This window comes from Pyrus communis, chromosome 10, assembly GCF_963583255.1.
Source record: "Pyrus communis chromosome 10, drPyrComm1.1, whole genome shotgun sequence".
In the NCBI taxonomy this organism is placed as follows: domain Eukaryota; kingdom Viridiplantae; phylum Streptophyta; class Magnoliopsida; order Rosales; family Rosaceae; genus Pyrus; species Pyrus communis.
Genome location: NC_084812.1, coordinates 25,487,433 through 25,612,536, shown reverse-complemented (window position 1 = coordinate 25,612,536; position 125,104 = coordinate 25,487,433). Strand labels below are relative to the sequence as shown.

The following is a 125,104-nucleotide window of genomic DNA, read 5'->3' as shown; positions in this document are numbered from 1 at the left end:
TTGTAAGGTCAGAGGATCAACTTATAGATGTTCTTACTAAGGATGTGTCTAGTAGAGTTTGTCATAGCTCACTCAACAAAGTTGGCATTGGTGATATCTATGCGCCGACTTGAGGATGAGTGTTAATGTGAGCCTTGCTCGGCTTAGATTACTTTTTACCCCCTATAATTAGGTTTCCTGTAATTAGTTGCTTAGCTTGTGTAACACATCTTATAACTCTTCCTCCTTTGGAGAAGAGTAAAGTATTTAGTTTTTCCACACATTTGAGCAGCCCTAGTGTAAAAGTAAGGATGTTAATGTTAATTCCTTAGGGCTAAACAAGATTAAATCATGACCATAGGTCTTCATCAATGGTCAATGTTAGAAGATTAGGTAAATTTAAACATGATACAATGGCAAGCTAGATCTCACCCAAGTTTTCTACAAAGGATGGAGACATATCAACAAGCAAGGTAAACTAGTATAGATACTCTAAATTTAAATTCTTTTTTTTTTTTTTTTTTTTTTTTTTTTTTTGCCAATAATCTTCTATTTTGTTTACAAGTGCATTTTTGCTCACCTCCCATTAGTTACCGTTAGATTAGTTCAGTTTATTTGATCTAAGACACGAATCTCAAAATTTAAATTAATCTAACCGGAATTAATAAGGGGTGATTATCACACAACTTAATGTTAAATTAATATATTATTATTATGATACAGTAAGTTGTTGCCATGCTGGGAATAGTCTGAGACTCTGAGTGGTAATATATGATTAAGAAGTCTGCGCAATGCCAACGTTGGTAGCTGTCATGTTGTACGTATTCCTCTTCCTTCCTTTCCCCTTTTGACATTTTTTTTAAGGTGTGGTGCCATTCACACAAATTATTTATTTTTTCCACATTTTTTATTTTGGACCGTCAGATCGAATGAGTTAGAGAGGATTAAAGGTAGAAATTAACAAAATGGGTGTGGAAGATAGAAATTTTGATTGCAGTTGTTTGGTAGTGTTGGCACTTATGGTATATGAATATTCTAAACAACATATTTATGCGTTTTGAGCAATCCTCTCTATCCCAGAATTTTCATTGCAGGCATAAAGACTTTGTGTCTCAACCCATGTTCTCACTTAGTATTTGCTGGATCGACTGCTGGATATGCATTACGTTGGGACATCAGGTATGAAATATGACTTCAAATGCTATTTTAAGAATTTTAATTTGCCTGGTTAAACTAATAAGTACTTTATCTTGATGAAAGTCTATGCTGTATCCGTTTCCATGTTGCACTTCATTACAATTTCGAATACAAGGTTTACATTACTTAACCTTTGTGTCCTTGTTTGGTCTGTCTTCACCGTTTTATTTTACTGTTTTGACAGTGACAGATGACGTAATAGAGTTGTATGTTAATTGACCCTGTTCTTCTGTTATATTGTATGATTCAGGACAATGAGATGTTTATGGGAGACACGAGTGAGTCCAAATAGGGTATACTCATGTGGTGGACTAGACGGTGTGCTGCGTTTTCTGAACCAGAACACAGGTGATGTAATTTGAAGATGAGTCTTGGATGGATATTTATCATCAAGTCCTCGAAACACGACTGGGACTATCCAAAGAATGAGAGGAACAAGGCTTTCGGAAGATACCCCAATTGAGAGCACTCTTTAGTACCAGACAACCTGCCATTACGTGTTTGACTGTTCGGATGAGGAAGGTTATCACCGCGCACTACGGTAAGTACATCAGAATCTGGGGTAAGTATATCAGAATCTGGAAATTCGACTAAGACCGACCACCCTTTTGTTTTTTGTTAGGATATGTATGATATTCATGCTAATGTACATGTACAGACTACAGAGTTTATTTTATTGTTCTTGTACTATAAACTAAAACAAATTCTTGATCATGAAATGCAAACTTGTTTTCCATCTAGTCCTCGAGAAAAACAGGTCGAGTCTACCGATGTTTCCAAAACTGAACCGATTGACAAGAAACGATCGAAACTGGAAATTGCAGATGATGATGTATTGAAAATGAATGTCGGATTGAAGAATTTTATCTTGGAGAGTCGGTATTCATGTTTCTATTGTTTAAGTATTTCGCCATCCCTATTGATCTTGTGGACCACTGTGAATTCCACCAGAACCTTGCCCAATTTCTCACAAATAATCATCTTTTCCTCTTCGCGCATTTCATCGAATTTTCAGCTCAAAACAGTCACATGCCGGTTACAACATTACTTGTCATGAAACAGTTTTAATGAAAAGTTAGATCAATAACGAGGAAAATAAAATTCAAATGTAAAACTAGTAGTGTAGTACAAGATCAGGTTAAATATCGACGAATACTTTTTTTTGGTTTTTTATTTTTTTGAAAAGTAAAAGGCTTTAAGTTCATGTTAAAAATTAAAAATAAAAAAAAAAAAAAAAAAAAGAAGTTAGGCAAATCAACTTTTAAATGGATTAATGTTTGAACTTCTTTTTTAATGATTATCAAAGACTTTAAGCCCAGGTTTAAAGAAAAAGAGGTAATTGTAGATTTTCCCCTCAAACTTATAAGGTGCTGTCAATTTTTCCCTTAAACTTTAATTTTAACCAATTACTCACTTAAACTATTACTAGCCTCTTGCCACACGCATACGCGTGTGGCAATTGACCTTTTTATATTAGGTTATGTCTTTTAATTTTTTTTTAAATAACTATTTTATATTTTTATTAAAAAATTATTCATAAAAAAAAATGAAGCAAAACCATGAAACCGCCCACTAACATGGGAGTTTTTTTTTTAATTAAAGTTTTAAATTTAAAATTCATTCAAAATTAAAATGTGGTGAATTACTTTAAATTCTTATGGTTCAATTGTAATTTTAAGAATTCTTAAAGGACAATTTTTGGTATTTTGAATGTTTCACCTTTTAATCCTTCTCACTTTATATATATAGATGTTTGAACTTCTTTTTTAATGATTATCAAAGACTTTAAGCCCAGGTTTAAAGAAAAAGAGGTAATTGTAGATTTTCCCCTCAAACTTATAAGGTGCTGTCAATTTTTCCCTTAAACTTTAATTTTAACCAATTACTCACTTAAACTATTACTAGCCTCTTGCCACACGCATACGCGTGTGGCAATTGACCTTTTTATATTAGGTTATGTCTTTTAATTTTTTTTTAAATAACTATTTTATATTTTTATTAAAAAATTATTCATAAAAAAAAATGAAGCAAAACCATGAAACCGCCCACTAACATGGGAGTTTTTTTTTTAATTAAAGTTTTAAATTTAAAATTCATTCAAAATTAAAATGTGGTGAATTACTTTAAATTCTTATGGTTCAATTGTAATTTTAAGAATTCTTAAAGGACAATTTTTGGTATTTTGAATGTTTCACCTTTTAATCCTTCTCACTTTATATATATAGATGTTTGAACTTCTTTTTTAATGATTATCAAAGACTTTAAGCCCAGGTTTAAAGAAAAAGAGGTAATTGTAGATTTTCCCCTCAAACTTATAAGGTGCTGTCAATTTTTCCCTTAAACTTTAATTTTAACCAATTACTCACTTAAACTATTACTAGCCTCTTGCCACACGCATACGCGTGTGGCAATTGACCTTTTTATATTAGGTTATGTCTTTTAATTTTTTTTTAAATAACTATTTTATATTTTTATTAAAAAATTATTCATAAAAAAAAATGAAGCAAAACCATGAAACCGCCCACTAACATGGGAGTTTTTTTTTTAATTAAAGTTTTAAATTTAAAATTCATTCAAAATTAAAATGTGGTGAATTACTTTAAATTCTTATGGTTCAATTGTAATTTTAAGAATTCTTAAAGGACAATTTTTGGTATTTTGAATGTTTCACCTTTTAATCCTTCTCACTTTATATATATAGATAATTGGCCGAAATCCCCTATACTGTTAGATTTTCTAATTTTCCGTCAAATATTCCTTCAATATCTGTCAACGCTAGAAAATTCTACGGGCATAAAAGTAATTTGGCCACTCACAAAAGCCAAACTGACTGAGAGAGAGCATCAGGGTCAATGATTTGGCAAAAGAGGTGTAACTGTTGAACGCAAAGTTTCTAGAAAAGGGCATTGGGCACGATCTTCTAGTCCTTCTCGAACCTCTACAAGAAGTCGATGGGGGAGGTGGAAGCTAGAAGGCGACAACGTACACCAAGTGACCATGGAATTGGAATTAGGGTCGCACCAAAGTGACGTGACGTAGCTGGCGGTGGGACGAGGGGGTTTCCAGAGTTTTGGAGGGATGAGGGTGTGAAGGCGTTAATGGTGAAAGAGGTCATGGGGGGGGGGGGGGGGGGGGGGGGAGTGGAAGTGGCGTTGGGTTTGAGGGATGCGGGAGTTTGTGGGAAATGGGGAAAGAGGTGGGTAAAAGTGGAAATTGATAAGTGTTGGTGGGGTGGTTGCAGAGAAAATAAGCATGGGGTGGTGAGCAGGTTGGGATTTGGGTGTTAATTGGTGGAAGTAGATTTTTGGAGGTGGTTTTGGGAGAGAGGTTGAGGTCTAGAGACATGGGGTGGAAAGAATTGGAAATGGGATTTAACTGTCAAATTCGGTGGGGAATTTTGTAGGAGTGGCATTTCTTATTGTTTTGTGTGTAATCTGTTGTGAACTTTGGAGAGAGAAGCATCGAAAATGAAAAGGGCTCGTAAGATATTTGGAGGAGGAGGAGGAGGAAGAGGTTGTGGTGAGTTGAGTTGAGCGAGTCAATCTGCCTATAAAAATACGTTTTTGTTTAGGATGGACAAAATATCAGATGAAAAATTAGGAAATCTAACCGCATGGGGGAATTTGGCTAATTATAAGAATTCAGGGGGGTAATCGGCTAAAATTAAAGTTCAAAAGAAAAATTGGCAATGCTTTACAAGTTCAGGGGAAAATCGACAAATAAGCCTAAAGAAAAATGTTAGGCAAACAAACTTTTTAGATCGATTGATGTAACGCGCAACGGCTTTCGTGCGAGTTCTTAATCCGTTGCTTTGTTGCTTTCGAGTTTGAATTTCTTTGTTAATGATTTATCAGTGACTACATCATGTGGTTTATTGAAGATGGTTTAAAAATTTGGTCTCTCGCATCACCCATGTTTAAATTCATCAAACCCATGACTCAGCCCACCTCTGCCACCGTTGTCGTCATTACTACCAAACACAAATTTGTAGCATTTTTTTTTAACATTTTAGATATTGGTACCAGACGGATTTTCTATGTTATCATTCTGAAAAATCATTACCGGATTAAACTACCAGATGCATTTTTAAATCATAAATGTGAATATCGTTTTATCTTGTTCAGTTTTACAAAATAGTTGTTTTAAAAGAAATTTTGTAATACGTTACTGGAATCCTCCATAATTTTAATTTCACTTCAACTTATATTTGTTTGAAAAGTGTAGACTTAAGCCCATATAAGCCCATGACTCGGCCGAAACCCAATCCCATGGAAAATTCCAGAACACCCCCACATTGCTTTTGACCTCAAACACTCTCTGTTTCTCTTCCTCCCCAAAACCAAATTCCTACCCCAAAACCCTAACCCTCGAAACTCCAGAAGCTCCAAACATGGTGTGCATACGCAAGGCCACCATCGACGACCTCCTGGCGATGCAAGCCTGCAACCTCTTCTGCCTCCCTGAGAACTACCAGATGAAGTACTACCTCTACCACATCCTCTCATGGCCGCAGCTTCTATACGTCGCCGAAGACTACAACGGCCGCATCGTCGGCTACGTCCTCGCCAAGATGGAGGAGGAGAGCAACGAGTGCCACGGCCACATCACCTCCCTCGCCGTCCTCCGCACCCACCGCAAACTCGGCCTCGCCACCAAGCTCATGAGCGCCGCCCAGAACGCCATGGAACAGGTGTTCGCGGCGGAGTACGTGTCGCTTCACGTGAGGAAGAGCAATCGGGCGGCGTTCAATTTGTACACGGGGACTTTGGGGTATAAGATTCATGATGTGGAGGCGAAGTACTATGCCGATGGGGAAGATGCGTATGATATGAGGAAGGAGCTCAAGGGGAAGAAGGTGCATGGACATAGTCATGGGCATGGACATGGGCATGGTCATGGGCATGGGCACGGGCATGGGCATCACCACCATCATCACCATCATGAAGGTGGGTGTTGCTCAGGGGAGGCAGCGAAACCAGAAAAGGCGGAGGCGAAGAAGGTCGATAGAGGGAATGCTAAGGCGGAGGCCAAAGCGGTATGAGAGTGAGAGAGGTAAATTGGGTTATTTGGGGACAGTGTATTTTCGGTTGTTTTACTTTATCTATGGTTTTGATGCTTAGTTTTTGTACTTGCAATTTGACAAATGCATTTGAGGATTCGGAACTTTCGTAGTTTTTGTTATAAGTTGTTGATGTTTAATACTTACTCTGAATTGAGTGATTTATGTTGTGATTTCATGTTTATTTTCTGTTCGTAGTGTCTACCGTTTGGCAATTTTGTTTATGTCACTCAATTTATTTTTGAGTCGTATACAAATAGTTTTTCTTGTAATTTGATGGAGTGCTGAATCACAATAGCATTTCTCATAAGTCGCAAGTTAACAAACCACATTCCCATAGTCCCACACTGCACTAAACCCGCATCTCACCCTTTAGCCTAGCCCACATCTCGCCCTTTAGCCTAGCCCTTAAGGTGGAACAGGTGCTATTGTGCCCGAAGTGACTTTGGCACTGGATTACGAACTACTCTTTTCTGTAGTTTGCATATGTACATATATCCATACATACATACATACATACATATATATATATATATATATATATATGTATTATGTTCTTGAGAGAAACACATCCGTGCCATACAAGGTACGAGTTTTAATATTGAAAATGATAAACAGTAGTATTTGAAGTGTGAGATTGTGTCTGAAGTTAAATTGTTTGATGATTAGCTATCCTTCTTTGCCTGCCTTTTCAGAAAGGGAGAGGAATGGAATTTTTTTCTATTTTGGGCATTTGTTCTTTAAACATGAGTTGCTGTTGAGCAATGTTTTAAATCAGAGCTTAGTCTTTACGTTAAGTAGTTAATCACCAAAGTAATCTGCCCTGATGGTGGATTTCTTTCCGCACCGTGAGGTGTCGATTGACTAAACTGCTCCAGTAAAGTTTAGCATAAAGAAATGGCCACATATAGAATAATAGCGTTGACGGAAAATCACTAAAGCAAGTAAGCTTGTATTCATGCACAGAACAAAGCTCTGATATGTAATGCAGCAGGCAAAGATTTCGAATAGAAAATAGGATCTTTTTCAACTGACATTCTGAAATGAGCACCCACGCAATAAGAAGTTCCTACTAAAAATTTTTACACCAGTTAGGGCTCCGTTCAAGTTTTTGTGGCCGTGCTAAAATATCTAGTTTGTTTCTGGAAAGAGGGAACAGTGCAGAAAACATGTGTTGTAGTGTGAAAAGTCAGCCTTGGCACCGATGTAAGTTGAGGTTAACTTCTCTTGGCTGTTAATTTTGGATGTAATGATATAGCTAATGTACTTCCTTCATGTAGGACTATTGGTTTCTTTCTTTCTGTCTACCTTTTTCTTTTGTTATTAAACTACCGTCAGGAAGTAAACGTTGTGAGAGGACATAACTCTCGCCCTATGAGAAAAATACAAGAAGCGACCCCCTACTGGCTGGCCCCTGCCTTTGGTTGAGGGGACGGTGGCAACCCACCCTTATTCTCTACCCTCTCTCGTCTTGTCGCCCACTCACTTCTCTTTCTCTCCCCCTCTTAGGTGGTTGTTTTGCTTTTAGGCTCTTAGCTTTGTCTCAGATCTCCCATGTGCTCGGGTCCTCTCCTTTCTCCCTCACTCCAACATCCATCAATGGCTGCAGCTACTGATCATAAACACGAGTTGTCACATATATGTCGGGAGGTATGTAGAGTTTTGGCTTAGGTGCTCGCACTACCTCCTTGTCTATGTCAGTTCTGTCGATAGTTGGCTGCTTGTTTCCCATTGCTTTTCTCTGATTTGTTGGGTAATCTCTCAGGTTTGATTTCGGATTTGATAAGTGTGAAGTGGGTCGACCTGGAATGGTTTCTTCGGAGGATATTTTTGCAATTTCAGGCCTTTGGTTTGGTTGATTTCGGGCTTTTAGTTGGTGAGAACGCTCATTACCTCCTCATAGGAAGAGTGAAGTATTCAGTTCCCAACATGTTTTAGCGTAGTATATTTTGATTCGAAGCTAGCTATATTTTGATTATATTTGTATGTAAACTTTTCATCTTCCAGTCACAAATCTTGAAGATCTAACAGTGGGATCTAACAGTGGGAACTCAAATTTGTTTGAATTTTTGGTTGAAATGTGTGTAGGTATTGGAAGTAGAAGTTTAAAATAAAATATATATGTATATAGTTTTGGTTCGAACCTTAAACCGGCATAAATCGAACGAAATTTGCGTAAACTGAACCGTACAGATTTATTAATAAATTTAAGTGGAATCATATTAAACTTAACTGTTGATATTTTCTAGTTCCTATTCAAGGGCGGAACTGGGCTGAATTGGACCGTGCCCCACCCCTACTTATTGAGGACTAGTGGAGTTTGTCATAGCTTACTCAACAAAGTTGGGCATTGATGATATTTATGCACTGGACTTGAGGATGAGTGTTATCATTAAATTATTTTAGTTTAATTGATTCAAGACACGAATTTCAAAATTTAAACTAGGGTGTTTAGAGGACTAAGCAAAACTTTCTGTTTTTGAAGTACATCCGCACGAATGAGGATCCTCACGCGGACCTGATTAAAACTGACCGTATGATATACAATTAACGGATGTGATTGGAAGATTTCTAGGATTGTCACGTCGGATCCTCTCTCCATCTGTACATACCAATGCCACATTAATATTAAATTTAATATAGTTATTATTGTTGGCAGGGAATAGTCTGAGTGCTAATTAATATATGATTAAGAAGTGCGCATTATGCCAACGTTGGTAGCTGTCATATTCTTCAACCGGACAATTTTTTTTAAAGATAATGTTAGAAAGATTAAATTTTATAAATCAAATGACGTGGGTGTTGATAATTAGATTATTACTTAAGTGTTGATTAACATGTTTATTTTCTATTAATAACACGTCATTTAGTTTACAAATTTAGTTTAAAATTTTAGTATCGCTAGCATTACTCTTTTTTAGGCCTCAAGTCGAGGCAATGGAATTAGGATGCAGATCTAAACAAACAAGAAGAATGCTAGCAAGACCTGCTCATTTACGTAGCAAAAAGCAAAATACTTTCATGAAGGAAGGATATGGATAATTTTGAAATAGGTGGGTGAGTGTGATCACTACATTTTATGGTATAAATCCTTCTAATAGTATAATGTCACACGTGTTATATATTAAGTTTTTTTTTATTCCTAATCAAACCTTTTACTTTTAAGGAAAACTAAAGAAAAGTCCAAAAAAATTTCATTTTTAATGAAAAACATTTTTTAAAGGTACAATGAATCGTACTAGAAAAATGTATAAATGTGGTTTTTCGTTAAAAATGAACAATACCCTTACTTTTATGATTGAAATAAAAATATAAAGAGCAAAGGTTAGATGGATGGCACCTACCCTTACCCTACCCTACAAGCAAACTAAGGAGGAATTGTCATGGAATATCATCTCTTATTCTTATCATCTACTTCTTGTCTTACTAGACTATGGAACAATATGAGCAAATTTTTGACGATGTTTCAGTTTATGTCAAGTTTTATGTTAGCGTAATGACGTGGCACATGATTTAGCGCATTTTATGCCTTGGCGTTGGATCGAAGAGGCAAAGGGGAGTGTGTGTTGGTTTGGGGTGGGTGGGTGTGGGTTGTGGATCGAAGTTGGGTCAAGGGGGGGCCGAAGTCATTCGAATGGGAGAGGCGGCGAAGGAGACGAAGGTTGGGGGCTGATTTCATAATCCATGTGGCACCATATTAACAAAGATGTATGGAAGATAAAAATAGATGTGTGAATATTGAATAGCACTATCCAATTCAATCATGGTTTTGGTGCTCTCCCTTGAGTGCTTGCCACCATAACAAGGCAATAGTGAGTGTTTTAATTGGTTCTTTCTCAAAAAAGTAAAGTTTCCTCTGATGAAAGCACAAGTGAGAAACAAAGGGAAGGAAACTATCATGATTTTTTTTTTTATAAGATCCAATCATTTGATGTTTGCTCTCTTTTTGGTTAAAGCCACATGTTTACGCATACTTCAATCACTTGTTTTCGTTTGTTTGAAATCGAAACACAATGGAGAGAAGATTCTCAGCCGATGCTTAACCAACCATACATTTCAAAAGTAATCAAAGGTATAACTTCTTCAAAAATATTATCAAACTTAATACAAAAATGACCATACTTTCTTAAATTTGCAAAACCGTTTGTTGGACAGAGGGTGATTTACTAATTGTTTAATAAACAAGGGCTACTTCTTTGGGTAGTTCATCGTCTTGATTCTCGTGTGAGAGAGATTCTTCTTTAGGTATTATAACATTTAATATACCAAATCGTATTTTCATCATATTAAAAAATTTCCTCTCATGCAGGCATGGAAAAGGAATAAGAAATTGATAAAAAATACTATAGGATCAAAAAGTTGGATAAATTTTTGAAGAAAACCCTAAAGAGGATTTCTTTAAGAAGGTACCGACGTACCGTTCACACATCTCGATCTCTTTAAGGATATACCATTCACACCTCTTTTTACTTTCTACAAATTCTGTTCAGTTCTGTCTTTTGATTTTCTTCAATTCATTAAATCTGACAGCGAAAAATTAAAAAATATATAAAAAATAAAAAAAGTGTGAGTAGCACCACCCCTTTATAGGATCCAACCAACCTAGGGCAGTATGTGCATTAGTTTAATAAAGATAAACCCTAACTTTCAGTATTTTTTTTTACCATAGAAGATGAGAAACTCGAAAAGATATCTTCAAAAATTAAGAGATTGCAGAAAATTAAATAATGAATAATTACAGAAAAAATAGTGGTGGGTGAAGCATATTCAGCAACACATGTTATATGCCAAAAGTATATACCATACAAAATGGACAGCACGAAGAGACATTTTTCTTTTAGCCCCTTGTTTAATGGAATCTCAGTAAGTGGGGTCTCCATGTTCCTTCCAACAGTACTTCCAATAATGGTTCAACTCTCTCGTTCAAAATTATCTTCATCGTCACCACCACCACCGCCGTCGCCACCGCCACTATATCACTCTTGTAGCAGTTGCAGGAAATTTGTAACTTGAGCTCATTTGGCCGATTCCTCGAGTCCGAGTTTCCGAGGAGAGTATCCGGAAAATAAATGTATGAGCTAGTTAGATGAAGTGTTCCTCTATTCGTATGTACGGAGGCCTCATTGTTACGTGACAGACCTCGCGTACATGTTTCAAGAGGAAGGTTCTATATAACTCACACGTAAAACTTCATCCGAACTGTATCCGATGCCCTCATAGTGTCGTACCATTGGAGAAATCGGGGCTCTAATTATGTTGGGGGAGTACTATCCTCCACACTTATACGCGAGAGAGTGTATGGTGGCCGGTGCTGCACTCCGACAAGGAGTGAGGAGACTTGAGGAGTTAATGGCAGTGTGACTAACCATGCTTTACCTTGCTGCAAACCGGCGGGGGACTCGAGGTGTGGGAACGGCTGCATCTCGACCGGAATTCATCAAAGCGAGGCGATCCTTGATTGTGTTGTCGAACAATCTGTTGTCTGGATTCTCTGCGTAGCAAACTAAGTAACTACCAACACAAGCATGTGGTAGTGCCATGGCTATCCTCGTCTGAACAAGCATAAAATTAATAGAAATTGGTTAGGTTAATTAGGTATTTGATTAACTAATAAGCAACAAAGATTAAAGAACTAAGAAGTTGATCACATGGTTCATATGCATCAAATGAATAATAGAGTGAAAAGAAACTGGTCAAAAAGGGGCCACCAACCATAAGGTATCCAATGAAGAATGTAAGGAGGGAAATGGTGGCTGTGAAACTTTGGTGCACTCTAGCGGTCCAAGCCGCCACAACTATGACACAGATAGAGCCACTGCAGACACCCGTGAGGAAGCAGATTGAGCTGGTAATGTCGGAATCAACAATTTGTTCCATTTCTTGCTGTTCAAAGAGCTCCCAAGTGTCTTGTGACGCCCTCACGAAGCCCTTCCCATATGCTGCTATCTGTAGCAATTGGTTTAATTAAAATAATTAAGTTTAACTTATAATTTAGTGTTTAAACAGTGACCACGGATGGAGTTCATACACAATTTAGAGACTTGCAATTGAAAATTAGGATTTGGATAGTGACTGCAGCGTAAGTAATTCAAAAATATGGGGAGATCACAAGATATAGTAACTTAATAACCAACTTGAGAAAGATTTCCTAGATAAACCAAAACAATCTTTCAGAAAACTAGATAGCCAATCATGATCTTACTTGACATTCACGAACGACTTCAAATTTATATTTTTCTCATAGCAAGTAGGACATTTTGGAAATAACTCATTTCGAGATGATTTCATCGACACAAGTAGCAGACAAAGTTAGTTTAGCTGTCACCATAATTTGTTATCCGAATTATTCAAACACGATATACAAACAGCAGTAGTCATATTGTGTTATTGAAATATTGATCAGCTGACAAAATTAGTACACTTTGCTGTGCAAAATAATGCTTTTCTTGTTGAGAAAGAAGCTGGAACGAAAGTTATAGTTCTTTGTTCTGTAACTTGTATTTTGTATGATATGCAAATGGAATCACAAAGTCAATAGAAAATGGTTTATAAACGTACCTGTACGAAGGCCCAGCCGTTGCCATAGCGGAAGATGCCCTCCATGACTCTGAGACAGCAATGTGCACAAGAGAACATGAACTCATCTTCTCCCTCGAGTAAATTTAAACCCCGAGCAACAATTCTCAGGGCTTCAATTGCAGGAACAAAGAGAGATCCAAAACAAGCGCTTCCAAGATTTTTACTCAAGGCTCTTTGGAAGCAAAACTGAGTATTAGATTGCATTCCTCTGAGATAATACAGAGAAATTACCCTACTGACGGTTATATTTGCAACATTCCTCATTACTTCAGTTGTCCAAGCTAAGCTCAAGCCCAATAAAATTATGATCAATGGAGGAAAGTAGAAATTCAGGGCTCCAATCACAGCTAGAATCCACAGGGACATCCACAGAAATCCGACCCCAAGCATCCAATAAGTGGGTTGGTTCAAATCGGGGAACTTTGATACTGGTTCGAGTGATTTGATCAATATCTTGCTACAAAATCCGATCCGCTGTGTGATCCAACAAGCATATAAGCCGTTGCCTATTGCAAAGGCAATAAAACAGACTCCAACGCCATTGGTGGGAGGCTTTTGGAAGCAAATTAGCAGAATTCCGGCAGATAGAGACATGAGAAAAGTGGTCCATAGTATGAAATGAACAAAAAACTTCGGCCATAGCCTCACTGCCTTTTGCCATGCAAATGCAAGAGTAATGCTTAAAAAAGATGCAGCTTCGACTTGCGGTAGAAAAAACTTCAACACTCGTTTCTCGGCTCTTTTAACCTTGTTGTCTGATGATTCTATCAGCCCCTGAACTCCCCGGAATACAAGAAAACCGACTAGCCCAAAGGCGGCAACCGTGTGAAAAAGAAACAGGAACAAACATATCTTGTTGGTGTATTTTCTGGAATTCAGTGTATTTTCTTGGATGGATGGCTGACCAAAAAATCGAGGGAAAACCCATCAAAATATCAGATTGCTAATTCAAAAATTCTCCCCAGAAAATCCATGCTCTACCAGATAAATAGCTTGTATCATTTCCTTTCCAAAATGATTAAAGATAAGATATCTAGAGAAAAAAAATTAATATGGTTCAAACTTTCAACAACAAAAATGAGATATCTTTGTTTAATCTTTCTTGAACATCACTTAAAATCTTTTATTTTTGTTTTAATGGGAAAGAAAAAAAAAGAGAAGAAAAAGAAAACTTACTTGTGGGGTTGGTGTAGAACGAGGCTGAGAATGCTGGGGACTGTTAGTGCGAGAGGAGAACTGAGAAGGAGAAGGAGTAGCAGTGGCACCGCCACCACCGCCGCCACCGCCTCTGATATTAGAGATCCGAGACGGCGGCGGCGGCGGAGTTGCAGTTCTGGTTTTGCTATTTATTACAATTCTCAAAGGGTTTGTTGGATTCAGCCTCTGCAGCATTGACACGTGAACATCTCCTTCTCTCTCGTTCTGATTAATATTATTATTTCCATGATTAATATCAATATTTCTCTGAGCTCCCACCGCCTGTTCTTCAAAACCCACCTCCCCTCTCTCAACATCTCTCACCTCCTCCTCCTCCTGCTTCCTCCCAATTTCCTCTCTCTCCTCAAGCTCCTCTCTTTCTCTCGCCTCCACCTGCACGCCATGGCAAAGCTCAGACCTTTTGACATTAATTAAAATGAACAGAGCAAATTAACAGCAAAGAGAAAAATAAAAAATAAGGAATGAGAAATAAGAAAGATGGGTTGTGTTACAGGCTCTGCGGCACCCATGTCGACGGCGGTGACGTGGCGCGGGTGGCAGCAGATGTCGAAGTCCGCCGCGGCGGTGGTAGTGGTGCTGTTGTCGGGAATATATGTTTGGTGTTTTGTTAGGTGTGTTTTGTACGTGTTCGTGTATTTATCTCTCGACAATCCATCTATCTATGTATCCATGGCGGTGCTGGTGGATGCTGATGTTTATCGGCTCCTTCTCTCTCTCTTTCAGCTTTCATTTCACAAACTTAATTACCTCAGAGTTTCTGAGGCGCGTGTGCCAATGACCAATTGGAGAGGAACTTTGTGGTACATGTCAGTTCATCGTGCGTCATGTTCGATAAAATAATTTATTTTGTTTATAGAAGAAAACTTTTTAATGTACCTGAAACATGTTGTAGTAAATAGATTCTTTGGTGAATCGAATTCAAGGCGATACACTACTTATTGAGGTATTTTTAAAGAGAAACTTGAAAAAAAAGCATAGAGTAAAATATATAAATCATGTTTTTATTTATAATACGTGATGTTTTAATTTGTGCTTCGAATTTATTCTATCCTCGTAAATGATTTTAAGAAATGTTTTGCGGATGAGGAATTATTGGACGGATGAGATTAAATAATGGAAATGAGTAACGGTTGCATAAGAAGTTTTGACTTTTGTGTGGGAAAGGAGAGAGAGACGTAAGCAAAAAGGAAACGAAACCCCACCTCATCGTCCTTTTAATGTATACTTTTGTGTGTTTTGTTACACGAAATTCCAAGCCGTGCAAGCAAAGACACGTCGAACTGTTAAATCTGTTGCTACATTTCTGCTACTTTTGAGAATTGTAATGGTTGATTAAATTTAGAGAATTTTAATAAAAAAATTTTGATGTTGTTCTTTTTAACGAAAAATTATATTTTTATACTAAAATGTTATCTTGGTACTATACACTTTACCTTTTATTTTATCTTTATCGTTAAAACTCAAAATTTTCAAATTATCTTTATTATTTTTCCTTTAATTTTAATTCAATTAAGGTAAATTCTTTCAATTAAAAATTCATGATCATTGTTCGTTTAATTTTTCAAATAAAAGTTAAGGGACTATTGTTTCGATGGAGTTCAAGTTTAATGATCATTTCTCTAATTATGTTAAAGTTGAGAGATCATTATTATAATTTTTTTCATTTGAATTTTCGTATCTTACCCTTGATTCAGCCTCATATATGGTACGTTACCTATTTAATTTTCCATATTTGCTCATTGCTACAATTTTCAAACTTCTCACTATTACTACATTTATGTCAGTTTTGAGAAACGTTACGTTATTTGACATCCATAAATTGCTTACGTTTACCAATTGAGATTGGGAACAAACAACAAGAAGCAAACAAAATATATTTAGTCCCCAAATTAAATTATGTCAAGATGATTTTATATGGTAGTTTCAACGTTTAAAAACAAAAGAAACCGAACTATTACTGATGTTAGTAATTCCATATTATTAAGTTATTTTCTTTAGACAACAACTAAGGTTAGTAACGTTTGTGTTTGCTACTCGTGATTGTAATCGATCGACTCACAACGGTTGATTTTGTGTCATGTAATGATGGCTTTTATATATAAAACTGGCATAAAACTGGTTTGAGCTTATATTTTTTTTGAACGCCTGGTTTGAGCTTATATTATTATTTAAAACGTTCACATCCAAAGTAAACATTTTTATTCAAACCTACAAAATCCTTTATTATTTAAAAATAATAAAAGCTATTTATTTTTAGGAAAACTAATAAAAAAACTTGAAAATTTTGAATTTTAACGAAAATAACAAAATAAAAAGTACTAAGATTGATTTTTTAAAATAAAAATATAATTTTTCATTAAAATGAACGGAAAGTATTTAGTTAAAGTTCCTTTTATTTTTTCAGTTAACAGTACTTTATGAACATGTTCAAATCATAATGAGTTATTGCATGCTTGGTTTGACCAGGACGAGAGCTTGACGACTAAAATTTGAGATAGTCAATGTGGAATCCGAGAACTAGTTGGACTGGAAACTCCACGTGGATGTGACAGACCACATGTGGGCACTGTCTACTTCGGCCGTGAAAATGCAAACGTGGTTAATGGTAGTGGGCCTGGGCCATTAGATTGGATGACTCATGTACACCTCAATTTCTCTTATCTGTCTGCGTCACTGTCCTTATGGCTTCAAGGATAGAAAATGACATGGATGACTCAGAGACACCTCATATTTCTCTCATGTATCCTGTTTGGTTTTTATAAAAGAAGTTTTTGTCTAAATCCCCCCTAAACTTGTAATTGACTGCCAATTTACCTCTTCAACTTTCATTTTTATCAATTAATCACCTAAACTTTTGTTTATGGCTAAATTCCCCCTTGCCACTTAAATTTCTCACCTTTTATCCATGATTCATATATAAAAATAGAAATAAATTAATTATAATTAAAAAAAAAAAAAAAAGATAAAGAAACCACATCTTTATCGCATTTTCCCTCTTCTACCCAATTGTAACCTTTCCCACCCACCCCAAACCTCAAACAACCAGTCACCCTCAATCCTAGATGAAATTCATCCCCATGCTCCTTCCCTCAAATTCAGCCCCAGTACCACCCCGCCACAACCCACCCAATCCATAATCTCCAACGACAGGTCCCAGATTTTCGAGTCAAGCCGTGATCTCTCTTCCCCTACTTCGTGTGAACCCATCTTCTTGCAAGCCAGCTACCGCCACACCAATAGCTCATTGTTGCCCTCTCTTTCTCTCTCTCCCTCTCTCTCTGTTAGAACTCAAGCCCTAGAGAAGAGTTCAACCCAAAAGACTAGCCTGATAGGTGGGAGAACTTTAGTATCACTACACAATTGCTTGTGTAGCCGATGTGGGATCGTAACATTGCCCACCCCTTTAGAAGCCGACGCCCATGACAGCTCTTACTCTGATGACTTTCACTCTTAATGGCGGCGCCCTCTAATCGTCCCGTTAAGGTAGCCCTTTCTAGGTCGCCCCCTCTGCAACATTGGTTCATTTGGCTCTGATACCAATGTTAGAACTCAAGCCCAAAGAAAGAGCCCAACCAAAAAACCTAGCTTGATAGGTGGGAGGACCCAGGGACTTAAGTATCACTACACAAATTGCTTGTATAGCTGATGTGGGATCGTAATACTCTTTCCCCCCCCCCTGACAGTTTTCGAAGCCCACCTACAACCTCCGACAAGTCCCAGATGCTGATCCTTTCTTCTTGGTCGAATCCCATATGCCAATTCAAAAAGGAAACTAAAATGTTCCAAATGACGATTTTGACCTCCAAACTAACGGAACCATGGATGAAATGTGTGAGACTTAACGGAATATGGGAATTTGGCCATAAATAAAAGTTTAGGGGGATAATTGACTAAAATTAAAGTTCATGGGGTAAATTGACAGTAGGTTACAAGTTTAGGGGGGATTTCGACAAATAGGCCTTTTTAAAATATTGATAGAATTATTACATAATAACAACAACAAAAATCAAGCTTTATATTGAGCTAAGTAGGGTATGTTGTGTGAATTTAGAATGTCACTCCGCTCAGTTTTGCGCCTTATCTTGCGTTGGCTCCAATTACTTCATATATTTTCTTAAAGTCTCTTTCTAGATCTTCCTCTACTCCTTTTACTCCAAACCTCCATCTCATAGTCACATATTCTAACTGCAGCATATGTAGGTCTTCGGTTCCCATGTCCAAATCACCCTAACCGATTTTCTCTCATCTTAACTTCAATTGCGGGCACTCTTGCTTTACCTTGGATATCCTCGTTCTTGATCCTAACATTTCTCAAGTGCCCGCACATCCGATGAAACATTTTCATCTCCATTACACTCAATTTTTGCACATGTTAATTTTTGACCGGCGAACATTCCGTGCCATAAGGCATTGTTGGTATTATTCCTATTTTGTAAAATTTCCCTTGAGCTTTAGTGGCACAGAAGATCGCACAACATATCTAATGCACTCTTCCACTTTATTCATCCAGTTCGTAAAAAGATATTGAATTTGTTCAAATTTTAGAGAGGAAAAATTCAAACTTAAGCATAGAAAGTGAACTACACTGTTTCACCCAAATTGACTAAACACAGATCTGCAATATTAACTTACAATTATTTAGATCCCATTAGATAACATGTTTCTCTCAAAGCAGTCTACACAAAAGGAAATTTGAAATCGGATAGCATTGTTAATGTTAGCTTCTCAGTTTCGGGTATCAAACGATTCAAACGAGGGATCTTTAACAAGACTAAATTAGATGAAACAGAATAAGCTGTATTAAAATTGATACAAACAAGTAAACAGGTCACGTTCCGAAACTTTAAGACCCAATCAAATGCTACAAACTATATAACGAGGGCACAACATAACACCACAAAATTTGCAACAAGGGTTTGTTTCAAGTGTTTCCAGACAACCTATCACTCTCCGCATCCATAGTTTCACAAGCTTTGGCAATTACTATTGCTTCGCATTATTACCGGAGTCCTGAGGTGTTTTGACTATACTTAACTGGCCACCTTCCTTGTTTGCAGCGGTGGCCGCCTTCACCTCATTGCAGTGGTTTATGAACTTTGTTATCTCCTGCATTCATCAAATAAGAAAGTAACAAGGTAAGAAGCAAGAAGGGATGTAAAGCAACTGGCAACAAGGAAATAGCAGCCGCTATCCATATAATGAAATTACTGAATCACCACCTAATAGAAAGAAATCCGGAGAATAATATAGGTTTCCGAATCCTATAAATCCAAAAACGGATGAATGCTGATGACGAAATCTAGGAGCACATCCAATAAAGTGTTACGATGAAAGAACTACTTAGATTAGTGAAGTTGAATGGATAGTTGTTTACTTCAAAGGTTTATTTTTTGTACTAACAGGGATCTAACAAGGTGACTGGAACTATCAACTTCCCACACTATGACATATACAAATTTTCACAAACCTCATCTCCACGAACCTCAGATGACATATACAATTTTCCGGTACTCGTTAATTATGAGAATAAATGGAAAACAAAAAAAAGGGTAATGCACAAATACTACTCACTTAAGAAACTATGTTACACAATACACATCAAAAGAAACCCCAAAATAGCACCAAGGTTGCTACAGAATATATCGATTAGCTACAGTCAGAATCATTTAAGATTTGCGGGCTGCATCATGAATAAAGACAGTTTATAAACATGTGATGTAGCAAACAGCAGACAATCGTAGTTGAGGAAAACAAAAACACAGACGACCTCTTCCTATTTACTTCACACGTTCGACAAGAAATCCATAGTAGCATTGTAGAATAAAGTTGTGTTTTCAAAGCTATTCCGTACATTGGTGAAACATAAACTTACCCAAAAATAAGAAAGGAAATGAAACAGAGCAAGGAAGGGGGCCAAAGGCCTGTTTGCGATTTCTTCTATAGAAAGAAAGCACTTCTGCTAGAAGTGCTCCCAGAATAAGCATCTGGGAGGTGCTTCTCCATAAAGTGCTTCTATGAACCAGAAGCACTTCAAAGTTCAAATTTTTCTTCCAAACGCAACCAAAAGTGCTTTTGAAGCAAATCCCAAACAAAATCCTATGGAAATATCAGTGCAAGAGGATTTGATTTTTCCTGATATATGAACCGAATGAAAGACACAACCTTCTACCTCAGAGAAAGAATTTCACTTAGCGCAACTCCTCAATCAAATGCCCCAACTGAATACTCTTAATTCAATCAACTTTACTGCATAATTACTACCAAAAAATTCTTTAAAAAATAAAGAACAAATTAATGGAATTCAAATTAATCAAAAACCAATTAAACAGATCATAAAAGCTCGCAATTTACAATTCTGTGAAATTAGCACAGAAATTGACAATTCTGGACTGAAATTAATCATAACCAATCAAATCAAATAATACAAAAGCATGAGAGAGAGAGAGAGAGAGAGAGAGAGGGAAGAAACAAACCCGATCGGAATCCATGTCACCGGTGACCTTCGAAGGCTTAATTACTCGCTTGCCTTTGCGAATTTGAGTCATTTTTCCATGGCGGTTGGGAGGAATCGTCTTCCTCTTCTGCTGCCCTTTGAACAGCTTCCCTTTCTGCGTCATCTCTCTTCCGACTTGTCACTTCTCCGTTCAGCGCTTCAGCCTTTTCTGTTCTTTTCTACCGGGACTAGGGTTTTATTCAGGGTTTTAGGTTTAGGGTAATTCCCTCCGCACCCAATGTTATGCTCAATTAACCCAGCAATCCAAATAAATTATCAAATTCCCAGATATACCCCTGTGATCGAACATCTAAATTACGTTTTGCCATCCTAGTTTAAGCGTTTTTCAATTTTATCCTTTAATTTCGTTTTTTATATAATGAAATGTTGCACAGAGGATGAGAAAATAAATTAGTATAAAAGCATAATACTCGTCATCAACGAGATTCGAGTCTAAGACATTTCACTTATATATGAAGTAAAAGTACAAATTAAATGACAATTTTGTGCTCCTAGTTGGTAGTTATCTAATAGTCCAAGTAAACTTCAAAACCCGTTGCTGGTGTGGAAACTAGACTTGTGGTTAGGGAGAGACTAAAATGTCTTTGTGAATCTTCTCGGCTCTTGGAAGGGATGGATAACCGTGGCTTGCCACTAATTGTCCCTCATTTTTCCCCAAAAAAAAAAAAAAAAAAATCATCCAAGTAAACAATTATTTCTTTAATCTTTGGATTGCAAAAATTTCTTTCCTGAAAAAGAAATGTTACTTGTCATTAATGTACACTTCTTAACTCGTATGTTGAAGATCTTGTATAAGTTCAATTGTCGCAAATAATAAGTTTGATACCAAAAAATTATGCTTAACCTATTGTGCGGTTTACCCAAAACCTTCTTTAGGATAATTCTAATTCATAATTTGACATTTTAGAAAACGAAAGTTGATTCTCAATTGTATGAGTTGAAGAATTGAGTAGGAAGTTACTTTTGTAAAAATCAATATCCTCGTATCTTGATCCTAACTCAATAGTCGGCTCTCCTTCACAACTTGAACTACCTCCAAGAGGTTCCGAGTTAACGATCATCGATACTTTGCTAGCTAGGTTTGTCCCAGCAAATAAAGCATTTGGACTTTTCAATTCAAAGTAACGGGGAATTTTTTATTCTGATGGGAATACGGATGATATATCACGTGTTTTTATAGAAGTGGTGAAAAATTTTATTTTTTAAGTTATTAACTTTTTAACACACGTATCCCACTATTTATTGACACATCATGTACCACCCCATGTAACGATTACACTGAAAAATCTCTCCAAAGTAACCTCGTCACCACCAGTCCATAACCCAGGGGTCTTCTGCAGACTATACACATGTAATTCACTTCCCATGCAGCTTACTCCACGTGTCAATATTGGTTCACAGATTTCTAAATAGAAAACGCTGCTAAACTCTAAACCCTAAACCCTAAACCTCAAACCCCAAACCCCGCTGGCTAAGGCAAAGCAAAGAAAGTAAAATTAAGAGAAACTGTCGATGCAGAGGAAGCTGGAAAAACCCAGCGAGAGAAGGAATGATCAGAAAAGCAAAAGCAACCATGAGGAACAACAGCAACACAGCAAGGAAAAAGATGAGCAGAAGGAAGAAGACGACTCACTTCCCCTAATGGCGTTGAACCACATGTCCAGGCTGTGCAGAAATGTGGAGGAGTCGGTGGATTTCTACACCAAAGTGTCAGGGTTTGTGAAGATTGAGAGGCCGCCAGCTTTTGATTTTGATGGGGCTTGGTTGTTTAATTATGGAGTTGGGATTCACTTGGTGCAGTCTGAGGATGAGGAGAGGCTTCCACATAATCCAGATCACTTGGATCCCATGGACGGTTAATATCTCCTTCCAGGTTCCAAATGAAATTAATTTAAGTCATTCAACTATTGAAAAAAAAAAACTTAGATGAATTTAGTTTTGACTAAGAGTAATGCTATGTAAACTAAATTTGTGAACTAAATGATGTGTCACCAATAATAAATAAGCACGTTAACCAACACTTAATGATCTAATCATCAACTTTCATGTCATTTAGTTTACAAAAATTTAGTTTGTATATTTAGTCTCTTTAACATTATCATTTGACTAATAGTCAATTTAGTCATCTTTGAGATGACGATGGTGACACACCCCGACCGAGATCGGAGCGTGCTGGCCGTCACACGAAGGTGACGTAGCCATGTGCACGTGCGGAAGCTAATAAAACAGTAATAAAAGATACGAATAAATAAAAACTAGCATACAAGGTATTAGAATAAGTGCTAGTAAGTGAGATACAATTTCAGAGCAGGTCTATAGCAGCCCAGCAAAAACGACAACAGTAGTATGCCCGAAAGCGACCCTACAATGTGGAGTGTCTGTCAGAACGCCGGAAAGCTCTCAAGGGAAACCACCGCAACGGCTAAGCAAACTAGAACCTGGAGGGGCGCAAAACAAAAGCGTGAGTGGGCAAAAACAAAGCTCTTTGAAAATCATTTAGCAAAATACATTCTAACCCCTCGCCGTAAAACCTGTATACTTCCCAGAAAATATATATATACGCATAGTACATGTGTTAAGCATGCTCAAATATATGCCATATGCTCGATAATATGCCATGCCGACATCTCATAAAGATATGCAAGTGCTCAGGTATAATCTTATCAACATCGTGTAATCTGGCAGCCGGAGTCACCTAACGTGACCTGTACGGCTGCATATAGAGCTCTAATCTCAATCTCAATATCTGAACCTGACCACGAGTCGGAACCACCTAAAGTGGTCTGTACGACAGGACTGGGTGTAAATAAGTGCTACGATCACGTGAAGCCTGAGCGAATAATCGCGGGTCACCTACAAGTCGGAACCACCTAATGTGGTCTGTACGACAGGCCTGTGCACCTAGCTTGGATCCAAGCTGAGCCTAAGGTGCGAGAGGTGAACATCACGTGAAAGCCTGTGCCCTGCTCAGGGCGGGAACACTAACACCGGGGGTGCAGGTTATGAGCTCTCTAAACATCTCAAACAACTGCTGAAAGTAAATGCGAATACCACTTACCTGGCACTTACCTGTGCGTCCACAGCACCCAATATGCATATATATATGTATGCCACTACTAATGCGTGCAATGATGCATAAACGATAATAATAACATGCATGGCATAAGACAAATAATCCTTTTTAAATCAATTTCTGGGAATATAAATGTATATAGGTATATACGGAAAACAAAAGCCCACTCACTGGTATGTAGAAGGGTCGTAGCCCCCCTGTCTCGCGTGTGCACGCTCGTCCTCGGGGTACGTGTCACCTAAATGCGAAACAACTATAAAAACGTTAATTTTAAAGCACATAACCCGTTTCTCGTAAAAACTTCTCATACATTGCTCAAAATGGACAAAGGAATATACCAACGTGCTCTACACAACCTCAGGATCACAACCATATTTTTAAAATAATTTTTGGACCCCGCACGCGCCCGCACGCGCGGCCACGTGCCAGGCACACTGACGGTGTCAACAGACGCCGTCAGGAATATTCCGTCAAACTGACGGAATATTCCGTTAAAACTAACCGGATCCGTTAACGGCGTTAGGAATATTCCGTCAGAATTGACGGAATATTCCATCGCCTTCTTCATTCGATCGCCGGCGACGTCGCCGGCGCCGGAAACTGGGAAAACCTGCAACTTGGGTTTTCTCGCTCATTTTTCATCCGTTTTTCGTGATTCTTGGACCAAACGAAAGCCCTAGACTAGTAGAACATATCCCAACAAGTTTTAAGGGCTAAAACTAAGAGATTATACCTGTCCAAAAACTCCAAGCTCGGCCAACTTCGAACCAGGCCTTCCCGACGTCCAAATTCGTCCAACGAGCTACTCCAACGCTCCTGGGAACCTCACCAACACAACTACAAGCTTCAAATGTCCAAAAATCAAGTAAATTAATGTTGTATGAACAGTGCTCAAATCGGAAAACCTTGAAACGACGTGAAAGTGGTGGTTTCCCTACCTGAAAACGGTACGTCTGTGTTCCCCTCGACTTCACGATCACAACTGTACGCTTGGTTTCCTCGATCCACTAGGATTTGGTGGGTTTTGTGTGTGTCCGTACGTATGTGTTTGTGATAACGGGAAGGAAGAGAGAGACAGATGAGAGACAGAGACAGAGAAAGGGTAGAGAGAGACAGGGAGTGTGCAGGTGTGTGTGTGTGGCCCTAAGCTTGCCAACACCACACAAAACAACCAAAACAATAATACGAAACAAGTTAGGGGTAAAAGGGTCATTTCATATGCACGTTTCCGATGCTTCCGGGACGGGATGTCACAACCTTCCCACCTTATTAGAATTTCGTCCCGAAATTCAAAACAACCAAGTATAACCCCTAGTGGTCAAAGAACAATCGAGGATACAAATCCCTTATCCGATCTTCTGTCTCCCACGTAGCTTCCTCAACTGAATGGTTCCTCCACAAAACCTTCACTAAATTCACCGTCTTGTTCCTCAGAACCTTCTCTTTCCAATCGATGATCGTCACTGGTTCCTCGTCGTACGTCAAATCCGGATTAATCTCAAGTGGTTGAGGAGGTATCACATGAGATGGATCAGCAACATAGTGTCGGAGCATAGACACGTGAAAAACATTATGCACTCTCGCCAACTCCGGAGGCAACTCCAACCTATAAGCTACCTCACCAACTCGTTCTGTGACCACGTATGGTCCAATGTACCGGGGGCTCAACTTCCCTTTCTTTCCGAACCGCACAACACCTCTCCACGGTGAAAGCTTCAGAAATACCCAATCTCCGACCTCATAAGTTCTGTCCCTAGCATGCCGATCCGCTAGGCTCTTCTGCCTGTCCTGAGCTGCTTTCAGGTTAGACTTGATTACCTGAACATTCCGAGTAGTCTCCTCGACAATCTCCGGACCCACTAAAACTCTTTCTCCAACCTCTGACCAACACAACGGTGTGCGACAAGCTCTGCCATACAAGGCCTCAAATGGCGCCATGCCAATGCTCGAATGAAAACTATTGTTGTAAGCAAATTCCATTAAATCTAACCGCTGGTGCCAAGCGTCACCAAACTGTAACACCGAAGCTCGCAGCATATCCTCCAAAGTCTGAATAGTTCTCTCTGACTGTCCGTCCGTCTGTGGATGATACGCCGTACTGTAAAGTAATCTCGTGCCCAAAGCTTCCTGAAAAGCCACCCAAAACTTCGATGTAAATCGTGGATCACGATCCGAGATAATACTCACAGGGACACCATGATACTTCACAACCTTCGAGATAAACAATTCCGCTAAACGGCTCAAAGAATACTTCTCTCTCACTGGAATAAAATGAGCCGACTTAGTGAGTCGATCAACGATCACCCAAATGCCGTCAAAGCCATTTTGTGTACGCGGCAACTTGTACACAAAATCCATGGTGATATTTTCCCATTTCCACTCTGGAACGGGAAGTGGTTGCAACAACCCAAACGGCTTCTTCCTCTCCGCTTTAACTTGCTGACAAACAGCACACCTGCTCACATACTCGGCTATCTCCCTCTTCATACCCGGCCAATAATAAAACGGTCGAATGGTATGATACATTTTAGTAGCTCCTGGATGCATGGCATAAGCCGAGATATGTGCTTCATCGAGAATTTCCTTCTTCAATTCCCCACTATTAGGCACGAACATTCTACCTTCTAACATCAACATGCCATCTGAATCACGAACTCTGAGGTCTCGCCTCCTTCCTTGCTCTCGAGCCTGGATTAGTTCTTGAGTTTCCTGATCAGCTACCTGAACTTCAAGCACCCGATCAACAAGTATTGGCCTAACTTGAAAATTAGCAAGTAAAGCCACATCTCGGTCTTCTGTTTCTAACCTTACTCCCGTAGCACGCAAGTCCGCCAATAGAGGAATACGACTAGCGTACAACGCATTAATGCGACCCTGAGACTTCCTGCTAAGTGCATCCGCCACTACGTTCGCACGACCCGGATGGTAGTCAATCGTGCAATCGTAATCGCTGAGCAATTCCAACCACCTCCGCTGGCGAAGATTAAGCTCCTTCTGAGTAAAAAGATATTGGAGGCTCTTGTGATCTGTAAAGATCCTACACTTCTCTCCGTAAAGATAGTGTCTCCACAACTTCAACGCAAAGATGATAGCAGCCAACTCCAAATCATGTGTAGGGTAATTCGACTCATGAGGTTTCAACTGCCGCGAGGCATAAGCAATCACCCTACCATGCTGCATCAATACACATCCCATACCATTCAAAGAAGCATCACTGTAAACCTCAAAATCACCACTATCGTCTGGGAGTGCCAAAACAGGTGCATGAGTGAGACAATGCTTCAACTGCTGGAAACTCTGCTCATACCTATCATCCCACTCAAATTTAATATCCTTCCTCGTTAACCTCGTCAACGGCAAGGCAATCACCGAAAAATCCTTAACAAATCTCCGATAGTACCCTGCCAATCCAAGGAAACTTCTCACCTCGGTGACGGTTCGCGGTTGCTCCCAACTTTCTACAGCTGCAACCTTCTGAGGGTCAACCAAAATACCCTGAGCAGAAATGATGTGCCCCAAGAACGCAACTTGATCTAACCAAAATTGGCACTTGCTAAACTTAGCATATAGCTGGTGTTCCCTCAACCTCTTCAACACCAAAGTAAGATGTCGAACATGCTCCGCTTTTGACTTAGAATACACCAGAATATCGTCAATGAAGACAATAACAAATCTATCCAAGTAAGGTTGGAACACCCGGTTCATCAAATCCATAAAGGCGGCTGGTGCATTCGTCAAACCAAATGGCATAACCAGAAACTCGTAATGACCGTAACGAGTTCTGAATGCCGTCTTAGGGACATCATCCCTACTGATCTTCAGCTGATAGTAACCAGACCTCAAGTCTATTTTAGAGAACACACAAGCACCTCTCAGCTGATCGAACAAATCATCGATACGAGGCAATGGATAACGGTTTTTAATCGTCACCCGATTCAGTTGCCTGTAGTCGATGCACAGTCTCAAAGTTCCATCCTTCTTCCTCACAAACAGAACTGGAGCGCCCCAAGGCGAAGTACTAGGCTGAATAAATCCCTTATCCACTAACTCCTGCAGCTGAACTTTCAATTCCCTTAACTCCGCGGGAGCCATACGATAAGGAGTTAGAGAAATAGGATTTGTACCTGGAAGTAACTCAATAGTGAATTCTACGTCTCGATCTGGGGGTAAACCAGGTAAATCCTCTGGAAATACATCAGGGAAGTGTCTGACCAGTCTCACATCCTCCACTCTGCTAGTAACAGCCTCATCTAGCACCACATGAGCCAGATACCCCTGACAACCTTTGGATAACAACTTTTTCGCTCGCAGCGCCGAAATAACACCATGTCTCACCCCACTCTGCTCACCCACGAAAGTAACCACGGGTAGTCCAGATCGGTGAAATGTAACTACTTTCCCGTAACAGTCAATGTTGGCACGATAGAAGTGCAACCAATCCGTGCCCAGAATCACATCAAAGTCCACAATATCTAACGGGATAAGATCGGCTGATAAAACAACACCCTCTACGATTACTGGACACCCTGGGTACACACAATCTACAACACATGTCTCTCCTCTAGGCATAGCGAACTCTAAGTCATACCCTAGAGGTGTGGGGCGAGGTTGCGTCACGTGAGCAAATGTATGAGAAATTACGGAATGCGTAGCTCCACAATCAATTAAGACTCTAGCGAAACAACCAAGAATGTTCAACGTACCCATAATCAAATCCGGGTTGTTCTGAGCGTCCTGCAGAGAAATATTGTGAAGACGCCCCTGTCCCTGCTGACGCCCACCGCGGCCTCTGCTCGCCTGAACGCCGCGTCCCTGAGCACCACGCCCCTGACTGGGCTGACCCGACTGTCTCGAAGACCCTGCACTGCTAGTGGCAATCTCCCCCTGCTGAAACTGTCCTCCCTGATACCACTGAGAACCACCCGCTGGGGCTGGAGGATACGGCATATAGCCGCCTGAATACTGGGGATAGCCACCCTGGGAATAGGGATCCTGAGGGTATTGATACTGCCCCGGAGCATAAGGGACAGCATCACCCTGATAGTGGTAAGCACCACCTCGACTCGTCTGGCCGTAACTACTAGGACCTTGGATCTGCTGAAGTGGTGCAGGTGGTGGCATAAAGGTCTGCTGCGGTTTCTGCTGTTGCTGGCCCTGGGGACAATTCGCCGCTCTATGTCCCACCTGTCCACACGTGAAACAACCACTGCTACCACGTCTACACTCGCTGAAATGCCGGTTGTTACACCTGCGACAAACTGGGGCTCTGCCTCGCCCACCATCGCCCTGCCTCTGGCCTCTAGCACCACCAGAAAATCTACCTCCACGGCCCTGTCCAGTGGCACTGAAGCCACCACTCGAAGAACTCGAGCTAGCTCCACCTCTCTTGAAGTTCTGAGTCTGACGGGGCCCGAGCGATGCCTGACCTTTGCCTTTGTCGTCTTTCTTCGAATTACCGTCTTTCCCTTCATCACTATCGCTCGACATATTCTCAGAGTCTTCGATCCTCAACAATATCTCATAGAAGTCCTGGTAAGTCCCGCTGTGGACAGCAGTCGCCATCGAACGCCATTTCTTCTTAGTACCCTGGCGGAAGAGACGGAGCATCTCCGCCGGATTACCAGCGACATCAGGATGATAACGAGACAAATCCGTAAACTTGCGGTAGTACTCATTCGCTGACATCTTCCGCTGCTTCAGTTCAGTAAACTCCTGTTTCTTTCTATCGATGTACTCAGGGGGAACATACTTCCTTTTGAACAAATCTGTAAAAACATTCCAATCCGTCCTCTGCTCTGGAGTCAACCTACGAAGCGCCTGCTCCCACCAAGCTGCAGACTCAGTATCCAGGAACCATGTGGTCGTCTCGACCCACCTCTCCATAGGGAGATTTCCCTGGTTATGCAATACACGGAAGGTCTTCTCTACGTGTTCTAGCCAGCGCTCTGCATTCTCATGCCCCTCACTGCCCTTAAACTTATCCAACTTCAGATTATACATAGTCTCCAGAGGAGTCCTCTGGGGAGGGCGCATCACTGACTGAAGGGCTGTAGCAAAAGCTTCCCCCAACTGAGTAAGATCGGGGAAACTAGGCTCAGAAGAGCGACGAGGTTCCCGACGAGGCGGCATAGTTCTGACAGAAGACACCAAACCATTAGAATACTCACACAGACACAGGACTGCCAAACCTAGGCTCTGATACCAAACTGACACACCCCGACCGAGATCGGAGCGTGCTGGCCGTCACACGAAGGTGACGTAGCCATGTGCACGTGCGGAAGCTAATAAAACAGTAATAAAAGATACGAATAAATAAAAACTAGCATACAAGGTATTAGAATAAGTGCTAGTAAGTGAGATACAATTTCAGAGCAGGTCTATAGCAGCCCAACAAAAACGACAACAGTAGTATGCCCGAAAGCGACCCTACAATGTGGAGTGTCTGTCAGAACGCCGGAAAGCTCTCAAGGGAAACCACCGCAACGGCTAAGCAAACTAGAACCTGGAGGGGCGCAAAACAAAAGCGTGAGTGGGCAAAAACAAAGCTCTTTGAAAATCATTTAGCAAAAGACATTCTAACCCCTCGCCGTAAAACCTGTATACTTCCCAGAAAATATATATATACGCATAGTACATGTGTTAAGCATGCTCAAATATATGCCATATGCTCGATAATATGTCATGCCGACATCTCATAAAGATATGCAAGTGCTCAGGTATAATCTTATCAACATCGTGTAATCTGGCAGCCGGAGTCACCTAACGTGACCTGTACGGCTGCATATAGAGCTCTAATCTCAATCTCAATATCTGAACCTGACCACGAGTCGGAACCACCTAAAGTGGTCTGTACGACAGGACTGGTGTAAATAAGTGCTACGATCATGTGAAGCCTGGGCGAATAATCGCGGGTCACCTACAAGTCGGAACCACCTAATGTGGTCTGTACGACAGGCCTGTGCACCTAGCTTGGATCCAAGCTGAGCCTAAGGTGCGAGAGGTGAACATCACGTGAAAGCATGTGCCCTGCTCAGGGCGGGAGCACTAACACCGGGGGTGCAGGTTATGAGCTCTCTAAACATCTCAAACAACTGCTGAAAGTAAATGCGAATACCACTTACCTGGCACTTACCTGTGCGTCCACAGCACCCAATATGCATATATATATGTATGCCACTACTAATGCGTGCAATGAAGCATAAACGATAATAATAACATGCATGGCATAAGGCAAATAATCCTTTTTAAATCAATTTCTGGGAATATAAATGTATATAGGTATATACGGAAAACAAAAGCCCACTCACTGGTATGTAGAAGGGTCGTAGCCCCCCTGTCTCGCGTGTGCACGCTCGTCCTCGGGGTACGTGTCACCTAAATGCGAAACAACTATAAAAACGTTAATTTTAAAGCACATAACCCGTTTCTCGTAAAAACTTCTCATACATTGCTCAAAATGGACAAAGGAATATACCAACGTGCTCTACACAACCTCAGAATCACAACCATATTTTTAAAATAATTTTTGGACCCCGCACGCGCCCCCCACGCGCCAGCACAGGCACGGACCCACGCGCCCCCACGCGCGGCCACGTGCCAGGCACACTGACGGTGTCAACAGACGCCGTCAGGAATATTCCGTCAAACTGACGGAATATTCCGTTAAAACTAACCGGATCCGTTAACGGCGTTAGGAATATTCCGTCAGAATTGACGGAATATTCCATCGCCTTCTTCATTCGATCGCCGGCGACGTCGCCGGCGCCGGAAACTGGGAAAACCTGCAACTTGGGTTTTCTCGCTCATTTTTCATCCGTTTTTCGTGATTCTTGGACCAAACGAAAGCCCTAGACTAGTAGAACATATCCCAACAAGTTTTAAGGGCTAAAACTAAGAGATTATACCTGTCCAAAAACTCCAAGCTCGGCCAACTTCGAACCAGGCCTTCCCGACGTCCAAATTCGTCCAACGAGCTACTCCAATGCTCCTGGGAACCTCACCAACACAACTACAAGCTTCAAATGTCCAAAAATCAAGTAAATTAATGTTGTATGAACAGTGCTCAAATCGGAAAACCTTGAAACGACGTGAAAGTGGTGGTTTCCCTACCTGAAAACGGTACGTCTGTGTTCCCCTCGACTTCACGATCACAACTGTACGCTTGGTTTCCTCGATCCACTAGGATTTGGTGGGTTTTGTGTGTGTCCGTACGTATGTGTTTGTGATAACGGGAAGGAAGAGAGAGACAGATGAGAGACAGAGACAGAGAAAGGGTAGAGAGAGACAGGGAGTGTGCAGGTGTGTGTGTGTGGCCCTAAGCTTGCCAACACCACACAAAACAACCAAAACAATAATACGAAACAAGTTAGGGGTAAAAGGGTCATTTCATATGCACGTTTCCGATGCTTCCGGGACGGGATGTCACAGATGGTTAGTAAAAGATGGAACATACTATAAAATACTACTGAACGAGTATAATATGTGAAAAATTATTCGATCATTTTGCTAGAATACTATTTTGAAAAATTCGGCCATGTTATAAATTTTTAAAAATAATTATTTTAAGTATTTATTTATTTCTATTTCTTTAATAATGACGTATAAAAAAAGTCAATTTTGTATGTAGAGAAAATGTTTTTACTACGTCTATTAAACATGAAAAGTGTGTAAGTACGTGTACAATATGTTAGAGTTGTAAAAAAAAAAAATAATAATGAAAAGGGATCCAAAACCTTTCTTTTTTTTTTTTTGCCTAGGGATTCAAAACTTTGAGTTTTAACGGTAATGATAAAATAAAGGGTAAAATAAATAGTACCAAGATTGATTTTTTAGTATAAAAATGTGGTTTTCCGTTAAAGTGAACAATACCGAAAGTTTTCGTTAAAATTTCCTATAAAAATTATACTTTTACGAATTATTAAGAAGTGTACATAAAATAAAACATTTTTAAAAGTACATGCAAATATAATACGCCTACAATACGTGAGTGCGTCATCCACCATTTGCCATACGCGTCCTCGTGGTTTAATGGACTAGCATCTATATATATATATATATATATATATATAACTATTTTGTTTAAGTTTTCTTCGTTAATATATAATGTGATTGATACGATTAGAATTTGTAATTTAGTACACGTAAAGCTTTTAAAAGATGTTAGTTGATAGTCAGACGGTGGGTTGGGGCATAACGCCTAGACGGCTAGGCGAGGCCTAGGCGAGTACTTAGGGGATTTAAGTAAATCGATTATGTTTCGTGTAAATAAATATATGTTTATACTTAATATATATATATATATATATATATATAATAAATCACAAAATAGAATGACAAATATATTATGAAGTATTGGAACATAATGAAAACATTCATTTAAGTATTCACCAAGTCTCTTATAATTTATTAAAAAAATAAAATGCAAAATGAAAGTTATTTATTTTTTGTTTAAATGAGTCGTAACCTAGGCTGGTCTGGATAGGCTAGGCGTATGCCTAGGCGATCTAGACGGGTGCCTTAGCAGGTTTAGGCACCATTTTTTAATTTTGAAACGTCTGAGCATTAATTAGGGCGGTAGCCAACTGCCTAGCGCGTAGGAGGAGATTTTTAGAACAATGAATAGCACGGTTTTTCTACATTTACATAGAGGTCATTCTTGTGGCAACTTTTCTTTACTTTATAAGTACTAAATTACTTGCAGTGTGAAGACATTGAAGCCATAGAGCGGAAGTTGAAGGAGCTTGATATAAAGTACATAAAAAAAGCAGTAGAGGATGATGAAAACGGAACAAAAATCGACCAACTCTTTTTCAACGATCCAGATGGATTCATGGTTGAGATGTGCAACTTTGAGAATCTCAAGCTTGTTCCTGCTGAGAATCTCAAGCTTGTTCCTACAGTTTCCTTGGGCAAAATAAAGATCTCAGTTGACAGGCATACTCCGCCTGTTAAATTAAGGGCATAAACTTTGAAGGATGATATATTATGAGAAATATTTCTTGTCACCAATTTTCATTCATGAGATAGATGCTAAACCTGAACGTGATGATTTCTTCTTATCTTGGAACTAGAGGTGCGACACTGTTATTTGCAATTGCAAAGACACCGTTAAGCAAAATAGTACGTAACTTGTACACGTATACTTTTGTTGACTCTAAAAATTACAAAACCTACGTGGCGCGCAGACCGAGTAACTAATAAGCTAACTACGTTCTTCGGTTGAATGCGGGGTGTGCCAACTCGTCGGCCAAGCTCAGCCAAGGAGTAAAATTTGTTGATGTTGCGTTGAGCGCGCTGCTGACTTTTTTATCTTGCAATTGCGGCCGAGGAAAGAACAAGTCTCGGCCTTTGGATTCTCGAGCCTGAAGACAAGGCTGCTAATTCTGCGAAGTTCACGAATCGTCGGCGCTGATTCGATCACAGTGATTATATTCGTGAATGTATAAGCACGTCGAATCGACACCAGACTATATGGACACGAGTACTCAAAGGTAATGTATGTCTTGATAGTAAATGTAGTTTGGCCATCAAATGCCGAACTCTGAAACTCACTTGTGAGTATCCAATCATAAAATCACTCGGCGTTCAATGTGCCGAATGTCGTAACTCGTAGCACCTTACTTTGCCGAGAAGGCTAATAAGATGACCTTTGCCCATAAGGATCTGGAAACCCTTCTCGACCGAGACTTAGATAGATAACCAGTCAGCCTCAACGCAGTGTTGTTTATCCAAACTGAAGATGCTTATCGGTCGATTGATTTTACAACAACAGTGCTGTTTATCCAAACTGAAGATGTTCGCCGGTTGCCTCCACAGTGCTGTTTATCCAAACTGAAGATGTGTCGGCGGAAAAAGAAAACGAAAAATCTCAAGTTGTTTGAGAGGTTTGCGCAGAGCAATTGTGTATTGAATTTTTTTGTTCCTGAATTGCACCCTCATTTCTCTATTTATAGCAACAAAAACCAATCCTAACCATACTCAAACTAGGACTCCTTATCTGGCCGAGAATCCTTACTGCATCAGGACTTAACCACTTCATTCATCTATTTCGCAATAGGGCCCACCTACTTCCTATTCATCTGGAATATTCTTTTCCAAACAGGGTTTGGCCGGCTTTTAGTTAAGCGGCCCATGAACCGGCTAGTTTGTAGAAATCCTCAAACAGAGCTTCTGGGCCGAGAACAATTCTATACTCGGCCCAACCCAATAATTTTAGGTCCAAACAACTTTATATTTAGGCTTAGTTGCATAAACCCGTCATTTCGTAAGGCAAATTATGCCCCGAAATATCCTCAAACACATCGCAACAACTTCATAATCACCCCAAGATTGCAATGACCATCATCAAAATCTTCCCCAGGATTGTGTTTTTCATCTAGGCAAGAGCTTAACGCTATACCTTCCTCACTCGTACACCAGAACTATAGTCGATAGTGAAACAATAAGTTTGTCGACTGCAACATGCATGCGTCAAATTTCAACTTTAAAGTTAAGAGTAAATTGTAGCAATGATCCCTTAACTTTAACTCAATTGGAGCAATGGTCCCTCAACCAAAAATCCATTACCATTGGTCCCTCAACTCATCAAAACGTGCAGTTACGGTTCCTCAACTAAAAATTCATTACCATTAGTCCCTCAACTTTAATCCAACTGGAGAAATGGTTCCTCAACTTCAACCCAATTCGAGCAATGGTCATTCCAACATAACTCGTTTTGACAAAATTTTGACGAAGTTGACGTAAAGGACCATAGCTACACGTTTTGATGAGTTGAGGGACCCCAATTGTAGTAATGGTCCTTCCAACATAACTCATTTTGACAAAATTTTGACGAAGTTGATGAAAATGACCATAACTACACATTTTTGGATAAGTTGAGGGACCAATGGTAATAAATTTTTAGTTGAGGGACCATTGCTCCAATTTGATTAAAGTTGAAAGACCATTGCTACAATTTACTCTTAAAGTTACTATCTCTTTGTTAAAAACCAAGCCAAACATCATGTGAATAAAAATAAACAAATTTATATACACATCTTTAACATCAACTTAACCATGATGTCGAACAAGACTAACATATACACTACAAGTAAATCGATATGAGAAACACTATTTATAAAAAACGATACAAACTTGAAAGCTTAATGAAATCATAAAATACATATGGAAAATCACACATTTGACATAAAAAAGACATCGATGTAAACTGATTCAAGGACTTAGTCTATGAAAAGCTACAATGAATCCGGATCGAACTTGATGTGAGTGACTCAAACCAAAATGAAAGCTCAAATCCGAGAGGTGTATATGTTGATGAAGGACTGTATTATGACCTCAAACCTTCCACTGTCTGGATGAACGTAAGTAACCTCAAGTTTTCCTTTCCCGCTAAAATATCGTAATTAACTTATTAAATTGCTTACAAATGAGGGCAAGCCTTGACGTATCGGAATTGCTCATTTGTGACTGAAATGTCATAGATTCGAGTCATGGAAACAATCTCTTTAAAGTAATGATAAGATTGCATACAATAGACATTCATTCCCTGATTCTCGCAAACCGATGAGCTTTATTGACTTGGTGTCAAACAAAATTACAAATGACTTGAAATTCTTAAGGTCATTCCCCTCATAGAAAAAGCAAAAATGATTTTGGGCCGGCTATTATTCATATCCCGCAAAAATAAAGGCTCAAAGTTTTGTCCAAACACGCTCTACCTATGCCCACAGGTTGGTTATTATGGAATCCGACTCTCTCGAATCTATCTCATGCTTAAGGGATTCGTTGGAGAATGGCAGTAGGGAGGCCTATCCTACTTTGACGAAAGTCAAACGCTTAGGGGAATCCTTTCAGGATTGTCGTTGGTCTTGGATTCCAAGATCAGCCAATATGGCTGTGAACTTGTTAGCGTCGACAAGATTTTTGGAGATGTGCGATGTCAACCAACATCCATCTTCGTTGGTTCATGTCTTTAACAATGATGGTTTACTTTGTCCACCTTAATTTCGTAATGGTAGTGCAGGGGGCCACGTATTAGCATTAGTTGCAGCGTCTTTCCTCCTTGTACCTCCCTGCACTGCTCGGATTATTTTCTACCTAGTTAGTTGTTTGCCTTGGCGTAGGCTTTTTGTGTTATCTTGACATCTTTACCAATTCCAATTCCCCAGTTTTTTCCAAAAAAAAAAAAAAAAAAAAAAAAAAAAAAAAAAAAAGAAAGAAAGAGAAGCGCTTTCCCTATGGCCCAAAATACCCTCTGGTCCCCAAAAAAATGCAAACCATAGGACAATGCCTAGAATTACACTTGTCATCATCTAACTGGAGGTGCGTCAGTCATTCGTACAAAATTATCGTCTACATCCACGCACTCACCTCAACCTCCCTAAACCAGGCTCTTCCCGCTTGTACACAAACCCCAGCTTTCACCGTACAACCATCAACAGCACAAACACCGAAGGCACACAGTGCAACCGACCGCAGAGAAATAGTAACCCAAACCCGCTAACACACCATCTCGTAACGCCAACGATTGCCATATCAATATCAGAGGGGGAAGAGAGAGAGAGAGAGTGAGGAGGGGAAGAGAGAGAGAGAGGCCTCAACTCAGAAGCCAAAGTGCTTATCTTTCGCCTTCTCGGTATAAAATTTTCACACGCAGAGATCACACTCAAAACCAAACCCTAAAATTCAAAAAATTTACAGACTGGATTTACAAAATCATCCCCAATTCTTCAATTTCCAATAAAATCCACCATTTCTTCTCTCAGATCTGTTGCCTCGTTCGCCTTCAAATCCCCCAATTCTTCCGTTTTGCAATAAAGATTGAGTTGGGGTTCTTGGGTTTCGCTCAATTTTCTAGCCATGGCGTGCGTAAAGGGGGTGAATCGATCAGCCTGCGTGGCGCTGGCTCCGGACGCCCCATACATGGCGGCAGGGACGATGGCCGGAGCAGTGGATCTGTCCTTCAGCTCCTCCGCCAACATTGAGATCTTCAAGCTTGATTTACAGTCAGACGACCGTGATCTCCCGGTAGTGGGCGAGTCGACGAGCTCTGAGAGATTCAACAGGTTGTCATGGGCCAAGCCCACTGGATCGGGGTCGCAAGAATTCGGGCTTGGGCTCATCGCTGGTGGACTTGTTGATGGCACTATTGATATCTGGAACCCACAAACTCTGATCCGGTAATTGGATTTGAATTTGGCATTTGCTTTTGGTTACGATTGGGATTGAATTGAATGGATATGAATTGAGTTTTGCTTGTAAATTTCGGATTTTCTGTGGATTTGGATTGTGGGTTTTCTTTTGGGTGCTGGAACAATGTGGGAAAGTGGAGAAGTTAACAGATTCTGTAGTTTCTTGGTGCTTGACTTTGATCTGAGTGAATGGCCTGTTTGGGGTGACGGGAAATGGGGTGAACGGTACCTGACATTGGTATTTATTGTTCTGTTGTGAGTGATTAGATCTCATTTTAAGCTGTGCTTTTATACCCAGTTCTTATTTTTTTTATTATTTGTCATGGAGATAATGTGAATTGGGATTTTCATGAATTCTATCTATGAAGATGAAAGCTTGGGCGTATTCTCTGGACGTTTTCTGTTCATTATTTATTTTTGTTAGTATTGCGGAACTATTTGCAATAATTTGAACCTCCTGTTAGATTTATTTGGTTTTGATCTTTCCCTTACAAAAATATGCGTGGAAATACATGCCCTCTGGTTTTGTGAAACATTATTTTTGTATTTGAGAAAGCATTTTATGGTATGCTTTGGAAAGGCCTTATTTTTTGTTCTCTCTTATCCTTAGTCCGGAGGCGGGTGTAAGTGCTTCAGTTGGGCATCTCACAAGACATAAAGGCCCTGTAAGTTTTCTTCTTTCAGAATGCTTGTCTTTTTGGCGGTTCTTTCAATGCTTGGACAACTGATCATTACGTAGATTAGTTCTCAAACTCTTAAATTTGAGTCTTGTTATTTTGTTCCAGGTTCGTGGTCTTGAATTTAATGCAATTGCACCCAATTTACTTGCATCTGGGGCTGATGATGGTGAAATTTGCATTTGGGACTTGACCAATCCTGCAGAACCCTCTCACTTCCCACCTCTCAAGGTTTGTGCTAATTAGTTGTCAGTTTATCTGAAATATTGCAAACTCTTTCTCTAGAGTCTGTATTGTATTATTTATCCTCAATTTTTGGTGTAGTTATCTTTTTGGCCACACTAATTTTTAGTTACTCTTCTTGCCTTAGAGCCTTTGATTTGGTTGTCATGCTTCACCTTACAGTCTATGATGAAATGCACATGTAGAGTAGAATAATTAGACATTATTAAAGATGCTTACAATTTTGTTACCAAAAGGTAGCTAAAGTAAACACCACTAGTTTGTACAATTATCATCACAATGAATGAGACGCAAGGTGGATGTACTAAGCAATGTATAATCATAATAAACATAGAGAAGTGGAAAGGATGAAAGGTCCCTTTCTACAAATTATTCTCATAACCTGTAGAGACCTATGTTAATTCTGACCGTATTCCTTATTGTACAAGAGAAAGTCTATAATTAGATCCCTCTAGTCTTTTCTGTCTCCAGCTTTGCATGAAATGATTTTTCTCTCTCGTTTTGTTCTTTATGCAGGGTAGTGGATCTGCTGCCCAGGGTGAGGTGTCATTTTTATCTTGGAATAGCAAGGTCCAACATATATTAGCATCCACTTCATTAAATGGGACAACTGGTGAGAAATATACTATTCTCTTTAGGTACTTGTTGTCTAGTAGTTTTATAACTTTTTTTTAGTGTGAAAATCTAACATTTTGAATTTTTCAGTGATTTGGGACCTGAAAAAGCAAAAGCCAGTAATAAGGTGATTTGATTATTCTCTACTGTGAAGCTGTTGTATTAAAATCTCAATGATTATCTGGATTGGTCATTTCCATTACCTAACTTGACATTGGTTGTCCGGCAGTTTTACAGATTCAGTTAGAAGACGGTGCTCTGTTTTGCAGTGGAATCCTGATATTGCCACTCAGCTAATTGTTTCTTCAGATGAAGATGGTTCACCTTCTCTTAGGGTAATGATACTGCAGTACCATTCTATTTGGTTAGTGGTCAAACGTTTTAACATTTCTGTTCATGCAGCTGTGGGATATGCGTAATATAATGTCACCAGTTAAAGAGTTTGTCGGGCACACAAAAGGTAATAAGACAGAAAAAAATCATCTCTTTCTTGACATACTACCTGTTAATGATTCTTTGGTGCCTTTCTTTTTGGTTGGGAGCAGTTTCTTTCTTTTGGTTTCATAAAGCTATTTTTACTCCAGTGCTAATTTCCATTGTTGTTTAACTAATTACTGGACATAGGAACAGATCAGAGATAGCTGTTTAAATATTCTTCTCTACAGCTTAATATGCTAAGAGATTTTTGTACAGCCCTTCCCGATGTGGTTTGAAAATCAAACTGTATTCAAATATGAACATGATAATGAGTCTTATGAACCTGGAAGGATTTATGAAATTCAGGGAATGGCACATATTATTCATTTAATCAAATCCTCAAACTGCTAGTCTACTTGAGTTGTCTTTTACTATAGTAAACAAGCTAATCCATTTTGGTTATTGTTTGTCACTAATTGTGGAAGTGGGCATGCGAGAAAGCACAAGACTTTCAATGGGTCACCCGGATATCATGCCATTTTATGCGTGATTGTACTTGATTAGTGACTTTTTAAAGATACATCTTTGAAGCTGTGTGAAGTAGTACATAAGTTTCTCCATTATGCTTCTATTTATGCTTTTAGGAATTGTTGTGTCAACCTCATATTCCATGTGGTTGAACTTGCATTCAGTTTGACGAGTTTGTTATTTTTGTAACTCAAAAGTACCGTATTAATGATATTATTTTGATCTGAAGTTCATTGGATATGCTTATGATTATGTTACGTACACATCCTGCCCCAGGTGTAATTGCAATGTCTTGGTGTCCGAATGACAGCTCCTATCTGCTTACATGTGCCAAGGATAATCGAACTATTTGTTGGGACACAGTGTCTGCAGAGGTATGGTCTTTACCCGCTCATCAAGGAGGCCAATATTTTTCATTGTGCACCTTGTCCGCACTTTAATATCTCCTGTACTTTTGGTTTCAGTATCATTGTCTTGACTGTGGGGTTGTTTTTTGTAATATATTGGTTCAGATTGTATGTGAATTGCCGGCAGGCACCAATTGGAATTTTGATGTGCATTGGTATCCAAAAGTACCTGGAGTGATATCGGCATCTTCATTTGATGGAAAAATTGGAATTTACAATATTGAGGTATAGTGAGGTTTTTATTATATTTCTGAATTATTGTACTGCACAAGTATTGAAGAATCATGGGGTGTAAGGAATGTGAAATAGGTTGAAAGAAAACTCTACATATGCTTTGTTGCTTGCTTTTGTTTATTAAAAAAACTTAGTTGTGGTATCTGATATGTAGATGGGTAAAGTAGCAAAATGTTAGGTGATCTGTTAAATTGGCAATGGGCAAACTCCAATTTTTAGTGAATGCTTGTGCTAAAATCCACGATTTATGATTATTATATATACACAACAAATTTTGTTTGATTATTATTACTGCATTATCAAACTGAGGATCACAATTTGTACGAGACACTAGGCGCATGTATACTGTTATGTAATCTGGAATACCTTCCAGCTACTAGACCACTACATTTACTGTTATTTTATAAACTGCACATAAATGGTGTGTGCATCCTTGTGTTTATGTTACTTCATGAACTTATCATGTTTTAAATCTCTTCTATTCTTTTATATTTTTCTCACAGGGTTGCAGCAGATATGGAGTTGGGGAAAGTGATTTTGGTGCAGGTAATGCACAATTAATTAGCCGTTGCATAGTAACATTTTGGGGTTCTATTTAAAAACTGAACTAAAAAAACTATGATCCTTCTTTAAAACACACAAATTTTCAAATACTAGATTTTTTATTAAAAAGGTCGGTTGGTATGGAACTTGAAACCTTTTTTGTAAATCTTTAGTGAAGAAAACTGTTTTAAATCTTAAATATTAAGGAGGTAAAAAACCCAGATCTAACGGCCCAGAAGAGTGAAACTGGCCACAGTTCACAGAAAACGGAAAAGAAGGAATAGAGGAGAGAAGGGGAAAGTGATAAAAATATTACAAAGAACGAAGTGGAACAAGAAAATGGAAAAGCAACTAGAAACTCCTACTGCAGAAGAGTGTGAAACTAGTACTTGTTTGCAGAGCCAATGATAATCAAAGAGCAGAAAGAGATGGAGAAGGGACTGAGAGGAGAAAGGATTCGAGAGGGAGAAAGAGTGGCTAGATTGAAAACTCAGAAACCTAACTTTTTTGAGTTTTAAAAAAGTGGGTTTTTTTTAGTGAGTTTTTAGTTTAGAGTTTTTGAAAATGGGTTGAGCAAACAAGAGTTACGAGCTTGGGACTCAAAAATTGTTTTTGAGTTTAAAAAGTTAGATACCGAACATGCCTAAATATTGCCTTGACAATTTTAGTATTTTCTTTTTGGGTTGCTGAACTCTGTTAACAACAGCACTTCATTGGCTGTTTTTTTTCTCTGTTTCTTTTTGTACATAGATTATCTCTTACAGCATGCAATAAAGTTTGGCTATATGTTTCTTTTGGATTTTAGGTTGGAACGTTTTTAATTTGTACAGAACAGTAGATCTGCTGTGTTCCGAAATTTCATTTGTTATCCTTTCTTTTCAGGACCTCTGAGAGCTCCGAAATGGTATAAGCGCCCAGTTGGGGCATCTTTTGGCTTTGGAGGCAAGATTGTGTCCTTTCAGCACACTTCTGCGGGTTCGGAGGTAGACTTTATTGGCATGCTCCCTGTGTCTTCTGCAATGATGCATTTTAGAGTTCATTTTCCTCCCTTGTGTCCAGGTTTATGTACACAGCTTGGTTACTGAACACAGTTTGGTGAATCGCTCATCGGAATTTGAAGCTGCAATCCAAAATGGGGAAAGGCATTTACTTCGAGCCTTGTGTGAGAAGAAATCACAGGAGTCTGAGTATGCCACTTACCAGAAGAATAACTTTTTATGAGCTCCATGAGAGTTAATATCTCTTGAAAATTAATTCTCGTGTCATGGTTAACATCCTCTTTTGCTTCTGTTTGCATGATTTTTTTCGGCAGATCTGAGGATGACCAGGAAACATGGGGCTTATTAAGGGTATTGTTTGAAGATGATGGGACTGCAAGGACGAAACTGATCACTCATCTTGGTTTCAGTATGCCTGAGGAAACAAAAGAAGATGTTCCAGAGGATCTATCACAAGAAGTCGATGCACTTGGGCTTGAGGATACTATAACTGATAAAGGGGGTCTTGGGAGTGATAAGGAAGCCACCATCTTTCCTTCTGACAACGGAGAAGATTTCTTCAATAATCTTCCTAGTCCTAAAGCTGATACTCCTGTGTCAACCTCTGGTGACAAAATCTCTGTGGGGGATACAATTCCTGTTACGGAACAAACGGAACAAGAGTCTGATGGACTGGAGGAGAGTGCTGACCCATCATTTGATGAATCTGTTCAACATGCTTTAGTTGTAGGAGATTATAAGGGCGCTGTTGCAAAATGCATTTCAGCAAATAAAATGGCTGATGCTTTAGTTATTGCTCATGCTGGTGGTTCTTCATTGTGGGAGAGCACACGGGATCAGTATCTTAAGATGAGCCATTCGCCTTACCTTAAGGTATTTAAAATCTACTTTCTTAAGAGGCTCGGAACACTTCCTATTTCATATTTGATAATATTTGAAACTTCTTGAAAAGATGTGAAAGATTGATTGTACCGTGTCTTAAGTTTTCCCATAATTCAGGCTTAACATGACTACTTCCTACATTCAGATTGTTTCTGCAATGGTGAGCAACAATCTCTTGAGTCTTGTCAACACCAGGCCTCTAAAGTTCTGGAAGGAAACACTTGCTCTTCTGTGTAGTGTAAGTTTCCCAGCTCCTCAAAATGTTAATGCCGTGATGCATTGTGCCATTGTACATTGTAAATGAAGTGTTTTGGTTATTTGGCTCATTACTGTTCCTGACTCACCCTAAACTGCGCTCTTAATAGCTGTATCATAAGAGAATACCATTAACAAGTCAACTTTGAAATTTGTGTATCCACCAATTGATTTATGTTTTTCTATGTTTCTTGAATCAACAGTTTGCCTCCAGAGACGAGTGGACTGTGCTTTGTGATACACTTGCTTCCAAACTTGTGGCAGCTGGTAATACGCTGGCGGCAACTATTTGTTATATATGTGCGGGAAATATTGATAAAACCGTAGAGATTTGGTCAAGAAGTCTGACCACTGAGCATGAGGGGAGATCCTATGTCGACCTCCTCCAGGTAATTTTTCATTTAGACAGTCATGTTCTTCTTGGCCATGAGGTTAAATATGTGTTTTTTTTGGAGAGAGAGAAAGAGGTTAAATATGTTTTGTTATTTGGTTTAGGAATTAATGGAGAAGACAATTGTCCTTGCCTTGGCATCTGGGCAGAAGCGGTTTAGTGCATCTTTGTGCAAACTTGTTGAGAAATACGCCGAAATTTTAGCTAGTCAAGGCCTTTTAACAACAGCAATGGAGTACCTAAAACTCTTGGGTTCTGATGAGTTGTCACCTGAGCTTGTTATCTTAAGAGATCGTATTTCTCTTTCAACCGAACCTGGTATGTGCATCTTAAAAAGTTGCTGAAGTGACGTTTTAATATATGCATTATTGTATGTTGCAGATTGCGATCAATGGCAATTAATCTTATCAAAGTTAATACTGGTAGTCGATATTAATCTTATCAAAGTTAATACTGGTAGTCGATATTTTAATTAGTTCAATATGCAAAAAATACGATGGTTAAAGCTCTTAAAATTTCAAAAGCTTCTTTCTTGTCACCTGCATTACTTATTTCCTCCCCATATTATTTGTTGTGTTATTGCAGTAGAAAAAGTTGCCAAGAATGAAACATTTGGAAACCAACCTGCAGCAAGCGGGCCTGTATATGCGGCTGATCAATCTACTTTTGTGGGGGCCTCTCCTCCATATTATCAGGTGTTCATAAAGTTTTACGTTGCCGTTTTATTTTATTTTTTTGATTTGTCGTGTGTTGCCAAATCTGTTGCCTCAATGTGGATTGACCTTTTATTTTTTCTCTTTAAATGGTTAGGAAACAGTGCCATCACATTTGCAATCAGGTGTTCCTGTAAGTCCTTATGGCGAGAGCTACCAAGAACCTGTGAATCCTTCGTATGGAAGAGGAGGATATGGCCCTCCTGCCCCGTATCAGCCTGCATCCCAACCCCAGATGTTTCTTCCTAACCAACCACCTCAGGTTCCACAGGTAATTTGTTCTTATTTAGGGTCTTTATAAGTGTAATTAATTTGTTTACTTTATGAGTATGCTATAACATAGTTTTACCACGAAAAGTATATTCTTGGAACCAGTGTCCAATTGAAATTGCATTCTTAGAAGTAGAGCCAATGTGTATTCTCGTTTTTTTTTTGTCAAATGATAGATTTGTTAGATTAGATGTTAGATTAGGGAGCCAACGGGGTCCAAACCCACGCCGTGGTGCAAGGGCAACACTCCTCCACCACTGGTAGAGGGCCACTTGCCAATGTGTATTCTTGTTGGTCAAGGGTTATTAGGATTTTCATATTTGGTAAATTGCAGGTGCCACAAAATTATAAAATTGTTCGTTACAGCCTTCAAACATGCACTTGTTATTTTAATGATTATCTGAAATTTAGCTGTTAATCACACTTGGACATGAAATCCTAGTTGTAATTAACTTTTTGTTATTGAGAAGTTACTGGTCACTTCCCACATTTTTCAATGTTCAAGGGTCTGATTCATTGGAATCTTCATGGTGTACCTGTAGGAGACTTTTTCTGCACCTCCCGTTTCCTCTCAGCCTGCAGTAAGGCCTTTCATTCCTTCAACTCCTCCTGTGCTAAAAAATGTGGAGCAATATCAGCAGCCAACATTGGGTTCTCAGCTGTATCCTGTCCGTATATCTTCGTTTGATGTCAAATTAAATATCAGAAATCATGTCCATGACTGTTTTTCTAAGTTTTTTCTTGGTGGTGTTTCAGACTTTCCAACCTATGCAACCGGGGCCTGGTTCAACTGCTCCTCTTCAATCACAAGTCGCTCCAGTTCCTGTAAATAAGCCACATGGTATAGCTCCCTCTGTTCCTCCAAGAGGATTTATGCCAGTTCCTAATCCAGGAGTTGTTCAGGGGCCTCATGCGGGTTCACTGCAGCCACCTAGTCCTACTCACCAATCTCCAGCTCGTACTCCTGTGGCAGTAGCAGCTCCACCACCCACCATACAGACAGTTGATACATCCAGTGTTCCTGGTAATTCAAGAATTCTTTTTATCTTTTAGAAATTTGCTAACTTCTCTCCAGAATTGTCTTGCTCTGTCTGTTTAACTTGTGCAGTTTTAAAAGCAAGCTTTGTGTTGTAATTTTCTCTTGGTTGTAGTTCCCTCAGTTTCAAACTTAGAAACAGAGTAATGCAGCCAAAATTAGAGGGCCATGAAATATATAACATGCAATTAGTGTAATATGCTGGTAGGATTGCAATATTTTGAATTGAAGTATTTGTTAAATAATAAGATGCGGATTCTTTGAGGTATTGAGATCTCGATGACGTGAGAATTTTGGAAAACTGACAAAAAGGACATGAGAATTTTGGAACACCATGATCACTGCAAGCATGAGTGGTTATGGACAAATTGCATTGATATTCATTTGGATGATGAAGACAAGTATTATGGGTGGAGGTAATGACGAGATATATGATAAAAGTACAACTTGGAACAGAAGTATTGTCCAGTTTCAGATTGGTAGAGGAAGAGGATTTGTGCAGTTGACTCCAATTATAGTTGAGAGAACTACAACTATAATTGAGTTCTAATTAGGTTCTGTGTAATAGAGGGTCCAAAATTGAGTTCTAGTTAGGTTCTGTGTTTGTTAGGTATTATATAGTGTAGGCTGTTTCCCTACTTTAAAATTAAAATCGACCTGACCTGAATGGTGGGCTATTTACACTATTTGGGCCGTCCTCTTTTGTGGCGTGCAATTGTTGGCCAAGAGTAGTAGAGGGAATGAAATATTTGTAGAGAGTGCGGTTAGTCGAGTGTTTGTATCGCAGTTAATTTCATGGAATGGCCTAAATCTTGAACTGGGATATGGTCTACGAGACGTTTTGGCATCTAGACTTAGTGTTAATTGTGTGTTAATTGTGTATTTAAACAAGTACAACAGTTAGGAGACTGCTATTTATGTGACAATCTTTGCTTATTTGTGGATAATGTGGTACAGCCCATCAAAAATCGGTAATCGCAACATTAACAAGACTTTTCAATGAGACATCGGAGGCGCTGGGAGGTGCACGTGCAAATCCCGGTAAGAAGCGTGAAATAGAAGACAATTCGAGGAAGATAGGTGCATTGTTTGCCAAACTCAACAGTGGGGACATATCTAGAAACGCTGCTGATAAGCTTGTTCAGCTTTGCCAGGCATTAGATAATGGTGATTTCGGTACTGCCCTGCAAATCCAGGTACGTTTATGGAAACTTTGCTCTTATATTTTACTTTTACACTATAAAGGGTGATTTTTAATAGGGGGCTCTTTCTGTTTCTGCTTGCTATCAGGTGCTTCTTACCACTAGTGAATGGGACGAGTGCAACTTTTGGCTTGCAACTCTCAAGAGGATGATCAAGACAAGGCAAAATGTGAGACTATAACTTATGAACGCTGTGATTACCCAAGTTTCGGATTGTTTGGTTCCTAGAAATCTTTCATGGCCTTATCTGCACGAAGACATGACGGTTTGTTTTCATGCATTCAAAAAGTGCATCTCTAGATTTTGGCCTGGGGATTTGATTAGCTTTGGATTAATTCTACCTTGGAAGGCAATTAGTGGGTTTGAAGTTTGAACGCGGTTAGAAAAGATAGTCGCACATTAAAGGACATCTTGTTGACTGTTTCAGTTTTATTTTTGTAGTGCATAGAAATAGCATTGATTTTTTGTTTTCTTTCGACGTTTTTGCATAAATTCATAGTACATTTACGAAGCTGTTCGAGCTTTTCCTAGTGATGTGGTAACATTTGCCAATGGCATGAAATTGTACCCCCCACACCTTTGTGTTTTTATTATATGAACAGATATTAGAGTGACGACTTCAATTTTGTCGAAACTGATTGGATGTGTATCATTTATATGCTATTTTTTTTCGCAATTTGAGTTTTTTGTATTGGTTTGGGCACACGAATTTGAAGGGGCCTTTGACATTCATGTCAATGGAACCCCATTTGTCTAGGTTTTTTCTTCCATGGTTGTTCTGTGTTTGCCCGAGTCTTGTATGATGCAAATTTGTATGATGGCAGGACCAGATGTGTATTTGGTAGACATTTTTGATACGCTGGATATCCTGTTCATGTCTGATGGCAGGACCAGATGTGGCCGAGTTCAAGCGCCCCAAGAACATAGAACTGTGCACACGCTAGGCCACAAAGATCCAGACCTCTCCAATTTTATAACAAATATTAGCAAGGCTTCCTCAACTTTAAATCAATTGGTGCAATGGTCCCTAAATTCAAAATCCATGACCATTGGTCCCTTTAACGCATCAAATTGTGCAGCTATCATTATCGTCAACTCCGTTAAAGCTTCTGTTAAAATGGCTAAATCAACTTTAACCCAATTGGAGCAATAACTCTTCGAACATAACTAGTTTTTATAGAAGTTTTGACAAAGTTGGCGAAAAAGACCATAGCTGCACGTTTTGAAGAATTAAGGGATCAGATTTTTAGTTGAAAGACCATTGCTCTAATTGAGTTAAATCTGAGAGACCGTGCCACAATTTCCTCATTTTAGAATTTCAAAAAAGTAAGGGCCAAGAAGTGGGAGTAGGTGTAAAGACTTGACAGACGGATACCTAATATACTTGTTTCTGCTTGCTGCCAAACACCTAAAAACAGAGTTCCTCTTCCAGGATACGTTTTGAGTTCGAAACCGTGTTTGGGGAGCTAGCTAGTAGTGCTCCGGAATCTTTTCATCTTTCAAACTTCAGTTTGTCTTGTACTTGACTGTTTTATCCAATCCAAAGGGAAACAAACAGCAGATATAGCAACAGCTACGACATAAAGAATTGTCACCACTAAAGAGAGTGTTCGGCTGCTGCACTTGTCCGGTCCTTTTTCTTGGACCACCACAGCACTGCTGTTCCTGTACCCGGAAAATGCGTCACAAAAAATCTAGGTTCTCCAAGGAAAACGAAGAGTTTCTTTTAACCATTTTCTTCTTTATTATTAGCAATATTTTTACTTTACGTCGGACTGAATGAGGGGAAAGAGGGTGTTCGAACTCAAAATGTAACAAGTGCTTTTCAGTTGTCATGTAATGTAGTCAACTATTGTAATCAAGAGATGTAGTACATCTAGTATTATTCGCAAATCAAACAATTTTATGTATGATTTATTTACATGAGATTTATGGATGAAGAGTCAATGATCATCTGATTTCTTAGCACTTAGGGCGTGTTTAACAAATGAGATTAGAGTGGGAAGAAACAGAATCACACTCGTCTAGACGCATTCGAGCATTTACTAGCATTTAGGGAATCAAAAAATAGTTGGGGATCACCTAGTATCGGTAATCGAATGTCCTAAATCTTTCTAAATTTAGTTACTTAGACGGAGGAATCTAATTGTAATTCCACTCTCATTCCAAACTCATCTTCAATTCAATTCTTCTCAATTCGATTAGGAATTAGTAAATGAGTCATCTGTCTTTATTTTATTCGGAAAGGTCCTTATTTGTTACATATCACCAAATCCATCAATCCGGCTCTTGAAATTTGATTAAACGGCTAAAATTATTATAATTTTTAAAAGGATCCCCTGTTTTTAACCGTTGGATCAAATTTCAAAAGCTCATATTGATAAATTTAATAAAAGAGATCCGAAGAGGATCACAATGGGAAAGAGATTAGGAAATAAAGATACTTTTACAAATTAAATTAACTGACAAGACTAGGACATTTTCATGATGGGTAAGCAAAGCAAACAGTGTGATACTGCATGAGAGTCAAACAAGAATTCAAAGTGACATGATGAAAGTTGAGCCATTCCTTTTTAATATATTTCTTGGTAGAAGATAATTCTTCCTTGTCGACCTAATGTCAAACCCATCTACAATCAACAAGTTATCTATCACGTACAACGTAAGTTCGTCAAAAAGTATGATCAATCTATACTAAAGGATTCTTGCCGGATTTTTTGCGTGAAGATTTCAGGAATTCCGTGATCATGATTGTTTATCGTATATCGTGTGATCAGAAATTATTTTAAATTTTAAATTATAAATTAAATATAAATAGTACCTAACGAAAATTAACCGTATGATGTACAATGAACGATCACGATCATGAGATTATCAGGATCCCCATAAAAAGAATCCTCGCCTAAAAGAGAATGGATGAACTCATCGATCTAACAACTTCCTATGTATTCTTATGCAATTTGAACTTGCATTGTGAAAAAATCTAACTTAAATCGTGATTTCAAATGGGTATTACTTCATGTCAAAGATTAAGAAAATTTGAGAAACTAGGACGAGAAAACATATTAAAAGATAGGAAATTTTTTGAGTAATATTGGACACAAGGGAAATTTTCATTAAAAATAACAATAAAATAAAAACTTGTAGATTGATACCATCCTACAATTTTGCGGGGATTACAAGAGATGAGTTTTCTTTGTGACTTATTCAACTTCAACCTTCAACTTGGACACAAATTTTGCTTCCTCAAAAGTATCCATTGCTTCATTTGACACGCATTGAATCCAGTGAATTATCCAATTCAATCCTTGACACCAATTGAAACCAACAAAAGAAAGCCGCATGCATAGACATCTAGAGCTCACAACTAAACATAGATCTCTTGGGATGCAAACACTTGAATCTTAAACAGATTGCCTCTACTTCTGTTTATTTGAATTTGAATACAAACAAGACAATACAAAACATTGTGCTAAAATCTTATCCTCGTTCCATTTCAAAACACTCGAGATTCGGCAAATCATAACCTCGCGGAAATTGGAACAATGCAGTAATATAGATGCAGAACTACAAAGAACAACAGCGGTATCACTTGCATCGACATTAAACAACTTACAAGGACGAAAAACAAAAATGATCGACAACTTACAATTGGGGACATCAGCAATGTACCCTTGACTGACATACATGTGGTAATTAACAGCACATGAACAAATTAATGAATACACCACTAGAGGCGAGATAACAAAACCCGGGACAAATGAGATACCAACAACAAATCTACATCAATGTGAAATTAGCAAGGAAGCTTACATGCCTTTGTTCTATTCACATAAATCAAATTTCTGCAGCAAGCTGTATACCAGCAGATGCACGGGAACTGCCGCTCACATGAGGCATTGCATCATCTCTCCTTGAACATGTAAACGACCTTTTCCCAAAAGAATGATTTTGCATCAAATCAGGGACTTGTTTCCCGTTACCAGGAGTTGATTTATTAATCCTGCCAATGTATCGTCCGCTACCAAATCTAGAAACCTGATTCGCTGATTTTGAACTGCGATCATCTCCATCTGCATTACCATGAAAGTCAGGCTCCCCATCAGTACCTGCCATAAGCTCCATCAGATTGCTACTAAACCCCAAATCCGAATAAACTCTCTGCGAATTCCTCAATACTTTCCTAGTCAACTTAGCTTCCAAGGCTTCCAAATTCTCTTCTCCAACACCCTCTAGCTTCGAACTCAAATGCACAATCCTCGACTCAACTGGCCGCCCCATGGTCTCTACCATTGTACACGGATTGTTAAAACCATTCCACGAATGCAGGGGAACCAGTTTACTCAACCCGGTAAGCCAAACCACAACCTCCTTCATCGTTGGCCTACGCTCCCTACAAGACCTCACACACTTGGCTGCAATGACAGCTAATTGCTTCCTCACAACAGGGTCTTTAGGAGGTACAATTTGCGGATCATAAACCGTTATCAGCTTCCCTCGCTTTATAAGCGGGATAGCCCAATCCACAATCGAAGGCGGAGAATGCCCAACATCTATAGCCTTCCTACCACTTATAATCTCCAACAACAAAATCCCGAAACTAAAAACATCAGTTTTAGTACTCAAATTGTCAGGGGTCACATAGCAAGGGTCCAAGTACCCCATCGTCCCCGCCGGAGGGGTCGACCGGAGCCTATATTCGTCGAACAGGCAGTACCTCAGAGCCAATCCAAAATCCCCCAACCGGGCATTGTAACTACGATCAATCAAAACATTTGCAGACTTAATATCTCTATGAATTACAGGCGGGCTCGATGAATGTAAAATGTCAATTGCCTTAGCTGTTTGCAAAGCTAATCTAATCCTACGACCCCAATTCGGAGGCCGATTCGTACTCGAATGTAAAACATCGTACAGCGTACCGTTGCTCATGAACTCCACCACCAAAAGCCTGTCTTTCGAATCATTCGAAAACCCCAAAAGATTGACCAGCCTCGGACTCTGAATCTTGGACAAGATCTCGATCTCGTTGTCGACCTCGTTGGCGGTCTCCGGCCCAGAACACGAGTTGGGTCGGAGAGTCTGGTTGTGAGCTCTGGAGGGTCTTTTGATGGCAACTAGACGGCCGCGGAGCATAGCTTTGTAGACGTAGCCATGGCTGCCTTTGCCCAAAAGCTTCCGTTCGGAGAAGCCATTGGTGGCGGCCACAAGATCACTGTAGTCGAAGTGTTGGATCTTGATGGGCTTTTCAGCGGTGACGGTGGCGGTGGTTTTGGACGATGAAGTTTGGGAATTGGCGACGGAGATGGCTGATTCAGCTCTGCAAGAAAGGTACCCCATAAGAGGAAAATCGAGATTTCAACTTTGTGTGTTTGTGTTTTTGGATCGATTGAAAGGGAGAGACGAGAGTTTGGTGTGATGATATATTACGTGACTGTGATTCTATGAAAGTTGCAGAACCAAAGTTGGTTGAAAATTGGGTTTTGTTGGCGTCGTGTTCTACAACTGTTTGTGCGGTGCCGGTACTATATATTACAAGTAAGATAGCACGCTTGGGCATGGGGGTAAAAAGTGTTACTGACTTAGTTTTTATTGGCTATTAGTTTATTTTTTTTTTTTTTTAAAGTTGACTCTTCAAGAGTATTGGGCAAGAGTCTGGGTTATACTGGAGCAAGGATTCTCGCCGGATCCTTATTAGATTTTTTTTGTGAGAATTTTAGAGATCTTAAAATCACATTTATTCATTGTACACTGTATGGTTAGAAATTATTGTAAATTTTTTTATTTAAAATTAATTATAAACAGTAATTGATGAAAATTGGCCACACAATGTACGATGAACGGATGTGATTAGAGGATCCTATCTCGTTAAACTGGACCTGTGAAGAGCCATTGTATTATTTTAGCGTAGGTTAGATGTGACTTATTTTTTGAAACAAACGATATTATCTATATCAAGGAGGTGAGAGATTGGGTTAAGTTTCATAATTGACTAGCAAAAATATGGTTCATATTTGTCTTTGGCGAGAATCGAATCTAAGATCTTATTTACAAATAAAAAAGAATATCACTAGACCGTAGTACTAAGCGTCACGTTTGATATGCATTATTAGAAATTGAATTTTATCATTCGAGGCTAAATTACACTTATGTCAAGGCTGGTTTTCATGCATTAGGTATTCTCTTAGTTGCAATGATGCAAATTTTGTTAGACTTGAGGCAACATGATTGTCTTATGGATACAATCTCAATAATGATATGTAGACATGTTCAATCAAGAATGTGGCACGTGTTATTGTTTGGACTCTCTATTGTTTCATAGAGGCATGTGAGTGTACAATAAGAAACATGTTCTATGGTTTAGGGTGGGATTCACTGTTAACACGTTTCTTCATATGCGACAAATTTTCAAATCTAACACGTCTCTTCACATGGGACAACCTGTTATTCTAATACCGTAAAGAAAGTTAAGGTTACACCATGAGAGTAGCCCAATTACTTAGAAGCAAGGTCCATTTTGTCTATGATGTATGATTCATTCTCAACATGCACTAGAGATGAACCGTATTCAATTGCACTTATAGTTAATTGTATTCCCTACTATTTTTCTTAGCTTGAGTAGCCATGATAATTGCTAGGTGGTTCTCATGATTTGTAGAAGCTTTGAGAATTATTCATAAGGGCTTGTTTAGGAGGTATTTTTAAATGACTGAAAGCGCTTTAAAAAAAAAAAAAAAAGGTTTTGAAATCAATCATTAGTAAAATGCAATTTAATTCTGGAAGAAACACATAACTAGTGTTCTTGAAGGATGCACTTCAAGTGATTTTGGAACCCAAAAACATTCTAAAAATGTTCTCAGTAATTTAAAAACACTTCATAAACGAGCCCTAAGTTCTTATAAAAGGGAGAATAAAAAATGACCATTTAATTCGTTAACGAATAGTAAGAGTTCTAGCCTCACTAATTAAAACCTAATAGATCTCACATCCATAACTTAATTGAAAAACCAAATGGAAAATGACTGAGTTAAAAGGATGGATAAATTAAACCTAATAGAAGTTAGTAAATTACATGAGCATACGACACTGAAATGGGCCTTAAGATTAGTTTCGATTTCTAGGCTTATTGAGCTTTGACCCAATAGACTTAACTTACGTTGTGCATGACAACTTAAAGATAACGGCCCAAAAAAGGCTAAGAATGGGCTAGGCCGATCCTAGGATTATAGGATCCTAAACTCAGTAAAGATTATATAACCTTTATTTTTTTTAAACAAATGATATTGTTTACATTAAAAGAGAAGGGGTGAGCTTAGTTTCACAAAATTAATAAAATTAAAAATAACCTTGTGATTGGTTAATCGTCATTTTTATTCCTACTTTTCCATTTCAACTTATCCCTTCCTTCAACAAACATAACAACTATTCATATGGTCTAATTGTACTTCTCGTCACTTTTAAGTGAGAGATTTTTTGTTCGATTCACATAAATGACAATATTCTCATATAATTGTGTTGAGTTCGATATTTAGTATAGTGGCTGACGATATATGATGAACAGACATAATTGATTGATCATCCGTATCTTCACAAAGAGAATCTAAAGAGGATCATATTCCTTTGACTTTGCTCCATTTCCGAAGGAGCGTGAGATATATATTTTCCCCACGAGATTAGCATGTAATTTGGTGCAATATTTGAAGACCCCAACATGCTAGGAATAGGATTATTTCCTGATTCTCTTTATGGTAGGATTATCTCCATCTCCTGTTTGGTGCAATATTTAAAGACACCGGATTCATATCAAACACGTGTACTGCACGATGAGACCACACCACACTAGGGAGAGATTTTTCAGTGTTCCCGTCACACAAGATAGTACACCACGTGTCTCAATATAAATGGTGGGTCATATGTGTTAAAATATTAATAATTTAAAAATTAAAATTTTCCACCACTTGCATTGAGACACGTGGTGTACCATCCGTGTTCCCGTCACACCTAAAAATTTTCCCACACTAGGCACCCTAGCTATAGTGTACAGTTCAAGATATTCTGACTTTAACCTAATATATAATGGCTTTTTATATTGGACTTGGATCTTCTCCGAGGCAAATTCTTGGGATCCTGCTGAGCGACAAACACGGACAGTTGGATTTCGATCTAATAGTTACAAGTAGAAGGTCCCTTTTAAAGTTATAATAATTATAGCCGTTTGATTGAAATCCAACGGCCTGTGTTTGTCGCTATATTAGCACTTGAATGCACTCCACATTAAAATTTAATATTAAATGATTTATTTACTCAACTATGCAATGATAATTTTGATGTTATTAGGTTAAAAAATAAAAATAAAAAAATTTCTAAATACACCCCAAATCACTTTTAACGTATTATTTATTTTCTTCAACTATCAAAATCCCTCATACCCTCTATTTTTGAACAAAAATCTAATCAATGAAACTACAAACATGTTGATTGAGAAATTATTTTTGACGAATGAAACACGAAATCAATGTTTTATGAAGTTTCACATGAGGTAAGATTTCATAATTTTTTATTGTTTTAGTGATTTTGACGATATCAATAATTATTTAATCTTGCTTTTGTTGCGTTATTCAAGTTTCTATGTTCGTATTCATTTTTTAGGGATCATAGGAATTACATGAAGAATTAAACACCTAAAATTACCACCAAATATTAAAAATAGACGACATGAGTTTTAATAGTGGAATTAAAAACAACCCACATAGACTTTAAATCCCATGAGTCATCTTTTTTCAAAATTCTAGTCGACATTTTTTGTCCAAATTAAAAGCTTTATAAGATTTGAGAAATGTGGGGTGTATAGAAAATATGGCGTGCAAGTAGAAAATGTACAGTGTATATTAAGAATGTGAGGTGTGAGGGTATTATGGAGAAGTATGTGAGGTGTACTAAGATAATTTTCATTGAAAAAGCAAATGTGGAATATATTAATTATGTGAGGTTTATTCAACAATACGTGAGATGTTAATATAATAAACCTATATAATTACATAATAATTATATATCTACCATCTCCTGTTTGTTCCTCATCGATTATCAACAGTTGAACATCAAGGACATAAACAACAAAGCAGAAAGCCAGATCATACAACAATTAATGGAGGGTGAATTCTTCAACTTCATTCAGGTATGGTCTTCAGTGTTTGCATGTTTCTTCTACAGCCATTCAATTGGGAAATTTGTCCCAAGGGGAACAACCAGACTTTTCTGTGTCCTCCCAGTTGTCTTCCTCTTCCTTTATCTTCCTCTCAACTTCTCCTCCATGCATCTTGAAGGTGGCACTGCCTTTTTCATTTCTTGGCTCGGCAGCTTCAAGCTCCTACTCTTTGCTTTTGGCAAAGGCCCCTTGGCTTCACATCCACCAATCTCTATTGGACGTTTCTTGGCCATCGGTTGCCTTCCAATTGAGTTCCAAGAAAACCCACCTCCAAAATCCCCAAATCCCAAATTTGAAACCTACCCATCTCCCTCAAAATCCCACCCAAATGGCCAAATGACACAAAACCCACCTCCAAAATCTCAAAACCCTAAAATTGAAACCTACCCATCTCCCTCAAAATCCAATCCAAATCGTCAAAACGGAGAAAACCCACCTCAAAAATCCCAAAATTCTAAAATTGAAACCAACCCATCTCCCCAAAACGCCCAAAAATTGCCCCTAAATCAAGCAATAAAGGGCATACTTTTTGTCATTCTAATTGGTGTCCTTAAGTATAGTGAGCACTTCCACCAAAAGCTCGTATTGGTCCTTCATTGCTTGTCCATTTACCTTAATCTGGAAAACTTACTGGCCATTGTAACAATATTGACTCGATCTCTGTCGGGTTTGGACCTCAAGCCCCACTTCAACGACCCAAACTTATCCACGTCGCTTCAAAACTTCTGGGGCCGTAGATGGAACCTCGTGGCTCACAGCATCCTGCGCTCCGCCGTGTACGAACCCACCCGCGGTTACTCTGCAGGTGTCATTGGCCGCGAGCGGGCCCATCTGCTGGCTGTCTTCAGAAGCTTTCTAGTGTCGGGGCTCATGCACGAGCACATCTACTACTGCATGGGGCGGGTGAGGCCCACGTGGGAGGTCACGTGGTTCTTCGTCTTGCACGGAGTGTGCTTGCCGGTTGAGATCGTTTTGGAGAAGGCGTTGAAGGGCAGGTGCCGGTTGCCGAAGGTGATCTCCGTGCCGTTCACCCTTGGGTTTATGGTGGTGACCTCTTATTGGCTGTTCTTTCCGCAGTTTATTCGGTGCAAGGCTGACGTTAGAATGCTTCAAGAGTACGGTGAGTTTGCCGCGTTCTTGAAGAATGTCATTCCAAGTTTCCGATAATATATGAAAGGTTTGTTTTGGTGCGCCCCCCTAAACCTCATAGTTCAAGAAAATTATGGTTATCAACTGTTCGATTTTAATTCAAGTTTGAAATAGAAATAATGCGAGTATGAAGAATGACTAACTCTGTTGTATTGAGATCGTACGGTGAAGAATCACAATTTTCTTGCACCATGAGAAGAGCACAACATTTTTACTCACAATATACTCTGATCATCTTCAAGGAACTCATCAGACACTACATGACAACAGGAAAGTGACAGAATTCTATGCGACCCCCCAAAATCACCCAAAATCATGAAATTTAAGATCTTGGCTCATGAAGTGTCTTAGTTTTATCCAACATTAAGTTTACAGAGTGTATCTCTCTTAATCAAGCATTAACACAGTTATGTAATATTTGATTTTGGTCCATGATCACGTCAGTCTACCATCTCCTGCTTGTTCACCATCACCAACAGATCAACATTAAGGACATAAACAACAAAGCATAAAAGAGGTACAATCGAACTTCCCCCCATACATCTTGGAGGTGGCATGGCACTGCATTTTCATTTTCATGGCTGATAAAACAATCCATTGTTTGAAAAATGCGAGTATGAATTGACGACGTTGTATTCGGTGTGTTCCATGAGATGACAATAACAAAAGCAAACATAAAACAAATGTCCCTTCCTTTCTCATTCATTATTTCGTTCCTTGAGAGAAAAAACATACATTAAGACATGCGTCCATCCATCGGACTGACCAATCTCATGATACAGTGTTATCGTACAAGTAGACAACCATTCTTGACTAGCAATTGTTATCCTATATGAATATGACTCATCTTCCTGAGTTTTACAACATTTTTTGTTACTTAAACACTATACATTTACAATGAAAAATTGTTAAGAAACGTAGACCATGCGACTTAGAAATCACAAGGGGTCCAGTTTCCAGTCAATTTCTAAGTGGGTGCAATCAAGTATACCTTTAACTCTATCCAGAGCTGCTTGCCTGTGTTGTAGCAATGGAAGTGACAAATCATTTGCTTGCTCCTCCTCGTCGTGTTTCTTTCTTTTCCGAGGCAAACGCCTTGATAAAGTTTTCCATTTTGATTCGAACTCGCAAGCTACAACAGAAAACAAAGAGTTACTTGGTCTGTTTGCGTTGAAGATGCGGAGATTAGCTTGCATAAAAAGATCATAATTGCAGAGAAAAAAGCTAAATCTGATTAACCATTCCTTTTGCGTACAGTTTAGTAAATCATAAAATATGATATCAAGTTTCATTAGGATCTTATACAAAATTTGCATGAAAAATGAGTCACTAATCATAAGTGGACGAAACCCCTTAGAGCTACATAAAAAGACTCCACACTGGAGCTAATCCCACCAGATAAAAAGCGGGGGACAAAATGCTCATCCCTCCCACTCTAGTTCTTGAAAAACTCTTTGAAAATTCATCCACTAAAGAGCTCCCGATCCTAAGGTATCCCCTTAAGTTAACAGCTAACTAGACATTTTTTCACATCCAAATAATCGTCATGGAAGGAGCTCCTGATCAATCATCCCTGTGGTCGACAAATGTAAAAAATTATATTGGCACTTCAAAATAATGGGTGCCATTGTAGGCAGCAACATTTTAACAGCTGGAGCAATACAAATTGAGCCCATAAATTGACCAAAAATTGACTGAACGAAAGGATTAAATATGTTAAAACACAATCTTTGTTTTCCAATTCCAAATAAAATACCTTCACTTTGGCCCTTAAAACCATGTATTAGGCAAGCACAAATCCATGGTCTTCCAGCACTAGATGCTTTTGCACCACCTTTGAGCTCGCCATTATGTTGTTTCAAACTGCATAAGAGTTATATAACAAGAGACTATAGTTACTGCTTGACCAAAAGATTACCAGAAATCACTGAGTCCGCAAACAAAAAACCAGATCATAAGAACACATAAGCATTTATTTTCAGGAGAATAATTAGAGGGACACCATCACCAAGTACAGCATAAGTAAATACACAAAAAGCTATAACAAAGTTGCTCTTAACTCCAGCAGCAAAACAAGAAACTGAATGCTAAAACAAAGTTCCTCTAAATTCCTACAACAACTATATAGCTAGCAAAGAAGGCAAATCCACACAGGGAAAAAATTTCAACATCTTTCCCCACCCAGAAAACCTAAAGTGATCACGAAACAATTCACCTTGCATACTATTCATTCCTTAAACTGGCGGTTTTTTTCGTCTTCATAATTCGTAATCGAATCCAATGTATGTGCATAACACTGATCATTGTTTCATTCCCTTAATTCTTTCAAAAGCCGAAAAGAAACATTACAGGAATCTAAGATACCAAAAGTATACTCCTTTGTGAAACTCAGGGGCTAGCTAGAATCAGAACTAACCTAAATTATCACGGAGCCGTACGGTGAGCACAGAGCCACCAATTCTTTCGCATTTTACTAAAGAACTACCAAATTATCCCAGAATGATACAGACCCAGATAAGAATGTGTGCACAAATTTAATCAATCTCTACGGGAAAGCATAAATTTGAAAGACCCAGAAAAGAATTTGTTCACAAATTTATCAAACGGCTAAGAGAAAGGATCAAATTTGATTCTCTGAAAGACCCAGATAAGAATTTATTCATAAATGCAACATATTAGATGAAAAGGATAAAACTTGAAACGAAATCAGACGTACCGGCGAGAGAAATCTGTGGTGACGCCAACGTAGGTTTTGATTGGGGAATTAGTGGAAAGAATGAGATACACAGACCAAGATTTTGGTTTTGATTTTGATTTGGACGGAGAGCTCGAGGATGCTTCTGATTTGATCGACAGGGAGAGCGAGGAGGATGATGATAATTTTGGGGGGTTAGGGTTCTGGAACTTGACGGAAGGGAATGTGCTCGAGAGCCGTCGCATAATTTCAGGTGAGCAGATCAATTCTCTGCTCGATCGGCCTAAAAGTCGGAACGTTTTTGAACTGTTCCATATAACTATGCATGCACCTGAAAATACCGTTGACGCTATGATTTAGATTTGGTAGGTGTCAGTGTTCTAAAAATCGGCCGTCTCGGCACTAGACGGTGCAGACCCACCGCGATTTAATGCAACTTGTTTTGAAAAGAGTTAGGCGGCCACCTATAAATAACAAGTTTAAATAATTTAGTCTATGTTAAATCTAATTGAAGGATCATGAGTAAGAAGAATTTAGTCAATCATCTAAGAATACTTCTCGTTATGATTATATGCTTACTGGTTTTCAAATATTGAACTTGTTGGATGAATTTATCATTCTTTTATTATCCATACAAGTACAGTTTTTTTAGTTTTTCTTTTTATAAATATTTTTAAAGAGTAAGTAGGCACTTATTTACAAGATATATAATAAATTTACATAAACCAACCTAGGCGCTAAACCCTTACTCGCCGCCTGACTAGCGCCTAACGTTTTTAAGAACCTTGACCATTGATACAAGTTTTTAAGAACCCTATTGTAGGGCCAGGGTCATTGGAGCGGGCCAAAGAGGAGGTTGAGTGCGAATTGTGGTGAAATGTTATAACCAAATTATCCGCATTGACAAGTAATTTTTAGTAGTTAAAAATCTTTTGAGCACCGTTTCTTTAAACGAGAAATTCTCTCCTGCACCTGTAGTTGTGCGCATGAGTTGGCATGACCCGACAATACATCGCACCATATTAGGAGTATAATATAGTATAATAACGATACAAAATCTAAATTAATCAATATGGTGGCATACCTTGTCAATACGGGTCATATGCGCACAACCCATGCCCTCACCCCGCGTGCGCTGGAGAGAATTTTTGTTCATTACAAATCGGTTTTGGGGAGCTAGTTTTACCCAGATGCTCTGTAAAGGGTGGGAAGCATGAAGGGTAGTTGGATGGAGTGAGTGGATTGGAAGTGACAATATCGTCACTCTTGCTATAAGTAAATATTCAGCGAGACAAAGTGGCTACAATGACACAAGTAATACATATAACAACTTTATATACGTCGTATATATATGATACATTTCAACATCTACATTCTATTCGTTTCATGTTCATGATTTTCCCTTGAATCTGATGCTACTTTATGATTTGAGCTATAACTTCCGAAAGAGGGATCTGATATAAGAACTGATCATGTCCCAAAGTGAGAAGTTGGATGCAAAGAACCGAACGTTTACTGACTTTTTCGATCCATCTCTCACAAATTCCAAGTCCCTGGCAATGTTGTTCTGCGTACCTTCTGGGACATCAATCAAAGGCAATGCAACTAAACCCCGACTCTCTAGGTTTTTGATCCACCCGCGTAATAAGTAATTCACAACCTGCATTACGATGACAATAAGTCTTCTAAGAACAAAAAACAAGATAGGAATCATCAAACGGGAAATCCAAAAATCCAATCGAAAGTGCTCCAACGAAAAGCTGATAGCGAATATGGTTTATACATGCATTCTCTTCTTCAAAAAATCACACCAATCGACTTTGCTGAATCTCTCAACTTGGATGAATGAAATATCTATATATCTATTTTCATGATTCCAGTACAAGAAAAATTTACAAATAATTAACAAGAGTTACTCTTGCTGTGTAAGAAACTTTTACACAAAATCACAAAAAATACACAAGATTTACTTTCCTACTTTACTGACCTAAAATACACAATCTTTTAATGTGTACCCAAATTAAAGCATAGATAACAGCGATAATATATGCCAACTATTCCTGCAAAAGCAAATATTCAACATGCGTAAAAGGATAATTCTGTGCTAATTAGTGAAATGCTGCTTACCTCAGGAACTTCATCGTGAGGGCAGTGACCAGCTGGACTGATCTCGTAATATGGAGCTTCAGGCACTTGTTGCTTCACCTGAAGGCCCCAAATAGGTTTCACCCATGGATCTTCTTTTCCATACATAAGACAAATCGGTGTGTTGTTCATTTGACATCTACAGAAAAAATGTGCTGGTGCTTCTCACTTAACTTGGACCAGAAAAACGAAAGCACATACAAAATTGTCTTCATGCATATACGTTATAATGTCTACCTGGACAAAGCCTCCTTAAAGGATAATTTTCCTTGAGGAGCAAGCATAATTGAGGCCAATGATGCAGCAGCGGCTGGATGCTCTGATGTCTCAAGTATATGGGAAAATACTTTGTCAACGTTTGTTGAATGATCTGCATAAACTTGTTTGAGTACCTCCGCTATACTCTGAGGATCACTAATTTTTTGCCAACTGAAACCAATGAAGCAAGCTCAAACAGTTTTAACTCGATTGCTGGTAAATATGGAAAGATAAATTGCAGCATCCATGCAAAGCTCCTAACTATGTCAAAGATGTTTTACAGCCTATCATTTACTGATCTAAAATATACTAAATTACAACCTGAATTGTAAAACATATCTTATAGAATTATGCCAGCTATAAGAACTTACAGTATTTCTGTGAGCTTTCTCACACTGGCAGGTAACGGAAATGATCCTGCCGATGGGAATATTTTTGCTAGTCTTGGAGATCTTATGGGATTAGGTAGAAATCCCCAGAAAGGAGTTGCATTCAGCAATGTAACACCTTTCACCAAATGAGGGTTACATGCGGCAAAATACAAAGCAACAAATCCTCCTAGTGAGTTCCCCGCAATATAGACAGGTTCACCAATTACCTGCAAGAAAAATGGTTGCATTTATATTGCTCATGCGTAGACAGTCAAGGAAGTGATGACGAGAGCTACTTCTCATAAAGAAAAAACTAAAATTAGATGATATTCCCTGGCAAAAAAGTATTAAGTCATAGCAAACTCAAGCAAATGAACCATGTAAAATGCTCAAATTAGCATGAATACTAATGGAAAGAGAAGAAAGGAAATAGACCAAGTTATCAAAAATGCTTACCGAACTTTAACAAACAGAGGATCCATGAGCTACAATATCGTTATTATCTACTAAAAAGAACCTATAAATATGATTCTTTGTATCCATCAAATAATGGAACAAGGAAATAGATTTAATGCTATAGTGTACCTCTTCTATGAAGTAACGAACTTGATCCTGCCATAAATCAATAGAGTAGACAAGCTCGCTTGCCCATGGTTCGGTTTTTTCTCCAAAACCCCATGCTATATCTTGCCTGTCGGACATACCTTCTTCATTAATACGAGGGGCAGGGTCTTCAAATGGCAATGACCTACCCTGCCCAAGAAAATCAATTGCCCATACTCTAAAATCACGCCCCAAATCTTTCAGTTGCTTCTCATAGTGAAAAGAGCCAACCCCAAAACCAGGAAGAAACAATACTGGAGGGGAACCCAAGTTATCGCATCCGGCTTTCTCATAATGCACATTGAATTTGGGCTTCCATTCCCAAAAGCAACTACTTATTGGGGCACCAAATTCGCCTTTGGGTTCATCAGGTAGACCAGGAATCAAAACCTTAGTAACAGATTCCCCCGTTTCTGAAACATTTGCATCCTCAGCCGTGCCAATTACATAGCCATCTGAGCTTCCACTAGATAAAATCGGACCAACATGCTTGAAGTTTTCACTGGTGTTGGGTAACCTAAAACCTCCCTGGCGATTTAGCTGCTTCAAGAAAGACTGATCTAAACTACGACAGTTCAACAACCTACTTCTGGAATCAAATCGAACACCATAAACTCTTTTTTTCCTAAAATCTGGGAACCCGGATCGATGTAAATTTGAGCTTTTCTCGACTAATTTTGCCCTTAAACTTACAGCATCACAGCATGGTGCAGAACTGTAGGAGAGTATTTCCATAACCAGAAAATGTATTCTGCAAACATCAACCAGATCAACGATTCAGAAACGGCTTAACTTTACCCTCTATTCCACATAAAAAAAATACAGAAAACAAAAACTAGTAAGTTACAAATAATTTGCAAAATTAGGAAACAAAAAGCAATAAATCATGATATATAACTTGTGAAACTACAAGAAATTGAAGAACATAAAATCCCTATATTACAATTTCAAACAAAAGAGACCCCTTTTCATTTAACTGAATAATAGCACAGCAAAAACAATTAATATGAACAAAACTCACTGTTAATTTACCAATCCTAAAAAAAATTAACGCCTCAAAACAGCTAACTAAAAGATCAAGCAAAACTAGCTTTCCTTGGTAAAGAGAAATCGTAAAGAACAAAAATTTTCATATTTTTTTTATTTCGGGTTACCTTCAAGGTGAGAAGAGAAGTGTCATTAGAGTTGCGATGCAAAATATGCTCTGTTTTCTCCAACTATTAGGAGATTCGGCCAAAATCTAGCGAGGGAGAGACAAAAGAGAGCGCGGTTGCTTAAACGCTTCTTCTTCCCTTTGAAGCCAAGTAAAATACGAGCTTTTAAAATTGTTGTCCCATAAGATATTTTTTAATGTGACCGGGACACGGGTAGTACATCACGTGTTATTATGCAAATAATATGATATATGTACTAAAATATTAATAACTTAAAAAGTAAAATTTCCACCACTTATATAAAAACATGTAATGTACCACCCGTATTCTTGTCACAATTAAAAATTTCTCTATATCTTCTTATGAATATAGGAAAGCTCACTTGCCAAAAAATAGTGTTCCCCTAACCCCGGTTGTTGATGGTCCAGTAGTAAATGGCTGATTATGAGACTTTTTTAAAACTAAAAATTAGAGATCTTGGGTTCGAAACTTGATGCGTGTGGAAGCCTGACTTGTGGCCAGACAGAGGCTGAAATGCCTCTGTGAGTCTTCCCGGCCTACGGAATGAATGGATAACCGTTACATATATATAACTAAACGACATTTAATTTGAATAATATTTTTGTAGAAATGATCTTCAAATGAAAATTAAAAAATTAAACAATTCCAATTATAGAGTTTATACTAGAAAGATATGTTACTCGCAAAAGCATTCCCAGTAAATGCAACTATTATTAAAAAAATTATATTTTCACCAAAATAGAGCCGGCCCAAAGCAAACGTTGTTTTCTGACACTTTTTGATTAATTATACTCTTGATTATTTAATTTTGTGACTAAATCCCATATTTTTTTTTATCTTAGAAAAAGAAATCAGCCGGTAGTTTTACTACGACAGTTCATTTTTTTTAGCGGCAAAAAAACTCACAAAAACATTTCAACATCCCCGACGATCATTATGCGATTCACTAGCGTCAAGAATCGAATTCAAAATATACCTTATAGAATGCAAGTTTGGAATTCATTCTCAACTACTGGCCACCAACTAAACCCCATCTATAATTTTCGGGTATCTAAATGAGGTGGGGGTCAACCAGTGTGCTAAAGAAGAGCATGTGGCTCCAAATAATGTATGTATGAAATGTTTTAAGTTTGATTCTTTTTAAAGACAAATTTGAACCACATTATTGCTAAACCATTATGAGGCTAATTTTATCCTTTCTCTCTTAGTGTAGATAATATTGTTCGGTGAAAAAAAAAAAAAAAAAAAGGGAAGCAAGAAGAAATTGTAAAGAAGACAAGAGTGTGTGGAAACTCTCCGAACTTGTTCTTCCCTTCCTAATCGCTGTCCCCACTGCATGGAACTGAATACCTAACATCAATCTCATTGGTTCAACTAGATTCTTAAGAGCTATGCTTCTCTGCGACCGAAATAGCTTTCAACAACTACACTCGGCTGCCATCTCCAATCAGTGACTGTTCAGTGGGGCCAAACACGGCAGTGGTTCCTCGATCATTGTCACTGGGTTCAAGTGTGCTAACGTGTTTTGATATGGTGATGACATGTGTCCCACCGTAACGCGTATGAATATTTGCATTCGCAGCAGAGCTCTACCCGAAGCGAGTTAGCTCTATCGTTACGCAAAGGGGAGGATTCAAGGTTAGTCTTGCTTGACACGTTTGAGTTTGAAATGGTGTTCTGTTCAACGTTGTTTTCAGTTTAGTTTGGAAAACAATATTTTCAGTAGCCACTCTTGCTTTCACTCAATTAGTTTTAAGTATGTATCTAGTTTGTGTTTGTAATTTAAATTATTTGGACACATTTCCAAATCTAATTGAATTAAAACAGGAATTCAACAACAAGTATTGTTCTAGTTTAGACTAGTAAAAAAGACTGCAATCGTATTTCCAAATGTTATTTATGATTGCAGAAATAATGTCTTTTGTATACACGATAAATATCTTAATCAACCACAAGCAATGGAAATAACAACTTAGATTCATCAATAATCTTTGGCCTCGGACCACATCCAAGGCTTGCATGTAATGTCATGGTTGAGCATAAGAAGGCTAAGTATTAAAGGTGAAGAAAGTTGAGGTTTCATTATAAAATCAATTGGTAATATAGGGTATAGCCCAATTTTTTACAAGTCCTTTAAAGGTTATTCCTTTCAGTGATGTGACTATTTTACCTTTACATCCTCAACATATCTCAAGCCAAAGGCATGGACAACACGAATTGGATGACATTGAGTACATATCGTTGTTGGGCATTTAAAGTGAAATGTGTGGAGAATACGAACTGGGTGACGTGGAATGCGCGTGGCCGTTGGGCCTCAAATGTGGGTCAACTGCTCTGGTATCATGAAAAAGTTGGGGCTCTATCATAAAATCAACAATATAAGGAGTAACTTAAGTCACTGCAAAGTTACACAATTAGCATTCACTACACTTTTTCACCGATGTGAAATTCTTTTACTTTCACATCCTCACAAAAGGCTTGGAGACTATTTTTAGGTCAAACATCATATAATATATCGTTCTAAAGTTAATTTTCTATACAAGATAAAAAACACTGGCCGAAAAAACTGAAAGATAACTACATTTGCTCGCCAGTGTGGCAATAAAGACGTTGCGGGGTATTGTCGAAGTCATCTTTGGTAATGTCGAAGTAGGTACTGACGGAATCATCTTCTAGGTCATCAAAATCACCAGAGACGTTGGGGTCATCTTGGTATGTGCCAAAATTGTGAAGGTCATTGATGTCATCGGGGTCATGATCGAATTTAAGATCTAGGAAGGTCTGAATATGAGTATGAGTCTAAGTTAGATCTAAACTTGGGTACTTGAAGAATTGTCATTAGTTATGCCAAGAGTTGAGAAAAGGATGGTCGTCGATCGTAATTGTGGCACAAAAATTTCTATTTGTTTTTATTTTTCGGTATTAAGGTCTATGGTTTAAGCAAAGCAAAATTTTTAAGATATTTGCTTTGAAACTGTGCCAGAATTAAGTATTTGCAGAATTCCCAATACGTATTTTTTCTCCCTTTGACCTATATATGGTGTATATAAGTCTGTATATATAATGTACGCAACCCTCTATGTTTCTCAAGCCCATCTCTTTGCTCTCGACAGTTTTTACGGCTGACTCAACTTCCATGCCCATATTCGAGTTAGAATCAGCTTGTTTGAGCCATGAATGTTGCGGATTATATTGACACAGGATGGTCTTGGACCATGGTCAAGATCTGTCGTCGAATCACTTTCCATGCCCAGATTAGTGACAGGTGAATCTTGATTGAGTTTGTGACTATGGCAGATTTACTGACGTTGTAAATGGTCGAGATGAGCGTGCCCTGTTTTATTATTGTGGAGATGAGTCGAAATTGGTTTATTTTTTGGCTTACTTGTTTTTGTGTATATTTGTACCTCCTAGAGGTTTGTGTGGCCTCGCTTTTTAACGATGACTCTGTGATTCTCGATGTCAATAATAATCTATTGTAGCAGATTTTCACCGTTAGTTCTTGTGTGTTCTTTGTTTACTGTGGCCTACCACGTAAGAGATTTGTTATGCTTGTTTGTTGTGTGCTTATTCTTTTCAGATCATATCAAGAATTTGATCACCGAAAAAAGTATACTTCGATGACATCTTCTTGTACTATGTTTCTACTATTAAATAAAAATAGATCAGGTAATAACTCATCAATATTGATTTATTTCGTACATTTCGTAAAATTAAAAGCGAGTTAACGTTGTTAACTTCTATTATTTGTATTTGAAATTCCAAAACCTAAAATACCAACAACACCTAACTGTCTAATCCCCATCACCCAACAACTTCCACATTGCTGAGACCCCCAAACCGTGTCATTGGACTTGTCGTTGAGCTAGCTTCCTACTCTCTCTCTCTTACACTTTGACTAAACCCAGCCAACAGAGAGAAAATCTCCAATTCTAATCATCGATATTCAGTTCAATTTAAATATTAGGACTTCGATTTACGTCCAATTGCAGATTATCATTCAATCACTATCTAATGGTCGTTTTAAACTCATTGTAACAATCTAATGCTTGGATCTTCAAAACATGAATTTGAGGGGATGATAAAGTATATGAATTGATGAGTGAGATTGTGCCACTTGTCATAAGATTAGAAGTTCTTTTAGTTAACTAGTTGAGATTATTTTGTATAAATAAGAACTTTCATGTATTACTTGCTCATTAAGAAATATATATACAAAGATACATATTTTCTCTCATCTTCTTCTCTTTGTACTAAAACTGTTCTTCCTCATTACAAACTGCAAGATCTTCATACTAACCCTAATCACATAGTCTGATAGAGTTTATGAAGAGATAAGTATGTGAAAGGATAAAACCAAAAACCACTACTAATTATCTTGCATGTTAAATTTGCACAAAAACATAAAACTAGTCATGCGGCAAGCACCTATGCTAGGGTTTTGTGGAGACCTAGAATCATATGGGCTTTAACTAAAACCTAGTTAAGTTAATCATACAAATGAACCCACAACTAAATAGCTCATTTTATACTACATTAATGCATATTCATGGCAGCGAACTTACACCCTGTACATGCAGGGCCGGTCCAGCCTAGTGCGGGTTGGGTCACCCAACTTGGGTGACTGTTTGGGGCCCCAAAAAATTAGGATCATCAAAATTATTTAGGTGGTATATTCGTATATATTTGTATAAGAGTATAAATTTATAAAATTTGGTTAAATTACAAATAAGTTTAACTAGAACCAGTAGTTTTGGTTCTTTAAAATTAACAAGAAACACTATGTGTATTTATTTAGTTTCCAATTTTTTTACGGATTTCTTTCATAAGAGTATACCTTTATGAAATTTGGTCAAATGGTCAAGAAGTTTAACCAGAAGTGGTGGTTTATGTTGTTTAAAAATAACGAGGAGATTCTGGGTTCAAAACGCTATGTGCATTTTTTCACTTTCCAGTTTTTATGAATTTCTTTTCAAAGTTTAATTAGAAGCAATGATTCTGTTGTTTAAAATTAACAAAATATCTCGAGTTCAAAATGCTATGTGCTTTTTTATTTTTATTTTTCCATTTTTTATGAATTTATGTTTGGTTTTAATTTCTTTTAATTACTAGCTAGTTGTTGACACACCACGACCTGGAAGATTCACCTGGACTTCGAATCGAGTTGTGCTGGCTGACACCGGAAGGTGACGAAGTCATAGAGTGTAATGATGTGAAATATGTGAATAAATTTAAACCTAGAAGTGCCTAAATGGAAGAGTGTGCATGTGAGTGGGAATGAACCCATTTCACATGTGATGTCAGAGCATAAGTAAAGCACAGTAGAAGTAAAAGAGGAATTATACCGTTAGGAGTATTCCCATAACAATGTTTTGCCAAAAATCCTCGTCGACACAAAAGCTCTACCACTAAAACTTGGAGGGATGAAAAATAAGGGTGAGTGGGCCTAAAAGAAATGAATCTTTGTAAAACCCTTTTGAAAATGTTATAACCCATCGCCGTAAAACAAGTATAGTTTCCACATATAATATACTACATATGGTATGAAATGTTTTTGTAAACATTAATATCACCAGAATGCAATAATTCACGATATTCAACATATAAACTACATGACAACCGGTAATCACAATAACTCGAATGAACGAACATATAATATCAGATGCTCATCGACATGTGCTGACACACGGGTTCATGCAGAGGTATTCTGACATGAACATGACTGGGTGTAATAATGATTTATGCTATAGTACTACAATCACTTGAAGACTAGCGCTACGCGCATCATATACGAGTCCTAATTGCCTGTAGCAATCTAGGATAGGACTGGCATCTACCAATGGATCTAAAGTGAGTGTACGATGCGATGTGAACATACGCATGAAAGACTAGCCCTAGCCTTGGGCGAGTACTAACACCAGTGCAGCACATGATGAGCAGATAACGTAAATATAGTCATGCCACATTGATTCGATAATTCTAGTCAACATAGTATTCATGGCTGCAAATATAATTAAGGCATCCCATAATAGTACACATACATGTGGATCCCGCAGGATTCTGAATAATTTCATAATTCTCAACATTACAACTTTTCTTATAAATGTTAATTTAATTATGGCAATCACATAGAAAATTCATTATTAAATATATATGTTAAAACTAAACCAATATATATATATATATATATATGCTATATAAAAGAAAAGACCCACTCACAAATCATGTCGCCAGGTCGAACCCATCTCGTGGCCATTGAAGATCCTTGTGATGCATTTCACCTAGAAACAAAACCATTTACGTAAATATATAACATACTAATTTATATACACATTTTTGTACAAAGTACGAGTAATAAAGAAACTATTTTAAAACGGTTGAATTTCAGAAAATGAATGGTAGAATCAGGTTCAGCACGTCGAGAAACCTAGAGGTGGACCTCGAGTTCCTCTACAAGCCGCCGCTCATGTCGATCACCCTCATATGCCCACGTGCGCCCATCCATCTGTAAGTACAAACGTACTAGCATTTTTCCCGAAGCACAGGTTCGGCCTGATTTCTAGGCCAATTTCCAAAGCTAATATCTGGCTCAATTCACCACCAAAATCGATGATACAAAAACCAATTTGAAGTTAGAAATGTAGGGAATCGGTCTATACTTAGTGGAAGCCTAATCGTGGTTGGTGTTGGTCAGCAAACTCCCAAAGAGCTCAGTTCTCGAATGGAGGTTGGTAATTGGTACTATAGTGGTGGTTTAGTGGTTAGAGGGATCGCCAGAGTGATGAGGTGGTGTGGCGGTGTTACTGTTACGCCCTCTCGGTGCAAGTAGATGAAGATAAAAGACTTTGCATGTAGGGAATAGGGTGAGGTGGTGATCTAGATTTGTTACGCTTGTTGGAGTGGCCACCATCATAAGTGGCTGGTGGTGGTGGGTTGGTGCTCGCCTTTCCAGCAAGGGTGGTATGGTGTAGCGTGTGCTCTCTACACTTGCAGAAAGAGAGAGATAAGAAAGAGCTGAGAGAAAGAGAGAGTATAAAGGTAGAGAGAAAGAGAGTGAGTGACAAACGGGAGGTAGGCCGAGAAGGTGGGAGACACGGAAGAGAGGGAGACACACAACATATCTCTTAACATGAATTTACCAAATTGCCCTTCCAGTTCGAAAGTCCGTAAAATCTTCACCGTAACTCCAAATTTGATTCCACTTGTGCCCACGTGTTTGTCTCGTCGAGCACTACACAAATACATTAAAAGAATGGGTCGTACATCCCTTTAAACAACGATCAACAAAAGTCAACAATCCTTGCCTTAAGGGGCATTTTTGTAAATTCGCATTTTAAAAATTTATAAAATCATAAAATTAGGGAGGGGCTATTACTTTGTTATGTGGATTGCAGTTTTTAGACATTTATTCCAATTCAAGTCTAACCTTCAACAAAGAGTAATGTGAAGACCAAATTTTTAGAACAAATTTTCAAACCATATGAAGTGTCACCAATAGGCAATAAGCATGTTAATCAACACTTAAATTAATAATTCAATTATCAACAATCACATCATAAGATTGACACAATTTGATTTAAAAATTTGGTATCCCTAGCATTAGCCTTCAAGAAATTAATGTATGTATTCTTGACCAATACTATGTTTAATTTAGTGCTCATTCATTACTTATACATATCAATTAAAGACTTGAAAATATGATTATCTTTTTAGTCTCGTATTGACAAGGTTAGTTAATAAGAAAAAATATCTCACGAGTTATATAAAAAAATACTCTTTTAAAGTTCAGATAGAAGGGAAACAAAACTCATCATCCATCTACTTGTAAGCCCGAGTTTTTTTTGTTCCCTTCTCTCAATACAAAATAAATTAGTTTTTCCATATTTCTAAATTATTGAGTTTGAAATGTTTTTCTAAGTATTATTTTATCAAAGTCTTGCATGTGAAAACAAATAATTTTTCTTATATGAGGTTAAAGCACATTTTTAAGGTTGCCCAGAGCCTCAAAAATGTCAAGACCGGTCCTGTGCAGATGTTTTTAAATTTTTTAATGTTCTTGAACTACGAGAGACAAACTTAAACTCAATGGTTACATACAAAATATACACAAGTCTAAATAAATTACAGAGACAAGCATTTTACTAGAAATTGCTTATTTACACTAGCTAACAAAATGTCATCAAGGACGTGATATTAGTATATGTATTTTTTTGTTCGACTCGCCTAAATGGATACAAATACTAGAAACATGTTTTACTAGTTATATTATTACATTTGATAACAAAAACATTATAATAGTCGAACAAAAAAATTTTTGTACTTGTATTTTTATTCGCGATATTTAATGTTTCTAGTGTTTGTATCTATTATAATATATGTTTCTAGTATTGTATCCATTTACATAATATTAGTATGGTATTTATACTTTTTTCTACTATTTGTATCCATTTACATAATGGTATATATATATATTTTTTCTACTATTTGTATCTATCATGTAAAGCGATCGTAGCATATGTGTTGTGATTGTGGTATATTAAATAGACGTCTATCTCACTCGAATGTTTCATGGACTTGAGTTTACGATCATACTGCTGAATTTTCATACATTATCTCCTTTCGATCAATGTGGTTTTTGCAACAACACTACATTGTTCCAGGTAATAGAGTTTTCATGGATAAGGTACGGCAATGGAGCAGTTGCATCCTTGGGGCATCAGCAGTGGCGGTGCTTGTTTTACTCTTGTTCCTAATAATGGTGATTTTGAGAAGACAATTTCTGCAAGGAGATCTCTAAGGAGCAGGCATGGTAGTATTAATTGGAGGAAACGTTTTTGAAAATCAGATGCTGCAACGGACTCATAACTTGGTGGAGCTAAATAATGGCCTTGTTCGACTCACCTTTTCTTTTCCCGAAGGAGACGTGGTTGGAATCCAGTACAAGGGAATTGAAAACTAGCTTGAAGTCAAAACTAAACCACAAGGAGGTTACTGGGATCTTAACGCCGGGAACTATGGTTATTACAATCTATATGGAACAAAATTTAAGATTGTTACAGCGACGCCAGACCAAATAGAGATATCTTTTACTAAAACTTATGAGTTTCCCTCGGTAACGTGACACTTCCCTTGAATGTTGACAAGAGGTATAAAATGCAGCGTGGTCTCACTGGGTTTTACACGTCCGCCATATTTGAGCGTCTAGAAGGGTGGCCACAATTGCATATCGATCAGATTAGAATTGCTTTCAAGCTTAGACAAGATAAATTTAAGTTCATGGTTGTATCAGACAACATACAAAGGTTCATGCCAACAGCCGAAGTCCGTGGCAAAGGTCGGCAACTTGCCTATAAAGAAGCTGTTCTTTTAACGAATCCAAGCAATCCTGAGTTTAGAGGAGAGGTGGACGACAAGTACCAGTACTCGAGGGAGAACAAAGACACTAAGGTTCATGGTTGGATTTGCATTGACCAAGCTGTAGGGTTTTGGATCATCACACCCAGTGATGAGTTTCTCACAGCGGGGCCATTCAAGCAGGTACTTACATCTCATGTCGGCCCAACTGCCCTCTCCGAGTTTCACAGTGGTCACTACGTTGGGATGAGCTATGCAGAAGGGGAGCCATGGAAGAAGGTTTTTGGGAAGGTTTTTGGGCCAGTCTATGTGCATCTTAACTCAGACGTTCCAGGCTCGAATCAGTCGAATATGTCCCTCTCGCTGTGGAATAATGCTAAAGAGCAGATGCTTAAAGAAGTAAATAGTTGGCCATACAATTTCATTGAGTCCGAAGACTTTCCTAGCTCCGATGGACGTGGATCAGTTGCCGGTCAACTACTAATACGGGATTCATACATTAACGAGGGCGTATTTGGGGCTAGTTCAGCTTATGTGGGATTGGCTGCACCTGGAGACGTGGGATCATGGCAAAGGGAATGCAAGGGCTATCAGTTCTGGACTCGAGCCGACAATCAAGGTAATTTCCTCATTAAAAATGTTCGACCCGGGAACTATAGTCTGTATGCAACTGTTCCTGGAATTATTGGGGAATACAAATATGAGGCTATCGTTACAATAGAACCAACAAGTGAAATAAATTTGGGTAATCTCACCTTGGAACCTCCGAGAATTGGTCCAACCCTGTGGGAAATTGGCATCCCTGATCAATCTGCAGACGAGTTCTACATACCGGATCCATATCCATCACTGGCAAACCATTTGTTCAACAACAGTCACACAAACAAGTTTAGACAATACAGCTTGTGGGATCGGTATGCTGATTTATACCCTGACCATGATCTCATCTACAACGTTGGTACTGACAATCACTGTGATGATTGGTTTTTCGCTCATGTGACAAGGAATATCGGAAATGATATGTATACGGGAACCACATGGCAAATTTTATTTCAACTTCAAAATGTAATAACACCTGAGATTATATACTCCAGTTGGTATTGGCCTCAGCAAACGGTGCAGAACTTCAGGTTCGATTGAACGACCAGAGCCCCAACGGCGGACATCATTTTACAACTAGGGTAATGGGGAAGGACAATGCTATTGCAAGGTATGGAATTCATGGTTTGCACCGGCTGCTCAGTGTTGTTGTGCCAAGCTTTCGACTACGAGAAGGAAACAACACTATCAATCTTACTCAGTCCAGAAGTGCAAATAGGCCTTTCTCAGGTATCATGTACGACTATATCCAACTAGAAGGACCTCCTCCGAAGTGATCGTATAGGTTGGAAAAGTTAGCTAATTAAGTTTTGCAATTTGATTTACTTTTTAAGTTAGGGTATTTTTAGTATTTGATATTTATAGTGTTTTGCAGTATGTTGCGATTTTTTCCCTAATTTCAACTAGAGTATAACATTGTTTTCTGATTTATTGTTTCTTTTATGTTTATTTCAGAGTTAGAACTATATAATTCAAGTTTCGACAAGTTAACAACGAAAGCATTTGTATGAAATATATGGTATATAATAACTGATATAACAGAAATATAGTTAGAGGGGTATTATTGTAAGTAGGTTATATGGCTATATAAGGGATTGTATAACTATCATTTCCTTAAGTTCATTTGTATACATTATATCCATTCAATCAATACAATCTCTCTGGTTTTCTCTCTATCATCTTCCTTTTCTTCTGTACCAACTTTATATTTTGCAATGTAGTTAACATGGTATCAGAGCCACCAGGCTCACGTTATGGATCCTGGTGGTCGATTCTTTTTCCCTTTTGCTTTTCATTAGTTTCTTTTTCTTTCTTTCTTCTTCATTTTTTTTTTTTCGGATTGGGATTATGACTATTAGTGGTGTGATCTTTACTGCTTCCGCTAGTTATCTGTGATTCCAGAGATGAATTGTTTATGGTTTTCAACTATATCGTCTAAGGTTTCAAAATCAAGTTTCATAGGCTTCCCATATCTCAGAGGGTTCGGATCTGGCAGCAGTAGCGGCGGTCTGTTCATCAGAAAGTCGCGGAGGAAGTGATGGATGAGTTCTTGATTGGTGGGTTTGAAGTGGAAACCGCACGAAGGGAATGGTTGTCTATTAACACCAGAGAGAGAGATAGAAAGATGGAAACCCCGTTTCTTGATATGTCTGTTAATGTTTGCCCTTGCGTTTTGATCGGACAAAAGCAAGAGAGCAAGAATGATTATGTTGGTGTCTTGGTGCAAGATCAGGCTTCTGAATTCTTGGTGGTGTTCCCAGATCAACTCTCTGAATTATATTTTCTGTGGCTTTGATCAATGCTCTGCTCTCTGCTGTGGAGGACATCTCAAAACTTTGTGCAGTCCATATGTTTGACAAAATGTACAACTCAAGATTTTTTTGCGCATGTTATGTTTTCAGTTCATTTTCTCTGAATTCTGAACAATTAGAATGAATCTTTTCTGGGTTTTTTGGTGGTTGTTAATGGTTTCGTGAGCAGCTGGTATGCCTATCTCAACATCAGGTTCATCATTTTCACAAATCATCTTGACGATTCTTGGGACATTGAGGACGGACCGACCAAAATTGGTTCCGATGCATTTACATACACAGGGTTTAAGCTAGGAATGATCCTGGATGAATCTACGCGCAAAGCGTTTCCATTGAGCAGCATGGTTTGGCTTTGTATATTTCCGTCCTTCGGTGTTAGATGGTATTCTTCTCTTTCTGTGGAACTTCTGGGACCCTGGTGGAGTTTGGTCACATGTGATCTATGAGGCTTGTGTGATTTGTGTTTATGTCGCAGCGTCCAGGTAGTGTTGAAGGCAACTCTGGCCTCGGCCGTGGTGGTATTGTGCAGGTTGATCTACAATTTCTGTGACTTGGACTCACTATGATTTCGTTTTGTGTGAAGAATGAAGAAGGTTGTTTATACTGAGGAGTATTATATCTGAGATTTGTGTATTTTGAGAAAAGCAACAGAGTATTAATCTCCCGGTATAATTTTTTTTTTTTTGTTGTTGTTAAGTTTCATGTCAGAGAAGTGAAAATGAGTGTCATTCTCCTTGGTTGATTTGGGTTCTTGGAGTGTCATTCTTCTTGGAAGATTTAGTTTCTTGGAGTGTCATTCTCCATAGTAGATTTAGTTTCTTGGAGTGTCATTCTCTTTGGTAGATTTAGTTTCTTGGAGTGTCATTCTCCTTGGAAGATTTAGTTTGTTAGATTTAGTTTCTTGGAGTGTCATTCTCCTTGGTAGATTTAGTTTCTTGGAGTGCCATTATCCAAGTATTCAGTGAGTTCTTGGTTGCATTTAAGGGAAATTCAAGAAGCACGTCACCAGTTTGCAGCAAATCAGAGGTTCCAAAAAGGGTCTAGTCACACAGTGCCTTAATGTCAACAACTCCAGACTATCATACGCTGCTCCAAACTGCAAGAGACAGGGGTTGAAGCAGTGCAGACATCTTCGTTTCGTAGTTCTAGATCAGTCTCAAATACCTAGCTAGCTCAAACTTCACTTGGATCCTCCAAATTTAGTTTGAGGGGGGAGTAATAACTGATATAACAGAAATATAGTTAGAGGGGTATTATTGTAAGTAGGTTATATGACTATATAAGGGATTGTATAGCTATCATTTCCTTAAGTTCATTTGTATACATTTTATCCATTCAATCAATACAATCTCTCTGGTTTTCTCTCTACCATCTTCCTTTTCCTATGTACCAACTTTATATTTTGCAATGTAGTTAATAGTATAAATCACGTTTCTGAATTACAATATGAAACATGGATTACTTCATGTCCGCTAACATGACCAGATTTGAAAATATTCTTGGATCAAACACTACTGAAACAATGACATCCAACTGGGCAGCACGCTCGAAAATCTCCTTTCTCTTCCGGGTGGAAATGTTTTGTATTATCTCCTAGGTCCGAAATGTTATTTGCTGATGCGATACATAAATAAATCCTACAAATTTAATTAAATTAGAAATAAGTTTAATAATTTAATAATTAATTAAAAAGTTTGTCAACCCATAAACTTAGTCCGGCAATTACCTCCAATCCCAACCCACTCTTCTACCTCCATCTATGGTAGCCTTCGCCATCTTTTTTTCTGGGAAAAAAAAAAAAAAAAAATCTCAAGACACTCATCTTTTCACCCTTCGACACCTTTCACCGAAATTGACCAGGATCAAGACCACCTTTGGCGACGACTTCTTTGACATCATCGTCGACATTTGGATGATCAACATCCTTACAACCTTAATCTTGGAGAGCTTGTTGAGCGCTCCCTCGGTGATCATAGTGATGTGAAGAATGACGAGCTTTGCCTTGAGATAATCTCATTGTGTATAACAAAATTTTTTATGGAATTGTGGTGAATGGACCATATTGATTTGTGACACCTATTTTCAAGGACTACATTGATTGATTTTAAATTTAAGGGACAATCTTTATAGTGTGGGTCAATTTTAGGGACCATTTATGATAAAAGCCCGTCAATCTTGCGGGATCGATTTATGTGCCACATTAACATATACCAAAATTTTTTTTACAAAATTATGATGGAAGACTCACATTGATTTGCGACACTTATTTTCAAAGACTGCATTGATTGACTTTCAATTTCAGAGACCATCTTGATGGTGTTGGGTCAATTCAAGGGACCATTTGTGATAAAAACCCCTTTTTTTTTATGATCTCAAAAAGAATTTCATTTACAAGTTTTAGATATAAAGGAAAACTCAGTTTTTTTTTAAATTTTTTTTAACAAATAATATTATTTACACTAAGAAAGATGATGTGTGCTTAGTCTCATAATGAATTAGCAATTACCCAACTATTTTCATACAACTTTCAGTTTTCTTTGAATTTGAAAATTAAAAACGGTTACCAAAGAAGTTTAAAATTGGCCATTTTAATAATTTATGGAGGTGGCCTTCTGTACAGGTGTTAAATTAAAGAGTTTGTGTGAGGGAGAGGGAGGCCCCGGTTTTTGGGTTGGGGGGAGCGTGGGTTTGGTTGAGACCAGTGCGTGTGTTGGGTTAGCATGTCAAATTAGGGGGAAAGGATATGGGGATCCTTTCTCATAATCTACCAAATCAGATAATATTTATCGTTGAAAATTGATTGAACAGTTACAAATATGGATCTACTTTAAAAGTTATAATAATTTTCAACTGTTAAATCAAATTTCAACCGCATGAAATCTCTAATTTGATGAATTAGAAGGATTGGATCCGAAGATGATACCTTTCCAAATTAGGGAATGGTGTACTGATTTTTATTTGTGTTTAGTCAGCATGGACACGTGGTCCGGTTGCCAAGCCTCAACAATTCTCCATTTTATGCTACAAATTATGATAATCAACCCAATTTAAAGGAAGAAATTTAAAGGAAGAAGCGGAAAGAGAAATAATAAATACAAAATAATAAATACACATTATTTATAGTATTTTACACACTTATATTTAATTATATGAAAAAATGGATGTGTAAGAAGTTAAAATAATGGATGTGAAAATTAGCTCCAGAACTGAAAAGCACGTTACAGGCCCTGTCACACTGGCACATATAAAAATACAAAATATGCCATGTGTATAATCTGAACGCTGGGAATAAAACTACAAATTCGGATCCTTGCTGGATCTTTTTATGAGAATTCCAAATATTTGTAAATTATGTCTGTTTATTGTATATCGTACGATCATAAATTATTTAAAATATTTTTATTTAAAATTAAACACAAACAATACTTGACAAAAATTGATTGTACGATTTACAATGAACGAATACGATTCACAAATCTTCAAGATCCTCATCAAAGGAATCCGAAGATCCTGTTGGTAAAACTGCAACCGTTGGTACTGTTAAGTGTTTGACATTTTATCGTCCAACAAAAGTGCTAGAGAAATAGGTCGGATCATTTTTCTAGGGATTCTAGGAATTTAGTAATTTTGTCCGTTCATCGTACATCATGCGATCAATTTTCGTTAGATACTATTTATATTTGAATTTTAAATTTTAAATTTTAAATGATTTCTGACCGTATGATGTACGATAAACGAACACGATTGTAGGATACCTAACTTCACTAGGAAAAGGGTCCACCGAGAAATAGTGGTGTTTGACTTCTGAGGGTGGCAGATAGATCCCGTTCACAGAATCTTACGCAAATATCAGGTAACTAATAAATCATACTGCTTTCACAAAGAATTCCACAATTTTCTGGCTCACAATTTGATCAAGCTATCATCTTCTTGCTTTTCTATGTTCTGCAACAAAAGTCTGCTTTCTATATTCTGTTCTGTTCCATCATATATATTATTGCCCCACTTAAAAGTTTTTATTCTCTTCAGCAGTGGAATCGAATTTATCAATTACCCTCTACTTCTGTGGTTGAATTTTATATCTTCTTTAATATATATTTCTGCAAAAAAACTTGTTTCCATTTCAAGCCCTCTATTTCTGAGTTCAGCTCATGGTTGATCTTCTGCTTATATGTTCGAATAAGTTATTGAATTTTTTTTTTTTCAGAGGGATCTGCTGCTTGTATATGTTCTTGATTTATATTTGATTTGGATGCAGTCCAAGGGGACTCCGCAGATATTTCGGTAAAGTCCTTTCGCTAATGAAATTTGTCTTCAAAGTTCATCTCACTTCAATTTTGAATCCCGTACCTGCAGTCAAGCCCTCATACTTTTGAGTAAGAACTAAGTTTGGTTTAATTATGCATCAAGTTATTAAATTTGTATACCAATAAAATGGGAGTTGACCAAATTGTGTATTTTGCAGATAATATTTCTTGTGTGTTTAGCTTCAAATTGTTCTTGTTTCAAGTAATAAAAGAAAACATGGATGATGGGGAGGTGGTTACTTCAGACCCTGCTTTGCTTCCAAATCCCAATTCCTCTAGCAATTTTCATGGTTCAACTTATGAAGATACATTTTTCGATGAATTTTTGAAGACCGCGCGGACGTGCACTCACACTCACACTTGCAACCCACCTGGCCCTGATGCTGCACATACACACACTTGCTACCACACACACACCCAAGTTCTTCCATCGGAAGATGATGATGGTTCAAAGAATAAAGAGCATTCCATCCTGAGATCACGAAGAAGGAGGCCTTCGGGAAATAGAGAAGCAGTTCGGAAGTACAGGGAGAAAAAGAAGGCACATACAGCTTATTTGGAAGAGGAAGTCAAGAAATTGCAGGTGTTGAACCAGCAACTTGTTAGGAAATTACAGGGGCAGGCAATTCTCGAAGCAGAGCGTTTAAGGCTGAGAGGCCTTTTGCTGGAACTTAGAGGAAAGATTGATACTGAGTTGGGTGCTTTCCCCTTCCAAAAACAATGTAACAGTAATACTTATTTCAAGGACAGCCAGTGTAATCTGCAGTCTAGTGTTGGGGCAATGGGACTTCATTGTCAAACCGATTTACCATGCTTCTGTCCACCTGTTGGGTCATCCGTTCAGGCTAGTATCGGTGCAAGGGGGGAAACAATGGTGCCATCAGGAGGAAATTGTCAGCCTGCAGTAATTGATTGCCGAGCAAACACAAATGAGGCGTCAACACAAGCCAAGTAACTTACTGAAGCAACTATTGCATTAGTATGTTAGTTTCTTGTATATACCAGGGTAATTATCCGTATACTAGTCCTAGATATTATTATGAGTCTGTAAGGGCATGTTTACTTTTTAAGAAAGAGAATAAAAGGTATGGGTATCATTCCCATTCCTAACATATGTATCATTCGTAATCTAAAACACTAGGAACGAAAATTAAAATGGGTCTCGTGTCGTAAATATGTGTTTGATTCCCGATTTCAGCAAGGTATTATTAAAAGGGGACTCCTAACAAGGGTTTATCCTATAACTGAACAGTTTGGGTATCGTCCCTTATATTTTTCGTATGATTCTCATTCCCGAAAACGGAAGTAAACATGTTCTAGCATATTTAGGTTGAAGTTTAATACGGTGTGCAAGACATGTAGTTTCATGTTCATATATATATATATATATATATATATATATATATATATATATATATCACGTATATAAGACTTGCTTGCTCTCTTGTTTCTTGATGCATGGTTATAAAGCTTTTGTGGATGGAGGAGTTTAATCAGAAATGAAGTCCCTTCAGTCAGTAACTTAATCTATATGATGTTAGACAACAAGATGAAGATGCTAAATTTTCTCTTCCTATCTTTCTTCTCTCTCAGTCAACTTTTCACGATTCCGTTTTCATCGTTTCAGTCTCTGGTTGTCTGAATTGCTTCCCTGGAATTGTTAAACCCTTGAGCTAGGAGCAGACCTCATGTTAGAAAGCTAGGTTTTCACAAATGAAGGGCGGTGAGGGTGCCACACTATTATACTCCGTAGCGTATAAATCCCATTTTCAATGATTTACTCCAAAAAAGAATAGATGACGTCGAACTCGATCTTCTGGTGCCCTTTCCATAGAGAAATTCTCTCTTGCAATTAAGACAAAATCTTACTGGAATCACACATTTAATAAATGCTTGCCATGTATTCAAAAAATACAACATTGGTCAAATAGATGCTTATCACATAGTGTTTTTGGTTACACTAGTGTCTCTCTTTTTTCGTTCTATGGTTAGTCACAACCCTACTATATATAGTATTGGTTTGAACCGAGATGCAGTAAGTTGAAAAGGATAAATCCTATCAATCAAGATTGTGATCAACCTACACTAATATACACTAAGGAAGAGAGAAGAGTTTGAATCCGAGATGTAATGGATTAAAAAGGAAGACCTAACCACTAGACAATCCACTACTTCTTATATGGCTGATAGTTTTGTTAGTCAAAATAGGATCCTCTCTGGATCCTCTTTGTGGGATTCTGAAGGATCAATCAATCGTATCCATTTATCGTATATTGTACGGTTAGAAATCATTTTAAAATTTTAATTTAAAATTAAATATAAATAGTACCCCACGAAAACTGGCCGCACTATGTACGATGAACGGATACGATTGATTAATTCCAGGATCCCCACAAAAAAGATCCGGAGAGGATCCTCGTCCTTCTTAGTCAACCTTTGCACATGATTCTTCCTGTGTTTATTATTTTGTTCCTGTTTCCAATTTTGTTTGTTGTCCTTCGACTATGTGAGGAGAAGGTTGACGAATTTCAAAGAACGGGGAGGACCAAAGAGGCTAAATTGTGAAGTTCACTGTATTGAATATAAGTCCCACAACGGGAAATTGGGAAAAGAAAACACAATATATAAATGTATGCTTCCATTTTTAATAACATCAAGGTCTTTAGGATTAAAATCCAACATCTAATAATAAATAGGTGGTTAAGTTGGGACAACATCGATGTGGTTAGGAGTGGATAATGACCACGTCTCACTGAATATTTGACATATTGTGACTTTAGAACTTGGTTACAATACATCTAAGTACCTAGTACAATCACTGATTAATTGTCAGATGTAATGTAATGACATCTAACGACCATATTTGACCTTCGGCAGGTGATTTGTCTTGGGCTTCTATTTGAAGGCATGATCTTAGGTAGTTGTCTTGGGGTTCTAATTTGAAGAAGGTGACTCCAAAGCTTAGTGTGTAGTTACCTCTTTCTTTGTCGTAAAAGATAGCTTGCAATTGTGCATGGTTTCTCTTTCCCTGTGAAGCGAAATCAGCTCTGCAATTGCTCAACAGTAATGGAGAAAATTAATACTTGTGTTTGTGGACATATGCATCGGCCGCTCTCTCACTTGTATATAATGATGGAGAGAAAGGGGACATCTTTTAAAAATGTCAATTATTCATTTTGTCAGATTCCATTTGTATTTATCTTCTTCTATCTTATGACATCATCTCTAATGGTTGGGCTAAAAGCCAAATTTTTTAGCCCGAAAAATTTAGCTTTTAGCCTAGAAATAACTTTTCTGCTCCAATCGTTCTAACCTAAAATTTTAGTTCGGGATTATTAAAGAATGAACTTATACTTTTTTTTTTCTGTTAAATTAATTTAAAAAAAAATATATATATATAGACTATCATAAATTAATTTTATGAACATTTTAATCTAAAAAATTCCGATAAATATTGGGTGGAGTCCACTCCAATTTCTGGGCTAAATTTTGGGAGGAATTTGGCATTGGTTTAGTATTTAGCATTTAGCCCAAAATTTCCCTCGGGTTGGAGTGGGTTTGGAGGGAAATTTTGGGGGGGTAATTTGGCTTTTAGCCCACCATTAGAGTTGGTCTGAAGGCAAAAGGTTTTATGATTACAAATTCAAATAATTTAAAAAATATCCTTTGTTTACAAGTAATAAAAAGAAAAAAAGTTATATGGGGTAAGAGGGTTGAATTGTTTTGCGCTGTGATGCTTTCGTCAAATTAAACACGAAATTAGTTTTTTTAAGGTGGCTATCTTTGTGATCACTGACAGGTGGTGAAAACGGTAATGGCAGTTGGCGTTTGCAGGTTAAGGATTCTGATTTCTTTTTTATTTTCAGCCTTTTTGCTGGATAGACTTTAACTATCCCCACTTTATTGGGCTAGTTTTGATGAGAAAGTATTGGACCTTTCTCATTAAATGAAATTTTATTTTTTTAACCTAAAAAAAGGAGTATTTTATTGTCATTACTCAATTAAGAGGCAAAAGTTGTTTTCTTGCTTTTTTTTTTATTTTCACTTTTTCGAAAACAAAAATATTTTTTAATAATTATTTTCAATTTTTTTTATAAAAACTTGAAGCAAAAATTAAAATTAAAATTTAAAAAAAAAAAAAAAAATCTAATCGCTCCTAAAGAAGAAAGTGAAGCAGCCCCTAGTCACTCACCTACATCCACGAAATTGCTACATCTCACCATCTTCAAGATCTCACTGATATTGCGAAGGACCCATATAAATTGTTCATGCAACTTTTTGCCCCATAATATTGTAGTTTAGCGGTGACAACTATTTCCCTCATAAACCTCGAGTGAGACATTTCTTGGACAACAGAAGGGCATATGGCAACAACCCCAGCAAACCCCGCATGCTAAGCAGCCTACCAACTGGCATCAACATTATTTTTGACAAACTGGGGGCCCGGTGGAAACCATTGGGCTGTCGTCGGAGTGATGTGACTACTTGACATCAAATTTAGAGCGGGAACACGAGAAGCTTCCATAAACGCACTGGTGTTGGTGGAAATGGCCCCAATCACCTATTTCGGGTTGATCGATTGTTGTTGGAAAAGAAAGCAACATCTAGCTTTTTAGATGGTAGCTTCGTTGCAGCTTGTAGGTACTGTCTCTCCGCTCCATGCGTTGCGGCGGCTGAGGCACTGGCCATTCTTCATGGGTGAGAGTTGTGTATTTCCTTGGGTTTGAACTCAATTATCATTGAATCCGATTCATCGGAGTCAATTTAATGCCTTAGGGATACACTAACAAATGGCAGTTGGGAGGCTTTTCCCGCTTTGGTAAAGAGCAAGAAACTGGGAGAATCCTTTCAAGACTGTCGTTGGTCTTGGATCCCAAGATTAGCCAATATGGTGGCAGACCATCTGGCATCACAAAGATGTTTGGAGATGTGTGACTTTACTTGGGTCGATCGACCCCTATCTTCTCTTGTTCATGTCCTAAATAATGATGGGTTACCTTGCCCCCCTTAAATTTATGTATTGATAGTATAAGGGGTGATGTCTTAGCTTTGGTAGCGGCGTCGGGTTCTCTTTCACCCCCTTACACTGCTTAGTTTTCATCCTCGTTATTTTGCTTGCCTCGCAGTAGGCTTTCGTTTGTACTTTTGGCATCTTTGCCCTTGTAATGAGAACTTCCAGTTCACCAAAAAAAAAGGGCACATGGTTTCCCTACTCTCTTGCTTTCTAACTTTGTCCCCTTTCTGTAATTTATAACTTCATCTTCCGACCTTTCCTTCTCATCTTTTTTATTTTTTTCCATTAGCATATCTTTTCTTTATAAAACATTGATGGTACAAGAATAATTTTATTGATAACAAAAAAAAACATTATACTTAATTAGAAGGAAAATCACTAAAAAATCAAAAGGAACATAAACCTAATGCTTCATAATATAAGAAAAAAAGATTAAAAAAATACATAAAAAAGAAGGAGGAGACATAAACCTTACCTCTCTAGAAACGAAAACAATAAATGTACAAGGAAAAGAGGGAGAACATGAAACCTAACCCTCTAAAGTCAAACCTAAAGGTCTAAACCTGCAGAACAAATTGAACAACATCACAAGGTTAAGAAAAGACAAGAAAGTGAGACAAACCTGTATGCTGAGAGGCACGTTAATTTGAGAAGTGGAAGCCGGGAAAGCTAATATAGTCTAAAAACAAAGCAGCATGAGTGGCCAACGAGGGAACCAGGCCATACCAAAGTTGGAAAAGACAAGCCCATGTTAACAAAATTGTCCGGAACAATATTTTTTTCACAATATACGTGAGAGACGTACAAAGTTATCTTCCAAATGCGGTCCAAACAAATAGACCGTTGCACATGAAGACGTCAAGGATAATTAAAATCAGTAGATTGGAGAGCATAAACAATACTAGAATAGTCACTTTCCAACCAACGATATTGTCAGCCCTGCTAATATGCAAACTCTACACCAATAATAATTGATGATAATTTTACGAAAAAGAGTTGCGATAACCAATCCCTTGGCAGAAACCACTAAGAAACTGACCATGATAATCCCTGAAAACTCATCCACAAGTAGTAGGACTAGGATTTCCTTTACAAAAATCATTTGTATTAAGTTTAATCCAAGGAAACTAAGGATGTCACATCCCGGCCCGGGACAGATCACTTCCCGGGCCCGCTCCACCACTGTAGCACGATATTGTCAGCTTTGGGCCCCGACCACGCCCTCACGGTTTTGTTTTTGGGAACTCACGAGCAACTTCCCAGTGGGTCACCCATCATGGGATTGCTCTAGCCCCCCTCTCGCTTAACTTCGGAGTTCCTACAGAACCCGAAGCCAGTGAGCTCCCAAAATGCCTCGTGCTAGGTAGGGATGAGAATATACATTTAAGGATCACTCCCCTTGGCGATGTGGGATGTCACAGAGGAGAAGACCAAAGCACAGGAACAAAACTTGGTGCCTTGCGAGGAATATGTTGGATACCCAAAAAAGAAATGATACGAGTGCTAAAACTCGTAGAGCAATTAGGAATAAACTTCCCACCATGAACAATCCTAGAATTGATAAACATGCAAAGGTGATGAAAATAGATAGGGTGACCCTAAAAAATAGACTTATTTTGAGTTTTCCAAATAGCGGAAATAGTATAACGACCTGCAAAAATTCAAACATTGTATAACTATTGGGAAAATGGCTTATGTACTTAGACATAAAAAATAAAAAATAAAAAGCAACCAGAGAATTTGAAAAAGACAAAGAGGTACCAAATTGACATGCTAATTAACCACCTCCAAAGCTGTCTAAATATCCAACAACGGAAGAAAAGATGAACAATAGATTCCTCGTAATATAGCATAAACAACAAATGGAATGTCGCCTTTGGTAAAAAAATTATCGTGAAAAAGCCGCCAAGCCAAAATAAATAGTCGACTCAAAATAAAATGTCGCCCAATAACTTAGCTCAAGCACAATGGCTATGTTTTCTTCGAATAAGATGATAATCAAAAGAAAATGAAAAGTCTCCAGTAGATTAGGGCTTCCAGATCAATTTAGGTAAATGTAGAATATATTGCACTACAAAAAGAGAATAAATCTATAAAATAATTTGGTAGAGACCAACTTTGAGCTTCAATAACATTTGAAGCCGAGAAAGATCTGTAAGCAGTGAAATGACCAAAGATAATAAAGGGCTAATAATCGAGTCATCCAGCTATTTTTTGAACCAAAAGGAAACTGACCTCCTATCATGAATAATCCAACGACCACTATTATTCAAAATAGGCAAAGCACGCTTCAAACCATGCCACTCAGAAGGCTATAAAATAGTATCTTGTTTTTTGTAAGGTGCAAGAAGAAAATGTTGACGAGCGAAAGAACCCCACAAAGAAGACGATTGCAAAGCATCCCAACAAACTAAGCAAAGCCGTCAAGTTCAAAACAACTAAATCACGAATCCCAAGCCTACCTACAATTAATATCACGATAATTAATATCATTTCAAAAATCACTCTACCAAAAATTCAATCAAATAATTTTTTTTTCAGAACAAGTTGGAATTACAACGATGTAGGATCTTTACAGACATACAACCATACTACATATACCTTGTAACGGAATGAAAAAATTGCGAAACTAAATACAATTATGATTATGGTGATGTCCAATTTAGCGATTGCATCAGTTGTCATGTTGGCTTTGTGGAATATATGTGTGAATTATATTCCTGAAAATTGGTTCCCTGAGGTGAATAATGTCTTCAATAGCTGACTTTATTCTTCAAAGAAGTTGCACCTTGCCACAAATGATGTTGATAAGGATTTGTGAATCTCCTTCTACTGAAAACGAGTGATTCCCAGTATTAATACCCATAAAATTAAGTCCTTGTACAAGACATGTAGCTTCTGCTTGCAAAATTGACGTATTAGCCTAAGACATTCGCATATCCTTATAGATATGTTGTCTCAATACATATGTTAAAGTCCCTTTCTCTAAGCTGATGGGGACTTGTATGAGGAGATCCACTCAAGTCTCTACTATACAGTATATACAGCCGCAGCTCATAAGAAATCACGTCTTTCTCCCATTGTTTTTGCTTTAAAAAAAAAAGGCTCTTCCTACTTTTTCTAATCATACTTGACCTCCTTCAAGTTATTTTGTGTAGTTTCAAATAAAATTTTCTACATCTGCAGCGTGCATCAAACAAGTATGAACTATATACATCAACATGAATTTCCAAACAGATCTACTAACTCTTTCTATGAGTTGAACCATCTGCTTCAACCGAGGGTACTAGGGCAAGGTCGTAGATCACTGACTAATGACTAACTACATTTTACAACCTCGCAACTTGAAGTCAATTATCTTTTCTTGCTTTAGTTTTGATGTCATATCTATTCAGATATTTCTATAAGCTCAACCATTTGGGCAAGGCCATAGATCATCAACTGATGACTAACAGCATTTTACAAGCTCGCAACTTGACGTATCCGGTTTCAATTACGTTTTCTCACTTCGGTTATGATGGCATATGGATTTGACTCTTTCTATGAGTTGAACCATCTGCTTCAACTGAGAGTACTAAGGGTTGGTTTGGTATTGTTGTGCTTTGAAAAGAAGCTGATTCTGCTGTGCTGTGAGAATAAGCGGCTGTGAAATAAAGCAGCAGTGTGTTTGGTAAACTTTTTTGTAAAAGTGCTTTTGAAAAAAAAAAAACAGTATTATAATGTTTGGTAAACTTTTATGTAAAACAGATGTGAAAAAAGCCGATTTTTCAAAGCCGGGTTTTGCAGCTTCTTGTTTTTGGCTTTTTTTCACCCAAAACTGTGAAAAAAAGCTGAAGCTGAATGTTTACCAAACACAAAAACAGCTCCCAGCTTTTTTTGATACCAGCTTTTTCCAGAATCACCTCAGTACCAAATCAGGTCTAAGGCAAGGCCATAGATCATCGAATGATGACTATCTATATTTGAAAACCTCGCAACTTGAAGTCAATCATTTTTTTCTCGCTTCGGTTTTGATGTCGTATCTATTTATATCTTTCTATGAGCTCAACTATCTGAGCAAGGCCATAGATCACCGACTAATAACTAACTGTATTTTACAACCTCGCAACTTGAAGTATCGAGTTTCAGTTACGTTTTCTCGCTTTGGCTTTGACGTCGTATGGATTTAACTCATTCTATGAGTTGAACCATTTGCTTCAATGGAGGTACTAGCTGGGCAAGGTCATAGATCACCGACTGATGACCAACTACATTTTACAATCTTGCAACTTGAAGTCAATTATATTTTCTCGCTTCGGTTTTGATGTCATATCTATTTAGATCTTTCTATGAGCTCAACCATCTTGGCAAGGCCATAGATCACCGACTGATGACTAACTGCATTTTTCAACCTCGCAACTTGACGTATCGGGTTTAAGTTACATTTCTCGCTTCGATTTTGATGTTGTATGGATTTAACTCTTTCTATGAGTTGAACCATATGTTTCAACTGAGGGTGATAGGGCAAGGTGAAAGATCACTGACTAATGACTAACGACATTTTACAACCTCGCAACTTGAAGTCAATTATTTTTCTCGCTTTGGTTTTGATATTGTATTTATTTATATCTTTCTATGAGCTCAACTATCTGGGCAAGGCCATAGATCACGAGCTGATGACTAACTGCATTTTACAACCTCGCAACTTGAAGTATTGTGTTTCAATTGCGTTTTCTCGCTTCGGTTTTGATGTCGTATGGATTTAACTCATTCTATGAATTGAACCATTTGCTTCAACTGAGGGTACTAAGGCAATGTCATAGATCACCAATTGATGACTGACTATATTTTACAATCTCGTAAACTGAAGTCAATTATTTTTTCTCGCTTCAGCTTTGATGTCGTATCTATTTAGATCTTTCTACGAGCTCAACCATCTAGGCATGGCCATAAAAAATCACCGACTAATGACTAGCTGCATTTTACAACATTGCAACTTGAAGTATTGAGTTTCATGTACGTTTTTCGCTTTGGTTTTGACATCGTATGCATTTGGATTTTTGTATGAGCTCAACCATCTGCTTCAGCTGAGGGTACTAGAGCAAAGCAAGGCCATATATCACCGATTGATGATCGATGAGGTGGAGATGGAGAGTGCAAAGCTGACTTCTACTGCCCCCACTGTTGCCATCACTATTTTGGTAGTTACTTCTTTTTGGAGATGCTGTTGCTAATGGAAACAAACCACATGGCTTTTGGCCCCCTCTAGAAACGAAAACAAATGTGAGAGGAATAAAGCAAATAGAGAAAGCTGACGATGGTTCACGTGAGAACTGAGGAGCGTCCGTGAACCCTAATTCTCATCACTTTTTAAGTCCTTGGAACTGTGCCTTTGTGCCATGCCCAATTGGCGGGAGACAAATAGTAACCATGCAATTGAGGACGTGTTTAGCTACTTTGGTAATGTGATACACACACACACACACACACATTGTCAAATTGGAAATGTGATATATGGATTAGTTAAGGAAAAAAGGCAGTATCTTCCTTTGTACAATAAAACCATGTTTTTACTTTTTGATTAAATTTCCATATAAATATTTCCTAAATTTTTGTGATAGAATATTTCCCAAGTTACTCATCTCTCTTTGCAGAGAATCGATGCCCCACTTACTAATCGGGAGGCTACCAACTGCTATACTGCAAGATTATATATGTATAATTTCTAATTTAGGAGGCTAGCTGTGGAAATTTAAAGGGTTTAGAAAAAATGAATAAATACATAAGCGCAGGACATGGTGATCATAATTTAGAAGAATATTTAAACTCAATTATACCCCAATACACCAATTAATAAGTTCATTCATAAGAGGCTGATTGTGAAGTTAACTCAAAGGTAATGTTGTCAAGTCGTTTGTTAATTACTTGTATATTAAGGTTTTTGAGCTCAATTCATGATGAGTTGAATTATTCCGAACAATTTTGATTGAAGCAGTATTTCTTAATGCTGTTAGGATGTGACTTTTAGTGTGACAACGACACCCCAGAAGTCTGTACATGGGAATACTATTATTTCATCACTTTAGAATAATTTTTATTTTATTGTGCTTTCTTTGTTTGCGTATACAATATAATCTTTAAAATCTAAATTATTGTTATAAACTTCTTCTTTAAGTGTGATTGTGTAAATCTTGTAAATCTTAGATTATATTTTATTCTAGTTATTCTTCCTTATTAGGACTTATATTCCTTGTAGAAGAATGATTTCTTCTCTCTCTTATTACTATAAATAAAGCACTACGTAGGGGAATAACAACATTCTACACAACCCTACAAACACATCTCTCTCTATTCTCACTTTGTGCTGCCGGCCCCCTTCCCCTGTCAGTTAAATATAGGCCACAACACGTTATCAGCACGCTCTTACTGATACACTTAGGAATCTGATGTGGAAGCTTTCTGCATCAAATCAGTTCACCAATATCATCACGCAATCAGGTTCTTCCAAAACAACGGTTATCATCTCAATATTTTTGCAGCCCTAATAGCATGAACATTCACGATAATGCATGACCCAACTTTACGTTTTTCAAATTTTAGATTCTACATAAATTGTGTATGCATTATATCTATAATTGTTGAATTATGTGAATTGATATTGCCATGAATTGCATCAAATTATATATCCATGCTTAAATTCTTTATATGAATATGTAGTGAATTAATCTGGAATTAAAAAAAAAACAATTATAAAGAATTTTTAGGGTTTCGTTGAAAACCCATCCATGTCGATAGGTTTCCTTCCCCTAAGCCGAGAACCCAAACCTGGAGCCACAGCTCCAGGCCCAAACCCTAAAACCAGACGCCTAGACGGCGTTGCCTTTTGAACCGTCATGATGCATGGCTTGCAGCCATGCCCGACCACAATGGCTCCCTCCCCGACGACTTGAAGATTGTCTACCAATGTCAATTAGCTGAGATTCCTTCGAATCTCATCGGATTTTTCAAAATCCGGATTTTAATTTCTAGGGTTTTTGGTTGATTCGTTGAAATTTCCAAATCTCTGTTCATAACCATGGTCGAAAACACCCAAAAAGGGTACCCCCGAGTCTCCCCATCCAAGATGTGGTAGTGGCGGCGCCGGTCATCTTCTCCGGCAAAAACTAGCTTTGCTAGGACTTTTTGGTCCAAGCACGACCCCAGTTTTTGGGCTTGGCTTTAACTCGGGCTGAATAAAAAAAATAAATAAATAAAAGATTTTTTTTTTCTTTTAACTGGGCTCGCTTGAAGTGGCCCAACACCACGACTCAACCTAACACGTGACACCAACCCGAGGGTTATGTTGTCCCATATGCCCGCAATACACCGGATCCCAGCCCCGTGCTAGTGCATCCATGTTCCGCATAAACACAATCCCAGCCTGTAGCTGGTGCATCAGTGCACCTACACCGCGCTGCATCTGATCAGTGCCCATCTGGGCTTTTGTTTTTTGGACCCAGTTCTTGCAGCCCGTTTGCTGCTACTAGGCTTGCAACCCAAATTCTGTTTGGGGCCTGATCACCTTGTGTCTATCTAAGCCTAGTTTTTGAACCTGGACGACGCTCAGCCCACGCCCAGTATTAATTGTTTATTATTTTTAGATAATTTGGGTTTTACAATTTTTCAACCACACTTTAAATTTGGCCTGAAGTCTAAATAATTAATTCAATTATAATTATAGACCTGAAGTTCTATTTGCATATTTTATTGTTGCATATTTATGCATATATATTTGCATTTGTCTGCAGGAACATATGAACCTGAAGTTCATAATTATTTTGAAACCTGAAGTTTCTAGAAACATGCCTTGTTTGAAAACCTGAAGTCTTCCTTAAAAACATTACCCATGAAAAACCCGAAGTTTTTTTTATGTGAATTTAAACCAATACATGTCTATTAGAACTTGAATGTTCTAGTCCTATGTGAAAGGATTGAGTTTTCTCCATTACACTAACCACATCTTGTCCATTATTTTGTGATAGTAACATGTCGAATTTGAACAAACTCGACTTTACCGCTTTGGAGGTCTCTGGAAGAAACTATCTCAAGTGGGTCTAAGATGTGAAGCTCCATCTCACTGCAAAGAATTTGCGTCCCGCCATTGAAGATGAGACGGACAACCCAATTGGCAAAGCTGAAAAAGCCACTGTCATGATCTTCATCCGAAGACATATTCATGACGCACTGCAAGCTGAGTATCTTGCTGAGGAAGATCCACGAGCACTCTAGATCGTTTTGATCACCAAAAGGACATCTTCTTGCCTGAAGCTAGACATGACTAGCAGCATTTGCACTTCCAAGACTTTAAGTTTATGAATGTATATAATTATGAAGTTTGTCGAATCAGATCACTTCTCAAGTTCTGTAACGAAACCTTGACCGAAGAGAATCTCTTGGAGAAGACCTATTCAACCTTCTCTTGTACTAATATTGTCCTATAGCAACAATATAGGGCTTATAAGTTCACTAAGTTTACTTATTTGATCTCTGTTTTACTTCTTGTTGAAAAGTAGAATCGGTTGTTGATGAAAAATCATCAAGCTTGGCATACTAGGGCAACTGTTGTGCCCAAAGCACATTATAGCTTAAACAAACGGTTAAAACACTAAAATAGGCGTGGTAGGGGCAGCCCGAAGCCACCCCGTCAAGGTCAACACAGCCAAGGCCCATCTAAGGAAGGAAACCGAGCCCAGAAGCACCCTAACCTCGTTCCCAAGGCCCAAGAATAAGGGTAAAGCACTTGAAACTATGGATACGGACATGTGTTATCGTTGTGTTTCAAAGGACCATTGGTCCCATGTTTGCCAAGTTCCTCAGAAGGTTGTAGCTGAATATCATTCTTGTTGTAAGAAGTTTGAATCAAACTTTTTGCAAGTGGATGAACCAAAGAGTACCAAGATGGAAGTTTCTGACTTTCAAGAGGTTATTACCTCTATGGAAGATTAGAATCTTAGACATAAACTATTTTTCTAAACTATTTTTCTAGTTGAAATTTAGACAATAATGCTGAATTCCACCTAGTGGCCAAACCCCTCTTTGTTTTGTGGTTTAATTTTGAACAATTTTCCTTTATGTTTGAATTATTTGTTGGTGATTTGTTTTTGGATATTAAGTTTATTAATTACCATCCTTGAATACTTAAATTATTTTGTATGGATATTTGTTTTTAGAACTTTTATGCATGTGACCGATTTAAATTAATTTTTATTCAATGTATGACTAGTGGGAAAGTTAGTTGTCTCGCAGATAGTGCAACCACGCACATCGTTTTGCGTGAACGCATCTATTTCACTAACTTCATACCTAAGAATGCACCTCTAACAACCCTTTCAAGCTCATCCAACTTGATCGAAATATACGGTAAGGCACGTATAATATTGTCCAATGGTATAATTTTGACCATTGGTGATGCACTTTATTCTCTGCGTTTCGAAAGAACGTTGCTGAGTTTCAAGGACATTAGAGATAATAATTACCACGCTGAAACCTATGTAGAAAATGGAGTTGAATTTATGTGCATAACTTCCTACGAATATGGCCAGAAGCATATGCTAGAGAAGATTGAGCGTATCCCGAATGGTTTGTATACTACGAACACACGCCCTATAGAAAACGACTATATAGCCGGCCCTACCTCTGGGACCGCGCATGAAATTACACTTTGGCATGATAGTTTGGGATACCCTGGACGAACTTAGATACTTTATGGCACTGGTTAACGCTTCCACATGTTGGTCACACGTGTGCTTGTTGTCCACAAGGAACGTTGCATTCTCTAAACTGTTGGCTTAGGTTATCAAGCTCAGGGTTCACCACCATGATTATCCAATCAAATTTATTCGATTGGATAATGCTGGAGAATTCACATCTAAAACTTTTGATGACTATTGTATGTCGGTTAGGGTTGAAGTTGAACATCTAGTATTTCATGTTCACACCCAGAACAGCCTGGCAGAGGCATTCATTAAGCGTTTATAAATGATTGCTCGATCGTTGGTGATACTTACCAAGCTCCTAATCACTACTTGAGGTCATGCAATATTGCACATAACCATATTGCTCCGCATGAGGCCTGTTGTGACTCAACCATATAGCACCCTTCAGTTGGTTACTAGATACAAACCTGACATATCATATATGCTGGGTTATGCGGTCTATGTGTGAATTTTGCCGCCCTTACATACAAAAATGGGGCCTCAGCAAATGATAGGAATCTATGTCAGATTTGATTCTCCTTCGATCATTCATTACTTAGAACCTTTGATAGGTAATCTGTTTACCACTTGTTTCGCGGATTGTCACTTATATTAGACAGTCTTCCCGTCGTTAGGGAGAGATAAGAACGTCAACGTTCCTAAAGAACGACGCGAATTATCGTGGACGAAATGCAGCGCATATTAGATCTCCAGAGCATAGCTCAGAGTATGCCAGATGTTTTCACCGATCGAGCGCAAGTAACAAGATCACATATTCTAGTTGCGAATGTGCCTGCAAAGATGGATGTACCAAATGTACGATGCACTTCCCTCCCGGAGGCCGTTCCACGTACACAAAAGCGTGGCAGACCACTTAGTTCAAATGATTCACACCTCTGGAAGAGGAAACCCACAACATAAGCACATGAATAGCCTACCGTGAATCTGACTGTAGCTTACTCATTTTATCCAACTTATGAGGAAATTCTAGATTACGGAAGTGTCCTTTAAGAGACGAATCCACCTCCCAAGAATTGTGAGATTTCGGTCCACTATGCTAGCTTAGATGATGTTTGGTGTAGAAATGAGATGATCATCGACGATACATTAGTATATACAGTAGCTATTAAGATCATGTTGAGCGATGACATTGAACCCCGTTCCGTTGATGAATGTCGACGTAGAACTGATTAGTCAAATTGGAAACAAGCAATCCAAGTCGAACTCGATTCGCTTGCGAAACGTAAAGTGTTTGGACGTGTAACTCCTACTCCTCCATATGTGAAGCCAGTTGGCTACAAGTGGGTTTTCGTTCAAAAACGTAATGAGAAAAACTAAATTGTGCGTTACAAAGCTTATCTTGTTGTGCAAGGCTTCTCATAACGCCCCGCGATTGATTATGACAAAACTTATTCACCCGTTATAGATGTGATTACTTTTCGTTACCTTATCAGTTTGGTAGTTTCCGAAAAATTAAGTATGCAGCTGATGGACATAGTAACTGTGTATCTCTATAGGGATCTTGATACAAAAATTATATGAAAGTTCTTGAAGGACTTACATTGACTGGATCAAATATTTCCAAACCCCGGAACACGCTCTTAATTCGGCTGAGGCTTTCACTCTACAGTTTGAAGCAATCCGGAAGAATGTGGTATAACCGTCCGGGTGGGTCTTTGACTAGTCAGGGATATGTGAACATCGAAATATGCCCTTGTGTGTTCATTAAGAAGTCGCATTCCGGTTTTGCAATTGTTTCAGTATATGTCGATGACATGAATCTCATCGGAACTCCTGAATAGCTCACGAGAACTGCCGCGCACTTGAAGTCAAAATTTGAGATGAAAGATCTAGGAAAGACCTGATATTATCTCGATCTCAAAATAAAGCATCGTTCAAATGGAATCTTAGTACATCAAACGAACTACACCCAGAAGGTGTTGCACTGCTTTAATGAGAATAAAGTGAAGCCTTCAAGTACTTCTATGATTGTTGTATCATTAGATGCAAAACAAGATCCCTTCCATCCAAATGAGGATGATAAAGAGATTTTAGAGCCTGAAGTTCCTTATCTAAGTGTGATAGATGCTTTATTGTACTTAGCTCAATGCACTAGACTTAACATCTCTTTCGCTGTTAATCTTTTGGCAAGATACAATAATGCACCAACATGCAGACATTGGACTGGTGTTAAAGACATCTTCCGCTACCTTAAGGGTACTACGGATCTGGACTTGTTCTATCCCTACGGATCCTAGAATGATGCCGCACCCCCTTATCTCGAGTTGATTCTCTATTTGTTGGTTATGTCGACGCATGATACTTCTCTGATCCGCACAAGGCGTGCTCTCAAACAGGTTATGTCTTTACCATTAAAGGCACCGCAATTTTTTGGAGGTCAACTAAACAGACCTTAGTAGCCACTTTGTCTAACCTTGTTGAAATTCTCGCCTTACAGAAAGCAACTCAGGAATGCTTTTGGTTAAAAGCAGTTATGGGCCATATTCGAAGCTCATGTGATCTTGACCCCATCGTTGATGTCCCGACGACGATCTATGAAGACAACGCAGCATGCATTGTCAAAGGACATAACACTAAGCACATTGTGCCGAAGTTTATCTTCTCACATCAACAACAAGATCATCAGACGATTGAAGTCACGCAAATCCGTTGACAAGATAATATGACCGACCTCTTCACCAAATCACTACCCAAGGCGACATTTCAGAAGCTTGTTCAAGGAATTGTTATGCATAAACTTTCTGAGTTGTAACATTTCTAGTTCTCTTTGGAATTATGTCAAACTCAGGGGGAGTAAACTTTCTGAGTTGTAACATTGCTAATTCTCTTTGGAATTATGTCAAACTCAGGGGAGTATCATGAAGTATACTTACTTGATCTTAATGTACTCTTTTTCCTATGATTAGGAGCATTTTTTCCTTAGAGGAGAAGGATTTCTTCTCTATCTTATTACTATAAATAAAGGCACTGAGTAGGGGGAATAACAACAACCTACACAACCCTACAAACACATCTCTCTTTGTACCGCCGGCCCCCTTTCCTTGTCAATTAAATATAGACGACAACAATTCTATGGTTGTCAATTGTCACTTTTAATTTATGTTTTCTAACCTACTCCGCTTTCCTGAGGTAATATAGTAGTCGCGAGCATTCTATCATAGTTTGATGTATGGCAGTACACCAAGCAATAGAAGGTGAATATTTTTTTTTCTTATTTAGTCAAAAAGTTTAAATAATTCAACGCTCTTTAGACGTATGCTAGAATAAACATGCATATAAGGATGAAATATTATCAATTTATCATAAAAGGGCTTGAAAAGAAATTTCGAATGCTCAATTAACCAAACATATATATTAGGCCCTTAATAACCAAAAATAAGAACTGACACAAGCTTTTTACTTGTTTGACGTCCATGTATCGCTTCATATACATGCATAACTTTCCACATAATCAATAAAACACACATATATTTCGGAATTTTTTTAATAAGACACCACCACTAAGAGCATTTCCAATAGGCTCCCTTAATGAGCACACATCTTTTGACAAAAAAAAAAAAAATATATATATATATATATATATATATATATATATATATATATGAGTGCACATCTTTCGACATAAAAAAAATGAGCACATGCCTAAAATAATATAGTGAGAACTTAGAAAAATTCATCTCTAATCATACTCTCTATTATGCTCCTCTAAAAACTCTTATATCTGAGAAAGTAGAAGATAGCTCCTAATGGCTTTTAGCATTAATTACTACAATTTTAATAATATTATTAAAAAATAAAAATTAAAAAAAAACTATTTTTGTTGGTTCATAGTCATTGTGCCTCCTTTATTTAGTAAAAGCGATATTCTACATTAGTGGAAGGGGGAGAAATTGAATTTGGGATGTCTGGGTCGTAGAAGAAGACCCTAATCACTAGGGCATCAACTCTAAGCCACGTATTGGCCAACAACAAGAGTAAGGTCTGTGTTATCACACCAAGCGTCTATGTTGGCAAATAAAACCTTGTAATTAGCCTTGAACGAATGACACTTCACCCCCATGTGTCGACTGGATGATGGGGGGAACGTCCACTAGGTCAGGTCTGTGTGTTCAGTTCATTTAATGCAGGAACGATAGAGTACCTGAGAGCCAAGACTTTTGAGCTCATTGAAGGCATAAATAAAGAGGGACAAGTACCTCTTATGAGGGTCGGACCCATAAAGAAAGAGAAATATAATGCTATTACCAAACACTTCTTGTAACCTACATTAGATATATCTGAAGTGCTACAGTGGCCGTAACCCAGTTTTAAATGTGAAACCACTTAAATCTTGGTGTCAATTACTTAAAGTCCTTACCCCGAGGCCATCCAAGGTTGACCTCACTGGTATTTGTCGATCTCCCAATTTTGAGCATTAACACATTAATTTTACTTTAATTGTTCAATCTAACGACTACAAAACTAAGGATGTGTGTATGAGGTGAGAAACTGTATCAAAATCATTCTTTTTTTTTTCTTTTTTTTTTTTTTTTTTTTTTTGCTCAAAAATGAAATTTGATTAAAGGGAGAAACCCCCAAAATATCCAATGCCAACACAATCAAATAACAAGGGATAAGCCCATATCAGTGACTACATCAGCCACAAAATTTACTTCACAAAAAATATGTTTCCAGGTCACACATTAAAAGAAGGAAGCCAACCATTGGATTTCCTTAATTATATCTCTAATTCTCCAAAGGGTACCACATTTACGCTCCACAACTTAAATAATCAACTTTGAGTCACCTTCTACAATGAATTTTTAGAATCCTTTTTGCCTTGCGAAATTGAAGGCATCTCTAAGGGCTAAAGCTTCAACCACCCATATCGTAAATTCACCATGGGATCAGGCACCAGAAATGAGGGGGCAACCATTTTCATCAAGAATCACAAAACCCAACCATCAAAATTTATCTTGACAAAAGCCGGATCAGGGGGTGCCATTTGATGGAAAAGCATCCTCGCTGGATCATTTTCCTAGGGATCTTAAGGATCCCGTGATCGTGATCGTTTATCGTACATCGTGCGGTCAGTTTTCGTTAGGTACTATTTATATTTAATTTTAAATTTTAAATTTTAAAATGATTTCTAACAACACGATGTACGATAAACGGTCACGATCACGGGATTCTATCCCGTGAAAAAGGATCCGTGAGCATTTTTTTCCCCATTTGATGACCTCATTCAGCCCCTTTCTTTTGCGTCTTTATTGTCTGCAATTAAAAGAGAATTCCAAACCAATAGCAGCAGCCAAGGAGGGAACCTTTAGACCATCTTCAACCCTTGGCCTAAAACCTATCATTTTTAGCCCAGAAAATTTAAGTTTTAACCCAAAAATAATTTTTCTGCTCCAACCCTTATAACCTAAAATTTTAGTCCCAAATTATTAAAGAATGAATTTAGGCTCTTTTTTTTTTAAATTAACTTTAAAAAAAAATTATGTAGACGATCCTAAATTAATTTTATGAATATTTTAACCTAAAAATATTTAGATTCTGATAAATATTGAAAAATCACTGAACTAACACATGAAACTCATGAAACACTATAGAAGAATATGAAAGACATGATAGAGATGTATAAACACAAGACACATGAGCAAACACATGGTTTTGGAAGATGGTAGAAAGAAAAATTGGAAGAATTGTAGGAGAAAAGTGAGTTTTGTGTGGATGTTTTTCAACAAATATATAGGTATTTATAGAGTTTTTGGGTGAATTTTTAGTTAATAATTTTTTTAACCGTTGAATTTAAATTTAGGTTGTTAGATCTCTTTTTTACCGTTAGATTTGATTATATTCGATCTCAGTCATTGGATTCAATAGATTGATAAATATAAAACAAAAATATTAACTAAATTAAATGTGGACCATTGGAAAACCAATAACCCATTTGAATGTGAGCCGTTGAGCTCAATTTTATTGATAGACAAGAGGGAAACACACTCATGTGGGTGGGGGTCCACCACCAATCTTGGCCTAAATCCTGAGCTAAATCTGACTTTTTTTTTTAGGTTTTAGGTTTTAGGTCCAAATTAGAACTTGGGTTGGAATGGATTGGGAGGAGAATAGAAGGGGAATTATAGATTTTAGGCCATGGGTTGAAGTTAGCCTTCTTGGAAACTGCACTATTTATAAAGTTCCAAATTTGCCAACAAATTAGCAAGATTTTATTAGCTTGGATAGTTTATTAGAATCCTCATTAGGGACAGAATCCAGCTATCAAGGAAACACAAATGACTACTTAAATGATTTGTTGGTACTAAATCAGGCAGAAGCCTACAAACCTCAGTAACAAAGCTGCACTTAAAAAATAAATGAACTTGGTCTTCATCAATTTGACCACATAAGACACAGAAATTATGAGTGTTTGGAATAAATTTCTTCAACCTACTCCTTGTTTTTTAGTTTTTTTTCTTGATAAAAAGCCAACTGAAAAGTTTTATTTTTTGTGGGATAATTAGTTTCCTCATTTTATTTAACACCTTCTACCCGTCGGGCATCTGCAAATGGTCGTTTTGCAACCAAGTAGCAGATTTGATCGTGAATTCCCCACTATTGACTAACCCCAAATGAACTTTGCACTTGTTGTAAAGGAAGAGGAATGCTACAAATTTTATTCACTATATTATGCTCGAGAACATTAGCCAACTTATCTTTCACCCAATTTTTCCCGTCAATGAAATCATTAATTCACTTTCAAGTTCCAATTCAAATTTTGTCCATCAACTTCGGGATAAGATGGAAAAAAGGAAAAGGAAAAACCGGTTATGGGTCCAAAAAAGGATATCTTTACCATCTTCCACTATCAACCTCATTCCTTTGTGAATCAAATCTCTACTACTAAGGATGCCTTTCCAAGCTAAGGAATGATTTTACCTCACACTAGACTGTAAGAAATCTTCATGCCTCAAGTATTTTTGTTTCACAATTTGAACCCACCAGTTGTTAGGTTTCTCAAGAATTTTCCAACCTAAATTAGCCGGGCTAGCATTATTAATATGATCCAATCTACGAATACCCAAACCCCTTGTAGCCTTACTTGAACAAACCTTATTAGTGTCACTACCCCAGAAAAAATTCATGCACTCCTCGTTTAGGCTACTATGAAGACTAGTAGGACATAACATAATTAGGTATTCCAAAAATATTTGCTTTGATAAGAGTAACCACACTTACCTTAGAAAGAGTATTACCCTTCCAACCAGCTAACTTATTCTTGACCCTTAGTTCTTTTTTATTTATAGGGTTTTTCCAAAACACAATATTAGAATACTCAAATATTTTCCAATTATAGTTTTATGCTGAATTTGAAGAATGTTTGTAATTTCAATCCTTGTTTGGATAGAGGTATTATTTGAGAAAAACGAGGATTTGTGAAAATTTATCTTTTGCTCTTGCAAAATCATTTAGCACCTCCAAAATATTCCTTGCAGCCCTAGAAGAAGCATTGGTAAAGTTAGACAATCATCCACAAACACCAAAATGGAAACTTTAAAACCAAGGGGAGAAGTGAGTAGACAAGCATGATTTTTAGTCACCATATTTAGAGAATTTAGATGTTATTGTTCACTAGAGGCTATTCAATAGTGAGTTGCCTTCGGGCTTTCGAGCCACCGATTTGAGCCGAGCCTCTCACTCCCCCCCCCCCCCCGGGGCCTGCCCAATCGTCCTCTGGGCTGGAGCTTGCAGCTTTAGCTATTGGGTTGGTGAAGTCGCGGGTCCATCGGGCTAAGTGTCCCGGTGAAGTTGCTCTAATGAAAGCTTCGATACCGATGATCAAAATATATGGTGAAAGTAGGTCACCTTGTCTGATTCTCTTTTTTTTTTTTTTGGATAAAAATAACTATGAGATGTACCATTAATAATGATAGAGAAAGAAGTAGAAGTTATACATTCCCTCGACCATTTCTCATGGAAACTAAATCTTAACAAAACAGTCCCAATGAAATCCCAATTAGACCTTTTGTAAGTATAACTTTAGAGCCATATCTCCCAATCTCCCTTTTTAGTCTTAAAAGTTAGAGAAGATTTCATGAGCCACAAGAATATTATCATGAATAGACCTTCTAAGAGCAAAGTCCCCTGGTTCTATGATATACAAATTTAAATAAAGGCTTTAGACGTTTTATTATGATTTTAGTGATAATTTTGTAACCCATATTACACAAACTAATAGGCGGAAAGTTACTTGCAGTCTCAGGATTTCCACTTTTGAGATAAGGGCAATATTAGTATGATTAATTAGCTATCACCGAAACATTTACCACAAGCCAATAACCTTGATAAAAACTTGCATGCAAATCAGCCGGATCAAGAGCTTTTAAACCACTAATGCTGTTAACAACTTACCAAATTTCGGTATCTGAAATGGGTTTTAAAAACCATGCATTTTGGTCACTGATGATACAAGGTTGTATGACATTAATAACCCTGATTATATTGGTTTGACAAGAAAAACGCAGTTTGAACTCCTGCACAAAAATCTCATATAGGCCCTTCATACCAGCAAAAACCATTTTCAACCTTTATTTTATGAATTTTATTTTTCTTCTTTCTTATAGTAGCAAACGTTTGAAAGAATTTAGTATTTTTATCTCCTATCTGAAGCCAATTTGCTCTAGCTTTCTGAGCCCACAAATCTCGTTCTCACTAAGTAACAAGCAAAGGTGCTGTCTAATTTTTGTTCCTTCAAAATATCCGAGGTTAGAGGGGATGCAGTCATAGTTTTTTCTTGAACTACAGCAACAACTTATTTTTCCTAATTTTTAAGGTAAATTATATTTTCATACCTCATGTTTGGAATCTATTTCAATTTCTTACAACATCTTCAAAACATTTCACCTTCATACCTTAAATACTATTTTATTTCAAAATAATACATCCGTTACATTTTTCATCTATGGATCCGTTAAGTGCTGACGTGGCTGCTACATATATGTCACGTGGCTACCAAATGTGTGCCATGTGGCAAAAAAAAAAAATTTTTAATTTTTTTTTTTTAACCTAAATCTTCTTTAAAAAAAAAAACCAGAAACAAAACGCAACCCCCACTTTATCTTCCCTTCCCCCACCCCCCCCCCCCCCCACCCCCCACCCCCCACCCCAGAAGAAGAAGAAGGAGTTTAAAAAAAAAAAAAAAAAAAAAAAAACCCCATCTTCATCCTCCACATCCTCCTCCACACACACCCTCGCACCCACCCTCTCATCTTCTCTACACACCTCACTCCTTAAATCCACAACCATTGGGAAGACGGGATCTGGATTGCAGGGAAAGGGGGATGGGTTTTTTTTGTTTTTCCTTCTTTTTTTTCTGGTTCCCCTTCTTTTCTGGGTTGCAGATGGGATGGATTTTTTTTTTTTTTTTTTTTTTTTTTGTTCCCCTTCTCTTCTGGGTTACAGATGGGAAACATGGGGGGAAGATGATGACGACTGAAGGGGATGGGGCTTCGACGCCCCGGGGGGTTGGTTCTGTGTTTGTAAGTTTTTTTTTTTTTTTTTTTTTTTTTTTTTTTTTTTGGTTCTTTCCTCGTTGAAGATTCAAATGGGGTTTCGGCCGGGGGTGGGGTGGCGTAATGGGATCTGTGTTTCCTAGGTTTTTTTTTTTTTTTTTTTTTTTTTTTTTTCCTTCTTCCTTCTTCTTGTCGTTGCACGTTTTGCAGGTTTAGGGATGTGTGGGGTGGTTGCGGGGAGATGGGATGGGTTTCAATTTTTTTTTTTTTTTTTGGGAAAAGTCAGGTTTAAAAAAAAAATTAAAAATTTTTTTTTGCCACGTAACATACATTTGGCAGCCACGTCAGCACTTAACGGATTTATAGATGAAAAATATAACGGATGTATTATTTTGAAATAAAATAGTACTTAAGGTATGAAAGTGAAATGTTTTGAAGATGTTGTAAAGAATTGAAAATAGGCCTCAAACTTGAGGTATGAAAATGTAATTTACCCTAATTTTTATTTTCCCAATCACATTCTTGTTACAATTCTTCACTATATGTTTAAATCTACCAGCACAGAATCTGAAAAATATAAACTGGGTGTAATGTGAGTCAAAACAAACCATTTTAGATTTACTATTTCGCAATGTAATAAATATGTCATGGTGCAATACTCTTTACATTCTTTTTGCAATAATTATATTTTTATCATATATTTGTATTATATTGTATACTATTCTAAGTGTTACTTGACGTAGACGGTCACATCATTTAAAAAAAGTTGAATTTTTATTTATTTATTTTTTAAACAAACAATATTATCTACATTAAAGAAGTGAGATAAGCCTCATAATGGGTTAACCATAACAATGTGATTCAAATTCATCTTTGACGAGAATTAAACATAAAACCTTCCACTTACAAGTGAAGATGAATACTACTATATCATACTACAAAGTAACAATTTCTATTCAATTAGAAGAATTATGGAAACAAAACAAAAATCAAAAACCTAATAGGCAAAGTGATATTCACTATTCTTCCTACGAATAGGCAAAGTGGAGGTGAGAAATTTAATAACTAAAACAAGTAGAGCTTCATGGGGAAGACGGTGAATGTGAAGGGTATGGGAAGGAAGAAGGAGGGGGAAGGGATGAGGAGGACGACAAAAGCAAACAAATTTCACGTACCTAGGTTCTAGAGTTTTATTTTTTATTTTTTATTTTTTTTCCCTCCAATTAAATAAAATGTTAGATTATTTTAAATGATGTGACTATCCATCTAAGATTCTATTAAAGATTGTATAAAATTATAGTACAAATAGAATAGTAAGGGTAACATTACTCTTTTTTTTCTTTTTGTAATTTTTTTATTTATGTTTAACAAAACTCAAACCCAACTAATCCATATCTAATAACTATCTGTCATGAAATGCACATAAAGCTCTGATGTGAATTAATATGAAACACTATCGTTAAAGAACTTTTTAATACCAAGAATAGGGGTCGGCATCAAACCAAACAAATCGATCGACCCGAAAACATATTGGTTGGTTTGGTTTGGTTTTGATCAAGAAAAATGTCAAAAAACTTAAAAACTTAACTGAATCGATTTACTTCTGGTTTGGTTTGATTTCATCAATTTTCTGACCAAAAAAAAAAAAAAAAGAAACAGACCAAAATCAAAATGAACCGATCATGTATTTTTTTATTAATTCAATTTTTTTGCGCATGTCAACTTATTAGTGTTTATTTTGAGGTCTTACCGTACACATTACAAGTCTCAACACTATAAGTTGAGGTGACTATTCACAATTAGGAGATTTATATATATTATGCTTATGTAAGGTAATTAATAAATCGTTTATTAGCATGCGATTTTATTTAATTAAAACTTATTTCCATTTAACTTCTTTTTATGTTCCCAAAAACTTAATCTTCCAATCCAATCGAGTGCATGAGATGTGTGGACGTTTAGAATATTAAAACTCTTGAAATGTTTAACGTTCTTTATTTATGTGTTAAATAAGTTTAACCAGACCGAACCAAATTGAACCAAACCAATTAGCAGTGGTTTGATTTGGTTCGATTTCAGTGGTGATATTGGTTAAAACTAAATCAAACCAAATCGTTGAATATTAGTTTGATCGGTTATATTTTTTGTATCAAACTGAATCAAACTCATCCGTGCCGAACCCTAACCAAGAATCCAGCAGTGTTTTACCATTACATAATAGAAGGAAACCATCCTTTTCATAATGAAACTGATTTATAGGCATTTTAATTTATTTTTCCAATTCCTAACGAGGACTCGCATTTCTATGTCAAACAAACGGAAAAAAATTGGCATTAAAATTAGTCATTTACTTTTTTTACTTAAAATTTGAACACTCTACAATTCTAGCTCTAAGGAGCATATTCTAAAACAGTTATTAGCACTCTAAAAATTTTATTTTATTTTCTCACAAATCTAATTTTCTTTTAATTATAAAAAATTTGAATTCAAAATGAAATTTTTAGAATACTTGTAACAACCCGTCCCCAAATATTTTGGTTTTTATAATTTTAATGCGTGAATTTACGAAAATGCCTTCGAGGCAAAAACGTTGACTTTTGTTGACCACCTTGTCGTGTCACGTAAGATTCGTTTCCTTGGCGTATCCTTATAGTACTCGACATTGCAGACGCGTGGGCACAAACGAAATTGAAATTGGAGTTACAATGAACTTTTTACGAAATTCGAATCGTAGGGGTATTATAGTAATTTTACATCCAGAAATATATTTTTGAGTGTATGTTGTTTTGTGAGCCGACTTCTCTTTCTGCCACGTGTCCTCCCTCCCTGATTCTCTCTCTCTAGAACTCTCTCTCTTTTTCCCTCTCTTCTTTCCATTCTCTCCTCGGAAAACTATATCCCTCTCACCATTCTCTCCCTCTCTTCGAGCACACCACCACCTACCCCTTGCAGCTCCAGCGACCAATACACCCACTACCACTACCACCAACTCAGCCACCTTTAGCCCTTGTCTTTCTCTGATCTCCCCTATCTCTCCTTCTTATTTGTGCACGCTGCACAAGAAAGTAGAAACCACCTACCATCGTCGACAAGGACCAACAGTACCCTCTTATTTTTTGGCCTTGGTAAGGACTCATGTCATTCTATTTAGTTATAGTTTATATTTCTAGCTCGATTTTGAGCATACACGCGAGCTTTAGGTAAGTTAATGCAGAAAACAACTTGGGGAAACGTTTTCCAGATTTTTAGCGAGGTTCGACGGCTTTCGAGCCATTCTCTGGCCACAGTCGAGAAAACCAAAGGTATATTTCGATTCCTTGTCTCTTAGGCTTCAATCTGATATATTGGGTTACTAAATTTAGTTGAAATTTGAAGCCAACCAAAGCCAGGGAGGTTTCCCGGCTAAAATCCCCAGAAACCAGTGTTCTCCTTCGTTGGGTCCATCAATTTGCGAGTTCAAACGGGTTAAACCTAACCTGCAATCTAAACCAGCCCAACCCATTAACCCTAACCTAGATCCAACCCAGCAACCCAGACCTAATCTAACAATCGGCCCAACCCAGCAACCCAAAGCCCAAATCCAACCCGACCCGATCCGAACCCAATACCTAGTTTCCAGGGTCAATGCGTGGGCCACGAGTGGGTGCGCGTCATGGCCAGCGTGTAGGGCACACGCGCATTCGCCGGAGGTATTGTAGTGCCAGCGAATTTTTAGCGAATTTTCTAGCGACCCATCTCGACTCGTACGGCGGCAAGTGGGGGAACCCGAGGTCCCCTTTTAGGTTTTCGATGTGCCAAACCCGGGCAATAGAATATTTGTGAGTGGACCCCTTCTCGAATTGCATGTTTTTATAAAATATTAGGCTTGCATGCATTTCATATTTCATGAATTGAATACGTTTTATATTATATTTTACAGATTTCTATAATTATGGTTTACAGAGGATTTATGATTTATGTAAATTGCTTTTATGAAATATTTATGATTTATCGAAGTTACGTTTCATTAAAGGTTAAGAGTTATTCGATTTTCGTAAATGAAATTCTATGGATTTACGAATATGATTTATCATGGTTTATGAAATGAGGTTTTGAATTTTTGAGCTCCGACATTTTAATACGAGTTTTTGAAATATGTTTTCAGTGCTTATCTAGTGGGTTATCATACAACACATCCACACAACACAAGTATGTAGACATTTATGGCCATATGACACAGTTAAAGATATTTATGACATACCATCAGCTTCACTGGCGAAACCAATGTCGGACAGCTTCACTAGCCACGGCTAGTGTTGATGTGTGATGTTATATTTTATACAGCTTCACCTTCGGGTGATGGACAGGTACTGCCTTCGGGCGACTATGATACCTCTAGTTGACCATACTATTGTTTCGATTTATGAGATTCATGGGTTTTGTCTTTGGGCGGCAATATTCCCATTACTGAGCACTATTTTACACGTACTTGTTTTATGAACGTTTTTCATGGCACGTTAGAGTTTTCAACAAACCTACTATGTAGTACTATATGTGTTTTCAAAACAAGGGGTTAGTATGTTTATAAATAAAATGGTTTTCTTATTATTATAGTATTAGTATTATAAAATTTAGTCCACTCACCCTTTGTTTTGCGCCCCCTTCAGGAGTTAGAATCGAGGCATCTGATCCTGGTGTCAAGGCACTTCCGCATAGGTATCTTTGAGTCTTCTCTGTTTAGGACCCATTTATTTGTTCGTATCTTTATAATTCTCTCACATTATTCTTAATTAGTTGTATGCTCTGAACACGATTTTGCATTAATGCATTTCTTTCTAATTACATATTTTAATTGTATGCATGTTTAAAATAGCTTCGTCACCCTCGGGTGTCGGCTAACGCGTATCGAACCTGATATTTAGAAATATCGGAGTCGTAATGTGTCAACACTAATAACAATTTTCTATAAATAAAAATTTGACTGATGAAACAGACATGTAAGTTTATAAGGTCGAACAAAGAATTGAACTAATATCATTTTGGTCCACAAATTGTAGAAGGGTTAAATTATAAAATATTTAGTTTTCCGACAAAAAGTTAGATGACTCATTAAACTTAGTCACTTGAGGGCATTTAGAAAGAAAATATTTGTTTTAGTACAAGCAATATTATTATTTTAACTTACACTTCGATAAAGAAGACAATTTGAACTTCTTAAACACAGTGGATTAAAAATTAAACCACCAAAATACTCCACTACTTGTTTTAAAATAAAATACTTTAAAAGAGCTTAAAATGACAATATGCAAATATAGATTTACAATGTACTTTTAGAGAATTGCTATTTTTTCAACAAACGATAATATCTATACTAAGAGAGAAGTGGTGAGTTTAGCCTAATTAGCAATACTGTAGTTCAAACTCGCATTTGACGAGAATCGAACCTAAAACCTCTCACTTACAAGTGAAGAGGAATATCACTAGTACTAAGTAGCTAGAGAACTAATTGACCAAATAATAAATAAAAAAAAGTGGCTAGGGAACTACTACTCACAAGTGTATTTTTCTTTCTAATTATAGAAAGTTTAGAGTGCAAAATGAGATTATTTGAGAGCTAATAACAATTTTGTACTTCTAAATGCAACTTGGTAATGAGAATTGATAAGGAAACTCTCTTAAAGTGGATCTTTCTATGGACTCCCAACCACTTCACAATTTAACATTAATTTATGTGCAACATTATAATATATGGATAACACTCAGGAGACCAAAATTTTAATCTAATTTTCAAACCAAAATCAAATTTCCAAATCAAATGAAGTCTCACCAATATAAAATAAGTACGTTAATCAACAACTTAAGTAATAATTTAATCATTAACATCCACATTATTTGATTTACAAAATTTAATTTAAAGTTTTAATCTCTATATCATTACTCATAAAATATTATCTAAAAAGGAAATTGTTATTATCACTCTAAAAATCTCATTTGGCACTTCAAACTTTCTATAATTAGAAAGAAAAATACACTTGTGAGAAGTGTAGAATGAAATTTTTGAAGTGCTGATAATAATTTTTTTTTCAAAAAAATATAAGATTACAAATAATCTGTAAAAAGTCTTATCAAAATTTTGATATAATCTCTTGCCATTTCTCCTTAATAATTTCAAATAAGCTCTTATATTTTAAAGAGCATTTTTGCTCACCATTATTTAGTGTGGTATATGTTCATTATCCTATTTATCACCGTTAGATGATTTTGAATTTAGAGATTTGTGTAGTGAATAAGTACAAATATCAAAATTCAAACTTATCTAACAATAATAAATAGAATAATAAATATACATTACACTAAATAATAATACGCAAAAATGCACCTTTTTATATTTTATGTCTGCACCTGGTAATGATAGAGAACAGTTTTGATAATTGATACATATGACCCCACCACCAAAGCACATTAAATTTTAAAAATACATTCATGGGCCAGTGGCAATCATACACTAGATTATACAAACAAAGTGTATGAGTTCCCACGCGCTTGTAATAAGCTTCAAAATGTCACGCGCGGAATGGACAAGCAAAGAATGTTGTGATTAGGGAGCTAAAAACATGCAATTGTTTTGTTTTGAATTTAGGGAGATAAAATAAAGACAAGGTCATGGAGCATAAAGTACTCCTTGTAAAAAGGATCATCACCATTTTGGTATTGGTAATGTGTGCATGTTTGGAAATGATCTCTTATTTGATTGTGTAATATTTTTTCAGTTACATTATCGTGAAATTGTATTCTGAATTTATTTTAATTATTAAATGTCACTTTACTTTTCCTCATTAGTGGTCATTTACTTGAATAGTTTGATATATTATGTCATCAAATTGTAAGTCTCATACTAATTACGTGAATAATAATTTGAGAACTTGACTGAAACGGTCCATTTATAAATCTTAACTGCTGGACTGGTCAAAATCAAGTACACATGCCATATCAATCCAGACGATATATGAACCAAGTATTGAAAAGTAACCGTTTCAATAATAAGCATGTATAACTGATTGTTTCAGCCAATAAACCATACAAATTTAATTGACGATTTCATGATATCTATAACTTACTCATTTCCATCACCATACCTAATACATTCATAATGTAAGACTAAAATGTGTGGTGCAAATTGACATACATCTCCCACATGTTAATTAGAAAAGGGTACATTAATACATAACCACACAAGATGAATATTTGCTTGAAAGTAGAATTATGAGAGTGGTCACACACCCCATGTGGAGGCTTCCTGGTTCCCTATCTTTCTCTAAGGAAAGCTAACACTTTTCAAGTCCCAACTACTTTTGTTACTCACAACCAAGAGGCAACAATTTTGTGCTCCCTCCTTTATCTTTCTTTGTGCATATAACTGAGTAATAAACATAAAAAAGGTTGGGGAGAAAAGTGATTGAGGCTCATTGCCTCAAAATTATAATGTGGTATGAGTTGGGTGTTTGATGAGTGAGAAAAAGGAGAGGAGATAGGGGATGGATTCAGTCATCATTTATTTGTTTGTGGGGCATCTTGTTCAAAATTTAAAAAACAAAAACAAGTGAGAGAGCAAAAATGCAAGAGCTAGAACCATGCCTCCCTATCCTATACAAATCCCCATACCTTTTGTAGTTCAAAACCCGTTCTCTCTTTTTGGAGAAAATTTTTAGTGTGCTGAAAATACAATCTGGTACATTAAGTATCATAAAAAAATTGTTGAATACTAAAAAAAAAATTTAACCACTTATATTATAACACTTATTGTATAAAATTGTAATCTAAATATATTGAAAAATTTCTCATCTTGTCACATATTTAGGCATTATAGTATCATAAACCACCACCAATGTGTCAATTATTTTAAAGAGAGTGGGACATGACCACCAGTGACCCTTAATGATGAGCCAGATGTTGGCAAAATTTTTGACTTTTGTACCTCGTTTGAAAGCAATTTTTTAACAAAACATGTAATTTTTTGAAAACTCACTTTAAGAGATCATTTAGAATTATTTCTTTGAAAGAAGCTCGTTTAAAATCAGTTTTAGTAAAAGTGTTTCTGTTAAACATAATTAGAAGCGAATTTGATGTTCTGAAACGTTTTTGATTAATTTAAAAGTATATTCAAATAGTTATGATAACAAATGTTTTTCGGTAATCCAAAATTGCTTTTAATTATTTTACCCAATTCCAAACAAGACACCCAGAAAATCCCATTTGTAGATCAATCAACCTAATAAAGCTTGATAGTTTATTAATTTTTCTAATTTCACTTTCAAACTTTTGTAGAGACGTTGACTCACCCACAAAACACAGATAGAATCCGTCCATGAAACCAAACCCCAAGAGCGTGCAACCACACACTGCAATCACCATACAGATGCTCCCTCTGTCAAACCCTGGTCCCGCCCTTGAGAGCAAATCTGTCCTTAAAAAAATACGTCATTATCCAGCTTATTTAATCCATTTAGTGAATAGTAATAGACATTAACAAACAATAATAGATCAAATGCATCTTGGTCTCTAACAAAAAAATAGTTTAGTCAATTTTATTAAAATATTATTATTTTTATTATAAAATAATATAAAATAATAATTTTATTTTTAATTTCTAACTTTATAAAAAAATAAACTAATAATAATATTATTAAAATATTTTTATTTTCTCATCTTCCACCTCTTTCTTGTCCCCACTGCCGTCCACCCCTGCACTTCCATTCCATTCCCATCGTCGCCTCCAAACCTCCTCCTCCCATCCTCCGACGTAGTCGCCTTCCTGTCCTTCAAATCCCAAGCCGACCTCAACAACAAGGTCCTCTACACCCTCAACGAGCTTCAACTACTGCATCTCCACACCTCTTCATCGTCCTCTTTGTCCTCCCGTCTTTCTCCCTCTGTGGCTCCTTCCCTCCCGACACCTCTCCCGCCTCGACCAACTCTGCTATCAGCCTCCACAACAACTCCCTCTCTGGCGCCAAAAAAAGGAAAAAAAAAAAAAAAAAAAAGTGGCTGACATCAGCCCCGGTGGTACTGGGCGGTGGAACTGCTCTAAGTCATCACCATTGGCGCGTGTCTTGACCTCCCCACACGATCGCGTGGAGTCAAACCAGGGTGTTTCTGGGTTGGGAAATAAAAATAAAATTAGAATGAGAAATTAGAGAGAGATAGAGTTTTAGAGAGTGTCAGAGGTTAGGGGCTAGAGAACGTGCAGTATTTGAAGCAAGCACACAGATCTGGATCCCACTCAATACACCAGACTCGGACACCCCGAATACTTTATCTCTCTCTCTGTCTCTCATCAGTCGGTTTTTGTCCCCTGTAAACTTCAAGGGCCAGAGAAACGCAACGGAGAAATAAAGAGATACAAGGAGGGAGAAGAAAATCCAAGCCGAACCAAAGCTAGAGAGAGAAAGTGAGCTCAGAACCCAAAAACTCAGTAGTGCAGCAGCAGCAGAAACAGTGGCAGCAGCGAAGGGATTGATGGTTCTTCTGCTGCAGCAAAAGAGGGGCTAGAAACTAGCAAGAAAAGGCGGTGGTTTGGCTTTTGTAGTAAAAATTTGACTGGGATTTCCATAGCTATAAGCTTTGGGATTTTATACAATTTATAGCAAATAATATGTTTCAAGTAGTTGAGCTGCAGGAAGACGCAGAGAAACCAGAACACTCTTACTCCTTTCGTACTTAGCGGGTAAGCGTTACTTTTAGTCTCAGATTTTGGTTTTAGTTTCAAATTATTTTTAGTGACTGATTATTTGTTGGGGATTTTCATTTCATTTGGGTTCAGACTTTCAGTTTTATTGCTATTTCTTTATGCTTACCGAGTCCTCCCAACTTTCCTCCACTTTAATTGCTTGGAGAAAATTTCAACCCCCACACCCCCCAAAGCTTCTTTCTTTTTTCTGTTTTCCTTTCATTTCCTTTCAACAATTGAAGGATAACTCTCTCTCTCTCTCCCCCATCTCTCCAGCTTCAGCTTGGTTGCCTGTTCCTTCCTTTTAATCAATCAAACCACACGAGAATACTACTTTTCACACTCCAACTTTTATATATATTTATATATATATATATATATATTTCTTTTCTTTTTCTTCTCTCTCTATACCTTTGGTTAATTAATTCTTCCGTTCTTGGGTTTTGCAGGAACATTAAGATAGAAAGAAACACTCTCTCTCTGTTGTGCTCTGCCTCCTCCCACTCGTCACAAAAACAAGTTGGTGGGTGAAAGGGTTGGGAAAAAGAAACTTTCGCTTGTTCCTCTCAAGAAACACAAATTTTTTAGGGTTGGTGGTGGGAGTGAAGTTCCAGTTCCAACACACACACCAACCCAACTTCTCTATCCGCCATGGACTCCTATGAAGCTACAAGAATTGTGTTCTCGAGGATCCAAAATTTGGACCCAGAAAATGCTTCAAAAATCATGGGTCTGCTTCTGATACAAGACCATGGCGAGAAGGAAATGATAAGGCTAGCTTTTGGACCTGAAGCCTTTCTCCACTCGGTCATTCTCAAGTCAAGGAAGGAGCTGGGAGTGCCCTTATCATCAAACTCTCCTTCCACTCCTTCCACTCCTTCTCCTTCCCCCTTCACAAACCCCATCGCTATCTCCAGGCAGAACTCTTGCTCTTCCGCCTCGAGGCTCTCTCTCACTATCCCCAACCCTTCTTCTTCCTCCGCTTCCTGGGCTGCTCTCTCCGAGCTCAGAACCCAAGAAGAAATCAGCAGCTTCTATGGAGGTAGTAATGGAGGAGTTCCAGCTGATGTGATGGATGAGTTTCAGCTCCAAGAGCAGCTCTCCTTCCTCAACGATGGCTGTCCACCACCAATGGTGGGACCCAAGTCGCCTGATTTTTTCTACCCACAGTCCAACTTGTCTTCCAGTCCTACCACCGCTTCTGATCCGAACCTTTTCTCCTCCTTGCACGGCTCTGCTAATTGGGGTGGTGGAGGCGGTGGCGGTGGTGGGCCGCTCGACCGACGAAGTTGCTCAGTCAGCGACGTGTGCTTGGAGGACCCCAACTCAGGGTTTGGGTGGAAACCCTGCCTGTATTTCGCCAGAGGCTACTGCAAGAACGGAGCCAGCTGCAGGTTCTTGCACAGCGGCGGGCTTGGAGACCCCGTCGTCGACGGCGGTGGACAGGTGGTTGTTGGGTCGCCGAGCAAGCTGGAAATGATGGACCATGAAGCGCTTCTCAGATCTAAAACCGCTCAGCAGCAGAGGCTTGCTGCTGCATCTCAGCTTATGGCAGCGTCAGCCAATTCCTTCCCTTACTCCTCCAAGTGCATGAACTTCCTTCTTCAGCAGCAACAAACTGATTCCCAAAGGTGCATGATTTACTGAAGTTCTTAACGTTTTTGGAAATTAATTAAAGCTCCTATCTTTTAATCATTTGTGTTGAATAATTATTAGGTTGATCTTTTTTGTTCTTTGTATTTGTAGGGCTGCGGCAGCTGCCTTGATGATGGGTGATGATATGCACAAGTTCAGCCGATCCCGCCTCGAAAGATCCGATTTGTCGATGAATGGCGGTGCGGGGATTGTGAACCCGGCTTCAAGGCAGATATATTTGACTTTCCCGGCCGATAGCACTTTCAGAGAGGAAGATGTCTCAAACTATTTCAGGTTATTTTTTTACTTGATTTTGTGTACCTGTATTAGTGTCATTTGAAGGTCATGGTGAAACAGGTTTTCGTATTGCTGACTTAGTTTGCTGTTGTTAATTGCCAAAAAATTGAAGCATTTACGGGCCGGTCCAAGACGTGAGAATCCCATACCAGCAGAAGAGGATGTTTGGATTCGTTACATTCTTGTACCCGGACACGGTGAAGCTGATTTTGGCCAAAGGGAACCCTCATTTTGTTTGTGATGCTAGAGTGCTTGTCAAGCCTTACAAGGAGAAGGGCAAAGCTCATGAAAAGTACAACTACTCTCTCACAATCTCGTTTGATCTTGTTCTACTTATTCCACTAGTTATTATATCATTACCTAAAATTAATTATAATTTAGTGGATAATAAGCTAATAATGGTGTTTGCATGTTATTAATTTTCCAGGAAACAACAGCAACAAGTGGAAAGAGGAGATTTGTCTCCCTGTGGTACACCTACTGGGCTGGATGGTAGAGACCCTTACGATCTCCAGCTAGGTTAGCTAATTAAACAAACTTATTTACATTCTGTTATTTATTAATTTCCAGACGCATGGAAGATATGAATTCCTTCAGTCACATGTTAAATTAGTTAAATTATTTATTTTGAATTATAGGAGCAAAGATGTTTTACAATTCTCAAGACATGCTGTGGAGGAGGAAGCTGGAGGAGCAAGCTGAGTTGCAAGCACTTGAAATTCAAAGTCGAAGACTGATGGGCCTGCAGCTACTTGATGTCAAGAAGCATCACCACCGCGCGCTCTCTGCCAGCAGTCCGATTCACTCCCCTACCCAGTCTCCCAACATGTTCAGTCGAAACCTAGTGCTTCCTTCGGTTCATAACGGCCAAGAAGTTCCCCACGGTACTCATGTTGTCACTCATACAGTGATTACAAAACGATTTCATGGTTCAATGCAGTTGCTAATGTTTATATGCTCTTGATTGCAGATAACTGTTCTTCTCCGATGCCACACATGACTCCAGCAGTGGATGCTGATCAGCTTCTTAAGGAAGCAGCTGCCGCTGTTCTAGGTAAAGATATGATGGCCAACAATGACGAAAGTGGTAGTGGTAGCCGAAGTAGCAATGGTAGTGGTAAGGAGAGCCCCCAAGACGATATCAGTGATTTGCTTGAAGGGTAAGCCGGGTTTTGCATATTCTTTGTTGATATATGCCCATAGTGAAAGATTTTATGGACTTTGGACAATGTGTTGAAGCTAATGGATCTTATAATTGAGTGCATACAGTTTGGAGCACAATCTTCCTGATAGTCCTTTTGCGTCTCCAACAAAGGCTGCCGGAGAGTACACATCCTCCGCCTTTCCCAACGTGACTAGCGAGGCCAATGGCTCGGATGCCTCATTTGCAGCCGCTAACATTAACTTGGCGACTTCCCTACTTCCAGCATCTTCATCCCTGGACATGGCATCCTTAAAGTCTTTCAACTGCCAAATTCCAAGGTAACCCTAATTCCCTACTGTAAAGTTGTTCATTTGATCACTGTGTAAAGTGAAATATATTTAGACTTGGAAGGTTTTTTTATTGAGTTTCAGGTTGAACTCCGGTCACGGAGCCATAGGGATGTACGCCGGCACAGGAGCTGGGCCAAAATGCCCGGTAGGAACTTCCTAATCAAGCTTAATTAGGTAAAAGTTACTTTCAAATCTAAAATTTGTTTATGTTGTATTTTGTTTTGTTTAAACATATAGATAACGTAATCTATATGATAATTTGACTTTTTTTTTTTGGCAGGAGGATCAACATGTTTTAGTTTAACAAAACAAAAACCACCATAAAAAATCTGTAGAGAATCAAAAGAAATCAAATCTTTCCCCACCACCATCATCACCGGCACCAGCAGCAGCAGCAGCACCACCACCATCATATCATCATCTCCAAATACCAACAATACTACTTACTACCATACAAAATGCTTACGTAAAAAGGCAGTGAAAGGAAAGAATTGGGTCCCCATCCCATTACATTTTCTTTCTTTGCTTCTTGTTTGTACTATTTTGATCAATCAACATCTACTCCCCCATTTTATGTAGTAGCTTCATCAAGTTGGAAGAAATCGTAGTACCACAGGTTAAAAACAAAAGAAGACGGTCAAAAAATATGTTTGTTTGTTGCAAATTTTGGCACTGTAATTTCAATTTTCACCCTTCGAAGTGAAAACAATTGCCGAAAAATCTAGTGTACTGTTAGTTTTGTGTCTTTTCTAGTGTACTCGAAGTCTTTGTACAGCAGAAGCAGCGGAACCCAGAAGAAGCTAGCTGAGGAAAGAAGTAAAAAGTAAATTTGTAACTACATGGCTGATTCACTGATTGAAGGGAAAAGCTCGGGAAGAAGGAGAAATTAGTCAGCTGAGCTCCAGTTAGATATTGGGAAGCTTTTTTGTTTTACCATTATCGATCATGAGTTCCTGCTACTTGTAGTTATCAAACAGTAAGAAAAGTTTAATTAGGAACAAAATCCGAAAGGAAACAAGTCAAGATTTTACTTTTTACTCTAATTATAGTCTCATTGCCTCTATGATAACGACTTATATAAAACATGTTCATCATCGGGAGTGTGGTATGGTTAAATATTCTCATGAGTTCTACCTCGAATAGCATAAGGTTCTTAGATCGGTATGTCACGTAAGTTACTCTCCTCCATTGCATGTAAGTGGTGGGATACTGTCTTTTTAATTTTTCAATTCTTGTTTGTTTTTATTTTTTGGGGGTTGGGGGGGGGGGGGGGGGCCCGGAGGGAGGGGCCAAAAGCTAAAGCTGAGTGGGGACCGCAAAGCACCATGTAGCTGACGCTGCAAGCGGGTCCTGCTCATTTATCTAATGCCAGATTGGGGATGGGTCCCTACTACACAAACCAAGAACCCCACCCATGTGAGTGATCCATGCCATGGGACTCTCTCTCTACTTTCTTTCTCTTTGTATTGACAGGAGAGAGAGAGAGAGGACATGCACAGATGTGAAAGCAGATGTAATGCCCACACGTATGACAAAGGTGCACGGATACTCGAATCTTTTGGGCTCCGTGGCCTTTCCTGTGAATGCGCGACTAAATTGGCAGTAGCTGTGAGAGATAATATTTACTGCCTCCCTCGGAGTTTGTAGCTAACGTACTTGACCAGTGAAAAAATTTTAAGTTAGATGAATGGTTAACGTTAAAGACGCTAAAATTTTTAAAATAAATTTATAAATCAAATGTCGTGTGTGATAGATATTGGACTATTATTACGTGATTAATGTATTTATTTTTTTGTTGATAATATATTATTTAGTTTAAAATTTTAATCTCTTTAATATTACATTGGATAAATATAGTGAGAAGAGACATGCTAATGAAATTCTTTTAAAAGTGAAATTCTTATTAGATTCTTTACTATTTTATAATTTTTTTACAATATTTTATAATATTAATATAAAAATTAATATTAAATTACGAAGTGACAGAATTTGTGGAAAGTTTTTTAGAGGCATTTCTCGAGTGAGAAACAGCTGGGCAAAATGTTTCGGTAACTGCAAAGTTACTATTTTACCATATCCTTGCGCTTTTTCCCAATTGGTTTCTTGGGAATTTATGATTAGGGTTTTTGGAATGAAGGGATGAGTAATTAATATGTTAAAAAGTCTTTGGTCCCTTCTGACTAAGACATTTTTTGGGTTCGTTGTTTAAACTCCGGTAGACTAAGGGCTGGTTTGGTATTGCTGTGTTTTGAAAAAAAACTGCTTCTGCTGTGCTGTGAGAATAAGCAGCTGTGAAATAAAGCAGCAGAGTGTTTGGTAAACTTTTTTATAAAAGTGCTTTTGAAAGAAAAAAAAAGCAGTATTAGAGTGTTTGGTAAACTTTTATGTAAAACAGATGTGAAAAAAAGCCGGTTTTTCAAAGCTAGGTTTTGCAGCTTCTTGTTTTTGACTTTTTTTTATCCAAAACTGTGAAAAAAAGCTGAAGCTGAGTGTTTACCAAACATAAAAACAGCTCCCAGCTTTTTTTGATAGCAGTTTTTTTCAGAATCAACTCAGTACCAAACCAGGTCTAAATTGAATTACGTTTGTGGAAATTGACAGTGACTGGAGTAAAAGGAGTTAAAGCAAGTACATGATAATTTGATTAAAATGTGAATGATTTATATGACACAAGAGTATCTTTAATAGTTTTGCTAAATTCTTGCTAGTTAGGAGAGTTAGTAGTATCAAAAAGGAGAAATTACGTTCTTATCATTCTTTTTGCTATTTCATTGATTAAAATATTATTTCTTTTTAATTTTTGATCAAGGTCCTTGAGTATTAATAACATCATTAATTATTTCAATAATAAAATATTTTTTTATTTCTAACTATATTCATTTAATGTTAAAAATGTTACCATTAGTATATTTATATTTATGATTAAATTTTTTATCATATATTTTTAGTTTTAGTTTTTACCCATTTTTAATTTGTAACCCATATATTAATTTCTTTTTGTACCCATATTTTTTAAAGTTTATTTGTATTTGTACCCATATTTTTTTTTAGTTGTACTTTTTATTTTTGCTAAGTGTACCCATGCTAATTATATGTACCTATTCATGTAAAACTTTTTATTTTGTTATATGTAAAATGTACCATTTTTTTAATATAAAATCTATTCATTTTTTTAATCTATTTTTAAACTTATATGGGTACATTCTTTTTTCTTTGATTTTAAAATGTATCCATGTCAAGTTTAATCGAAGAAATTAACTAATGTTATTAAGCCTAATATCTTCTTTTTTCTTTCTTTTTTTTCTTTTGTGATTTTGAAGAATGTACCCATGTTTTGATACAATAATTTTTTTTGGGTTAATTTTGATAAATGTACCCATGTTTATATATATATATATATATATATATATATATATATATAAACACACACAATAGTATGTTTATATTTTAATATTTTTAATCCCACAAATTATGGTTTTTTATTTAAAATCTCATTTATATAAACAACTAAAATTTCTAATTTTTAATTTAAAAAAATATAGTAACGTACATAGAAATAAATTATCACATTGATTTTGGGGTCCTCAATTAAAAATTAAAAACCAACAAGATTTCAATCAAATAATATTAATAGCTAAAAACCACATATAAAGTCTCCCATCAAAAAACTATTTTAGCTAGTCTCTTTAATTTTTCATCTTTAACAACATTCTCTATTTTAACAAATTTGAATATTTTATTATCAATCGTTTCAAGGGAAAAAATTTTATCCACTCATTTTCACTTTATCTCTCTTTCTTTCTTGGTTCACGGGTTCACTATTGAGTTTTATTATTTTTTAACGTTTATCATATGACTAGTGATTATAAATTTAAAAAGCAACTGTTCACCTTTATTTTGTACCATAATCTAGTGTTATTCTTCTTCACTTGTAAGTGAAATGTCTTAAGTTCAATTATCGCCAAAGCCGAATTTAGACCACATTATTGCTAGCTCGTGAGGCTAAGTTCCATCATCCCTCCCCCTTAACGTGGATAATATAGTTTTGTAGTTTTTCTAGAGATGCTCTAAAATAAAGATGTGTAACTTTGTGTTCACATATTTTTATTTTACTGATATGAGATGTTATATTTGTTCACATGTCTTTATCTGTTGACACGGGACGTTATATATCGGTATGCTTATGTCATATAAGTTGTCATTGTTAAAAAAAAAAAAAAAAGGTGCATTTTGCATAGATTCACTTGTACTAGTTTTTATTTATGAAACATTTTTAATGACTCACATTACAACGTGGTGTTAGTATGTAGTGCTAATAATTCTCGTGTTACAACGTCTAGATGGCATTATTAATTGTGTTGTTAAACTTAATACCTAATATTTGTAGATAAATACATGTATCACGATGTAAGAGGATTAATACTATTATGTGACAGTGTCACAATTATTTAAAAAAAAAAAATAGTTTGGTACTAACACACAGAAAAGACTTTCTCCTTGTACGATTTTTTTGATTAGTTGCATTTAACTATACATCTCCATAAATGTGTAATTGCGGGTAATGTCTTAATCAAAGTGTTATGATGTTTTTCAAATATGAATTTACATATTAAAGCAAGGATTTGTCTACACCATAAATAAGACAACAGCTTACTACTACTTTATGTTCTAGCAATAATTGAGTTTCATACTAAGAACATCACCAATGCAAATGCTTAAATATTAGACATATATTCTTACATGAGAAATGTTAAAGGGACTCGGACTATTTATGAACTCTCATGTTTGCGGTACAATGTTTTATATTGTCAGGACAATAATAGACATTAAATTGTGAAGTGGCAGAGAATCCATTGAGAGTTTCACTTTTAAGAAAGATCCACTTTTGAGAGAGACCCCTTAATATTTCTCTTCTTGTATTTGCCTTTTATTTTAATTTAATATAAGAATATAGGTCCAAAATTTGGGCCTTGCGTTGAAGATGCTCTAACAATCTTACAATATGAAAAATGTTAGTCACGTATCTTTTTTCTCTCCTATAAACTCTTTGTTAACCATGTCCGTTATATATGTTTGATTTATTCAAAGTAACGATAAAAATTAAAGATAAATATGTTTAAAGAGCAAAAGGATACGTGTGGCATCATATCCCCACAATAAAGTGTTACAAGAGAAAAGGCAAATGTTGGCCCAAATTTTGGGTGTAAAGCTGGGATATGATTGTATGAATATCAATAATGTCAAATGAGAAAATGCAGAAAGGAAATTAAGAAAAGGTGCTTTTGCTCTATCATTCTTTCATTCTTTCATTTCATGCATGTACATATAAAACGAACATGATTAGGCCACAAGAGGATCCAAGGTTTTCTCTTTCGGCTCTCTCTTTTTCATTTTTTATTAGAATATGTTAGGATGACCCCACTTACCACGTAGCCCTAGCTAGCTCATAATACTAAGATGCATATGTTTCTTGTTCCACATGTCAAATTAAAGAGGGAATGTCTAAAGGCTCCACGTGTGATAATTGGAAAAAAAAAAAAAAAAGCTCCATTTGTGTGTTTTTATGTATAATAGACTGTCAAGATCGGAGGACCTACATTTTTCTGTCATTTATTTTTGATAGTGTTATTCACAATTTTTTTTTTTTTTATTTTTTTACACTTTTATTAATTTTTGTTCTTTGATTTTTTTTCATTTATTCGATGCTTGTGTAAGATGTAAAAATAGGTATGTGGATAGTATAACCCTATATTTTTAGGCTCACTTTATAACGTGTTTCAACGACCCAATTTTTATCTTTTAGATCTTCCCTCAAATATCATTTCTACAGAAAATTACTTAAATCCAAAATCATATAATTGTTGTATTAAATAGTAGTTATTTTAGTACTTCTTTATAAAATTGTATTTGTCTATTTTCTTTTTCACCACAAAAGAATGACTTATATTGGTGTTGAATTTATCTACTTTTTAACAAAAATGATCTGTAAATGATAAATTAAATATTAACGATTTGGATCTTTGAATAAAGTTACAAAATGTTCACCACAATTAAGGATGTGAAAATATATGTCCCTCAATCTTGATCCATATGTATATATGCATGTACATGGACAGGGGTGGTCAAATTGTGAGTGCGCAGCTTGCGTTTTCATTTGTGCATCCTTTTTCTCATGTCAAAATTATAAGAGGCAAGTGGCCTGGATTTTATACTAAACGTGGGGAACTCAAGTGTAGAGAATGATGACAAAGACAAAGGAAGCAAGGATCACCGATTTGAAGTCGAAGGTGTCATCATACCTGCATATAATTCTACCCCTTTCGATGTTATAGAGTCGCTCCTACTATTTCACCCATCTATATCCAATAATCATAAAGGTATTGACTTAAATGTTCCAATCACTTAGCATACTTGTTTGATAACTATTTAATTTTTTACTACACACAACTATCTCATTTAAATTCGAACATAATGATATATGACATATGTGCTCGTGTTCCGAGTACATTGGAATTTTTTTTGAGATTGTGGAGGGTTGTGGGATCCTAGCATACCATAATCATTTGTCTTTTGAATTGATGCTACTATATCCTGATGTAGAACGAGATTTAGGCTATTTTAGTTGTGGTAAAATTGAAATAAGGAAACGACGTTTAGTCAAGAAAAATGATTTGAGATCTGAGAACTCACTGATCTATATGTTATATATTCTTAGCGGTATTTATCGAAAGTTGATATATTAGACTTTTGTGTCAAGCCTTTTTTTTCCAGACACTAATGTAGGTGCTATGTTTCTTTAGTACTAGGTTTGAGACTTTTTCGCTTGAAAGTTATGTTGTGT

At 37.4% G+C, this 125,104-nt stretch overlaps 11 protein-coding genes and 1 pseudogene across 11 annotated transcripts; 7 read left to right on the top strand and 5 right to left on the bottom strand.

Annotated features, from left to right (window-relative positions):
- Window positions 1-5,446: 5,446 nt before the first annotated feature.
- Window positions 5,447-6,419, top strand: LOC137748287 (N-terminal acetyltransferase A complex catalytic subunit NAA10-like). The gene has a single exon (XM_068488416.1). It carries the CDS (start codon window positions 5,567-5,569, stop codon window positions 6,215-6,217), a length of 651 nt encoding a protein of 216 aa, XP_068344517.1. The 5' UTR covers window positions 5,447-5,566; the 3' UTR covers window positions 6,218-6,419.
- A 4,513-nt stretch (window positions 6,420-10,932) lies between these two features.
- On the bottom strand, window positions 10,933-14,779 carry LOC137747362 (protein PNS1-like). The gene is made up of 5 exons (XM_068487460.1): window positions 14,524-14,779; window positions 13,991-14,404; window positions 12,794-13,714; window positions 11,948-12,181; window positions 10,933-11,787 (listed from the first exon to the last, which is right to left on the bottom strand). The coding sequence occupies exons 1-5, from the start codon at window positions 14,539-14,541 to the stop codon at window positions 11,608-11,610; spliced, it is 1,767 nt and encodes a 588-aa protein (XP_068343561.1). The 5' UTR covers window positions 14,542-14,779; the 3' UTR covers window positions 10,933-11,607.
- Window positions 14,780-18,883: 4,104 nt separating this feature from the next.
- On the bottom strand, window positions 18,884-20,741 carry LOC137748761 (uncharacterized). The gene is made up of 2 exons (XM_068488942.1): window positions 20,506-20,741; window positions 18,884-19,138 (listed from the first exon to the last, which is right to left on the bottom strand). The coding sequence occupies exons 1-2, from the start codon at window positions 20,647-20,649 to the stop codon at window positions 19,016-19,018; spliced, it is 267 nt and encodes an 88-aa protein (XP_068345043.1). The 5' UTR covers window positions 20,650-20,741; the 3' UTR covers window positions 18,884-19,015.
- Window positions 20,742-22,058: 1,317 nt separating this feature from the next.
- On the top strand, window positions 22,059-22,406 carry LOC137748080 (glyoxylase I 4-like). The gene has a single exon (XM_068488173.1). It carries the CDS (start codon window positions 22,059-22,061, stop codon window positions 22,404-22,406), a length of 348 nt encoding a protein of 115 aa, XP_068344274.1.
- Window positions 22,407-37,143: 14,737 nt separating this feature from the next.
- Window positions 37,144-47,975, top strand: LOC137746715 (protein transport protein SEC31 homolog B-like). Its single transcript, XM_068486719.1, has 22 exons — window positions 37,144-37,796; window positions 38,419-38,473; window positions 38,594-38,716; window positions 39,245-39,341; window positions 39,434-39,470; window positions 39,573-39,678; window positions 39,746-39,803; window positions 40,565-40,662; window positions 40,801-40,920; window positions 41,433-41,475; window positions 42,355-42,455; window positions 42,532-42,659; window positions 42,785-43,343; window positions 43,498-43,590; window positions 43,811-43,996; window positions 44,103-44,316; window positions 44,584-44,693; window positions 44,809-44,982; window positions 45,524-45,649; window positions 45,738-46,005; window positions 46,975-47,213; window positions 47,308-47,975. The coding sequence occupies exons 1-22, from the start codon at window positions 37,477-37,479 to the stop codon at window positions 47,398-47,400; spliced, it is 3,348 nt and encodes a 1,115-aa protein (XP_068342820.1). The 5' UTR covers window positions 37,144-37,476; the 3' UTR covers window positions 47,401-47,975.
- Window positions 47,976-50,621: 2,646 nt separating this feature from the next.
- Window positions 50,622-52,705, bottom strand: LOC137748304 (serine/threonine-protein kinase-like protein At3g51990). Its single transcript, XM_068488440.1, has one exon. The coding sequence runs from the start codon at window positions 52,557-52,559 to the stop codon at window positions 51,057-51,059; it is 1,503 nt and encodes a 500-aa protein (XP_068344541.1). The 5' UTR covers window positions 52,560-52,705; the 3' UTR covers window positions 50,622-51,056.
- Window positions 52,706-56,214: 3,509 nt separating this feature from the next.
- LOC137749046 (acyl-CoA--sterol O-acyltransferase 1-like) lies at window positions 56,215-57,639 on the top strand. The gene has a single exon (XM_068489233.1). It carries the CDS (start codon window positions 56,365-56,367, stop codon window positions 57,589-57,591), a length of 1,227 nt encoding a protein of 408 aa, XP_068345334.1. The 5' UTR covers window positions 56,215-56,364; the 3' UTR covers window positions 57,592-57,639.
- Window positions 57,640-58,248: 609 nt separating this feature from the next.
- Window positions 58,249-60,632, bottom strand: LOC137749064 (structure-specific endonuclease subunit slx1). Its single transcript, XM_068489247.1, has 3 exons — window positions 60,290-60,632; window positions 59,330-59,436; window positions 58,249-58,705 (listed from the first exon to the last, which is right to left on the bottom strand). Exons 1-3 carry the CDS (start codon window positions 60,511-60,513, stop codon window positions 58,512-58,514), a joined length of 525 nt encoding a protein of 174 aa, XP_068345348.1. The 5' UTR covers window positions 60,514-60,632; the 3' UTR covers window positions 58,249-58,511.
- An 876-nt stretch (window positions 60,633-61,508) lies between these two features.
- LOC137747522 (pheophytinase, chloroplastic-like) lies at window positions 61,509-64,616 on the bottom strand. The gene is made up of 5 exons (XM_068487651.1): window positions 63,628-64,616; window positions 63,043-63,269; window positions 62,651-62,842; window positions 62,396-62,552; window positions 61,509-61,928 (listed from the first exon to the last, which is right to left on the bottom strand). Exons 1-5 carry the CDS (start codon window positions 64,378-64,380, stop codon window positions 61,701-61,703), a joined length of 1,557 nt encoding a protein of 518 aa, XP_068343752.1. The 5' UTR covers window positions 64,381-64,616; the 3' UTR covers window positions 61,509-61,700.
- Window positions 64,617-73,626: 9,010 nt separating this feature from the next.
- On the top strand, window positions 73,627-75,550 carry LOC137748079 (uncharacterized; annotated as a pseudogene).
- A 4,924-nt stretch (window positions 75,551-80,474) lies between these two features.
- Window positions 80,475-82,136, top strand: LOC137748838 (basic leucine zipper 23). Its single transcript, XM_068489028.1, has 2 exons — window positions 80,475-80,961; window positions 81,051-82,136. The coding sequence occupies exon 2, from the start codon at window positions 81,110-81,112 to the stop codon at window positions 81,845-81,847; it is 738 nt and encodes a 245-aa protein (XP_068345129.1). The 5' UTR covers window positions 80,475-80,961; window positions 81,051-81,109; the 3' UTR covers window positions 81,848-82,136.
- Window positions 82,137-115,307: 33,171 nt separating this feature from the next.
- On the top strand, window positions 115,308-119,354 carry LOC137747391 (zinc finger CCCH domain-containing protein 53-like). The gene is made up of 9 exons (XM_068487496.1): window positions 115,308-116,468; window positions 116,584-116,766; window positions 116,882-117,061; window positions 117,197-117,288; window positions 117,408-117,653; window positions 117,740-117,929; window positions 118,039-118,251; window positions 118,345-118,437; window positions 118,544-119,354. Exons 1-8 carry the CDS (start codon window positions 115,489-115,491, stop codon window positions 118,421-118,423), a joined length of 2,163 nt encoding a protein of 720 aa, XP_068343597.1. The 5' UTR covers window positions 115,308-115,488; the 3' UTR covers window positions 118,424-118,437; window positions 118,544-119,354.
- The last annotated feature ends 5,750 nt before the right edge of the window (window positions 119,355-125,104 follow it).

Bases quoted from the DNA above. Each gene is read 5' to 3' on its own strand.
- LOC137748287 (XM_068488416.1), top strand. From the start codon at position 5,567: ATGGTGTGCATACGCAAGGCCACCATCGACGACCTCCTGGCGATGCAA.
- LOC137747362 (XM_068487460.1), bottom strand. The intron at 13,715-13,990 runs GTAAGTTTTCTT...TTTTTTGGTCAG, and splicing joins GTTCTACACCAACCCCACAA to CCATCCATCCAAGAAAATAC. The intron at 12,182-12,793 runs GTACGTTTATAA...CAATTGCTACAG, and splicing joins ACGGCTGGGCCTTCGTACAG to ATAGCAGCATATGGGAAGGG.
- LOC137748761 (XM_068488942.1), bottom strand. From the start codon at position 20,649: ATGACGCAGAAAGGGAAGCTGTTCAAAGGGCAGCAGAAGAGGAAGACG. The intron at 19,139-20,505 runs GTTTGTTTCTTC...TGATGAATGCAG, and splicing joins GTGACATGGATTCCGATCGG to GAGATAACAAAGTTCATAAA.
- LOC137748080 (XM_068488173.1), top strand. From the start codon at position 22,059: ATGCAGAGGAAGCTGGAAAAACCCAGCGAGAGAAGGAATGATCAGAAA.
- LOC137746715 (XM_068486719.1), top strand. From the start codon at position 37,477: ATGGCGTGCGTAAAGGGGGTGAATCGATCAGCCTGCGTGGCGCTGGCT. The intron at 39,471-39,572 runs GTGATTTGATTA...GTTGTCCGGCAG, and splicing joins AAGCAAAAGCCAGTAATAAG to TTTTACAGATTCAGTTAGAA. The intron at 46,006-46,974 runs GTAATTCAAGAA...AATGTGGTACAG, and splicing joins TGATACATCCAGTGTTCCTG to CCCATCAAAAATCGGTAATC.
- LOC137748304 (XM_068488440.1), bottom strand. From the start codon at position 52,559: ATGGGGTACCTTTCTTGCAGAGCTGAATCAGCCATCTCCGTCGCCAAT.
- LOC137749046 (XM_068489233.1), top strand. From the start codon at position 56,365: ATGGAGGGTGAATTCTTCAACTTCATTCAGGTATGGTCTTCAGTGTTT.
- LOC137749064 (XM_068489247.1), bottom strand. From the start codon at position 60,513: ATGCGACGGCTCTCGAGCACATTCCCTTCCGTCAAGTTCCAGAACCCT. The intron at 59,437-60,289 runs GTACGTCTGATT...ACTCTTATGCAG, and splicing joins ACCACAGATTTCTCTCGCCG to TTTGAAACAACATAATGGCG. The intron at 58,706-59,329 runs GTATTTTATTTG...TTTCTGTTGTAG, and splicing joins TTTTAAGGGCCAAAGTGAAG to CTTGCGAGTTCGAATCAAAA.
- LOC137747522 (XM_068487651.1), bottom strand. From the start codon at position 64,380: ATGGAAATACTCTCCTACAGTTCTGCACCATGCTGTGATGCTGTAAGT. The intron at 62,553-62,650 runs GTAGACATTATA...TTTTTTCTGTAG, and splicing joins TTTAAGGAGGCTTTGTCCAG to ATGTCAAATGAACAACACAC. The intron at 61,929-62,395 runs GTAAGCAGCATT...ATCGTAATGCAG, and splicing joins CTCACGATGAAGTTCCTGAG to GTTGTGAATTACTTATTACG.
- LOC137748838 (XM_068489028.1), top strand. From the start codon at position 81,110: ATGGATGATGGGGAGGTGGTTACTTCAGACCCTGCTTTGCTTCCAAAT.
- LOC137747391 (XM_068487496.1), top strand. From the start codon at position 115,489: ATGGACTCCTATGAAGCTACAAGAATTGTGTTCTCGAGGATCCAAAAT. The intron at 116,767-116,881 runs GTTATTTTTTTA...AAAAAATTGAAG, and splicing joins GATGTCTCAAACTATTTCAG to CATTTACGGGCCGGTCCAAG. The intron at 117,930-118,038 runs GTAAGCCGGGTT...GAGTGCATACAG, and splicing joins ATCAGTGATTTGCTTGAAGG to TTTGGAGCACAATCTTCCTG.